The sequence below is a fragment of the Rhinolophus sinicus genome, linkage group LG15 (genome assembly GCF_036562045.2).
Source record: "Rhinolophus sinicus isolate RSC01 linkage group LG15, ASM3656204v1, whole genome shotgun sequence".
Lineage (NCBI taxonomy): Eukaryota > Metazoa > Chordata > Mammalia > Chiroptera > Rhinolophidae > Rhinolophus > Rhinolophus sinicus.
Window position 1 is genome coordinate 3,933,044 of NC_133764.1, and position 144,179 is coordinate 4,077,222.

Here is a 144,179-nt window from a genome sequence, read left to right on the forward strand (position 1 = left end):
ACTGGCTAAAAACTCCCTCACAGACAGTGCCATGTGAACTAGTGTATTGTGATGCAAGAGCCATGAACTGTTGGTGAAAAGTTCAGGTCGTCTAACTTTTTCACGCAGCCTTTTCAGCACTTTCAAATAGTAAAGTTGGTTAACAGTTTGTCCAGTTGGTACAAATTCATAATGAATAATCTCTCTGATATAAAAAAAGGTTAGCAACATTGTTGCAGTGAGTTCGGGAACTTAATTGTCAGACCTTGTATTTACAAATCATATATCTGATAAATAACTTTTATCCAAAATATAAGATCAAAGGACTCTTAAAACCCAGATAACAAAGCAATGTAATTTAAAAATAGGCAAAAATCTGACCGAACACTTTACCCAAAAGTTATACAAATGGCCAATAAGCATATGAAAAGATGCTCAACATCATTTTTCATTAGAGAAATACAAATGAAAACAACAATGAGATACTGTTACACATCTATTAAAATGGTTAAAATCCAAAAAACTGAGAATACTATTTCTGGTGTGATGTGGAGTAACAAGAAGTTATTATGTTTCCCCCACCCAAACGGGGGTAAAGAAATACAGAGCATTCTTCAACCATCTGGTTTTCGACAATGTGGTAATTTGAAATGGAAACCATTTGAGCAAATGGGTGTGTCCCAGGGGAGGAGAACTAAGACCGGAGCTTCAGTGGCTCCTGAGACAAGCATCTTCCTGCAGGGAGGGGACTTTGTGAGTCACAGAGTATATTGTTTATAGAGAAAAAGACCCATTGTCCTCTGATCTGGCCACAAACATTCCCTGGAGGAAGGGGTAGGTTTTGGACCTAGAATGAAAATGTTTTTCCTCCCTTTGTTCAGGGATCTAGGTCAGTAGTCCTTAGTTATTATTTAAAAAATAAGTAAATAAATAAGAGGAGCCAATTCCAAGACTGCTGGAGGAGTTACCCAAGGCAGTGTGGTAACTCACATTGTAATAGAAACTGTGGATCCATCCGGTTAGCATCCTGGGCTCTGAGTCTGGCTCCTGGGTTACTGTCCCAGCTGGTTCAGAACCCAGCATCTTTGGGCAAGATACTTAACCCCGATAAGCCTCAGTTTTCTCATCTACTAAATAAGAACAGTAATGGTGATGGGGAAACTGACTTTAAAATGGTTCCCTGCCACGTGGAACTGAGCTAAAATGGTGGCCCCAGCGGAGAGAGAAGTCCCCAGACTAAGCCCCAGCCAACTTCCGCATAACCCCCTCCAAGCCACACCTTGAGCCAATCACCAGATGACACCTACCCCTTCCCCAACTCAAGGAAGTTCCCAACCCATAAAAACCTGCTCAAAACCTTGCTAGGGGCTCAGTCTTTTGGGAAGGATCCCGCTGAGCCCATCGGCGTAATAAAGCTGACTCTCCTAACTCTCTGAGTGCCGCTTGGGTTCTTTCCGGTCTTGGATTCTGCAACAATAGCACCTCTCCCTTTGGATTGTTGTGAAGATTTGCCCATATGATACATGTAAAGCCTTCCCACAGGTATTGACATTAGTATTATGAACATGATATGCCTTTGAGTTCCATCAAACTTGACATGCAGAGATGTGTCAGCCAGCTCAGGGCTGTATGTTTTCTGGATTGCATTGAATTTTGTTTTTGTGCTGTCCATGCTAGCTCATGGTCCAGTTTTACCATCCTCTGCTTGAGCTGATGAAGGAAAGTTCTGGGGCTTTGGGCAGCTTCATCTTCTTGCAGAGGCCCCATTTCTCCTCTCTCCTTGGGAAAACCCTTCGTCCCTGTCTGGGTAGTGCCTGGCTGCGCTTCTCCAGGGCATCAGCCCTGGTTCTCTGTGTAGACTACACACAGGCACCTGTTCGGCCCAGAGGCCATTGAATCCCAAACTCTGCAGCCCAGAGGCCCATTTCTGTTTTCCTCATCTCTTAATAAGACTTCGTCTAACTTTGGGCTGCCTGGCACGTTTTTTGGGAGTTGCTGGGTTTTGGTAATTTTCACGTCACACATTGATCAGAAACAGTTCTTTCAGCAATTCATACATGCACACATTCACAGACCATGGGTAAGGTTTTTGGGCTTATTTTGGGGTGCTTACAATCATCTTTTGTCCCAACAGTGGCCTGTGCAACCCGCTTCTCCTCATTACTCTGCTCCACGGGAGTCATGCACCCAAAGTCAGTATGCTGAGTCTACCACACATGGAACCATCCCTACTCTGTCCTTTTTTTTTTTTCTATCACATGCTCATACTTGCTGAGTCCGAGTTGCCTTATTTGTAAATGTTGAGAACGAGGAGGGTGGAGGGGATGATTTTCCAAGATTCCTTTCAACTCTGAAGGTGTGTACCTCACTATTAAACCTGCGACGTCCCTCACCTTGGCCCTGTAATGTGTCTGCCCACCTGGCTGCTCCCCACCCATAAGCCTGTTTCCCCACATCCTACCCCACTGTCATTTGCCTGGTGTGAGCTGTTGCATGCCTGCTGCTCTCCGTGTGCTGCTGGTGACCACACCCTGGCTAGCCTAGGCTGACATAAGGTAATTTTATGAAGGTGAATAAGGCTCTGGAATGTGTGGTATCCCAGCAAATAGCTAGATTGGCAGTTTTGACTGGGGGCTGGGCAGCTGTCTGACTTCCAGAAAACTGGCAGTATCAAAGCAACAGTTGGCTTGGGGCCTCTGGGGTGAGCCAAACTTGGAACCCATCTCCTATCTTCAGGGCAAGAGATAACATTTGTTACATAGTTTTTTTTGGTGTTTTTTTGTTTTGTTACATAGTTTCAAAGATTTATTTCATTTGTTTTGAGTAGGTTATTTTTCCATTTTAGGCCTCACTCATAAAGATAACTAGAGTTTAATTTCTGTAATTACTTTGGGTTTTATTATACCATAGTTCTTAGAGTTCTTATGGAGGTTGATATGGAGTTTCAACAGAGCACAGATCAATGAATGTGTGAACTATGAGCCCCATAAAAATGTCATGCCCTTGGGTCTGGATTTCATTAAGAACAATTGGAGAGTGTGGTTAAATTCCTGAGCTCTCTATTTCCCAGGCAATAGGTTCCTGGGTGGTCCAGTTGCTAATTCTGGCCCTGCAAGCCTGGGTGGTTAGAGAGAAGAAGTGATCAAGGGTGTACCATGGTCACACCTCATTGGCAAACAGAAGGGAACGTGAGATCCACCCAGGCCTATACTTTCTATGCTTAGGGAGGAAGTGACCCCTAGTGCACTTCCTTAGTTGGAGGATGTCCATAGCTAAAGGTACAGTTGAAGATAATTCTGGCCTGTGTTCTCCACCCAGCAGAAGGAGTCTGTCAGGCACTGTGGTCAGTGCTGGGCAAGCTGGACCCTATTAGAGGTTGCAATCTCATCTTCTGAACAATGTGTATGTTCCCCATCTTTGTGAAGAGAAGGCATGTGCAACACCCTAGGGTGGCCCCTCCTTCCTGAGTAGACCAATTACTACCCCCCAAAGAGATGGGAGGCTATGGGAGAGGTGCGGGTGGTACAACCATCATCTCCTGAGACTAGCAGCAATGATCCTGTGAGTCTGTAACCTCTGTTCTCCTCTCCTTCAATTTGTTCTCTTGTTTTGCTAGCAATAATTAATGACCAGAACACTTCAAGAGGTGGTCATCTTATTTTAGGAGGGCTGGGAAGCAGTTAGTTGATGGCAACCCCAGGCCCAATAATCCACTGGGACCTCACCCCCCAGGGAAACCAGGAGAAAATTCTGGGCTGGTTTCTGGAAGAGTGATGAAACTTCCAGCTCTGTGGTTCTCAGCTTTTGTGACCTTTTTGTGATCTTACTAGAAAATTGCAAAGTGAATTTGGAGGACTGGCTTAGATGTAACGTCCAGATAACTCTATCCCCCACTATTATCACCATAGTTTCATGAAAGGTTAGACTTTTAATTCCAGAAGAGGGTGAAGGGCACAGTCTCAATAAAGTACAATCCCTTAAAATGATCAAATTCAGTTTATGATTAATTTATTATATTACTCTTATTTTTCTCAGTCAGATGGCCTGATTTTAATTTGTTTCTACAGGCTGATGGACAAGTGTTATTATGTGAATCACAGCTCTGCAACGCTCAATAGAGACACAAATGAAAAAAAATCTAATGAGATTTTTGAAGAGATGCACTGAAAGCTATTTGCTTAGGAGAAAAAGTTGGGGAGCTTCTTTAGCCAGAAACAACCAAATAGAGTCTTTGGGTTAAGAAAGCTTTTCTTCAATTCTTACAGATGTCTCAAGGTAATGGCCTTATACTCATAAACTAGAAGGGGATCTGTTGGCATTTATTGTCAATGTACCTCTTAGGGACTTTGTGGGATTATTTGTCACAAAGTCAACTGGATGACAAAGTAATAATTAGCTTCCTACATATCAATTATCTACCACACGGCTTAGTAGAATCTGAGTCCTCAAAATTCTTGGAAGAAAAACCCCCTCACTTCTGGAAAAGAAGACCAAACCACAACTTGACCTTAATATTCCTGGTGGCAAGTTTGATTCAGGAAAGATTACCTAGGTGAAATTACATTTATTTTGTGAAGAGAGAGACACTTCATTTTATACAAGGCTGAGTGTTTGGGGTTGGTTAGGATGAAATCAGTGGTGTCTGATTAATACCGTGGGTGAGCCTTACTCTGGCAGACCATCTCTTGGCCTGAGCTGACCTCAGTGCATTGTTGGCATAGAATAAGTCACTGCTATGGAGACCAAGCAGCAGACTGTAGAATGCCCATAGGACCTGATGGTCAGAGCTGAACTGAACAGAGTCAGGAATTGGAGGAAAATGGCAGCCAGACCTTCAGTGTCACTTCTTGCTGCTGGAGTTGTCAAGCAGGACTCCACCTAAGTGACTGTGGAAGGCAGATGGCTTCTATCAGAGCTCCAGCTCCTCATAGGAGCATGGAACAGGAAATCGCAATGTATTAGAAATTGTCAAACTTACAGGGCCTTATACAGACCAGAGGAGCCTCTAGGAGCAAGTGAACTGTATGAGTCATTCCTCATTCACTTAGCAAATCAGTAGCTCAAATGATGGATGCTAGATAAACAGTGGAAAATGGAATGACAAGGTGAGTGGTCAGTAGGGGTGGTCACTGGGGAGGGACATTGAAGCTGAGACCTGTAGATCTGAGTTGGACCAGCATGTTGGGACAGAATAAAAAAAATTTTTTTAAACATTTAAAAAAAAAAAATTTTATTGGGTAATATTGGGGGACAGTGTGTTTCTTCAGGGCCCATCAGCTCCAAGTTGTTGTCCTTTAATCCAGTCGTGGAGGGCGCAGCTCAGATCCAAGTCCAGTTGCAGTTTTCAATCTTTAGTTGCAGAGGGAGCAGCCCATCATCCCTTGTGGGAATTGGACCGGCAACCTTGTTGTTGAGAGTTCGCGCTCCACAAACTGAGCCATCCGGCTGCCCCGAAAAATTGTTTTAAAGATGGGAGATACTAGAGTATGTTTGCATGTTGATGGAAGCCATCTGGTGGAGAAGGACAGAGTAAATGCGCAAAAGCATCACTGAAGGAGCAGAGTCCCCAATAAAGTAATGGGGGGGGGGGAGGAGTCCAGCTCACATGAGGAGGGACTAGACTTTAATAGTTCTAGAGACATTGCTTTCATTGCAGCAGGAAGGAAAGAGGAGGATAGGCTACAGATGCTGGCACCTTTGTAGATCTGGTCATAGGAATATTAGGGAATTCCTAATTAGTGGCTTCTTTTTCACTATAAAGCATGAGTCAAGATCCTCTGCACAGAGGGGAGGCAGGAAGAAGTAAGAGGGTTGAGGAGGGAGGAGCACAGTCTTTGGGGAGGGAAGAGAGGAACACAGCAGGATGGTTGTGCAATGCCAGGGTCCCACTGGCAGGTAATGATCTTGAACTTATAGAGGCACTCCTCTGTGTGATTGGTGGTTTTGCTCCAATAACCCTTACTTTTAGGTGCAGGCTCAGGGAAGGTGGATAATTGGAGTTATTGAGGGTTCTGGGGTTGTCACGAGAAGTTGATAGAAGGCAAAGGACCTGAGGGCAGCTACAAGAGAATGATGTTTGTGGTAGACCCTGGAGTCTAAAAAAGCTAAGAAGAAAATGAAGACAGGAGGAGAAAGATAACAAAGAGGAAATGGTGGGGAGCAGTAGATGAGAGGCCCGAGGAAGCTGAGGCATTTTTTCCCTAGGGCTTTTAAGCCAGTGGGCTTAAATATAAAATTGAAAATAAGCCAGTGGGGTATAGTAAGAGAGTAGGACTATCATTTCCTGATTTGGGAGACAGATTTCTGGTGAATTCAAAATCCATGTGTGAGGAAGGAAATTCTGCTACATGGATGAAACTTGAGGATATAACTGAGTGAAATAAGCTACACAAAAAAGGACAAATGCTATATGATTCCACTCATGTGAGGTGCTTAGAATAGTCACATTCATAGAGACAGAAAGCAAAATGGTGGTCGCCAGGGGCTGGGGGGAGGGCATGGGGATTTAGTGTTTATTGGGGGCAGAATTTTAGTTTTGAAAGATGAAATTTCGATCTGGAGATGGATTGCGATGATAGTCGCACAACAGAGTGAATGCTACTGAACTGTACACTTAAACATGGGTAAGACGGTAAATTTTATATTGTGTATTTTACCACATTAAACAAAAAGAAAAAACCAAAAGTAACCAGGCATGACCCTAGGGAGGGTGGCTGAAGTAAAGAACCTCAGCTATGAAGTGGTGAAGGAAGAATTCAGAGGTGGAAATTGAGAATGAGGGCAGAGCTGGGGTGGAGAGGGAGGGAGGCTGCGATGCAGGAGCTTCAGTCTCCCATGAGTAAGGGGCATGACTGGGAGGCTGGTAGAAGACAGCTCAGAGGAGAGGAGGGGGTGGTATTGCTGGGTAGAATGAGCATCACTGAAGCTGGTCTGGCAGGATGGCTGGGAGGTGGCTGGCGGTCTGGATGTTGAGATGGAGTGTGAGGAGGACCCCCACCCCACCTTGGCTCTGAGATACATAACCAGTGAGAGAAGGAACAGTGCTAGTTGAGAGATAGTGGGAGAAATGGAGTCTTTGGGGAAAACCAAATTTCAGTTAAGGCAAGGAGACAAGAGGAACTGGCTAAGAGGAGACTGAAGATATTGGACGTCCTAGGGCACATTGGGAGGAAAGGAGTGGTGGTGGTCGTGGTTGTGGAGCACTTGTTTCAATAGGAATTTGAGTATAGGAAACACACAGGGCGTGAGCCCCAACCTCCTGGTGCTGAAGTGTGGAACAGAGGTTTGAGGCATGGTGAGATGCACTGCAGTTCCTGGAAGGAGGTCATATGAGCACGGTGCCCTTTCCCACTCAGCTCAGATATGAATTAGACATAGCACAGTTACCCAGAGCCAAACCAGGAATTTATTTACCAGCCCTGACTTAGACCAACCTGTTCATTTTATGGACAAAACTGAGGTTAAGAGAGGACAAATGATTTTCCCAGGCTAGCCTGGGATTGGAAATTCAGATTTCTTGTTTTCCACTCAGCTGTGGAATGTCAGCTGGCTCAAGGGCTTCAATGGGGCACTAGAGAAGGGCTGAGCATGCCCATGAGCTGCTCTCCAGGTGTGGCCGGGAAACAATTCACAAAAGGAGAGTGTGGGAAAGAGATGGGGAGGGAAAGAATGGGAGATGAGTGAGAAGCCACAAGGAAAGCCAGGCTAAATCCGTTCCCTCTAATTGGCACTTGAAGCTGTGGAACGGGTCAGGCAGACAACCGCCTTCCCCTCCTCCTCCCCAGAAAGATCAAAGTCTCTGTTCAGCTTCCAGCATCAGGTCATTCTGAAAGGAAAGCAACCCTGTCTTAATATTGGACAAAGTCCTAAGGCCTGTCTGGGCAACTGGCAGAAGCCAGTTCCTTTTCTTCCTGGTGGGAGACCTAAAAACCAAGAAATGAAATATGAAGAAATGTCTCTGGAGGGATCTTCAGCAGTGGAAGAGAGTAGTCAGGACAGGGATACTTAGGAAACTTGACATGCATTGCTGAAAAAGGCTGCTTTTAGGTAATCATGATATGCATATTCTGTGCATGATTGAAAAGAAAAAGATTTTTATAGTCTTCTCTGCCCCCAATTCTGAGCAGCCTCTGGATTTCTTGGATTTATGAAATATCCTAGTCACTGACAGGAAACATCCCTTGGTTTATCTGGATTAATCCAGAGCCTGCGGAACTTATTGCAGGGGTGGAGAGCAATGCGGAATGAAAAATTTTGATCCTAGGGGTGAGCTGGACCAGGGACCCCACCCCTATTCTCTCTCTATTCCATTTGTTTTCCAAATCCATATGAGTATATCTGAAGAAATCCTGGGGGAAAGCTGTAGAGTCTCTCTAGGATACAGAATTGGGGTCCATGGGTTCTTTGGTGCTCATATGGCAAATACTAAGTACACTGTGTATCCCTATCCAGTGGGGATGCCTATCTTCTAAGAGGCTAGATACTTCCTGTTTCATCCTTTGGCCATGTGTAATGGGCTGAATTGTGTCTTCCCTTCCACCCCAATCCATAAATTGAAGTCCTAATGCCTTAGTACCTCATAATTTGACTGTATTTGGAGACAGGGACTTTAAAGAAATCATTAAGGTAAAATGAGATCATTAGGGTGGGCCCTAATCCAATATGACTGATGGCCTTATAAGAATGGGTGAGTAGGACACAGGCGTATACAGATGGAAGACCATGTGAGGATATAGGGTGAAGATGGCCATCGAAAAGCCAAGCAGAAAGGCCTCAGGAGAAACCAACCATGCCAACACCTTGATCTTGGGACTTCTAGCTTTCAGAATTGTGAGAAAATAAATTCCTGTTGTTTAAACTGCGAAAAGTTGACATAAGTTGAAGTCATTTAAAAATAGAGCTAGGGCAGCCTTGCATGTGTCTTTCTCCTCCAACCTTTGGAATGTTTGAACTGGGAAAAATAATCTTTGGACTGGGCCAAACCAACACTGTATTTCAAACAATCGTTTGCAAGATAACAGGAAAGCAGGCATCCTAACTATTGGATTGAAAAATAAGGACTTTCTTTAGAATTAGCATCACCATATATAGCTAAAGAATAACTTAGCTTATTTGCACCTTCAGAAATTCCTTCCCTCTATTCATGTAAGTATTCCCCTTCCCTTTTCTCATAAAAACACCTTGACTTCACCCCCCAATCAAAAAGCTATTTGGGTTTGAAGGGGTTCAGAACGGGCCTCCCCAAGCTATGCCACTTTGGCATATGAGTTCTTTTGAGCTGAAAGCACTTAAGATCCTGCAGTCTCACAAGAAACTTTGATCTCCCTTAAACAATTTGAATTTGGGACCTTGCGTTATGACCAGAGAGAACTTTTCATGACCTATTTATAGGGCAGGGCAAACTACTAATTACTGAACATCTGTTCTTTTTATCCTACAATGACCTTTCTCCCTTCTGAAGCCCCAAGGTGCCTTACCTCATCCTTAGCTCAGAATACCATATATACCTCATTTTCCCTTTCGGTCCCCAAATCTCTCATGTATGTGGGGGCTCTGACTCTCCCATGTATGTGGGGTTCCCGTATTTGGTTATTTTCTCTTGTTAATCTGTTTCATGTCTATCTGATTATTAGACCAGTCAGAAGAACCTAGAAGGATAGAAGAAATTTTCTTCCTCCCTCCCCTCTGCCCCAGGTTTCTGCTTGAATCAGTGCTTCCTAATTAGCTATTCCTTTTTATCTCAAATAAATGCTTGTTGCCTTTTGATTTGGGCTTTTATTCTTAGGTTAACAAAACCAACCAGTCAGTGTATTTTGTTATGGCAGCCCAAGCAAACTCATATTCATGTCCAGGAGCACGTTATTAAGTGGGAAAAAGGGCTATTTCTTGGCATACACCCCTTTCTAGGAACCGCAGGGCAGGATGTGTAGCCTGGGAGGGCTGTTTGAATGGAGCTATATAAGGAAGGAGACAAGCTCTTCCCCCGACCCTGTTGATCCACACTGAATACCCGTCTGAAGTCTGTCTCCTGGAATATGCAAGACGGTGAAATAGAAAAGGTCAGATTCAGAAACACGTATCGTGTTTCTAGCTGCCTCCTGTCCAATTCTATGAGACATGTATCCAAGTCCTTACATTTTTGGATCCCTTTGAAAAATGAAAACAAAGAACTTAGCCTGTCAAACACTGTAAAACAACATAGGCTTTTTGGAACAAAGCTCAGGAATCTCTAGTCCTTTCCAAAGCAGCCCAGACACACGTGGTCTTCGGCTGAGCCAATGGGGGAGGAATGATTCACATAAGAACAGAAGTTTAGGGCGGACCCGAGGAAGGGCTCGAGTGTGTGTGGAGACATCCTGAGCAGCCAGCTGTCCTGAGCCTAAGTAATCTAGCTGTCGTGTCGTCACTGCAGCTGGTGGCTGTCCAATTCCTGAGCCAAGCAATGATTAACGGAGCTTCCTCTGGGAGGGCGGAAACAGTTAAAATCTTGCAGCTGCAATCATCTAGGCGTGGTTCTCTGGTCTGATTTGGGCTGCGCAGATCCTGGGCCAAGGAGCAGAGGAAGGACAGCTCAGGCGGCAGAGCCTTCCAAATGGCTGAGTTGGATCTGATGCCTTCAGGGCCACTGCCCGAGATCTCTGCTCACTCTCTGGCCACTCTCAGCGCAGACTCTGGCTCAGCCAGTCCGGCAGAAGAAGAGGACAAGGGCTCCCTGGGGAGCCCCCAGAGGGAGATCGAGGCACAGGGGGCGCCTGGTGGCGAGGGAGAGGAGGAGATCCTGTGTGACTTCTGCCTTGGGGCCAGCAGAGTGAGGGCAGTGAAGTCCTGCCTGACCTGCATGGTGAATTACTGTGAGGAGCACCTGCGGCCGCACCAGGAGAACAGCAAACTGCACAGTCACCAGCTGACCGAGCCGGTGAAGGACCGGGACCTGCGCACCTGCCCTGCCCACCACAGCCCGCTGGTCGCCTTCTGCCACCCCGACCGGCAGTGCATCTGCCAGCAGTGTGGCCAGGGTGAGCACAGGGGCCACAGCTCAGTCTCCCTAGATGCCGCCCGCAGGGACAAGGAGGCAAGTGCTGGGGTCCATCCGGCAGAGGGAGGTGGGAGACGGTGTGCCCAGGGAGAGGCCCGGCCACTGCCGGAGCTCCTAAAGGGGCTGACTTCACTGCTGCGGTCTGAGTTCACCTGAAAAGGACTTGACCCTTAGTACCTGGCTGTTCCTCCAGCATAAATATCTATTACACTTGGCTTTGGAAACTGAAGTCGGTCACCATGTCCCCATCGTGGTCCCATTAGCTCTCTGTTATCTCTGCCTGTGTCTGTCTCCTCGTGCTGGCTAGTTCCCTGCTATTTCTCCTGTAGCTGTGGTGATTGACATGTGTCTGAGTGTGGGGCGCAGAAACTGTGGGGCTTGGGGCAATGATGCTTCCCTCTGGCAGGATCTGTGTGGCAATTATTAACAACAAAGTGTAAACCTTGGCAGAAATTCAAGAGAAAAGAATCAAACCTTTCCCGTAATTTATTTTCTTCCTTCTACCCCAAACAAGAGACCAGTAGAAAGTGCCCCTCTGGAGGTACTCAGTGTGAAATCCAAGAGCTTGAAAAGCTCTAAGATAACAGAGAACTGGAAACTTACCTCCAGATACAATTTCAAGGATGGCTTAACTTAGGGAAAAAATAAAAGTTCCTCATCAGATAGAGGTATCAGGAGAGACTGAAAAACACCATGCTCATAGCTTGTAATTTTAGTCCCATCAGATAGGGACACTGTTTCTAGAACAACCAGCCCTAGAGCTGAGAGCCTAGAGAAGTTCTTGTGAATGGATTTAGCAACTTTATATGCTTTGTTTCTCATACTTTGACTTTCCATGAGCACCTTTTTTTTTGTCCTCACTGGGGTAGTGCAGTTGACTTTTGTCCCACATTCCTTATATTCACACTCCTGGCAGCTCCCTGTTTTGCACTGCACACAGCGGCAGGCCCACTCTTGGCTTAGTGGTCCTGCGCAGCGAAAGAAAGAGGTTTCTGGGAGGCGTAGTTTACTTGCCAGGGCCCCTTCTCTACGCCCTTTCTTAGACATAGATTTTAACCAGTTTTAACCAGTGTTAGTGGGAATTTTTCTGGAAAGCTGTGTATTCCAGAGGCCAATGAGTCATCGTTTCCACTTGCCAGTGTCAGGGAATGTCCCTCATTTCCCTACTTTCACAACTATGAAGAGGTTCTGTATTAACAGATAGATAGATCAAAGGAAAGATCTCTGTATAATTGAGGAAATTAGTCTTCATTGTGCATTGCTGTCCGTGGATTTCCTAATCCAGTCCTCAAATAACCCTATGAGGTGGTAAGCTTTTTATTTCCACCACATTTGACCAAACTCATGCAGACAACTAAGTCATGGAGTGAGGAATGGAAGCTTCTGGGAAGCCACCCCACTGGAGGAACAAAAGGGAAGGAACCCAAAATCACAATATTACAACCTTACTTTTTTTCCCACCCAAATCCTACCAAACATTTGGTAGAGATATTAAGACAAAGTGTACTGCTTTTCCCTTTGGGTATTAATAGCTGAATTTCATTATACTTAACTGGAAACGTGATGCATGTACATGTTGAAAACCAATCTCCACCAAAAATTGCAGTAGATTATACCAGGAAAAGGTCTCTCTCCCATTTTGGGTCCTCTATCTCTCTCCTCAGAGGCAAACACTACCATCCACACTTTTTTGTTGTGTTTCAGAAATGTTCTGTGCATAAACTGATGCATTACCGAGACTTAGGGTAATTGTAATTCTGAGCAAGAAGAGTTGTGTAGAGCATGTGCGGAACCCCAAATCCAGATGTGCTAGGAAAGAGCTGGTAAGGCAAAATAAGGACAACTGGGTAAGGGTTCCAGGGCAGTTTTTGGTGCTGGAAAGCAATCATGGTTGTAAGTACAATGTAACAGCCCCAGTCCCCAGATTTTTGGTGATGGCTCCAATTCACAACCTCTACTTTCTGGTCTGCCTAAGAGAGTTCTTGTCCTTTCCATCCTGTGTCCTTGTTTTCAGCTCTAAGAAAAAGTTTACTCTGTAAGTGGCAGCAACACCCTAGGTGGCACTGCCAAATCTTAGGAGCAAAAGATTTCTTGCATGGAGCCCAAGAGAGCAGCCCAAAAGACGCAGTAACCGCCACCAGGATTATTCTGAGTTTTATTAGATGTAACTAAGGCTCCCGAAGCCTCATACTCCCTTCAGCTGGCCCAAGTTTGCTGGCATAACTTGCTGAAGGTCACTTTGGATCCTGTTAAGGGCTAATTACTCAAGCAGGCATGTTGTGCATAGTAAACTGCAAATGGCAGGGTCAGCCATGAGGACACAAAGCAGCCGAGCTCCTGCATTGGGTCCGCAGAGCAACTTATTTCTTAGCTAACCAAGTGAGTCCTTTCGGAAGGACTCTAGCTACTCCAGGCGGCAAAAACTCTGGATTTTGGGAGTCCTGGGTGTTCTTTGATTATTTGTTCTATTCTGCCGGGCTCTTCCTAATGGGGACCCCAACTTTTCCCTTTGCTGTAGGCCAGCTTCCCCAGGCCCCTTTGCTTCTAAGAGCAGCTGGTCTTACCTCCTTTCACTTTCTGCGAATCTCAGGCTTGCTGATGTGGAAATGAAACTGTGTGCATGCATGTGCTGTAAAATGTGCACTCCTTTGACTGTTTTCCTCTTTGTTCTGGCCCACGAAATGCACATGGTTCTTTCTTGTTCTTCCTTAAGTTTATCAAACATTATGGAGTGTTTCCTATGGTCTAAGTGTGAGGCTACGCTATGCATCCTCAGCGAGTGTGGACTTTAATCAGGAAGCCAAAGCACATTCCATGGCTCGCTGTAGTGCCAAAGGGCTGGGGCAACACACTGCCACATGATCGAAGAGGGGAGTGGTCCAGGGGCGGGGGCAGGTGAGGTCAGGGCAGGGTTCTTGGCGGAGAGATGACTGAGCCGGGCTCCGTCTCAAATCTTAAAATCTGTTAGTGACAGAGCATTACATTCAACATCAGCATTGGTTCTAGAAAGTTCAAACCTGGATGCTGCCTCTCAGAAAGTCTCCATGTAGAGCAGGAGCCAAGTTTCTGAGGGACACAAGCATTTTGTGCATCTGGGTGCGGCGGGGAGTTAACCAGCATTATTTATAGCCCGTTTGCTGGTATCCAGAAGATGGATGATTCAAGGCCACTCAGGAAAGGAATTTCTTCTAGAAATTCTGAGGAATGTCTTGGACTCAGTATTATGTAAATTATTTTTTCTTAAACATTCTACCAGGTTGTATGTCTTCCAAGAGCCTAGAGAGAGTCTTACTTAACTGGACTGGCATGTAGTAGGTTCTGACCAATTGACGGAAGTATGAAGTCAGGGGCAAACCAAATGCCAATACTCCAGAAAGGCCAGCATCTCATGGTTGGAAATACAAAGGAACTATTGCCACCTGGAAGTTTCTTTTATCTTCTCACGCTCTCTGCTCCTCCTATCTGCATTCCTAACCCGATCCCTGGCCACCAAGCTCCACGTTGCCACCTTTGCTCTGTAGATAGAAGCAAGAACAATTCTGTAGACCTATTCTGTGGCCCTGCACCACAGGAGATACTAAATGATTTGACAAAGATCGTATAGCCAGCAATGGCAGGTCTTCAGACCCCAAATACGGTGTTTTTTGCACAAAATTTGCCATTACCTTGCTGAAGTTGTACCCTTCAACTAGGGCTGTGTACGCTCATTGGCACCACTGTCCTGCTTTGGTGCATGGCCCACCCTGGCCTGCGAGGTGTGTATGGCTGGCATCTTGGGAAAGCCTGAAACCAGAGTCTGAGGCACCCCATCATTTTCTAGGAACAGGAATAACTGGAGATACTGGTATCCCAAAGTGGCCCCACCTTTTTGTGGTGAACAGAAGAGACTTCCAGTTGGGTGACTCACTCAGCGAGGCCTCCATTAGGTACTTAGGAGTGCTTTGCTCTTTTTACAGCAATCTGCAGACAGTGGAGAGAAATCTCTCACTGGAGACTCGCTGAGGGCCTCCCTGTGGCTCTGGACATGCTGGGGTTGATGGCTGTACCACATTCTCATGTCCATGCATGTTGCCAGGGTGTTCTATTGTGTTGCCACCACCTTTAAACAAGCAGTTTATGTCCTCCCCTCCCCCAACAGGTCACTGTGTAAGTCTTTTCGACACATTAAGACTCCACGATTGTCCCCAAATGGGCCAGAACCCCTCCCCTCCCACTCCCTTTCCTCACTCCTGGGCATTGAGTCTCAGGTCTCAGGTCTCAGGAGTGGGAGGTCCCTGGGGTTCCCTCAGAGCCTGAGTAAATGTTACCTGCCTTCTGCAGAGTGTCCTTGTGAGGCGAGTCCCCTGCCTGCCAAGGCTTCCCTCACTGGGAGGCTGGGAATTCCCTCAGGCTTCAGCGGGAGAAGGGTGAGACACGTCATTTATACCCTCTGAGTTCTATTAGAGCATAATGACTCATGGCTTTGAATACAGACATAACCTATTAAAAGCAGTTAAAGCTTTTGTTTTGCCGTCTCCTGCCCTTGTGGAAGCAGGCAAGTTTTCAGACGCTTAGGTTTCATGCCTTGGCATACTTTTTGGCAGAAAGTGTTTAAGGAGTCCCAGGAGGTGACCGTGAAGCTGGGCAGTGGGTTCTCAGGCAGGCACTTGCCTCAGCTGGGAGAGTTCACTATGCCTGCCTGCTTCCAGAACTGAACAAGAGTGTGTGAAGGAAAGCAGGCATGGCAGCAATAAGAATAAGACTAATGGTGACGATGATGGCAGCGCTGACATCATTGGAGCCCTTACAATGCACCAGCTACTGTACAAAGTTCTTATTTACATATGCTATCTCGTTCACCCCTCGCAATAACCCTAAAAATTAAGCACTTTATTTACCCCATTTCACAGGTGAAGAAATGGAAGTCTGGAGATGTTAAATAGGTTTTTCCAAAGTCTCAGCTGCTAAGTAGAAAACTGGGATCCCCACTACCTGCTCCAAGCCCGTGTTCCTTGTTAGGTTATTCTGGGTCAGATGGCCTGGGCTCAACTCGATTGTTGAACTGTGTGAACTTGGACGGGTGGCTTGATTTTATTATCTTAAATGGAGATAATGATGTGTGTGTGCTCAGCATAATATGAGGTAATCCATATAAATGCTTGAAATGATGACCGGCACAATGTATGTGCTCCCTATATTTTAGCCAATTCATGCTGAGTTCAGCCCCAGAAGGTGCTGGCACACAGATGACCATCTGCGTCTCCATTTAGTGCACTCTAGGCCAGCTTCTGAGAGCAGCTTTCAAGGTCAAACTCTCCTTTCCATGGAAGAAGGTGGAGAGTGCTGTTGCTCTTGGGACCTTCTGTGAGCCCTGGGCTTAACGCTGTCTTTTCCTTTTCTTAGGCTGAGCTTCGGGCCACCCAGTTAGACTTGGAGCGGAAACTCAAGTTGAATGAGAGCGCCATCGCCAGGCTCCAAGCCAACCATAAATCGGTTTTGGTAAGGCTGGTTTGGGTCACCTGCCAGGCTTCAGCACACCTGGCTGCTGCTGTGGGCTCAGCCAGGCCCATCAGGATTGTAGGACACAGGGCAGCGGGCCCAGCCTCCACGTCCATAGGCTCCTTGGGGTTTCTCAGCAACTAAGAATTGTAGGTATAGATACAGCTGGCTACACCACTGGGTGGCCAAACCTTGCTGTTGGGATTTGCTAGAACATTAGTTTAAGGCTCAAGACTGACAAGTGAATTACTTTTTCATAATATAGAGTAGAAGCAGGACTAGTCCTGTAATAACAGCATCCTTATTTTTACATTTACATTTTTTTTGACCAAGAGAAGGGGTGTGGGGGAGTATAAGGGGGTGTTTAAATAGAGCTCTAGGTATTATGCATAATTTTGGCCTCTTCCATCATGGGAGGGTGTTCTGCATGTGAGTCTCGCTAGTCCTATGTCCTGGCAGCCAGAAAAGAGTTGAGAACTGCTGGATTAGTGGATGATACTTGTTAAGGCCAATGGTGTGCCAGGCTACTAAGTTTTAGTCTGTTGGGGTTCATGACCACTTTACAGATAAACTCTAAATAGACTCCAACAGTCCCGTAAATGCTTCTCATTAGTGGCAAGCCAATAACCACCACTCAGAAGAGAATGCCATAGACAGTGAGTGAGCAGCAGCATTTTGCATACCAAGAATGATTCTGTCCATCCGTCCGTCCATCCATCCATCCATATCTAATACATGTATCCATTTCAACTTAATTTCCTCAGTACATCGATGGGCATGTGTACCATCTTTAACCTCTTTAAACTATTATCTTCGGTACTTTGATATGTTTGTGGCTCCTCCTTCCATAGTCCTTATTTGTCATCATTTGAGCAGTAAGTTATGTCCTTCACATATTCCATTTACATGAAAGTAAGAAGCATTTGTCCATGGGCAGGTTTAGGAATGAGAGGCTGCATGTGACAGCAGAAGAGTCAATCTACTAGCATCATTTGAGGCTTGCTGTCTCCCGCATTCCTCAGAAGGGCCTCGGTGAAGGAGGGTGGATTTGGACCCTGAAGTATACTTTAGGCTCTTGGCTTTCAGCCCCATGGTATCATGCTTCTCTAAGGCACCTACATGTTGTCATTATAGGGAGTAAATGGATTCCACTCTTTTCCCATAACCAAACCAACATTGTCTTACAAACAACTGTTTGCAAAGCTAACAGGAAAGCAGACAATCTGACCACAAGACTGATGACAATGGACTCTTTCTGAAGATAGAATCAGCAACCAGCCATGTATAGCTAAAGAGTAACTCAGCTTGTTAGCACCAATAGAAATTTATTTCTTCTATTCATGTAATTATTCTCTTCCTTGTCTCATAAAAAACCTTTGCCCTCATCCTGTGATTGGGACACTATTTGGGTTTCTGCCTGAATCAGCTCTCCCCAAACTGCAATTCTTTTTGATTACCAATAAATGCTTGTTGCCTCTGAGAAAAGAGGGAAGATAGGGAATATATAAAATGGAGTCACTTTAACCAAGATGCTAAAATTATGAAGGCAGAAGCATGAGGAAAGACTCTACTCTTTTCTAACTAGCCCAGGAACTTAAAATTTTTGAACTTTCCAGCCCTGTGTCAATGCCTGGATATACATCTGGACAGACATCCGACCTCCAGATAACCCTCTGATGACCCCCTGAATGACTCACATATCCAAACTACCTGACATCCACCTGACACCCATTATCCTGACACACCCACCGGTGTGACCAGACCTCCTGGACCCATCTTCTAGACCACCATCATCCAGACAGCATCCTTGCCTGGTAGAGACACCATAAGCTTAGATGTGCTTTTGGCTCTCATGGCCTCAGTGGGCACTTTAACAAGACATAATGAAATGCTAAGGAAGTTAATTCATGCTACTGATTTGTACAAAGAAGCCAAATTATTCATTTACCACTATAAATATGGCTATCAAGTGCACTGAATACATGCACTGCCCTGGTAGGAAAACTAATCAGAACCTTGAATAGCAGCTTGACTGGCAGAGCTGGGAGAGGTCTCAGACATCACGTAATTCACTCTCTCATCCAATGGATGAGATTGTTAATGATGGGTAAATAAGTTCTCACAAGCTGGAGAGTAAATCTTTATTCTAGGAACCCAGAATTCCTACGAGAATAAAAGCTTCCTTTTACTATAGAATATTGCTCCCTAATTTACAGGTTTCTTAGGTTTACATTCCTGTGTGCTAAGCTTTAATAAGGTTGGATGCCTTGCTAACAGTGCCCTCCCCCGCCCCCGCCCCCGGCCAGGTGTCGGTGTCAGAGGTGAAGACGGTGGCTGAGGAGCAGTTTGGGGAACTCCTTGCTGCCATGAGGAAGGCCCAGGACGATGTGATGCGGTTCTTGGAGGAGAAGGAGCAAGCTGCTCTGAGCCAGGCCAATGGCATCAAGACCCACCTGGAGCACAGGAGTGCGGAGATGGAGAAGAGCAAGCAGGAGCTGGAGAGGATTGCTGCCATCAGCAACACTGTCCTGTTTCTGGAGGTACAGGTGGTCGGGGGCGGGGCAGCTGGGCCGTGGAGCTGGAGGCATCTACACAACTCAGCCTGGGAACTAACTGGCAGATGTGGCAGTGGAACTGCTCTTTGATACATAGGGGCACAGGGAGCTGTGGGGACAGAGAGAAGCAGGTCTTGATTCAGCAGAGTCCGGGAATACAGGAAGGGGAGGGAAGACTTCCCAGAGCGGGAGGCTGGAATCAGGTCATGGAAGATGAGTAATGCTCCCGGAGAGGGAACAGTATATGCGCAGGCAGAGAGGTCTGAGAAAACACAACTGATTTGGGGAACTAGGTGCTTTCATAAACGACGGATGATGAGGCTGGCAGGGCCAGGCAGACGTCTGGCTATGAGGGAAGTTTGTTCTTCATCAGGAAGTCACAGAAGCCATTGGGGGGCATCAGATGGGGGAGTGATGAGCTCAGATCAGTGTGCTTTAGAAACCTCTCACACAGTGATAAGGAGGCTTGCTTGTCAGGGTTGAGACTGGAGACCTGCTGCCTTTCGAAGAGGGCTAATGTGTGCTGGGGTGATTGAGAAAGGCCCAGCAGTGGAGACAAGACTTTGCATCACAATGTGCCATTATACACTAAGGCCCATATCAGAGCTAGGCCTGAGCACATGTGGTCTTGCAGGGAAGGAACACTGGGTTGGGCATAAATTCTGTCATCCTGGATCTGTCACCAAATAGTGTCGTTTTTAGCAAGTCACTTAACCTCTTTGGGTCTCAAGTTCCTCATTTATCAATCAGTTCAGAGTAAGTGATTGCAAGACTCCTTCAAATCTAATATTCCTAAATACTAGTAATTTTTCTCAGTTGCATTTTTGAAAAAATTCTCTTCCAGTTACAATATTGAATATTTATTTCCAAACATAAATATTCATTGTGGAAAACAATTGGAAAATACAGAAAAACATGAAGGAAAACAATCACCCTTTCTCCCATCACCCAAAGACAGCCATAGTTAACCTTGTAATGAGTGAGAGAAAGAAAAGTAGGCAAAAATACTGATAGAATGTCACTTTACCAGTTCCTTTGCTTTTCAATATCAAAACACAAAGAAAATGGGAATAAAAATTTGGCTTTCCAGGTCATAGTTTCCCCAAAGAGTATATAAATTTCTCTTTATTTTTGTTTTTCCTTTTATAACTTTAACATGAAAAGTGTAACATAAACAAAATACATTTTAGAATAAATTAACTTATTTATTTTGATTAAAAATAACTTCCTTTCCCCCAAATTGTTAGGCTGTTGAAATGACAACATGCATTGAATAACCTAGCCTTCCCCCACTGATTTAAAACACTATTTTTAGCATGGGTGGTACAAAATCTATATACAGTATTGAAATGTTTATCAACCTTTCTCTCTATCAACTGTCTGGTTTGTACTTTTCCTTCTTTTCCAACTGATCTATCAAACCCTTTTGGTACAATGGTGTTCATCACCAAGTTTTATGCTGTATCCATTCTGCTCGATGCTTCAACTGCATTTGAATTTTGATAATGTGTTATATCTGAAAGCAACCTTTCCTGATCACCACATTGTTTGGAACTGTAGCGGCTTAAGGTGATTATCTATGTGGAGACACTTTTCAAACTCTAAATCACAGCATAAGAATCAGAGAAAATCGTGTATTGGATTGAATTGACAAGGAAAAGGCAGCCAGCATTCCTGTCTGAGGACATGGTTGTGAATCTTCTGAGAGCTGCACCAGGTCCTCCATTCCCTATTGTGGCTTGTGTTTAAATGATTTTTTAAAAAGTCCTGAGGGTATGAGTGTAGCAGGAATGTTATCTCCATTTGGGCTGTTGGCATAAAATGTGTTTTTGTTCTTTGGTTTCCAGTTTGGGCTGTGTATTGGAGCTGCTCGTGCCATCTGGTCTCTTCCTTTTTAAAAGCCCACATTCTCAGTTTAAAAAATAAATGCTTTCTGTGTTGTTAGACCCTGGGCTGGACACATTACATACTTTCTTTGTGAAGTGCACATTACCATTGAACCATTTTATAGATGTAGAAAGTGATGAATGAGGCGAGCGCCCCAGTTTAAGAAATACAGAAACCAAGCCAATGTTTCCTTTCCTGTAGGAGTACTGCAAGTTTAAGGACATCGAGGACAGCTCCTTCCCTAGTATTTATATAGGACTTAAGGATAAGCTCTCGGGCATCCGCAAGGTCATCACGGACTCCACTGTGCACTTAATCCAGTTGCTACAGAACTACAAGGAAAAGATTCAGGAGTTCGCCAAGGAAGGTGAAAATTTTTCTGTGGGCTGTGGTATGTGTGTCTCTCATAGTGGTTGATGGGGAAGGTGAGAGAGAGAGAGAGAGAGAGAGAGAGAGAGAGAGAGAGAGAGACAGGGGAGGGAGGGCGAAATCAAGGGGAATGTCTCATTTTCAAAGCCATTCTTTGGCTAGACCATGTTACTAATGGACACTTATTTTGATTTCATTTGATAATTGAGACCCAGAGAAGGCTAGTTAGTCACATCATGCAATTGGCTGACATGTCTACGACCAGCTTCTTAGATTGCTAATATCTGTGCTTTTAAGTGAAATCCAAGTCAGTTTGAGATCATTTTCAGCCTATTTTGCTTCATCCACCAGAGAAAGTGTAGTCCATTGAGTGTGGTTCTCTGAGACATGACTAGGCTCCAGCCCCTTCTTCCCCCAGAAGCCCAAGGAAGAGTGGCTGGGAAGGCCTGCTTCTTAAATTCTCCTGACCACCTGGACAGGTGTGCATTCACAACTCTCTGATTTTCTAGAGGAGTATAACATCAGAACTCAAGTGTCTACCTCTGAGCGCAAGTATTGGACCTCAAAACCTGAGCCCAGCACCAGGCAGCAGTTCCTCCAATGTAAGTTGTAAACAGCTTTCCCTTCCTCACTATTGATGTGAGTATAATGCTTTGCTGAAGCAAGAATGCCGTCTCTCACATAGGTTTCAGGTTCTTGCAATCTCAGTTCAATCCTTAAATAATACATTTTTTTAAATTTAAATTTTTTTTAACTTTTCATTTTGAAACAATTTCAAACTTACAAAAACATTGCAAAGATAGGACAAAGAATTCCCACATGTCTTTCATCCCACTTCTCCAAACGTTAACGCTTTACATAACTACAGTACACTTATCAAAACCAGGAAATGAACATTGCTGCAATGTTATTAACTAATCTACAGAACTTATTCAAGTTTCACAAGTGTTCCAGCCAATGTCCTTTTTCTAGCTCAGAGTCTGATCCAGGATCGCAAATACTTTCATGCCTCCTTAGTCTCCCCCAATCTGGGTCCAGTCTCTTAGTCTTTCTTTGTCTTTTGTGACCTTGGCATGTTTGAAGATCCTGGCTAGTTGCCAAATGGCTCACTATTGTCTGGCTTGCCAGAATTGCATAACCCATTGTCCTGTCATATGTGGTATATACCATATGTGGTATTGACCTGGTCAATTAGCACTGTTAAAAACACTGCATTTCCAATCAATACTGCATTATGGTTAACAAGCTGGTGAGGTTTCATCTCCTAGTAGAGGAAGGACTGCATCTGTGTATTTAAGGCTCATTTTTATGACATTTGGCTAATTCATCTTTTTGGAACATGCCATTGAATCCTGCTTCTGCTTGTTTTCTGGGAGTGACCACTAGCTGACTAACTCCTGGACCTCCTTTTTCTCTGGTTATTATGTGTAGCATCAGGTTTGGATGCCAATCTCCTATTCCTGCCACAGCTGCTATTTTTCCCAGGACCTCTTGGTTTCCACACAATTTTCTTTACTCTTTCCTGCTTCCTGACAGAAGCACATCTGTATTTTACAGACAGATATAATTAATACAAGAAGCCAAACACCCTTCATTCTTCACATTAAAAATGACACATACCCTATTATAACCTATTTTCTTTTGCATTATGAATGTCTTTTTGTACACACGATATTAACCTTTTCTCTTTGAGTATTGTTATGAACATTTAACATTTTATAGACTCAGACTGTTTCACTTTTCCAAGTTCTGGAGCTCAAATTGCCAATGTGACCGGTTGGGGTTGCTTGTACACTGGCCGTTTTCATTAACATTCTACCCTTGACATTCTTAAATGTATCATTGCTTTCTAGCAGAATGTTCCTATTCTGGTTTTCTTGTCCCAAGACATAAAATCACCTACCCTCCTGGGAGTCTTAGAGGAATATTACTGTTCAAAATCTGGGTGCTAAGAATTGCAAAGGAGTTGGTGATGGGTAAAAGTGCTGCTGCAGATAATGTGGGGGCCACTTTTAGTAACAGCTGAAGACTATATACACCTTTGAGGTCCTTAGTTCACACTCATGTTTCCTTTTAACTTTTTGAACTGCTGTGTCCTTTTCTTCCAGGATGTGGTCTCATTGACTACTAAGAATTTCTCTTGCCAAAGGTGTATGGAAAGCTCTGGGTTAAACTAAGATAATTTTTTAAATTAATGGATTTTTAAATAGCCTTTAATATGCTAATTCATTTGCAAAGTGTATACTGAGCACCTTCTCTGGGCTAGAACCCCAGGATAGAGTCCCACATAAAATGTGGATCTTATAGAGAAGAAGGAGGGCAAGCATGAAACAAACACACAACTAGATTATTGTACATTTGATGAGTAGCATGAAGTATAAAAAGTCAGGGTGTTCTGAGAGTCAGTGCTGGGGAGGCAACAGATTCAGGTAGGGGTCAGAGAGAGCCTCTTTGAGGACGTGCTCTGTCAGCTGCAGCCTGAAAGGATCAGTAGGAATCACCCAGAGTTAGGTTGGAGCGGTGACCCCATTGTAGAGGGAATGGTCTGTGCTAAAGCCCTGAAGTGGGTTCAGTGTTAGGTGGAGCTGAGGTCAGGATGCTGAAGTATGCTGATCAAACCGGAGCGGGCAGGAGACAAGGCTGGAGACACAGGCAAGGGCCAGGCGTGCGGCACCATGCAGGCTGGGGCAAGGGGTCACTACTTTATCTTAAGAGCAAGGGGCACCATCAAAGGCTATAACCTGGGCAAGATTCACCTTAGCCTATACCCTGAAACCAGCACTGTGGCCCTGTCATGGGGAAGGTGTACGAAGCAGGGGAGGGCCACATGACCAGCAAGGAGTCTACTGCCCTACTTTGGGCGAGACTTGGTGGTGGCTTAGATGGGGGGTGATGCAGTGTGCTGGAGAGAAGTGGGTGGGAGCCATAGGGCTTCCTGCTGCCTGTGTGTGTGTGAGGAGGAGCAAGGTGGGGGTGAGGATGAGGGCAAAACAATGTTGAAAATAACTTTAGTGTGATTTGAGCAACTGGGTGTACTATTATTATCTGGGAGGAGCTATTATTTTCTGGGAGTGGGAAAAGAAGATGTGTGGGGCACTGTTTGAGAGTCCACCCGGCTAAATATTGCTCAAATATTAAAAAAAATAAAGAATGGATCAATTGTGGGTACGCGAGTGCCTATTCCCCCAAACCCTTGCCAACATTGGGTAGAATGGTGCTTGGCTTTCACTACATATTTGTGAATGAATGAATGAGCGAATCGATGGATTTTATTTCTTTTCTTTTTTATTTATTTATTTATTTTTTTATTGGGGAAGGGGTATAGGACTTTATTGGGGAACAGTGTGTACCTCCAGGCCTTTTTTCCAAGTCAAGTTGTTGTCCTTTCAATCTTAGTTGTGGAGGGCGCAGCTCAGCTCCAGGTCCAGTTGCCGTTGCTAGTTGCAGGGGACACAGCCCACCATCCCTTGCGGGAGTCGAACCGGCAACCTTGTGGCTGAGAGGATGCGCTCCAACCAACTGAGCCATCTGGGAGCTCAGCAGCAGCTCAGCTCAAGGTTCAATCTTAGTTGCAGGGGGTGCTGCCCACCATCCCTTGTGGCACTCGAGGAATCGAACTGGCAACCTTGTGGTTGAGAGCCCACTGGCCCATGTGGGAATCGAACCGGCAGCCTTCGGAGTTAGGAGCATGGAGCTCTAACCATCGGAGCCACCAGGCCGGCCCGGATTTTATTTCTTGATTCAGTCCCGCAAATAACATCTTAATTGCCAAGCAATTTGAGCTTCATCAAGAAAGGAAGTGGAGTGACTTGTTAAAAGGGGTCTGGGACCACTTACAACGTGTGTGGGGGTTTCCTACAATAACTCAGTTCTAACAATATCTACCTGTAGATAGCATCAGATCCCACAGGTTAAGGGCTCATTCCCACAAGACTTCTCTCATCCCACTTCAGATGGCAATGACAAGTAGCAGGACCCCAGGCTACCCACAACTTCTGTCCTACTTGGCTACCAATCAGAGGTTCCCACGACCCCCTCCTCAGGTTCAATAAATTTGCTAGAGCAGCTCACAGAACTGAGGGAAACATTTATGTTTGCCAGTTTGTTAATGGATATGATAAAGGATACAGATGAATAACAAGATAAAAAAGTACATAGGGCGAGGTCTCGGAGCACCCCAAGCATAGGAGCAGGGGTGCATCACCATCACCTCTTGGTGTCGATGTGTTCACCCACCTGAAAGCTCTTTGAACCCCCAACTAATGGGAGTTTTATGGAGTTTCCTTATGTAGGCACAATTAATTATTAACTGCATTTCCAGCCTCTCTCTCCTCTCTAGAGAACTGGGGGTGAAGCTGAAAATTCCAAGCTTCTAGTCATAGCTTGGTCTTCCTGGTGACCAGCCCTCATCCAGGAGCCATCCAGGAGCCCACCCAAGTTGCCGCATTAGAACAAAAGATGCTCTAGTCACCCAAGAAATTACAAGGGTTTCAGGAGCCCTGTGTCAGGAACTGGGATCAAAGACCAAATATCAGAATATGCTCCTAGTGTTCTTATCGCTTAGGAAATTACAAGGGTGTCAGGAGCTTTGTGTCAGGGATGGGGGGAGGGGCAGGGAGAGGGACCAAGCATGTATTCCTTATTATAAATCACAATATCGCATTGTGTTCTCTGTTTTCTGGTTTTCACCCACCTCTTTTGCAGGAGGAACAGCAGCCTGGGTAAACAGAGAACAGGGAGATGGGTATTTTCTCATACTTTGGAGGCTGGTCAGGTTTGAAGTGTTCTGTCTCAATTAGCTGTTGGTTTCTGACTTCCTCTCTCTGACTTCTGTATCTTTTCAGATGCTTGTGACATCACCTTTGACCCTGACACAGCACACAGGTATCTGCGGCTGCAGGAGGACAATCGCAAGGTCACCAACACTACGCCGTGGGAGCATCCCTACCCGGATCTCCCCAGCAGGTTCGTGCACTGGCGGCAGGTGCTGTCCCAACAGAGCCTGTATCTGCACAGATACTATTTCGAGGTAGAGCTGCTTGGGGCAGGCACCTACGTTGGCCTGACATACAAAGGCATCGACAGGAAAGGGGAGGAGCGCAATGGTTGCATTTCCGGAAACAACTTCTCCTGGAGCCTCCACTGGAACGGAAAGGAGTTCACTGCCTGGCACAGTGACACGGAGACCCCGCTCAAGGCCAACCCTTTCCGGAGGCTGGGGATCTACGTCAACTTCCCGGGGGGGATCCTCTCCTTCTATGGCGTGGAGCCTGACGCCATGACTCTGGTTCACAAGTTTGACTGCAAGTTTTCAGAGCCAGTGTACCCTGCCTTCTGGCTTTCCAAGAAGGAAAACAGCATCCGGATTGTGGATCTGGGCGAGGAACCTCAGAAACCAGCGGCGACTTCAGTGGAGACTGCTCCGTAGGCTCCAGGATCTATTTTCCAGACTTTTGTTAACCACAATGATTGGGCAGCAGCTTTCATTTTAAGGGTGACTTGGGAGCAGAAATCTCTGCCAGTGGTAACTGGCTCCAGAAATCATGTGAGCCTGTGGATGAGAATGGTCTCTGGCTTCTCCCTTTTGCTCCATTCTGTGCTGCTCTTTGTGTTTGCAGTCATGTTCAGGTGCCTAAGTCCCCGTCATTATCTTTGAATGATACTCTTCTGTCTGCTCAGGTGAACAGCACACTGTGCCCAGAATTGGTAACCAGCAATCTTCAGAGATCAAAAAGATCACAGAGTAATTTTAATAAATTGCTAACTTTATTGAACATTTCCTATGTCCCAGACACTGTTCTGAGTGCTTCCTGTGTATCAACTCACGTGACCCTCATACAGCCCATGGGTAGATGCTCATATCATCCCCAGTTTGCAGATGGGGAAACTGTGGTCCATGGGGTTAGTTAACTTACTCAAGGTCACTGTGGTCATACGGTGAGTGGGTGACAGAGCTGGGATTCAAACTGGGAGGGCTGACATTGAACTTTTAACATCTATACCATGCTGCCCTCCTCATTAGATCGTGGGTGTTGTGTATAAGGGCATAAACAACATGATGAATGGCACGCATGGAAACAGAGCATCTTAAACCTGCTTCTTAGAGTTTCGAAATCTCTTTGTACTTCCCACATCTGACGGGGCCATGCAGCTGTGCAGCAGCAGAAAACTCACCTGTTTTTTGGACATCCAGGGATATAAGAAATGTGTTAGTGGAGTCCAAGTCTTAGCCCCCATGACCTCTAGGAAGGGTCTCATTCCTATCTTCTGAAGTCACCTGATTTCTCTGATGTCTCATTCAAAGGACAGTTCTTCAGGTTGTTGAGGGTGGTTCTCACGCATATCCTCCCAGGAAGTTTTTCACACTGTATTTCCCACTTTTTTTGTTTTCACACTGTATTTGCCACTTTTCTTCATAATTTCCAGAACTTTCACCCTTGCCCCCCCATCATTTCATCTTCCTTTCAACAGATGCTCCGTAAGAATGTTCATCGAGCCTTTAGACAAACGACAAACTGTCTTTAAATGAGTTTCTGAGAACATGACCTGAAGTCCCTATCAGAAATATAACTTGTGGTTCTTTTTGTGTGACTTTTGTCAAGACAAATTTGTTTACACAGACCGATGCTCCCCCCAGAAAATAGATGGGTGAAAACCAGAAAACAGAGAACATAAATGTGATATTATGATTTATAATAAGAAATACATGCTTGGTCTCTGCCCCCCAGTTCCTGGCACAAAGCCCCTGAAACCCTTGTAATTTCCTAAATGATAAGAATAGTGGGAGCATCTTTTGTTCTAATATTTGTCTTGCCTTTGACCAGTCTGATGTTTCTGTCTCAAGAGTTTATTACTTCAGTGTCACTTGACTTGTTTCCAGAGACCCTGTCCTATTATTTGTATCTGGGGATATATACAGTGTAGGACTTGAATTTTTTATTGGAGTTTTAAAAATTTGAATTTTATTGAATTTTAAATTTGATCACATTATTGCTGCTTGCTGAAATGGTTTTTATTCGTGATTCTATTTCCAATATATTAGCTCTCCTTCCTAGCCTAGTGTCATGGACAGAATTGTTAACCTTTTCTTCTTAAGTCTTGATCTTGTTGATATATATTCTGTGTCCCTGAAAATAAGACTTAAGTCAGACAATCAGCTCTAATGTGTCTTTTGGGGCAAAAATTAATATAAGACCCGAGCTTAGTAAAATAAGACCAGGGCTTGTGTTAATTTTTGCTCCAAAAGATGCATTAGAGCTGATTGTCCAGCTATGTCTTATTTTTGGGGAAACACGGTATATATATATATATATATATATATATATATATATATATATATATATATATTAGGGTAGGGTCAAATACAAAATCTTATAGCACTTAGTCAATACGCTCTGGGTTTAGTTATTCAATAAGTTATGCATCGGTAAAACGGAACAATAATGGAGCCTACCTTTTTTGCCCCTTTATTCACTGGACCCACAGAAGGACTTTTTCAGTGACAGAGATCAAGATAAGCTATGTCTACATTTCCTTGCTGTTCTTGTCGAACAATGCTCTCAAAAGAGAAAATGAGATTAGCTTGGTCTGCTTTGTTTTTGTTGAGTCCCTGTGGGTTATTGGTGCTTGTCACTTTCTTTTCTAAATGCTCACAAACTATTTGATAAACCATTTTAGAGTTCTGCTGTAGGTTAACATCAGGTTAACTAGTCGGTTGTTTTCAGAATCTACCTTATTTTTCTTTTTAAAAATCAAAACAATTTTCTGCTTCCCATCTTCTACCATTCTCCCTAATTTCTCTAAGATTAATGCCTGGTTTTCAGTCACATTGGTAAATTGTGTCTGTGTCATGAGATGTATTTTGTTTAGGCCCGAATACTTGACTCGTATAAAAGGATCCCTTTGGGTACCTCCTTACTTGTTGTGAATTTTGTTTCCTTGTCAGTTCTTTTTGTCTGTTTTCAGTTTCAAGACCTTTCCTCTTGATATAAAAGATCAAAGCAAAATTGAGAATTAGGCAATTCTGTCATTGCCTCAACTGATAGGCATATCTTTTTTCTTGGTCTGAAAACTGAAAATTGCCTAAAAACAAGCAAAAGAATTTAAAAAAGAGAACAAAGGCCAATTTTATATTCTCTGCCATTTCCCCCAACCTGTTTGTGTGTCACTCTTCTGTATTTACCCACTTTTACTTCCTCTTCCATTGTGTAGACTCATTTTGGAAAAAAGAAAAAAAATCTAAACTCATTGAGAGTTCCTTTTGGTGCCAGATTATTTTGTTCCATTACCAGACCATTTGTGATTGTAGAGTCAGAATGCGATTTTAGCCACTACATAATTTATTCTTGTGTCAACTTTTTGAAATCCAAGGGCATGTGACATTCTCTTCTAGGAATCTTACTAATTCTGAATGAATTCCCACATTTCCCCAAGAATCACGATAAAATGAGGAAATATAAATATTGGCTCAGTCACAGAGCCCTTATCTCTTCACCTTGGTTCAGAATGTTTTTGGAATGACCGTCCTCAAATAAAATCGAACCAATGTATGCAGCGTTTATAACATGCAAGCCACTGTGCTAGTTGCTAAGACACAGTCATTTAGAAGACAATTAGCTGTGTATTTTGGTCACAAGAAGTTGATTAAAATCGAAGTGAAAAGTGTTCGTGTGTTAAGAACTAAGTAGGAATATACTATGTAAGACAATTACAGATGAGGTGGTATGTGAAACCAGGACTTTTTTATATTCTGGTGCAAGCTTCTAATTGAACGTTTTCTCAGCCATCTTCAGTGACTGAGTTCCATTTTGTGTCATTACTAACCTACTCCCTGATTGCTCCCCATTTCTATAACCAACTGCCCCCGTTCCAGGGCCACCACTCCAGCCTCATTAGCCTCAACAGAAGATGGAAGGAAAAGTAGTGTGTATATTTCCTGCTTCTGTTAGCTCCCTCCGATTTGGGCACTGACTCCTCTCCCTCCGCACCTGTTATGAGACATCATGGTGGGGGGCGGGGCACACGAGTTCTTGCAGGGAGGTTCACTGTACCCTGAGTATCTGATATCCACATGCAGGGCACATACTGTGGATGGCTCGGGTAGAGTGATTGGCTGTCCAGAATTTGCTGGAATATATTTAGTCTTGATTTCTATTTCTGGTTTGCTCTGTAGTCTTGTAGAGAAAATTCTACCACCTCTCTGAAGGAAGTAGGCCAGGTACTAGAAAGAAAGAGGCAGAACAGGTCATCTAACAAGGGCGCAGGGTTGGCATAGCAGTGATCAGTCATTTGAGGTTAAATTATTTCCTCCAAATTAATGATTTACATAGTGACCCTAAGGATTACCTGAAAAGAGAGGGTGTGTGTGTGTGTGTGTGTCTCATATACAAGTGAAAAAAAATTCTTAAAAAAGTCTACCAAGCTGCAATAGCAATTTGGTGTTTGCAGCCTTTTCAAATTATAATGTACTCTCCAGAAGTTTACAAAAAACTCTTATCATTCTTTCTTCCATTCCAGCCATGCCTCTCAGATCCTTCTTCTCTTCTTCGTGTTCTTCGTTTTTTGTTTCAGTCAGTTTAAAGCTTAATTTTGAAATTAAAGTTTATTTTCCCATAGGATGCTCCAGGTTTTATGCTGTGATATTAAGGTAGTGTGATTGGATTTGTGTGTCTGGTGGCTAGCCTCTGCCCTGCCACACTGGCCCTTACCACTGGAAGTGCTGGTAGGGCCCTGGGAAGCCTGGGTGGGCTGGCAGGTGTGGTCATGGGGTTGCCTTAGGTGTTCAGGGTGCAGAAGTCCACTCAGGTGGGATCCTGGTCAGTTTATCCAGCACTCTCTGGGGGAAGACCGGATGCCTGGTTCTGTGCAATGAGCTTATTTGTCCGCTTAGTTGGTTAAATCAATTTAGAGTGGAACAACAATCCGAAAAATATGGGGTCTGCTTGTTGGCAAATTTGCTTACTCTTGAATGACCAGTGTTTCCATCTGGTAATATTATTCATTTCATTGTTCTTATCTATCCTTCAATTTAGTGTCCCCTTTTCTTTTTGTCAAATAAATTCTGTGCTTACCTCCGTGGTTAATGGTTAATACTGGTCAGGGCCAGGATCCTACTCTGTATCCCAGTTGGATGGATGGGCACAAGGCTGCCAGGTAAACATTCTTCTTTTTCTTTTTTTCTCATTTTGTCTCCATCTTCTCCTTTTTTCTTCTTCTTCCTCCTCCTCCTCCTCCTCCTCCTCCTCCTCCTCCTCCTCCTCCTTCCCCTTCCCCTTCCCCTTCCCCCCTCCTCTTTCCTTTCTCATTTCTCCTGTTTATGCTGTACTTGACCTGCTCCTCAAACTGGCCACTGGAACTCTGGGGTTTCTTGGTCCCCATCTCAGGTAAGTGAACTTCCAGCTTCACTCCAGGCCGCCAAGTCCTATTTCCACTGGAATATATTATTTGTCGCTCTAGTTTCCATCATTTCAGCCTTCAACTTGGGCATTCCACCAGTGGTATTTAGATGTCTCAATCATTCTGGGTTTCAGTTTCCCCATCTATAAAATGGGGGCATTAGACTCCCCACATGTCTCAGAATCATTCAGCCCTAAAGCCTGGCTCTTTTCTTATTCACACAACATTGGTGGTCACATTTGTACCTTTAACCAGCACATCATGTTTTCATCATTGATAAACGTATAGTTAGAGCCCATATTAAGTGACTAAAGCTACTGTGACATAGTTTCTAAGGCCTATATAAAAAACAAACCAGACAAGTGTCACATAGAAGCCCTCACTATCTCTTGTAACTCTTTAAGCACAAATAAGAATGTATGATAGCATATTCAGCTGGTCAGACATAGCAGAGGTTCTGCGTTCTCTTTCCTTCTTCAAATCTAGCTCTGGCTACCAACTTCCTTTGCTGAAGTTTTGCTGAGGTCCTCAGGTATCCTCTAAAATGCTTAGATGTTTTTTTTCATTTTAAAGATTAATGAGAAGTAGAAAGAGCTTTAGAATTTGGAGTAGTACCATTTTTGGGTACCATTTCCCATTTTGTATCTCTTTAATCTTTGGATTGAAGATTCAAAGCCCTGTGAGATAAATAATATTTTCTCTATTCCGTGGAACAAAGGTGAAAAAGGTTGTGGCTATGAGAGGTTAAATAACTCAGTCAAGGACACTCAGTGATGATAAGTTTTGAAAGAATTAAGTATTGGGTTTATTTCTAAAATGAAGTCATGTTCACAGATTTTGAGGCACGAGCATGGCTTATATCAGTGGTTCTCAAAGTGTGGTTTCCTGAGCATCAGCAGCAGCAGCAGCACCAGACAACTTATTAGAAATGCAAATTATTGGGCTGATTCCAAAACTGATTCCAAAACTCCTGGGGTGGGGTCCAGCATCTGTTTTCACAAGGCCTCCCGGGATTCTGATGCACACTTAGGTTTGAGAACAACTGGTTTTACAACTATTCTCTTAACCCTGTTCTGCTCTTCCACTAGCAAGTGCTGCCAGTTTTAGTACAAGCAGGAAAATGTTTTTGGCTGCCCGTTTCCTTGGGGTTTCAGTTGTTTCAACGAGGGTGAGAACTTTCTGTCCTCTCTTGGTTCTCCCCTCTGGATAATAAAACATTTCTAGCCAATGCCCTCATTTCCCACCTGCTTTTTTTTAAAACCAAAGGGCAAATTGGCAATCTGGAAACTCACTGATTTTTCATGAACAAAGACTACTCATTTCACATGGTCCACAAATGTAATACCATATGATGGGAAGGTGATGGCTAAAACATGACAATATTCCCATGTTCCGTAATGCTAACAATACAGTAGTCTCCCTTTATCCACAGTTTTGCTTTCTGCAGTTTCAGTTACCTTCAGTCAACCATGGTCCAAAAATATGAAATGGAAAATTTCAGAAATAAACAATTCATGAGTTTTAAATCAGGCACCCAAGTAGCGTGATGAAATCTCATGCTGTCTTGCTTCTTCCCTACCGGGACATGAATTACCCTTGTTACCAACATCTCCACACTGTAAGTGTCACTTAGTAGCCATCTTGGTTATTAGAGAGCCATCTTGTTTATTGAGAAAGAGAGAGAGAGGCCACACTCACATAACTTATATTGTTATAATTGTTCTATTTTATTATTAGGTGTTGTTAATCTCTTACGGTGCCTAATTTACAAATTAAACTTTATTGCAGGTATGTATGTATAGGGAAAAACACAGTATTACAAGGTTTGGTGCTATCCATGGTTTCAGGCATCCGCTGGAGGTCTTGGAATGTATCTCCCATGGATAAGAGGGTGGGGACTACTTTACTTGTATAACTCTTCATACATTATAAAGCGCTTTTTCAAATACATCTGTGCATGTGACCCTGACACCTGCCTATGAGCTAGGTTGAATTGTGGTCTCCATTTTATGGAAGGAGAGCAGGCTGAAAGCAGAAAATGAATTACCCAAGGGTCTGTAGCTGCACTGTAGCACAACCTGGCTTTGTTCCACACCCTCCTACTCTGGACCCTGAGCCCTTTCCCAACTTCCTGCTGGCTGACCCAAGGCAGGTAGCTTTAGGTGGGAACCGGGAGAACCTCAGGAGCAGTGTCAGTCAGGCAGCAGAGCTAGGTAGGGGGAAGAAGCAGCTGTGCCTGCTGGGTTCTCTAAATCAAGTGAGAGGGCAGGAAAAGGAAGTGGAGATTGGGCGGTATGGGAAGAGGGTTTAGTCATAATCATGAAAAAGTGGAGTAATAGAGGGCAGAAAGGAAAGCTAGGGGGCTGGCCTTCAGGCTGCTGGTGGCCTGGATATTTGAGAAATTTCTAGATGTAATTCTCAGCCCCAAAGGCTTCCTTCGAGGAATGTATTCCTGTCCTGGGTCTTACTCTGAGGAGACGTATTTGCCTGCCTGCCTTTTTGGGTACCATCGGTGTTACTTCCCCACCACTGGCTTATTCCATTTGGTCATTTCATCCTGTCCTCCATCAAGGCCACTTTCTAAACTCAAACACCAGATCCCAAGTAGCTTCTGCTTTTCTACTTCCCTGCCTGATACTGTGTGTGTGTGTGTGTGTGTGTGTGTGTGTGTAGTGGCGGTGAGTAGAATGGAAAGGCAGCAGAAGTAACTGCCACGCTCACCTACTTTGATTAATGTAAGTAATGTATTGAAACAGTCACACTACAACACCCTTCAGGGTAGGGAGGATCCCGTACCATCTACAGATAAGGAAATGAGGGCTCGGAGAGCCTGGAGTAGCTTGTTCTATAGCACACCACTGGGAGGAAGCAGCGGTGGGATTCCACCTAGTCTCTCTGACTCCCAAGCTTGTGCCCATCTGCTGGGCCACAGTTGGCCCCTAAGCATGGAATAAAGGCTGACTTGGGTGGGTAAAACTGTTTCCTTGATGTATGTCAGCTTCACAGATTAAAATGCTAATTTATTTGGACCTTTAAACATTTTTAGTTTGTAGCACTTATGGGGGTAAAGTGTCCTCACCCTTACATACCCACACACTCTGCTTTGGGTCTCCTTCCTCTTGGCCACCCTCCTTTGTCTGGTATTTCTGATAGATGAGATGCTAATCTGCTCTTGCCTTTCAGATATCTCTTCGGATAGAAAAGGTTGAGTTGTTAGAACTGTTCTCCTCCCCAGCCTGATTCCTGTCCCCAACCTGACCCGTGTACAAGACTGCCATTACAAACCAACCCTGGCAGTGATTTCCAATACCTTTCTGTAGCAATGCCAGGTCTCCAGACGTGGGCACTGGAAAAGCTCATAGTATTGCAAATCTTCTGGTTTAATCTGGGGTAACAACAACAACAACAACAACAACAACAATAGCAGTAGCACCGATCTCACACATTTGGTCTAATCCCTGATGGTAGCTATAATTTTTATTACCTGCCTTCAACTCTGCCACTCTCATCAATAAGGTGGAGAAACTGAGGCTCGGAGAGGCCAGGTAGCTTACTCAGATGATATAGTTGCTAAGTACCAGAATCAGTGTTTAAACCTAGTCTTGTCTGAAGCACAATGGTCTCCGTGTGCTTTTGAAACTCTCTTTTCAAAAGCCCAACATTTTAAAAGGCTACAGTGATGAGCTGGGTGGCTACTGTTAGGCAGGGAGTCTGTTATAGTAATTTTTTCTGACTTAGCAGAGTATCTTTATTAGTTATTCAGAAAAATGTCAAACCTGTAAAAAGCTGAAAGGATAGAACAATGAGGTCATATACTCCTCACCCACATCCACCAATTATTAGCATTTTGTTACACGTACTCTTTCTCTCTCTGTGTGTATATACATACACACATGAACACACCAGTATATGTGTTTTGTGTGTGTGTGTGTTTATATGTTTTTAGTGGAACCTTTTGAGAATTATTTGCAGACACTCATCCTGGATATGTCAGCCTTTATAGTGATTTTCAAACTGTTCTGTAGACTCTAGGTTCCCTGGAGAAGCTGCTAATCTAAATGTTGTGGATTTTGAAGCTGATATAAGACAGTATTTGTCATCTTTAACTTCAGGTTGAAAGGTTTTGTCTTTATCAGAATAGCCCCATTGTTCTCAATAATTGCTTCGCTAGCAAGTGAACTTTTGAACTTAATGACATAAATTTGTACTAACATAATATCACTTTTTTTTATGTTACATATTAAGGTTTTACAGAAGATATACTTTACAAACAGGACTTCACTATTAAAAATGTTTGTAAAGTCCGGAGCCCTCGGTCTGTTTCTGGGTCCTAACTGACAGCAGAAGCTTTCTGTGGGGGAGCCCCTGGTGGCCACGTGACGCATAGGTTGGCTCTAATGGCCTAAATCATCACTCCTGAATGGATCATACGCCAGGGCTAACAGGCAAAAATCTCAGGAAGTAGGTAAGCCATTTTCATGTCACTTTTTAAAAAGACTACACACATACACACTGATTATTTTTTTACGTGCATCTCAATGTGTGGACATTGTAGTGGACATTGACTGTTTTGCTGCCCAGAGCAGTGATCTCAACGACAGTAGTCTCAATGTGATGACAATGGGACAACAGCATTTATTGAGGGCTAAACCCACACCAGACAGTCGTCTTAGTGTTTTGCATATAATAGCTCATTTAATCCTCACCAAGACTCTACTAAGTAGGAACTATTGTTGTCTCAATTTTACAGATGAGGAAACTGAAGCAGAGCGGATTAAGTAATCTACCTGTGTGCACAGAGCTACCGTAGTAAGCAGCTGGGCTGGGGTTCAAACCTAGGTGTCTGGCACAGACCCCACACTCTTCACTGCTAAGCTGTACTGGCTCCCAGATCCATGGGTGGGTGTGTGATTGAGGTTGAAAATCCCCAAATATATTTTTAAGCCCAGTGAAAATTTTCCCCCTCAGGAGTGCTTCCTTGGCATTCTGAAGCAGTTAAATAACTTATATTTGTATTAAACATTTTTGTTTTTACTTTGATGATGAGTTAAGAAAATGAAAGTAAACACATTCAGCATCATTGCATAACCACCTTATAACCAAACCAAACAGTTATAAACATGAGAAGTTATATCTAATTTTGTATTCATGAATATTTCAAAGTCATTAATAATAACAACACTTGAAGCTCAACACCAGGCTTTACAATACTTTTTTTCCTTTAGAAGTGGTCTATATATTACTCAAATTTATCTAATACTACTTTATTGTTCTAGAAATGAGATGACCAGCTCTTTCAGAATATACACCAACTGCCTCCACATAGGTAGTGCCAGGTTTAGGAGATTTACGGTAAAGCCATGTTTCCTAGGAGGTCAGTACAAAAAGCCAGACTTCTACCGGCAGTTTCTGGGAGAGATAAGGTTTCCATCCATCCCAGTGGTATCTTTTTTTTTTTTCTGGGAGATGTTTGTAATAGAAAAGGCTCAATTAGGATATTTATCAGCTTCTCCTGCTCTTCTGGTGTTTGGTGGAGTTGACCACGGGCAAGGATAAAATGAGCTGGTCGTCTCAGGATCATGGAAAACCTGGAATCAAGGCTGAAGAATGCCCCCTATTTTTGTTGTGAGAAGGGAAACAATTCTGTCTTTGTGTGCCAGAGGTGTGAAACATGTATCTTGGCTTGGAATATCTTTTCTACCAAAGAGTGGTTCCAAAGGATCAACGAGATATCGCAGAGGAGGTTTCTAGTTAGCATCCTAGAGCAGTTAGATAGCTTATACTTGTTACACTATTTTCAGAATATCCTTCAGACCACACAGGGGAAGGATTTCATCTATAAAAGGTGCCGGATCAACCTCAGCAAGGAGGAGAAAATTGTGAAGTCTTCCTTTAACCAGATGTTGGATAAAACAGTGGAACAGAAGATGAGGGAGATGTTGCACTGGTTTGGGAATAGCACCCACCGAACTAAGGTAAATTACACGCTCTTGCTGCTGCAGATGTGCAACCCCAACTTACTGCTCACTGCTGCCGATGTCATCAGAGCCCTGTTTCAGAGAGAGTGGAACAAAATTTCAGGTAAACAAGGCCACAGGTAGAGACCAGAGGGCCCCAAAGACCAGGAAGCTAGGCTTCCGGAGCCTGTAAAGGAACCAGAGCTGTGGAGAAGCTTAGGTAGATGGGGATTTTCCAGAAGGCAAGGTAGAGTTCTTTGTCCTGACACCTGATCCTGTTTACCGAAGGAGAAATTGCTGAAAGTGACTTCCCTGTAGCAAATTGTCAAATGACAAATGCAGAAGGGTGTACAGAACTTTGAACTGGCAGGCATTTAAAGTGGATTTTTGTTCACCTTTGGACTAGAAATGGCTGGTCTGTGTCTCTGTTACTTAAGGCTGATGTGGTTCCTGCATCAGTGGGCTAGGAATTGGACTGGGCTTGACAGGATGTAAGGTGGAAACTAGTGAATTGTTTTGTGCTTCACCTTGGAGTGCACAGAAACCAGAGCAACAGGTCAAAACTTAAGGCTTTTTTTTTTTTTTTTTTCTCATTCATTCTACCATATTTCTTGCTTGTGTATAAAATCCAGCGTTGAAGTGGAGTTTATCCAAAGCTGGAGATAAGACCAGTGTAGTTGTTCTCAAATTTTAGCTTGTATCAGAATTCCCAGTAGGGTTTACACACACACACACACACACACACACACACACACACACACACACAGATGGCTGGGCTCCCTCAGAGCTCCTGATTCAGCAGGTCTGACAAGTTGCATTTCTAACAAGTTCCCCTCATGCTGCTGGTCTGTGGACCTCACTTTGAGAGAGCCATTGATCTAGGGGGTTGATGAGAAGATCTTGGAAATGTTTGGCTAGCTCAATCAGGGAAGCAAAAACAAAACAAAACAAAACAAAACCAGGAATGAGGCAAGAGATAGAAGATTCCAGAGGGGTCTGGAAGTGGAAGGCCCAGCATGGGGAAGTACAGGTTTAGTTGGGGTGGAAGAAGGCTGAGAGGGAACGGTCAGATGGAGGAGTTTCAGAGTTTGAGCTCTTTAAGACTAGGAATTTCCAATGTTTGTGAAGACCTGATTGATAGTTATAGTTGTAGACTAATGGAATCCAAAAGAATTTTGAAGCTAGATGACATAGAGGGCAATTAGATTTTGACGTATGCCACTTGACTTCTTTGGTGTATCAGGGAAGTAAGAGTGATAATCTGGAATGAAGAGTAGTGAAAAAAATCCAGTCCAGCTCCTTATTTTATAGGTAAGGAAGCCAAAGTTCAGGGAATCTGAGTGACATGGCCTCTGTCACCCAGCAAGGGGGTTGAAAACTGAGAGCCCCTTCTGAGCATCACCCACTGTGTAATGCTACCCCCACCACAGGGGAGGGCAGACTACAGCAGGCCTGGCATGTACATGCACTATTCAGTGGTTCTTTCTCAAAGGCTTTCATCACTCTCTATAGGAATCAGCTACTTCTATTGGAGTCAAATCCAGTTACATGTTGTGCAACTTTCCCCTTTTTCAGGGGGGTTTTATCTCTTAAAAACTTAAATGTTCTATTTTGACTAAAGGGCTGTTATTCATATCATTGAAGAATTAAGCCAGAGCTTCAGAAAAGCAGTCCCTCTTCCAGCTCCTGCCCACAGCTCTCTCATGCTCTCTCCTGGTATACAGAACTCTGATCAATTTTGCATTGTAGGTGAGCTGGCAAAACCTAATAAGGGCCTTTCCGTGATTTTTGCATAGAAACTCAGCGGCCCCAAATAAAAACAGACATAACTGGCCTGTCTATTTTGTGTAGATTTACAAGAAGCAAGTAGAAACGAAACCATTTCTGTCCACACACCTGCTTAAAGAGCAACCTTATCCTGCTTGTTTGTTTATCAGGTCCCGACGAAGACTCCAATCAGGTGTTCTTCTTCCCTGAGAAAGACTACGACCCCCAATCTGAGACCTCACATCTCTCCTGGGCAGCCAGAACCAAAGTGACATCCTTCCCTTTGTCCAAAGATTCAGGAAAAGAAAGCTTGCTTGAAAATGTGGGGACAGCATCTAATACTGGTAAGTCAGGTCGTAATGAGGAGACCAATAGATACGAGATTGGGAGTGGAGTTGGAGGGGCAGAGAGGGCAATAGCATCTCAGGGATGACAAACTTGGGGAATTAACATTCATCCTTTACCTATGATTTGTTGGGCCCTCTGATATTTATTCCCTCATTTAATCCCACATCCGGGAAGGGGAGAAGCAAGGATTAAAATCAGTCAGGATGATTCTAAAGTCCGTGTTTTCACCCCTTCAGCGTGGTGCCCCTGAGAGAAATCTGCAAATAGAGATCAGAAGGAAACTCTCAGAGCTTCTTCGGAAGTCTCTCTCCGACAAAGGCCACAGCCCCTTGTTGAGCCCCTGACCTCGGGCATGGTGGGCACCTCTAGAATTCAACCCACTCTTTTTGAAAAATTCAGTGGCTATTTTTGCAACATGGGATTCAGTTTTGAGGAGGAAATAAAAGCAGTGGGGAATTTGGGCCCTGACCTCAAGGCCCGCCTAAGTTGTTTTTCAAAGTAGATACATGAAGCAATTATAGGACATACAACACATAGGTTTTAAAACCTTTTGTATGGAAAATTTCAAATTTTCAAAGTAGATAAAATAGTATAAAAACCACTCACATAACCATCACCCAGCTTCAATAATGATCAATACCTTACCAATCTTATTTCATCCATTGACTTTTTAAAAAAATAGTTTATAATGCTTTCTGGTGCGATTTAAAGAAAATTCCAGAAACCATGCCATTTCACCCAAGCAGGGCAAACTTTGAGACTATAGACAGCTCCTTGAGCTGGGAAGGCTGAAAAGGACTTGTATGTTTGATTGGGGGGAGAGGGAGGTTCTACTTTCAGTTTTGGAGAAGAAAAGACACAAACCCAGTAGCCTGTGGGCAGACCCTGGTGAGTTTTACTGGGCTGGGGTTGCCTGAGACAACCCAATCATGAATCTTTCTCTGGCTTCGTTCTAGAGGGACAATGGAAGCCTCCACGCCAGTGTGTTCCTGAGATGAATAGGCTGTTTTCTGGAAAAGCAGAGTGGCCCAAAGCCAGCAGCGCCCCCTCCGATCTGTTGGTTGACCTGGATACCTTCAGAGACCTGTCTTCTGGACTCAGCAAATACCGGGACTTCATCCGTCACTTGCCCATCCACCTCTCCAAGTATATTCTAAGTATGCTGTGTGTCTGGGGGGATTTTTCAAGAGACCACTCATTGCAAACCCATTTGAAGGTTCCCAGGTCTATCTTTTCTGTCTTCAGGTATGCTGGATAAAAACACCCTGAACAGATGTGTCTCTGTGAGCCAGCACTGGGCCACACTGGCACAGCAAGTCAAGACAGACCTGTCGATGCATACATTTATTCAGAGCCATGTTGCCTTATTGCAGGTACTTCCTGTCTGGGAGGGAATGATCTAGAGACTGGCCTCATTTCCCTGTGGAGGTTGGCTGACTGTGAGTCTTTCAGTCTACTTGGTAGACCCTTAGCTGGCCTCCTGCTCCACGGCTGCGGCTTCATAGGCTGCAGCAGTCACTTCCTTTTTGTGTGTGGACTTCCTGTTAATCACCATTTACTGTCCCATTGTCAGTGCATCTAGCAGGGGCAATATGTATAGAAACCTCTCAGGAAGAAAGAGGCAGAGCCTTTCTGAAACCTCACAAAGCAGGAAATTTTCCCCCCTGAAAGCTGTATTTTGGTTTATGCAGTGAGAAAGCCATGAGTATGTTTCTGGGTCAGCCTCAGAAGGTTCACGGATGTTTATAAGGCCACAAGTTTATTCTTAAGTTAGAAGGCAATTTCCCCCTATAGTAACCATCTCTGGCATTTTTACTTCTGTTTCTTGCCTGAAGCCTCACCCTAAATCATGGATTCTTGGTAGCTTGAGTTTTTCCCAGCAGAGATAGATGAGAGAACATGAGAAGCAGCAACATTGGGAGGCAGGCCATACTCTGGGGATTTGGGAACTGCTAACCATCTCTTGCTGGTCTCGCGACTGACCTTTGGTATTATTATCCTCCTTAAGCCTGTCGGCACACACTCGGGACTAACTGGCCAGGCCAGGCTTACCCATCTTTCAGATATTGCCAACACTCATTTTCCCCCTCCTCTTGGAGAGTAGGAACGAAGAGCAGCCCTTTTCTGTTTTTTTTTCCCCCAGGGGTCCTACACATGGGGAATAGATCCTAATTACGCCAGCAAGCTTTTTATTCCAGTTCCTAAAATGACAGATGATGGAAAGCGCATGCGTGTGAAAAATCAGAAATGGAAACTGAGAATGAAGGTGGGTTCTGATGGCACTGGGGGCCAGTAACAGCATGTTACGTTCTTATGGGCCATTACAGGCTGAAGTGCAGGCTCAGGCCTCACATAAGGATATAGGAACTGGGAGGATATAGGATATAGCATATGGATATATGATATGGGTGCCAACATTCCCTAAGGGAGACCAGAGTTCTGTGCTATGTGTCCTTAAGCGAGTCATTTCCTTTCTTCAAGCCTTAAATTCCTCATCTGTTAAATGAGTGGATTGATTTGCGTATCCTGTCAGGGTTCTTCCTTACTTCAAGTCTCATGATTGTGTTCTAGGTCCATGGCACCAAGTCATCTGGTGGAAAGCTCAGAACCAAGAGCAATGTCAGTGATAGCTGGGATTTTCCTCAATACCTATCAGTCCATTCACCTGGAAGTTGCAAGAGTTTGTGGCTCTGGAATGAGAAGGACGTGAAGGAGGGCCAGGGCCAGTCCAGAATGTCCAGGGTCCAGAATGAATTAAGCTTTCTCACCTTTCACTTCCAGATTCATTCTGATTCTAGGATGGAAGGAGAGAGTTACTTAACAATGGACCTCCTTACCGAATCTTGGGCAATAATGAAGAAGAGTAGATGGAAGATTCTGGGCTCTATGTTCTGCCTATCCAGGCATGGTTCATTCCTAAAACCATTAGATTCCTACTCTCTCCTCTGCTCAAGGGCCCTCTATTTTGAAACATATTCCATGGGCCCCAAAAGAATACTTAATGAGAGGTGGTCGGAATGTAGCTTTCCATAAGGAAACTGTGTAGTATAAATTATAATTTGAGAAATAGAAGCATCTGGAGAGACCATCCAGTTTATGTTTCTGTAGAGGCCAGACAAGTCCCACAAATGAGGGAGGTGGGTGGTGTGAACAGCAAAGGACGGCGGGACTGTGATGAACTAGGCGATGATGAACTTCCCATCTGAAGGGGCCAGTTGCTGTTCAGCTACAGCTAGTTGTTGCCATGGCAGACTGTGGACCTCAACTTCACAGACCATCTCTGCTCTCAAGAGAAGTTAGAAATCTGAATCATCATGTGACATCTCTTTGCTTTTCATAAATGCTGGCAGCCAATTAAAAGTATTAAAAAAATATATGGGCCTGGGAAAAGGCATTTATTTACCTCACTAGACCTGCAATTTTTAAAAAATCTTTGAGTTGGCCCATTCACTCATTTTATAGGTGAAGAAACTGAGGCACAGAGAGTTTCAGGTCTCTTAGCCAGCTGAGTGACAGAGATGCAAGTTAAATGCTGACCTGTTCTTTCCAAACCTGTTGCTCTGTTAAGTATGACAAAACTAACACCCTTCTTCTTTAGGAGATATGACTAGTAATTGCCTGACAAAAAAGGACTACCTAGACAGTGTTTAATATTTTAGAAAATGTATAATTTAAGAGAGAGAAACAGATAAAATAATATGGAGACCAGAAGAGAACACGTGAAGTAGCAAGACTAAGCAATTAAGGGGTCTGCTAGGAAAAGGTGGAGGTAACTTTTTCTGAGGGGTGCTGATTGCAATGGGTACTGAGCTCAGTGTTCCAGGTACAGTGCCAAGGGCTTTGTATACATCGTGTACTTGGTCTTCACCATAGGTCGGGTAGATAGTATTGCTCTCCACTTATGGATGTGGAAATGAAGGCCGTGATGCTAGAAAACTTGCCCAGGTTCTCAGAGCTGGTCAGTGGCAAAACTAGGATTTGAATCCAAGTCTTTTTCCTCCCAGACTCTACCATGTAGCTCCTCAGGCTCTCAAAACTTAAAAGATGAGCAAGAGCCAAGGAATTCCAGCCTGGGCTGAGAAACCATGAAAGCCTCCTTTAATCCAAGGCAGGATATTAGACCTGCTTGGACATTGGAGGGGAGGCAGTTTGACAGATTCTTCTGGGGAGAGACTTCAAGGTAGATGTCATTACGGGTTAGAGATTAAGAAGGAGAGTGAGCTGAGGAAAGTGGACACCCTGGAGAAGAGTCTACAGGCATGGAGAAGGCTAAGGTTTGGAAGGAGACTTTGGAAGTCCCCAGGAGGACTCCCAGATGCAAACATGATGGTGTGGTCTTCTTTGCTTTCATGATAAACTCACCCTGCTTTTTCATTTTCTGGTAGTGTGATTATTATTTGCTGCTGTTGGAGGGTGAAAAGTATGGGTGGGAAGAAGAGTGGAACTGGGAGTCCAGTTGAGTCATCTATGCCAGAATCTAGCATGCCTGGCCTGCCATAGCTGCTCAGAAAGTGTGTGATGAAGGGAGGGAGGGAGGGAGGGAGGGAGGGAGGGAGGAAGGTAGGAAGGAAGGAAGGAAGGAAGGAAGGAAGGAAGGAAGGAAAGATTGACAAGGGAAGGCAAGCACCACTGCTGAGCCTTGATAAAATTTATTTCTCTTGTCTGAGGCTCAGATACCCTGTCTGTAAAATGATGAGAATACTTTGTGGGGCAGCTTTAAGGAGAAATTAAGGTTGCAGGTGTATGACAACTTTGAAGCACAAATGCACAGAGTGTGTGGCAGTAATTTCATGTATGGCTTGAGTTCCCACGAGTACGCTTTGTAACTGTCAGGTATATACAATATAAATATGAAACCCCCACTTCCATGAAATGGTTGGTCAAAGGGCACCTGTGACTTTATTTGTGAGCATACCCTTTGTGAGCTCATTTATTATAAAAGTTGTGCTATCAGCAACATTGAAAGTTCATGGAATCAGAATACATAGAAAAAACAAAGAGGTGAAAGGATAATTAGGACCCTGGACTCAACATTTTCTAACTCACGGATTACTTTAATACCTGCTAATTGGCCCCACCCCATCACCACATGGCAGCAGCCACAGCCTGAAGAAGAATCCATGGGCCCTTGCGCCCTGGCCAGGGAGACTCTAGGGCTTGCATGGGTCAAGTTGTTGATGTACTTTGACTCCAGGTGTTCTCTTGTTAGAATGACTACAACCTGTGGACTGCATACTTGAACCAGGAAACCCAGCAGGTCCTGATGGAGGAGAGAAATGTCTTCTGTGGGTCTTACAACATCCGCATTCTCTCTGACACGTAGGTACTGGGGTCCAAGTCCAGGTCTTCGGGGACCCTTGAATTACCCACTCTGGCATCTTAGAATTCCTATGACCCTTGTTCACTTGGAAAGGCAATCTTTCCTCTCCTCAAACTCTAACTCCACACTAACATGAGATCCCATTTGGAGAATAGGTGCTTGATTTTTGCACCATTCTCAGCAGTGTGTGGAGGACACTTTCCCCTCATAAATTTTGGGTATAGAGACCAACAGCTTTTTGCACAATTTATATGCATGGAATCTTTCTTTTTTGAAATACCTTTATTGTTTTATTCTAATTTTAGAAGTAATATATGCTTAGTGGGAAAAAATGCACCAAATGCCAGAAAACGAACAGAGAAAAGCAAAGATCTCCTATAATCTTGTCACCTAGAGATAACCATCAGTAATGTTGATGTCTATCCTAGAATTTTTTTCTTTGCATGCATAAATAGGTATTTTAAATAGAAATAGTGTTATGGCATATGTATTTCTTTTTTTTTTTTTTGGCGTATGTATTTCTGTAACCCATTTCAGCAAGATACTGTGGATATCTTTCCATGTTAAATATAAAAATAGTATTTATGATAACTGCATAGTGTGATGACATCATTTGGATATACTATTAGAAGACCCTTTAATAATCAACTTTCTGCCATAGTTTAGGCCTAGGACTTCTGTGGGGACAGAGCCAGGAGTGTAGTTTCCAGGCTCTCGCCCTCACATGGAAAGGTACTCATTTGGGTAGTAAATGGCCATCAACTGTGATTGGATGGCCATCAGCAGTAACCAGTGAGCCATTGGCCACTAATATAATTGCCATGGCTATGCTAGCAGAAAATGGGGGCTAGCAAGAAGATGGTGGCTGACCTAGCAAGCAGCAGAGTGTGGATTGCGGATTGCAGAGAGGCAGATTGCAGTAAGCAAGTGAGGTTGGTTGGCAGAGAAGTGGACGGCACGTTGCGAACAGTGTGGCTCCTGCTTCCTGTGTCTCCAACCCAGCCGCCAGCGAGACTATAATGGTATGACTCCCCTATCTATGGCTCTGTGGGCATTCCTTTTTGGCCTCACCATTTCCTGTGTTCTTATGTGGGGAGCGGGACCAGAGACCCCGCATTGCACCCTGCATGACAACTTCACTCTTCATTTATAAGGTTTTGTGAAGGCCATTGCTATTTTATTTTTGGCTGTGAGTAGTACTGACAAATTTCATCTTGACCAATCAGTAAGGAGAAGAGAGAGCACATAGGGGAAAGGCAGAGTTGAGTTTTTTTTTTTTTTTTAAAGATTTGATTGGGGAAGGGGAACAGGACTTTATTGGGGAACAGTGTGTACTTCCAGGCTTTTTTTTCCAAGTCAAGTTGTTGTCCTTTCAATCTCAGTTGTGGAGGGTGCTGTTCACCTTCAAGTTGTTGTTCTTTCAGTCTTAGTTGTGGAGGGCACAGCTCAGCTCCAGGTCCAGGTGCCGTTGCTAGTTGCAGGGGGTACAGCCCACCATCCCTTGAGGGAGTTAAACCGACAACCTTGTGGTTGAGAGGACGCGCTCCAACAAACTGAGCCATCTGGGAGCTCAGTGGCAGCTCAGCTCAAGGTGCCATGTTGAATTTTAGTTGCAGGGGGCACTGCCCACCATCCCTTGTGGGAGTCGAGGAATTGAATTGGCAACCTTGTGGTTGAGAGTCCGCGCTCCAACCAACTGAGCCATCCGGGAGGCAGCTCAGCTCAAGGTGCCATGTTCAACCTTAGTTGCAGGGGGCGGAGCCCACCATCCCTTGCGGGACTCGAGGAGTTGAACTGGCAACCTTGTGGTTGAGAGCCCACTGGCCCATGTGGGAATCAAACCGGCAGCGTTTGGAGTTAGGAGCATGGAGCTCTAACCGCCTGAGCCACCGGGCCGGCCCCGAGTTGAGTTTTTTTTTAATTGCAAATAAATTTTTTTTTAATTAGTTTCAGGTGAGTAAAGTTGAGTTTTTATGAACAGTATGGTGATAAATGCTCTTGAGAAGAGATGATGACTGGTTGAACTCAACATATAACAAATAGAATGAGGATTAAATTGCTCCTTGTGTTTAGAGTGACTATACATCTCTGTTTACTGAAACAATCCCACTTCACTCTGTGGTCTTGGAGTAATCAATAATAGTGTCCTCTTTCACAATTAAAAACTGTTTAGACAATAAATAATTTGGCCATCCTGCTCATATTTTATCTATTTGCTAATAATTTTATGACTGGAAAATTAATTCAACTCACCCTGTTTTATTTGACTACAAGCTCATTGAGGGCAAGGTCCATATCTTACTTATCTTTGTAGTTCTTATGGTTCCTATTAGCACAAGACTTTGAATCTCTATATGCTCATTGGATATTGGTTAAGGAAAACAACAACAACAACAACAAAACGGTGGGATATGCAGTGGATATAGGGCTTCCTAACTGTGTTCCTCTGAGGTTTTCAATGAAAAAAAAAGTTTTCTGTGGTCAAATAATTTGGGAAGTGCTGCATACTCTGTTCTCTGTCTTGGGGATTTATCATACATTAGCATATATATATATATATATATATATTAGTTTTGACTTTTGTCTTTAGGTTTTAAATTTACCTGAAATGTATGAGGTAGGGAACCATCAGGGCCCTTTAATACTAGGCTTTACCTTCTGCTATTTCCCCTGTGGGAAGGCTCTGAATTTTCCATTATACCTGCAGGTGAAAGCCACCTTGCTAAGTGAGTTCCAGGCAAGACACTAACTCTTCTTTAATGGATCATCCTTTTCCCCTGCAACTCAGGCGGGACGTAAATAGAATCATACACTATTCTGGGGGAGATTTGGTAGCTGTGTCATCCAATCGGAAGATCCAGCTTCTGGACATCGTACAAGTACGTGAGGTGCCTATCAAGTTCCAAGGCCATGCTGGGAGTGTCCGTGCTCTTTTCCTGTGTGAGGATGAAAACTTTCTCCTGAGTGGGAGTTACGACCTGAGTATCAGGTGAGTGGTCCAAAGACGTTGTGGTCCACACTGCACTCAGGGCCTAAAGTCAGCTTGTGGAAGAAGTACACATGCTTTTTCCTTTTTGTATTTATTGAAAAGTTATCCTAAATGATACTGACTTCTAGAATAAGCTACAACATTTTTCTTTTTTGGCAAGGTAAAAACCAAGAATTTGTATGTTTAAACTTTGAATGAAAGAGATTTATAACAATTACTAGATCTATTTTCTAGTTGAAGACCGTGAATCAGAAAGTATCTTTTTTTAGCAATATTAGCTGAAGGCATAATTTATATTTCTTTTTATAGATTCCTTCAGGGGAAAATAGTTTTTGTGGCTATGACATACGTTATAGAAGCAAAATAGTGTTTAAAATGTATATGAACATATATTTTTGAACAATATAATAAAAACCCACGTACTCATTACTCAGGCCAAGAAATAGAACATCATTCTCTAAATCCCACCATGTTCCTTTCCCTTATTGCTTCTTTCTTCCTCCCAACCAGAGGTAACGTTATCCTAATTTTTATAGTAATTATTCCTTTGTATTTTTTTTATTCCTTTGTATTTTTAAATAGATTTCTTTATAGTTTTGCTACCTATTTATCTCCAAATATATTTATTACTTTCGTCCATTTTTGAACTTAACATAAATGGAATTGTGTTTTAAAAATTAATCTGTACCTGATTCTTGCATTGAAATATGATTTTGAGATTCATCCATATGATCTAGATAGCAGTAATGACTTTACTTTCACTGAGATATAGTATTTTATTGAACAATTATATCATAACTCATTTATTTATTCTTCTGTTAATGGATATAAAGATTGTTTCCAGTTGTTTTTATTGTTATTATTATTGTTTCAGTGAGTGCTCCTATAGATGCTCTTGAATTTGTCTCCTGATGCATATGTACATGAGATAAAAAAAGTTTTTTTTTATTTTTTATTGAGACACAATTGACATATAAGGTTTTAGTTTTACTACGTGTACAACATAATGATTTGATAGATGATTACCACAATAAGTTTAGTTATATCCATCATGACACCTAGTTACATTTTGTGTGTGTGTGATGAGAACTTTTAAGATCTACTTTCTTAGCAACTTTCAAATATGTGACACAGTATGTTAACTGTAGTGCATGAGCTTTTTTTTGTTTGTTTGTTTTTGTTTTAAGGTATATTCTCAGTAGTGGAATTTCTAGGCAGGAGTACTAAATTGTTTTCCAAAGTGGTTGTATTTACTTACACTCCCATTGGCAGGGTATGTGAAGATCCCTTTTCATGAATCCTCACCAACACTTAGTATTGCCAGTGTTAAACATTTTGCCAACCTGATGGGTATTAAATAAATCCTCATTGTAGTTTCAGTTTTAACATCCTTGATTACTAGTGAGATTAAGCATCTTTTCTTATGTGTAATGGGGTTCTTCAGAGAAATAGAACCGGTAGGATATATATTGGGGGTACCAAAAAAATGCAAACACATTTTAAGAGATGTTATCTATGTATTATTTTTCAAAGTTGAATTGAATTATGATGGCAATCTGTAGTATGACATTCGCTCAAAAGATGGCGTTAATCAAATGAATGCTAGCATCACCATGCAACAGGCAGGACAGTCAAAGAAAATGGCAGAAGCACAGTTGTCGTTTGAGGAGCACAAGACCATTTTGAAGTGGTATTTGAAATTCGAGAATGTGAAAGTACAACAATGGAGGCATGAGTATGCAACAGCATCTCCAACACGCCTAACAATGGCACGCATTCATGATAAGTTTGAGGTGCATGGAACTGTGTGTGATGCGCATAAGGGACGATCCAGGAGGCCCAGCACAGCAACGAGTCCTGCTTCTTCTGCTGTGGTGTTGGGACAGTTTACAGGCTCGCCACAGAAGTCTACCCAACAATGTTCGCTATAATCAGAAGTGTCTGGACGCTGATGGTAACCAGTCTGAGCACCTCTTGTAATTGCAGAAGTCAAACGTGACTTGTATTCATCTTTCATTACCAGTATATATTGAGTATAAGAATTTTAATACAGTTTTTTCCTTTCTTAAAATGTGCACACATTTTTTGGCACTCTCTGTATATATATAGTATTATATATAATATTATGTATATTGTATATATTATGTAATATTATATATGTGAGGTGTGATCACAAAATACAGTGAATGTTTAAATTAAAAAAATGTATTACAGTAAAAGACACATTGCCATTAATCCCTCTCAAAATACTCCCCCTCACTTTGAACACACTTAGTTCTTGTCACTTTCTGACAGTTCTGGAAGTCCTCTTTCATGAGTGTCTTTACTTCATCATCCAACATGACAATGCTCCATGTCACACATTGCTCTGATACAGCAATTTCTGTCAAGTCAAAACATTACAGTGTGTCCTCATCCACCTTATTCACTGGATCTGGCACCGTGTGACTGCAGGCTCTTCCTCAAAGTCAAAATGACAATGAAAGGAAAATGTTTTGAATCAATTCAGGACATCAAGGCAGCCATGACAGTGCAACTAAAGACACTAATGAAAGAGGACTTCCAGAGCTGCTTCAGAAAGTGGCAAGAATGATGGGTAAGTGTGTTTGAAGCGAGGGGTGTTGTCACACAGCAGTCTAGCCGACAGTCCCCCGTGTCTTTCCTTGAGGAAAGAAAAGTCTGTGAGACTGTGCCTTTTTGGGACTTTGCTTATCTCAATGTTTTACACCTTATGTCTCTCTGTCTGGTCCCCAAAAGATGGTTTGCAGCCAAAGACGGGTAAGCTAGCTCATGTGAGATACAACCTAAGCCAGGTGGAACCGAGTGGGGACCCCCAATGAGCTGCCTTAGAAAATCAAAGAAGGAGCCTTGCCTCCCCTTCTTCCCTGCCTGGGAAAAGCCATTGCTGACTCTGGCTTTCCTCTCTCACCTGATTGTGAGAGAACTCATGAGGGCAATAAAGATCAGCTCTCTCCACTTATCTCAAAGGAACTGTCAAAACATGAGAGACTTGCCCTCCAGGGAGGTGCATACCTCACCTAAGTCATCACAAGACTTTCTGCTCCGGCTGCTTGGGGACAAAGATAATTGGTTTGATTCAGTTTTGTGACATGATGTATGAGATTCACAGACAGTGGAAAAGATAATGCTACTTCCTTGTATGATTATCAATAAAAGCCACCATTTGGCCCGATTTGGGTCTCCAGTCTCTGGTAACTACGAGACCACTGGCCTTCTGAGATTTAACTGCATTAAGTCTCTGTTTCTTTCTTTCTTAAAACCTAACTCAACGCTGCCCCTTCTGGCACCCTCACTGCTCATGTTGCGCTGGATGTGACAGAGGGGGAGTATTTTGAGGGGGATGAATGGCAGTGTCTTTTACTGTAATAATATTTTTTATTTAATTAAACATTCACCATGTCTTTTGATCACACCTCATTAATAAATAAGGAAGTTAAAATTGAAACTACAACGAGGATTTATTTAATACCCAATAAACAGGCTCATGAAATTATGGAGCCTGGAAAGTACAAAAATATGCAGTGAGGGCTAGCAAGCTGGAGACCCAGGAAAGTTGAGGGTGCAGATGAAGTCTACAGGCCATCTGCTGGAGAATTCCCTCTTGCTAGGGGACGCCAGTCTTTTTGTTGTATTCGGGTCTTTAACTGATTAGATGAGACCATCCACATTGTGGAGCAAAATCTGCCTTACTCCCATTTCACCAATTTAAATGTTAATCTCATCCAAAAACACCCTCCAACTTGACACGTAAAATTAACCATCACAATACGTTTTTGAGCCATTTGTGCTTCCTCTTCTATGAAATTCCTGTTCAGTTGTTGTTGTTGTTGTTTGGCCCATTTTCCTGTTGATTCATTTATTCTTTAATTATTGATTTATAGAAGTTATTTGTATTTTCTGGATACCAATTCTTTGTTTATTTTTGTGTTATAAATTTGTTCTTCCAATTTAAGACTCATCTTTTCACTGTGGTGTCTTTTGATGAACAGAAACCCTTAACTTTAATGTAGTTGACTTTGTCAACTTGATATGTTTAAGAAATCATTCCCTACCTTAAAATTATCAGGGCATTCTCTGTAGTGTTATTTAAAAAGGTTTTTTGAAAATAATTTGCCTTTCCTCTTTAGGTCTTAAATCTACCTAAAACTAGTTTTGTTATATGAGGTAAGGGTCCAATTCCTTTATTTATTTATTTTTCCTTTCTTCATTTGGGTATCCAGTTACCTAAGTACCATTTATGGAAAAGACTGTCCTTTCCCCAGCTGGTCTGTGCTATTTGCTTTGTGATAAGATAAGTGTCCACATGTTTCAATTTCTGTGTTCTCTATTATATTTCATTTGTCTGTTTGACAGTTGTTGGTCAATACCATATTGTCTCAATTACTTTAGTTTTTAGAGTCTTTATATCTGGTAGGACAAATTTCCCCATCTCATTCTTCTTTTCAGATGTTTTGATTGTTCTTGGGCTATTGTACTTGCATTTAAATATTTTTTGTGTGGGGGGGGGAAGGGAGAGGTTTGTTTTCATTCTTTTTTGGACCTCAGGTACAGAAGACTGAGTAGCTTACACTTCTCTGTTCATGCCTTGTTATTATTATTATTATTGGTTTGTACAGGCTCCATTCCTGTTTTATTTATCTATTTATTAATTCTTTTTTATCTCTAGTCTTCACTCCTATTTACTTCCCCCATGGGTTACCATCTAATCTTTTTTTAATGTGCTTTTTATTTGTGTGTGTCCTTTTAAAATGTGTATTGATATATTTTGTACAATTATAAAAATTCTCATCCATGGTGTTATTTTAAACTTTTCTTGGTTTCTAACTTTTGTGCCTCATCTTATGTTTCAAAGATTATCCATGTTACCCTCTAGTCAGTTGATTTTAACTATTGTAGATCTGCACATATACATTTTATCTGCTGGCTTCCCCATGGATGAACACTAACTTGACTCCAAATAATGCTGCATTGAGTGGTATCGTTGTCCCTTCACGGACATTGTGAGATTTTTTAGGGATATGTACGAAGGAGTGGGCTTGCTGAGATATAAAGTGGGCAGTACCTAATTTGACTAAGTAGTACCTAATAAGTTTGCTTATTAACTTTTGGGGCTTCTTCTTTTTAAAATTGCCTGATTATGTCCTTTGCCCATTTTTCTATTAGAGCTACTCAGATTTTCTTAATAATTTGCAGTTCCATATTTTCTTCTCTGTGTTAGTCCCTTGTCAATTTTAAAATTACACATATCATTTCCTATTCTTTTATCAATTTATTAACTTTGTTCATAGTGTCCTTTGTTGAATAAAAATTCTTAATATTGATATAATAAAATTGATCACTTTATCAATATTTTTGGCTTTGTGTTTGTGATTCTTCCCAACTATAGGTCACAAAGATATTTTAAAATATTTTCTTCTATTAACTTCATAGCATTACCTTTGCATTAAGTTCTTTATTCTATTTGAAGTTCAACTTTGTATGTGATATTAGGTAGAATTTCCATTTAATTAATTTTGTTTTAAATAAAATGAGCAGTTTTTCCCACAGCAACCACTAAATAACCTGCCATTTCCCCCCATTGATTTATGGTGCCATCTTTATCATATGACAATTTCCCATATATACATGAGAATGTCTCTGTGAGCTCTCTATTCTAGACCATTGGTTTATTAATTTTTTTCCATCAAAACCACCTTTAAAAATTTTTAAAGACAATTTTTATAGAGACATTTTAGGTTCACAGCAAAATTGAGAGGACTGTACCCCTAGCCCCCGTGCATACATAGCTTCTTCCATTATCAACATCCCCCAGCAGAGTAGGACAATGTTACAATTGATGAACCTGCACTGACACATCATAATCACCCAAAGTTCATAGTTTATCTTAGGGTTCACTCTTGGTGTTGTATATTTTATGAATTTGGACAAATATATAATGACACGGATCCATCATTATAGTATCATACAGAGTATTTTAACTGCCCTAAAAATCCTCTGTGTTCTGCTTATTCATCCTTCCTTCTTATCCCAACACCTGGCAACCACTGATCTTTTTCGTCTCTATAGCTTTGCCTTTTCCAGAATGTCAAACAGTTGGAATCATAAAGTACGTAAACTTTTCAGATTGGCTTCTTTCACTTAGTAATATGCATTTAAATTTCCTCTATGTCTTTTCATAGCTTGATAGATTATTTCTCTTTCACACTGAATAATATTCCATTGTCTGGATGTACCACGTTTATTTATTCATTCACCTACGGGGGAACATCTTGGTTGCTTCTGAGTTGTGGCAATTATGAATATAGAACTGCTATAAACATCTGTGCGCAGGTGTTTGTGTGGACATGTTTTCACTGCCTTTGGGTAAATAACAAGGAGCATGACTGATGGATCATGTGGTAAAGGTGTGTTTAGTTTTATAAGAAACCACCACTTGTCTCCCAATGTGGCTGCACCATTCTGCATCCTCATCAACAATGAACGATAGTTCCTGAGGCTCCACATCCTCACCAGCATTTGGAATTGTTAGTGTTCTGGATTTTGGCCATTCTAATAGGTGTGTATCTCATTGTTTTAATTTGCATTTCTCTGATGACCCATGATGTGAAGCATCTTTTCATGTGCTTATTTGCCATCTGTATATCTTCTTTGGTGAGGTGTCTGTTAACATATTTTGCTCATTTTTTTAATTGAGTTGTTTGTTTTCTTATTTTTGAGTTTTAAGAGATTTTTGTATATTTTGGATAACAGTCCTTTATCAGATATGTCTTTTGCAAAATTTTGCTTCCAGTCTGTGTCTTGTCTTCTCATTTCCTTGACATTGTTTTTTGCAGAGCAGATAGTTTTAATTTTAATGCAGTCCAGGCTATCAAATATCTCTTTCACAGATCAGCCTTTGGTGGTGTAGCTAAAAAGTCATTGCCATACCCAAGGTCATCTAGTTTTCTCCTGTGCTATCTTTTAGGAATTTTAGTTTGGTTTTACATTTATGTTGATGATCCATTTTGAGTTAATTTTTGTGAAGCATGTAAGATTTGTGTCTAAATTAATTTTTTCGCATGTGGATGTCCAGTTGTTCCAACATCATTTGTCAAAAAGATTATCTTTGCTTCACTGTATTACCTTTGCAATCATTTGACTATATTTATGTGGGTCTATTCCTGGGCTCTTGATTTTGTTCTATTGATCTATTTGTTTATTCTTTCACCAAAACCACACTCTCAAATTACTGTAGCTTTATAATAAATCTGGAAGTCAGGTAGTATGAGTCCTCCGACTTTGTTCCTCTCCTTCGATATTGTGTTGGCAATTTTGGGTCTTATGTCTCTCTATACAAACTTTTGAATATGTCTGTCCATATCCACAAAATAACTCACTGGGATTTTGATTGGGACCACCCTGTTTTATACATTTTTATTTGTTTTGTTTTTAGTTATGTATTTGGAGACTGTTTTAATTAATATATGATTGAGGGGCAAGTTCTACTCTTCACTTTCCATTTTTATGTAACTTAGCTATAGTATACATTTTTTTTGAGTTTTTAGAGTAAGTTTATCGACTTAAAAAACCTAACTGGACTTGATTGGGGTTGCAGTGAATTTATAGACTAATTTGTGCAACATATTTATTTCTTTGTTTTTGCTTAGAGCTTTAAAATTTTCTACAAATCTTGTGTACTCTTATTTAATACCTATAGGATTTATAATTTTATTGCTGTCGTGAATGGTGTCTTATTTTTGCTTATATTCTCAAATTGGTTAATGCTGGTATGGAGAAATGATGTCGAGTTTTGTAGGTTGGTTTTGTATTCTGCAACTTACCTAACTTCTATTATTAATTCTAAAAGTATGTGTGTTGATTTGGTTTTTCTATGTAGGTGATCTTATCAACTGAAAACAATGACAATATACTATCTTTTTTTCTAATACTTATAGTATTTTTAAAATTTTCTTTCACTCTAACTTTGCCTAGGCCTTCTAGTTAAGCAACAGCAGTGAGAGCCACCATCTGTATCTTGTTCTCCCTTTTTGAAGGGAGTATATCTATAGTTTCTTCATTAAGCATAATGCTTGCTGTTATGACTTCAGTTTATAAGTTTACTAAGCCAAGGAATTTCCTTCTATTTCTATTTTTCTAAAAATATTTATCAAATACCTTTTCTGCATAAATTAAGAAAAACAACCTGGACATGTGATCGACCGTGTTGATAGAAACAGAAATTCAAAACATGCTTTTTTTTCAGACCATTGGGACATCGTTAAACACACAGTGGGTGCATGGTAGTCTCTAACAAACAGGTAAGGCCATAGGACATTTGGGAATAATTGAAGAAAAAGCTTAACAAATTGAAAGAAAAACATAAAAACACATTTATTAATCATTTATTATGTACCAAATCTAACAACTCTATGAAGTAAGTCCCATTATCACCCCCAGTTTGCAGATGAGGAAACTGAGGTACTGAGTGGTTCACATAGCTAATAAGTGATGGACCTGAGATTAGACCTTAGGCATCCTGGCTCCAGAGCCCACTATCTTAACATTATACTTTGCCCTTTCACAAAAGCAATCTGGCTGTAGTGGAAGTCTATATTAATGATAATTGAGAGATCTCAGGCAAGTTTGCTTATTAAAAAAACAGTGTGACTCATACATGTTTCCATATATCTCTTAGATATGCTTTAGAAATATACATAAAAATATTTTGGATTTACGTGGTTGTGGTAAATTGTTTTGTTGTTCTTGTTTAAAGATCACCTCTACCATTGAATCAGTGCCATGAATTCTCGGCCTGGTGGTCATTCCAGGGAGCTTTGCACCTGATATCAATGAATATTAATCAAGCATTTTCTATATGTTGGTCACGTTCTAACGTTACATTCATTAATGCAGGGTTTCTCAACATCGGCACTATTGATATTTGGGGCTGGAAAATTCATGGTGTGGGGGGCTGTACTTTGCACTGTAGGATGTTTAGCAGCGTCCTTGGATTCTGCACACTAGGTACTGTAGCACCTCTGTCCCTGCTTGTGACAACCAAAAATGTCTCCAGACATTGTCAAACGTCCTCTGGGGGTGGAAATCACCCTGGGTTCACTATCACTATAGTCGTGTATTTAATTCTTCACAAAAATCCTACGTTGTAACTATGATTATCATTTCCATTTTATCAATGAGAAAATGTAGCTTACACAGAAATTAATGAACTTTCCCAAAGTGACACCTAATACGTAGGTGCTGCAACTGGGATTCAAGCCCAGCTTCTGAGCTTAACTGTGAAACTTTGCCACCTTCTAACTACTTGTTGATCTAAAGGAACTCGAAACAGTATGATCCTTTGTGCCCTCAGAAAATCTCAAAAACAATGTTTTTGGCCTGATTTCTGCAGATACTGGGATCTGAAAAGCGGGGCGTGCATACGCATCTTCAATGGCCATCAGGGGACAATCACTTGCATGGATTTGTGTAAGAACAGGCTCGTGTCTGGAGCAAGAGATTGCCAGGTGAAAGGTGAGAAAGAAATGCCCTGGACTTTCTACGAGTTTCCCCAAATCGATCGGATGCCAAAATACACGTTTTTCTCATTTTTATACCATGTTTCCCCGAAAATAAGACCTACCCTGAAAATAAGCCCCAGTGAAGATCGTCAGCCAGATGGACGCATTTAGTACATTATGACGATGTTCCAGAAGAAGATGACATAAGTGTATTTGAATAAATGTAGATTATTGTACATGAAAAAATAAGACATCCCCTGAAAATATGCTCTAATGCATCTTTTGGAGCAAAAATTAACATGAGACCCGGTCTTATTTTCAGGGAAATACGGTAGGCAGTCATTTACTCTTTTATTCATCCATCCACTCATCCACATATCTATTGATCCATTCTTCGACAACTATTTGTTGAATACTTACACCATATAGACACTGTGCTAGGAGTTAAGGGAAAAAAATGAATATGATATGGTCCTTTTGATAAGGTTTTTTATTTTGTCAAGAGGCTCATAGTCTCCTAATGTAGATAAACATCTAAATACATAATGGGGGATATAATAAATATGTGAATAATAATAGCTGCCATTTATTGAGTACTAACTTTGTGACTGTGACAGGTGCTTTATGTATATTGTCTTATTTAACCCTCACAAGAACCCTGTGAAATGGATGTAGATGAGGAATCTGAAACTCAGAGAGAAAAACAACTTGCCTCCAAATCAAGCTGCTAAGTGGTAGAGTGGGGATTTGAACTCAGAGCTGTTTGACTCTAAATTGGGCTCCTAACCAACATGCAGAGTTGTAAGGGACCCCAGAAGTAAAAGGGAGAGCAACACCAATGGGGTGCTATTTGAGTGTGGTCTTGACGATGAGGAGCTCTACAGGTGGAGGGCGAGTGGAGGACATTCCAAGGAGAAGGAACGGCAGAGGTAAATTCACAGAAGCTTGAAGAAAATGGGGAATTCAGGGAATTGCCCCTTGCTTGGTATGACTGGACAGCAGCACGTGGTGTTGGAGATAAGGAAGTTTGTGGCCAGATTATCAAGGGCCTTCTGCACCATTGTGGGAAATTAACTTTATCCTGTAGGACGTGGGAAGCTATAAATGCATTGTAAGCTGAGTGTTGACATGATCATATGTGTTTGAGAAAGGTAACTCTAGGGATAGTGTAGAAGGATTTTGAGGGGGGTGACTAAGTGGAGACAGGGGACAAGTTAAGACACTACTCAGTCTAGAGAATTGTAGTGTTTTCATACTATCGGAGAACAGGCAGGTGTGAAAAAACTGAGATGGATGTGAGTTTACATCAGATGGCACAGACTCACAGAAGGGAGACTTCTAGAGGGAGAATTGACAGGACTTCACCACCAATTGGATATCAAAAGTGAGAAAGACAGAGGGCAAGTGATGAGGCCAGACTTTTAACCTCAGGCCACTCGGTATATGGATGTGCCACTAATGGAATATAGGAGCTACAGGGGAACAGCAGGGTAGAGGGAGGAATGGAAGAGGAGGTGTGGCTTCAATTTGGGACATGTTGAGTGTGGTAGGCAGAATAATGGCCAAAAAAAGATATTCACGTCTTGATCCCTAGAACCTGCGACTATACTACGTTGCATGGCAAAAGGGACTTTGCAGATGTGATTAAATTAAGGACCTTAAAATGGGGACATTATCCTGGGTTATCAATGTGAGCTCATGGGTAATCACATGGATTCCTAAAAACAGAAACTTTCTTGTCTGTGGTCAAAGGGAGACGTGATTGCGGAAGAATGGTCAGAGAGACGCAAAGTTGCTGGCTTGAAGATGGAGGAAGGGGGACATGAGCCAAGGAGTGTGGGTGATCCCTAGAAGGTGGAAAAGGCAAGGAAATGGACCCCCGCCCCCAGAGTATCCATAAAGGAACACAGTCTTGCTAACACCTTGATTTTAGCCTTGTGACGTTATGTTGGACTTCCATAAGATAATACATTTGTGTTGTTTCCAGCCACTAAGCTTGTGGAAATTTGTCACAGAAGTAATAGAAAGCTAATACATTGAAGTACGGGATTCTCAAAGATATCCAGGTGAGGATTGAAAGAGGAAGATACAGGCAGTGGCTATACCGGTCTGGAGCTCCAAGTATGTCGATTTGGTGGTTATCAATTATAATGAAAGGTGGAAGCCCCAGGTATGGATGAAATTTCCCTTGCAAATCTGGAGGAAAGAGTGAAAAGAGAAGAGAAGTAAGGGACCCAGGAAGCCAGAGCTTGTTAGGGGTAGGTGGAGGAAAAAGGTGTAGAAAATGGAGAAGAGAGTGGTGTTACATACGGAAACACTCAGACCTGCTTAAAATACTCCCTACCTCTTTACCCTCCTCAACCTGAACGAAAGTCTCGGTGCCATGATTGCTTTGAGGAGTAGAGCAGAAAGGATGAAAGGATGAGGGTCTGAAGATAGAAGAGCAGACAAGGCCTCCAACCTTGAGAGTCCTCTGGGGCCACAGGCAGGGCTGGAACTAGGGCAAGGGGAGTCAAAAGTGATGCATGAAATACATGATGAAAAATATATCAAAAGACCGCTCTTATCCTAATCCTGGCCCTGGCCACCAGCCTGCCTGCTTCCCCTGGGCTCTTCCCACCTACCTGGGTTACCAAAATAGAGGGAAAAAGAGACAATTGGAGACCTGAAAGGTAACTCCCCACTTTAAATTCTTTAAACCAGTGTAACTTGCCAATGAATCTTTTAATTCATCTTTCAATTTTCACATTGCTAATTTGATGAGAGGGCCAGTATATATGTACAGATGTGTGTGGGGGGGAGCATACTTAGATAGGGTTAATCTAGCGTGCATGGTTAACAGAATGGCCTCTGGATCCTGAGTCCCTGGGTTAAATTCCAACTGAATCTTTTTACCACCTGTGCAATCTTGAGCAGGTTACTGACCTTTCTATGCCTCAGTTTCCGCATCTGTATACTGTGGAATATTAATAGCACTTGTCTTGTGAAGATGAATTAATACATGTCAAGCACTTTGAATATTGCCTGGCTTATTGTTAGTGCGATATAAGTATGAGCTGCAGCTATTCTGTTTTAGGTTATATGTTCTGTTGCCTGGGAGGTAATTTGGGGGCTGAAGAAGCTGACTTTAATGTTCTCATCCTTGAATTTGTGGTGCCCATTTTCAGTTTTCGCCTTTGAGCTCCATTCTCCCAACTACCCATTTACTCTATCCACCCAACTTACAGTACACCAGGCAGTTGCTCTAGAACCATCTATGTAGAAGCAGCCCTAAACCTGCTCCCAGCTGTGATAAGCTCTCAATTGGTAAAAATCCAAGTCAGATTCAGAAATATTTAAAAGTGCATATGAAGATAGACAGTTTTCTTTTGGGGATAGAAGGTGTAAGTCAGGAGAATAGCATCTGGGAAGAACAACGCCGTGAAACATGCCGTGATTTTCCTGAAATCTACTCCATAGCAAACATGTTTCATGCTTGAAGAGGAGTGTTTTTGGAGATGAGCTGTGCAGCACTTGGACCCCCAGGCTAAGTTCTGGGGTCAGAGCCAAGGTCTAGGCATTGCTGACTCTCCCAAAGGCCATGGTCAGGGAGCTCTGTGCGGCAGGTACCTGGAGCTGTTGGTGAGCCTGCAGGGCTGCTGGGCCAGGCGAAGGCCTACTGGGGTCTGACATGATGAGCTCTGCTAGTTGTAGCTTCTGTGACAAGGTGTGGAACCCCACTGTAACCTGACTTCATCCCCCTCCTCCTCCTCATCCCAACCTCTCTCTCTACCTCTGCCTTCCAGCATGGGATGTAGAGACAGGGAAGTGCCTGAAGACCTTTAAACACAAAGACCCCATCTTGGCCACCAGGATCAATGACACCTACATTGTGAGCAGCTGTGAGCGAGGGATAGTCAAAGTGTGGCACATTGTCATGGCTCAGCTTGTAAAGGTAAGGGAGGTGGGCAGTGGAGGGAATGGGGCACTGGTGGTGATGGATTGGAGGAGACTGATGATTTCCCCCCATGTAGTCCCCCAGACCACCCCAGAGCAGAAGGGGAAGCCCCCCTGCTCCCCCATAAGGTGGTCATTCTGAGTTGGTGGAGGGTCAGGGCCCATGTGACTCATGTTGTCATGGAGGTGGTAGTGGAAGACTGTACTCTGATGCGGCATGATATATATGGGCTCAGGATGTTTCAACATTGTAGAGATAAAGCACCTTTTTCTTTTCTAGAATATTCTACTCCAATTCTGGCATGGGGTAAGGGGCTGAACAAAGTCACAATGGTTTTTCTCCTTACTCTCTGATGAGAACATGGACTGTCTTGAAAGTGATCAAATGTTCCCACACACAAAATGTTCTTGTTCGATTTGAAACCACTTGGCCCTAGTGGGTAATGGTGAGATAGCATTTATGCCAGGAGCACAAGATCATAGTGAGAAGCTGTTGGCCTTGCTGGTGGATTTTCTCCCTACCAATCCTGTCACTTAATCTAACCAATTTTGTAGGCACGGGGATGCCCCAGGTGCCCACTGGATCCTGGTAAGGAGCTGGGAACGGTACACTTGACCCTTTACTTTCTGGCAGCAGAGAATGCTGAATTCTGCCCCTCTCTGGTACTCCAGGAAGATGGGGCTTGCCTCAGCCACAGAACCACCGGGAGCAAGTCCTCTCCCTGATCGCATTCTTCCTTCATTGGGAAGAGAGCTCTGGAGAGACGGAGGCCTGGACTCCACAGGCCTTCTTAGTGCAGTCACCTTAGTTAAGTACCAAGTGAGTAGTAATCATGGATTGGTGGAGTGTGGCGCTGGAATTCATCTAAAGAAGCCTCCAGCTTTGGCCCTTGAAGGAGTCACAGTCTGAGATGAAGATGGGTTGAAATCAGAGGCATCTTTCCTTGCAGACTCTCAGTGGCCACGAGGGAGCTGTGAAGTGTCTGTGCTTTGACCGGTGGCATCTCCTCTCGGGAAGTACTGACGGCCTGGTCATGGCCTGGAGCATGGTGGGAAAGTATGAGCGATGCCTCATGGCCTTCAAGCATCCAAAGTACGTGGCAGGAAAGCCTTATCTGATGAATGGAGTGCTCTCTTCTTTATGCGTCCCAGCCTAGACTTCGATTTGGGGCAGATCATTTCCTTCTGCTGTCTACTGACCTTTTGTTCCCATTGCTCCTCACCCTTTTCTGTTTCCCTCCTCTACCTGTTACCCATTTCACCCCACCACCCTCTGTTTGGCTAGTCCCTCTCCCACCCTCACTTGTTTTTATTAAGAAATAACAATAATAGATGTGAATTTTGAGAAGTGTTTGAAATGTTATACTTATGATACATGTGATATATCTGTTACCTACCAAACCTATGAATGTTCGCGGAACTATCCCAACTAATGCCAAATCCACTAAAATTAAAATTCTTGGAATTGGTCTTTACCACAGGGAATCCTGTGTTCACAGAAGCTTAAAATGATCCAAGAGACAAAGGTTTAAAAATAACTAAGGGGTTAAAGAAGGTGCTTACTTAAAGCCTGTGGGCTAGATTCTATTCCAGGATAGCAAATGGATTTCATTTTACAATTCCAATCCCAATTTAGTGGTGGTGGCTGCTTGGAGCCATTTGAGAAGCAGTCTGAGGTCACCTCTGGGTTATTTGGAAAGGGTATTTTGGTCAGTTAATGGTTTTACTATGGCCACAGGTTTTACAGGCTGCTCTCTGCCACTCTGTACTACATGAATAATTCTTCTTACTCTGAGTGCAGTACAAACAGTTCCAGGGAGGGAAATTGATTAAAAGAGTTAATGGATCTTCCAGGGGATCTATCAGGGGATAGTTATTTAGTAAAATATGGCCCTAGATTTCCTTATACCCTCATAAGAACCTCTTGAACAGGCACACTGGCTTTGTGGGAGGTGAAAGGGGCACTCCCACAAAGCCAGTGTGCCTGTTCAAGAGGTTCTTATGAGGGTATAAGGAAATATATTATATATTTTATATATAATATATAATATGTAATATATATATAATAATTATAAAATACATATACATATATATAATCTCCAAATCGGGGTACCAAAAAATGTATACACATGACTTGTACTCATCTTTTGTTATTGGTATATATTGAGTATTACAATTTTAGTACAGTTTTTTTCCTTTCTTAGATGTGTATACACATTTTTGGCATCCTCTGTATATGGTCTGTCTGTGGCATATGACTGCATTATGGATGAGTGGGTGCTGGGTAGGGCCTGTGTTCAGTGATTTATCCAACCCTTAAGCGACTATCAGTAAGTCCCATCGCATGTCATATGTATTATCCAAACTTTTATTCAAATTTCCTTTCTGCCCTCTTTTCTCCTCTCATTCTTGGATTCCTATTATGCATATGTTGATGTTTGATGATGTCACACAGGTTTCTGAAGTTCTATCCATTTTTCTTTATTCTTTTTCCTTTCTGTTCTTTAGACTGGATAATCTCAATTGATCTCTCTTCAAGTACTTTGTTCATCTGCCTCCTTGAATTTGCTGTTAAGCCCCTCTGGTAAATTTTCATTGTTCAACTCCAGAATTTCAATTTGGATCCTTTTATAATTTCTAACTTTATTGATATTCTCTATTTGGTAATACTTTCCATTAGCGATTTGTACATATCAAAATAGATGATTTCAAGTCTTTATCTAGAAAGCTCAACCACTGGGCTTCCTTGGGGACAGTCTCTATTGATTACTTTTTCCCTGCATATGGGCCATACTCTCTAGTATCTTTTTATGCTTTATAATGTTTTGTTGAAAACTGGAATTTGAATATTTCATTTTTTATTATTAAATTTATTGGGGTAACGTTGGTTTAATAACATTATATAAAAATCATATACACAAATTTATAATACAACATATATTATGTGCTCACCACCCGAAGGTGATGGTCTCCTTCCATCACCTTGTATTTGATCCCCTTTACCCTCTTCATCCTCCCCCTCCCCCTTTCCCCTCTGGTAACCACCATTCTCTTGTCTGTATCTATGAGGTTTTTTTTTGTTTGGTTGTTTGTTTATTCACTTGTTGCTTTTTCTTTTTAAGATTTTTATTATTGAGGAAGGGGAACAGGACTTTATTGGCGAACAGTGTGTACTTCCAGGACTTTTTCCAAGTCAAGTTGTTGTCCTTTCAATCTTAGTTGTGAAGGGTGCAGTTCAGCTCCAGGTTTTTGTTATATATTCCCACATATGAGTGAAATTATGTGGTTCTTGTCCTTTTCTGCCTGACTTATTTCACTTAGCACAATACTCTTAAGATCCAATCATTTGTTGTTGCAAATCACAATATTTCATCGTTTTAATGGGTGAGTAGTATTTCATTTCATATATATACCACATCTTCTTTATGCAATCATCTGTTGAAGGACAACTGGGTTGTTTCCATGCCTTGGCTATTGTAAATAATGCTGCAGTGAACATATGGGTACATATATCTTTATGAAATAGTGTTTTCAGATTTTGGGGGTAGATACCCAGAAGAGGGATTACTGGGTCATATGGTAGCTCCATTTCTAAATTTTTGAGAAATCTTCATACTGTTTTCCATAGTGGCTGCACCAATTTACATTCCTCCCAGCAGTGCACAAGGGATCCCTTTGCTCCACATCCTCTCCAATACTTGTTATTTCTTGTCTTATTGATAGTAGCCATTCTAATGAGTGTGAGGTGATATCTCATTGTGATTTTGATATGCATTTCCCTTACACCTAGTGATGTTGAGCATTTTTTCATGTACCTTTTGGCCATCTATATGTCTTCTGTGGAAAAGTGTCCAGTCAGGTTCTCTGCCCATTTTAAAAATTGGATTGTTTATTTTTTCTCGTTGAGTTATATGAGTTCTTTATAAATTTTTGATATTAGCCCCTTATTGGAGGTATCATTTACAAATATCTTCTTCCATTTGGTTGGTTGTCTGTCTTGTTGATGGTTTCTTCAGCTGTGCAGAAGCTTTTATTTTTGCCCTGACTGCCCTTGCCTTTGGGGTCAAGTTTTCAAAGTCCCCTCTGAGACCAAGGTTCATAAGTTTAGTGCGTATGTTTTCTTCTATGATTCTTATTGTTTCAGGTCTTATATTTAAGTCTGTAATCAATTTTGAGTTAATTTTTGTGTATGGTGCCAGATAGCAGGCTAGTTTCATTCTTTTGCATGTGGTTTTCCCAACACCATTTATTGAAAAGGCTTCCCTTTCTTCATTGTATGTTTTGGCTTCTTTGTTGAAAATTAGTTGCTCATATATGTATAGGTTTATCTCTGGCCTCTCAGTTCTTTTCCAGTGGTCTATGTGTCTGTTTTTCTGACAATACCATACTGTTTTGATTATTATAGCTCTGTAGTATACTTTGAAGTCAGGGATTGTGATACTTCTGGCTTTGTTCCTTTTTCCCCCCTAAGGATTGCTTTCACTATTTGGGGGTCTTTTGTGGTTCCACACAAATTTGAGGATTTTTTTGTTCTATTTCTGTGAGAAATGCTGGGATTTTGATAGAGCTTGCATTAAGTCTATATACTGCTTTAAGTAATGTGATCATTTTAACAATGTTAATTCTTCTAATTTACAAACATGGACTATCTTTCCATTTCTTTATGTCTTCTTCAGTTCTTTCAACAATGTCTCATAGTTTTCAGCATACATGTCCTTCACTTCTTTTGTTAAGTTTATTTCCAGGTGTTTTATTCTTTTTGCTGGGATGTAAATGGGATTGTTTTCTTCATTTCTCTTTCTGATATTTCATTGTTATTATATAGGAATGCAACAGATTCTTGTATATTGATTTTGTATCCTGAAACTTTCCTATGTTTACTTATTGTTTCTAAGAGTTTTTTTTTGTGTGGAGTCTTTATGTTTTTCTATATATAGAACCATGTCATTTGCAAAGAGTGGTAGTTTTACTTTTTTATTTCCAATTTGAAAGCCTTTGATTTCTTTTGCGTGCCTGATTGCTCTGGCTAGAACTTCCCATACTGTGTTGAATAACAGTGGTGAGAGTGGGCATCTTTGTCTTGTTCCTGATATTAGAAGAAAAGGTTTCAGCTTTTTATCACTAAGCATGATACTAGGTGTGGGTTTGTTATACATAGCCTTCATTATGTTGAGATATGTTCCTTCTATACCTACTTTGTTGAGAGTTTTTATTATAAATGGGTGTTGCATCTTATCAAATGCTTTTTTCCCCTCTATTGATTTGATGATATGATTTTTATCTTTTATTTTGTTAATGTGGTGTATCACCTTGATTGCTTTACAGATATTAAACCATCCTTGCATTCCCACTTGATTATGATGTATTGTTCTTTTAATGTATTGTTGTATTCAATTTGCCAGTGTTTTGTTTAGGACTTTTGCATGTATGTTCATCAGAGATATTGTCCTGTAATTTCCTTTTTTGTGTGTTTTCCTTGCCTGGTTTTGGTATCGGGGTAATGTTGGCCTTGTAAAACAAGTTAGGAAGTATTCCCTCTTCTTCCAATTTGAATATTTTAATATGACCACTCTGGAAATCAAATCTCTCTCATCCCCAGAGTTTGTTTTTGTTGTTGCTTATTGTAGTTTTTAGTGTTTGTTTGTTTGGTGTGTCTGCATTCTTTGTGTTGTTTGGCTACTGAAGTCCCTGTTTTATTACCTTGGTGGTACACTAGTGACTGGAAAATGATTTACTTGAATACCTGGGAATATCTCCCATTCTTTGTCAAGGGATTATGTATGCCTATCGAGGGAAGCCTTCAACACTCAGCCAGGCAGGTTACAACTCTGCCTTAGCTATTACTTCCTGTTTGTGCAGAACATCAAGGTTAGCCAAGAGTGAGAGCTTAGGGGTATTTCAGTTTTTCCCAAGCAGATGCACAGCCATGTATGTGGCCATACAGAGTTCCAGGAATATGTATGAGCTTTTAAAAGTCCTGTGGACATTTTATTCCCCAGACTTTTCTTCAAAGATTTTTGGTTAGTGTATTGTTTGCTTCAACAGATATCTATTGCCTTAGGCAGCAGTGATGAAAATATTTGCCTATAAATGTTTTCAACAAATCCTACCTAGGTAACAGCTTTAGCTCTTGGTGAGTTTCTAGTAAGGTGAAATAAATACAAGTTTTTCTGAGTCACTCTCCCAGGAAACCACCAGACAGGTCAAATAATTCATTGTGAATGAGGTCTGTTCTGTTTTCTCCAGTACCAGGAATTCAGGCTGTTATTTTCACGGCCAGCACTGGGCTGGGAGTTAAGAAAGGGACTAGGCTTCTTGGTGAGACTAAGCCATTTTTCTTGTCTAAGTGCTTCCTGGGTTGCTGCAAGCCTTTGATTATTTTCCAGAGTTCCTAAAAAGTTGACAGTTTTTTTTGCCATTTTTTTCATTGCTTTTATGGAAGGGCAGAATTTTGGAGTTCCTGTTTCTACCATTTTCAATGGCATCACTCTCTGCAGTGTCTTTTAATAAAGAAGGAACAAAGAAGAAGACAAATGACATTTTTAGGGCAGAGATAAAACCTGAAAGGAAACTAGTCTCTGCTAGGATCATAATAACCACTACTAAGTCAGGTACTGGGCTGTTTTTGAAATATCTTCATTAATTTAATCAGGACAGCAATTCCCTGAGGCAGAAATCACTATCCCTTTTTCATAGAAAAGAAAACTGAAGACTGAGAGGTTAAGTTACTTTCTCAAGGTTACATAGCCAATAAGTGGTAGAATCAGGTTTTTATCCCAGGTTCTGATCTCACAGCCTATGCTTTTTGCCACTGGGCTATAATGATATAGGCTGAACTACAAGATGTCAGAGGAATGAACCTAAAAAAAGTGCAGACCCAGCTCAGCAAGATCAAAAGAGATAAAGATAGAGGCAAACCCTTTCATCACAAGGCATGTTTCCTAGTGTTGGATTCCCCTATAGATGGACTATGATGCACTTAGGATACCAAGAAAATTGTTGTATTTACATCTTAGAAAAGAACTAGAACTTCGTTGGACTTTCTTATACTTAATGTATACTGTATTATACAGATCTATCTATCTGTCTGTCTATCAATCATCTATCAATCAATCAATCAATCAATCAATCATCTATCTATCTATCATCTACCACATGAAGAGGGATTCGAGCCCCATTGGCCTCTTCGCTGTTCTTTGAATATGCTAAGTATGCTCCCGCCTTTCAAGGACTTTGTTATTTCTTTTTTGCTAGTGGTTGGATCCTTGAAAAATCTTAATCTGGCCCTTGGATCTGACCAAAGCTAAGGCCAAATGGTATGGGATGGGGATGGGTGTCATTCTTTTAACACACTGTAGCAGTGATCATACTTTGAAACACAAGCCAACACTCACTTTTCCAACAAATATTTATTGAGGGCCTGCTATGGGCTAGGCCCTGTGCTGGGCATGCACAGATGAATAAGACCTGGGTTGTGCCCAACAGACTGTCAGTATGCCTAAAATTTGTGTATGTGTGTGTGTATGGGTGGGTAGACCGAGACAAGAGATGGTTTTATGGAGAAAGTAGCACATGAGCTAGTCCATGGATGAAATTAGATGGGTAGAGATGGCAGGGATTGGTGGACTTGCTTTGCGTATAAGATCAAATGAATTGGTGAGATCAAATTCAACTTTTCAGTATCATTAACAGGAATGGGATAATTACACTTCTCAGAATTGAATACTCCACATACCTGGAGTCCCACTTGGACCCGGCTGTTGTAGGGAGGTTTTTGTTAAAGGCATCTGTCTATCTCCTGGGTCCTTTCTATTTTCTTGCTGGTCATCACAAAAGGGAAACAACACATCTTGTACCTGGGAACAATTTTGTCCTGAAAGAATGAAAGCCACCAATTTAAGACCCAGAAGAAACTGTTCAAATGCCAGGTTTTTGCTTCATATAAAGATAGTCATTTTCCCTTTTGTTATGTTTTTTTTTTCTTTAATAATACTATTTGAAAAGGAATCAAAACGTTAAATAATTCTCAGCATGACTTTTGTAGAAGTCAGTAGCTAGGAATCAAACTGTAACAGAAAAGCATGATTATTTGGTAGAACCCCCGCCCACCCAACCCCCCAACTGTGGCATAAGCCTTTGTATTTTGCCACCTTGTGGCACTGTGACCACATTGCAGGAAAAGTACCTGCAGAATGGGAAGAGTGCAGCCATGTCTTGAGGGTTAGTGGTTTACATCCAGAATTATAAAATGATGGCAAACATCATTTCAGGGACAGTTATGACCACTGCCTCCCAACAATGCACGAAATACCCGGAACTACAGAAAACCTAGGCAGTTTACCAGAGATGGTTACCACCTGTTCCCCTGTTCCCTTCCAGGGAGGTGCTGCACGTGGCTCTTCTCTTCCTCCGAGTCATCAGTGCCTGTGCTGATGGCAAGATCCGCATTTACAATTTCCTAAATGGCAACTGTCTGAAGGTGATGAAAATCAATGGCAGAGGTGATCCTGTGCTGTCCTTCTTTATTCAGGGCAACAGGTGGGTGGTAGGTGTGAAGGTGGGAGCTGTGAGCACTTCTGTTTGGATGACTTTTTTTCTCTGGCATACCAGCCCTGGATTTGCTGGCAGTAGGAGAGAGTGGGTAAAACTGGGCTCCCTTCCAGTTTTGGCTGGAGGAGAGTAATAGTCTTATGAGGGACTAATCGGACTTTGCACCCAACTTAGCAATCAGGGTTCACATTACTCTTCATTTGTTCTGAATGCCCGGGCAAATCATGCAGTGAGTGCACATAGCTTTGCTGCAGGGACCCCAGTTCAGCAAACCTGCAAACCTGGCCCTGCTTGCTTCCTGAGCATGCATTCTGCTGTCTAAGAGCTCCACCAGCTGTTTCTAATGCTTCACTTCTGAGGCAGAGACCTCCAGGAGGGTGGGAGATGGCAGTATCAGGGGGTCCGGTGTCCAGTGGGGGCCGTACTGAGCAGGTGAGTTTCTAGAAACCAGAACCATGATTAAGCTAATTGTGTATTTTACTACGTTTGTTATATGCTACGTTCAGGGTGATATTATGTGGAAATATCCAAATATCTTTTAAATTCTACCACAGGTTCACTTGAGGCACCAGTTAATCTCCTGAACCATATTGCCTTCCCTTTAATAAAACTTTGCTAATACTATTTCCCATCTTAAAGAGGTTGGGCTGGTAATAAGTCTCATTAAATAAACACTTTTCAGTTGCAAGGTAATAGTGTTGTTAAAAAAAGAATCACCTCTGACTTTTTCTCATTCATGATATCTGAAGGGAGAAAATTTCCTTTGGATTGAGTACAAATAAGTCTAATTGCAGTGATTCCCTAAATTTTAACCAAGACAAGTCACTCTTTTAGAGATTTGCACGAACAGTTAAGGTCTTAAAATTGTAGCCCTTTGGAGCAGAAATGAACCTCCACATAGTCTTTCTGTCTTTTGTTTATGGTTATAGGAGACCTAGGCAGAGCGGGGAAAGCAGCTTACTCTGTGAATACTGTGAACAACAGAAACCAATGGGTGTGTGGGGACAGTTCTCGGGGGGCCCATGTTTGAAACTCCTTTCCTACCAGGGCATAAAAGTGGAAATTAAGGAAGATGGAAATCATCCTGCTTTATAAAGTACAAATGTTCTGTCGAAATGTAGAGCACGCACAGAGACCTTGGAGTGATGGAGTGAAGGAGAGTGGACTGGAGGGTCAGTGAGGGAGGGAAGCCCTCCCCATCAAAGAGTTTTCCACATCCCTATCACAGCAATAGAAACATGACGTTTGGATGCTGTGCTTTAAAAAAGTGAATTTCAAGACCTCTGTGTGCCGAGTACCTAAGCCTTCTGCTTTGGGCATCCTTAGGTACTTGGCACTCACTCCAAGAACAGCAGTTCATTTAAAAATATTTCAACTCGAGAAACAATGTAATCAGAACATATGTGCCCTGTTCACATGTAGTTTTTAAGAAAAACAGCCACAGAGTTGATAAGCCCAGCTGCATGTCATGCTGTCGTCACTCTAGACCCTCCAAGAACCCACACCACACCTACAGGAATCTCCTGGGGAAATTCCCTTGACCTCAGGCTTGGACAGGACGGTAGTTGCAGTGCATGTTTGGAGGCTCAGCAGTGGCAGCCTCCGTGCTCCTTTACTGGGCAATCTTATCGTTTTGGTTCCAGGATGTTGATCAACACGGAGAGCAATATTCTCATGTTCCAGTTTGAGAATATAAACTGGCAGTACTCCCTGGAACGGCCCAAGCCAAAGAAGAATAAGGATAAAGAGGAGGACAGGGAAGAAAACAACCTCACAGAAGTCCTCTCCAAGTCTAGCACTCAGGTTTACAGCCTGGGGGACTCCATATCCAGTAAACAAATGGTGGCCCCAAAGTCCCTGTTAACTAAACTTCACAGGTCCCGTGTTCTCCTGAAGTCAGCCAGGTTACTGACAGGTAAGAGAGCTGACTTCTGTGTGGGATATTTTCGTCAATGGTTTCATGATGATATAAATCCCTACCTTTAAGGGAGGTATGAGCCATTCTCTTTGATTAGCCAATTTGTTAGACAGCTCAAGGGAACCTCCTGATTTTCAAGGCCTAAGTTTTCAGACTTATTAGAATCTTTGTATAGCAGCTAACATTATCCCTTAATAATTGTCACTAAAACAAAAAAGAAGTAACTAACACCCTCCGGCCATGCCCCTGAATCAAACATATAATACATAATTATTTTCTTAGGACAGAGAGGAGATATTATTATACTGCAGAAAAATGTTCTATGCAGGATGTATTATCTTTAGACCCCCAATTGATAACATGCATACCTGGAAAATATTAGTTATAAAGATACGTCTGTGTGTGTATGTGTGTATGTATGTATGTAGGTGTGTGGGGGAGTGGCATGGCTCATGCCATTTTTAAGGCATACAAAGAATAAATTATGTGGAGGCTAGCGTAGCCAGACTCCTCTCTTTTACCTGCCCTATGTTTGGCATGTGAAATTGGACCCACAGATCAATAGATCGCCTCCCAGCATATTACACTATGAATGGTCAGCTAAGAGGACCACGAGTTTTAGATAATGCTTAGAGCTTAACAATCAGTAGGAAAAGTGGGTAGGAGGAGAGTAAGGAGGGGATCTAATCTTCTAGGTGGCTACCTGGTTTCATACAGTAAACAATAAGGTGATGGTTTGGGTGAAAACCAGTCAAATGATCAGCAATGCCCTCATTATTCAGACCTAACTGAATTATATAATTACTATGGTTTCCTCCTCGATCTTAATTTAGCAGTGTCAACAGAGGCACCGCAAAGTGAAGGAAAGTCAAGACCACCCGGAAGAGATGGCAAGAAGAGAGCGAGTCCTGTTTCTAAAGAGGCAAATGGTATGGAAGATGGGCAGAAGAGTTTGGAGGCAAAATCCCTCGTAGGAGATAAGATGGTGATACTTTATTCTGAATCAGTCTCAAGATCCAACATGTGTCTCTTCTCCTCTCTCTCTCTCTCTCTCTCTCTCTCTCTCTCTTTGTTCAGTCTAGTTTTTCAGCAGGTCAATAACTTTATCTTTTGAGAATTCAGAAGGGATAAAATACCTGGCTTTTCCTAAGAGTGATTGGTTTTCCTTAATTGTCTCCTTACTTACTTGAGGCTACAGAATGAGAACCTTTGTAAGAACTAAGTTTCCAATTTGGGGCTCACAGCCTACCTCCCTTCCCTGCTATTTAGCCTCCTCACTTCTTGGACTGTTCTGTCATCAATTTGAGTAATGGACACAACAGAAGAGAGAAGAGGCAGTTATGATTGATTTCAGAGGGCATTTTAGGGGATTTCATGAGGGAGGAGATAGATTTGGGGGTGGGTGCTATGTATGTGAGATAAGGAGATAAGGGAGAACGATGGGGAAGAGGCTTTTAAGAAGAGTTACTGGACATCACAAATGGTATGTCCTTTGTTGTTTTTGAGAGACTTTGGTAAAGATTTAAAAGGTCTTTCAAATAGTTTTGGCTAATATAATAGTGTTTCTTTGAATCAAACTCCCTGCAGAGACTAGCCTCAAGGTGAGGGTAAATTTTTAGTGGGCATCCTTGTATGTACCTACCAGTATATCTGTGTACCTGTGTAGGTATACGTGTAGGGTAAAGTCCTATGGGTGGCGTTGTGGAGCCAAAGGATAACTGCATTTAAAAAATAGAAAGATATTGCCATGGTCGTCTTGTAAAAATTATGTATCAATTTATCATCCCACCAAGAATGCATGAGAGCTCCCACTGCACTCATGCCAACACTGGGTGTTATCCATCGTTTTTCACTTGCTTGTATGATACGTAGAAATGATATTTGCATTACTTTAAGGATGATAACTAACAAACTAAATGTCTATCAGTGGGCAGTGACTAAGTAGATAAGGAAAAATCCATACTATGCAATGTTATACAACAGCTAAAAGTTGTATTATGAGGATCGACATATATTGACTTGGAAAGAGGTCCAGAATATATTATGATACAAAAAAAAGACAAGTTAATGAACAATGAGCCATCACAATTCTTTTTTATAAAAGGAAAAACACTGTGTTTTGTCACACATGTACACACACACGTGGAGAATGGTTTATTCAGGGATTGAGAGTGGGGAAGATTTTGACATCTTCATTTCATTTAGTTTTATATGTTTTAATAAAATATTATTTAATTAACAAAGTAAAAGTTGGAGAGAAATTTGAAGTTTCATTCCAGCCTAGTATGTCCATACACAAACATCTTGGGATAAAACTATGTGGTCAGAGAAAATTGTATGCTTAACACATGGTTGCATTTTATAGACTGGTATAGTTTGGGGTACAGATGTTGACTTGCTAGGTCAGACTAGACAAATAATTTCTACTTTTCATGACTCAGTTATTCCTTTTGTAAAATGAGAATAATGCTTTCAGTGCATCTGTGAGGTATTGTAAAAACGGAAAGGCCCAAATGAAAGCGATGTTTACGTAACACATTTGCTCATCTATGAAGACATCCTTGTTAACTCGAGGTCTTAGGCACCTTGGAGGTCTTGACCATAATGTAATATGACAGAATGAATCTCCGGTGCTTGTCAGCAACTTTTGGACCCACTGCTGTTCAGAATATTTTGGGAACTTCTGTTCAGAACTACCTTTTGCTCATGCTACGATATTTTGCATTTCCCAGGGGTGACATATTTTCTTTTTGAAGAGAGTTTTGATTTTGGGAAATGTCCAAAGATCATCTCGAGTCAAATTTGATTAATAAGGTGGAGATCAAATTTTGAGATACAATTTTTGTTTAAAAATAGAGGTATGTTACTATAAATTTATAAGGCCTATTGTGTGTGAATCATAAATGAGGTATGTTTTCAAAAATGTGTGGAACACTGGGATTACATATGTTCCCTCCAACATATGCATATTTATAGGTTAATACACATTGCACACAAGTACTAGCATATTTGTTAAAAACTTGTGTTGAATATGTCATAATTTCTGGTATCACAGATGCTTTTTGCCCACATGATGGCATATCCATTGGGCAACAAAGACCTCAGTTTGCATAACAGATAGAGTGGATTTCATTTTCATGTGTAAGTACTTAATGTTTTTCATGCAACACTGATTTGTTGATTTCGTTCTTTCTTTTTTGAAAAACCAGATGATATGGCAAAAGTACAAAAACAAGGACAACTGGAAAATCTTGGAGACTTGACCAGTTACTACTCAAAGAAAAAGTCCTGGCAAATCCCTATGTCTCCAGACCGGTTTCTCCTTACCGTTAATGCTTTGCAGCAAGCCCATAATTCAGGGGAGTTTGCCTATCCCCATAGGCCCCAGACCCAAGTCACTGATGTCAGGGCACCTTCAATTTCACACCCAAGGAAGGTCCTGAGCTTCAGAGGAAAAGCAGCAGTCCAACGTGCAGTTGATCGGTTGAGAGTCAGCAACCCTCCCATAGATGTGAAAGAAATCAATATTCCCCTTGAAATCCAGAAACTGCAGCCTAACTTGAAGAACTCTTTGCAAAGTTCTCGGGTCCAGTCCACCATACCCCAGCCTATGATTATCCGCTCCAGGTTCTCTGGCAACTTCATGGGTAAAGACCCACCAACCAGTTCAATTGATGGGACAGTGCGTAACTTCAGCCCCTTAACCAGCATGCACGTCATTAAACCGAACCGCATGCTGGCTCCGCCAGTGAGCGTGACAACCCAGTCTGTCAAGAAAGAACAGCCTCGTTTCTTCAAAGCTCTCAATCCTTTTAGATTGAACACTGAGTTCATGTTGTTGACAGTGAAAGAGGAGAAAGAGTATGGCCAAGCCAAGATGAAAGAATATCAGTCCAGAATGTCCCTGGGAATGGTCAATCCAGAAAAAGCCCGCAAAGCTGCATGGATCAGGAAGATCAAAGGCCTATCTATAGATAATTTCATGAAACAAGGGAAAACAGCAGCCCCTGAACTTGGTCCAAACATATTTATCTGAACCAGCCTTGGGAAATTACAATGGCTTACAATAAACAGAAAACCAAGTGGATGTTGGTGTTTGGCCTTTTATTTTTATTTATTTATTTTTACTGTTCCCTGGCAATTAATGTAGGGATTCTTAATTATCTTCCTATAAGCCAAAGAACTGATATTATCAAAGTAAGAAAACAGAGGGAGGCTGGGAGAGATTGGCATTTGTATCTCCACTGAAAACCATTCAATGAGACTTATGGAAGCCCAACTTCATTGATGGGTGGTGGGAGATGGAGAAGTGATTATTGGAAATTAAATACCACTCATCACTACCAATTTAGTGATATTATTTTTACAGCAAATGAACTGATGGCTTTGTATCAGAATAATGCATTGGTATTTTTGCTTGGAAGCCTGATGAAGCTCAGTGAGTTCAGTTAAGAAACTAAAAGGAGAAGCCCTCAATGGGGTTGACCTATTGCATTTGAGAACACTATGAGTTCATTTCCTTATCAGGACTAATTCCTGTGGAAGAGAATTAAACATTTTTACCCTTTCTATGAAAGGGACCACTTATACTGAGTGTGGTGAGGTTTCTGCTTAAACCTTCTGTAGACGGTGTTAGGGTCCAGGCAGGTCATTTAGAAGAGTGCAGCTTACCATGAGGGATATGGCCCATTGGAGAGCTCAAGGCCTGTGCAAAGGGGAAAGTGGCTCAGCATGGCCTTGGCTGCTGTGAGAGAATAGGAAATATATATTGGCCTCTGCCCCTGGTTCCTGGCACAGAGCTCCTGAAACCCTTGTCAATTACTGAGTGATAACAGCACTAGGAGCATCCCTTGTTCTAATGAGGTGACTCTGGGTGGCTCCTGGGTGGGGGCTGGTCACTAGAAGGACCACCCCATGATTAGAAGCTTGGAATTTTCAGCTCAACTCCCCACTTCGTTAGAGAGGAAAGTGGCTGGAAATGGAGTTAATGATTGATCATGCCTATATGAGGAAGCTCCATAAAAATCCCCATAAAAGGGGGTTCCAAGAGCTTCCAGGTTGGTGAACACATCCACATACTGTGAGGGTGATACACCCCAACTCTGGGGACAGAAACTCCTGTGCTCAGGACCCTCCCAGTCCTTGCCCAATGTATCTCTTTATCTGCCTGTTTATTTGTATCCTTTATCATAGCCTTCAATAAACTGGTAAATGTGTTTCCCTCAGTTCTGTAAGCTGCTCTAGCAAATTAATTAAACCCGAGGAGGGGGTAGCTGGGATCTCCAATCTATAGCCAGTTGATCAAAAGCACAGGTGATAACCTGATCTTGTGACTCGCACCTGAGTGTGTGTGTGTGTGTGTGTGCGCGCGCGTGCGCGTGTGTCTTGTAGAACTGAGCCCTTAACCTGTGTGATCTGATGCTATCTCCAGGTGGACAGTGTCAGAATTAAATTGTAGGGCACTCAGCTGGTGTTGCTGTCGCAGAGAATTGCTTGGTATGGAGAAAAACCTCCACACATTTGGTGACCAGAAGTGAAGTGTTTTATGTGAGTAGTAAAGACACATAAGAAAGAAACACAGTAAGGAAAATCTGACTTTTTTTTCCTATGCAGGAAGTAAACTAAATTGAGAGTTTCCTATATAGATGGTAGTGAATTCAAATAGAATGCAAAACAAAACCAACAAAAACCAAACCCCACAACCCACACACTGGATGGGCTACCAAAACATGTAGTCTAGATGCAAAGGCCACCTCTTCACAGCCTCAGCTTTTCACTTCCAAGTGCAGGAATATAATTGTTTGCCAAGCTTTCTCTTCTTTGAGATTTAAAAAAAAAAAATTAGATTAGGTTAAAAGTAGCACTGGCAAATAGCATGTGAAAATAGTGATTTAAATAGAATCCCCTCAATTAAGGAAATGTGCCAATACACATTATTCTGTGAGCCTTCCATAGCAGTTTGACTAGGCCGTGCAGATAGGATGCTGTTATAACCAGTTTCTAAGATGACCCTGAATTTCAGGTCTTTCATATGGGCAAGATCACACCATTGGCGTAGTAATAATAAGTAATAAATAGTAATAAGAATACCATCTCCTATTTACGAGGTACTTACCATGTATGATACTATCATCCCCATTTTACAACTGAGGAAAGACTGACACAAAGGTTAGTTAGATGACAGGTGAGTGGAGGAGCCAGGGCTCAAACCCAGAAGCTCAAACTCCAGGGCCCATGTTCTTCTCACCTTCTCTGTTCCTTACTGTTTCGTGGTGTCTGTTTTCCTCCCATAATTAAACCCTCTTTTGTTTACTCAAGTGCTGCTGGTTTGCTCTTAAAAACTTTTTACCCCTTTGCAGGAGCACATTAATTTTTTTCAATTGCTTCTAAAATTTAAGGTACAAATATAACACTATACAGGAAAACATATTGTAAGACAAACAAAATGCACCATAGAATAATAAAACCCCGCCCCCAACCCCGCCTTCAGGACATGGATGCTGGTGAGAATGACACCTCTTTAGGTAGCAACAATATCTCCACGTGACAAAGCACAAAGCTCGCACCCTAAAGCCAACTGCAGAACTGGGCTCCTTTCCCAGCGGGTATTTTGCTCCTGCTTGGACCAGTCCCCGCCCCAGTCCTTGCATCCAGCTCCGCCCCCTGGCTGCCCCGCCCACTTTCTGGCTCCGCCCATCCGCCCTCCCGGGTACCTCAGACCACGCACTCGCCGGGCCCCCTGGCCGTCCCGCCCCGCCGTCGCCCCGCCCACTCTCTCGCTGTGTCCGGGATCTCGCCCCTCTGGCATACGCGTCGGCACTTGCTCCTCCCGCAAGGCGCCTGGAAGTGGAAGTGGGGACGAGCTGAGGCTCGTACTTTGGCTCTTTCTGGCTTTTGGTGACCAGGCCGCGTCATTTCCAGTCCCCGCCCGGCGGCTGCCGCGCTGACGTGGTTCCCGGAAGTGGGGCTGGCGCAGGGCCGCCATGTTGCAGCAGGTAAGGGGCTGTGGCGCGGGGTGAGGGTGGGGGTTCGGCTTGGAGGATGGGTGGGGAGAGAGTCGAGCGTCCCGGGGCTGTTGTGTATGCGCCCCGGCTCGCTCCCCGATTCCGAGAGGAGAAGGGAGAGGGAAGGGATAGGAGACGGACGGCCCTGGACCGTCGTCCGGGGGCGCCGCTGGGCTCTGAATCCTCGGGGGGCGGGTGACCCCGACTGCGTTGAGGGGGAACAGCTTCCGGGTGTGGAGAAGCGCGTTGTCGACAGACGCGGGAGGCTGCGTGGCGCCGGTGCCGGGCTGCAGAAACGCTCGTGTGAAGTTGCCGTGGTCTTTTAAACTATTCGCGGACAGGCGAGCGTGAGGGGGACAAGCCTGGCCCCTCGGGGTGCGCTGCGATCCTGTCGTAATAGGAGACACCACCCGGGCTTTGTGTTCAAGTTTCCGTCGCCAAACGAACAGTGAATTGGTGATGGTTAATGGTTGGTTTGTGTCGATGACCGCATCTGTGCCCATAGAGTTAATTACAGTCCAAAAATGTACAACTAGAGATTAGCAAGAATAATTTAATCTCTATTAAAACTGCTGTTTATAGTGCAGGTTTACTTAAATGATCATGGGTACTTTTTTCTTATTGAGGGGTTACTATGGCCCTGGGATAGGGCTGTGAACAGTACATATTTCTTGCCCTGAATTGCTGGTGACTTGGAGGATGCTGGGGGATGGGAGCTTGTCGAGGAGTTGAGGTGGTGAGACGTAATAAGTTACATAACAAGATTTTCAGATAATGATAACAAAGATAAGATGACGTAATAGTAAGTATCCGTTAATAGGACAACCTTAGGATTTATGGTCAGAAAAGACCACCCTGTGGAGGTGACTTGAGTGAACAAAGTCCAGTGATGGTTAAATTTCTGAACTTGCACCCAGCCTGAAGGAGGCTGGGAAAAAGCACACAACCCTACTGACTGTTCCCACTTTAAGTTGTGACCATGAACCTCAAGTAAGCCCTTCATACTGGCAGGCAGTCATCACTACGTTTCCACTGTTCTCTCATTGTCCCAGCCTCCTAGGCCGCTACTAAAATGTCTCTATCTTCAAACTGCCAACGTTTCTTCCTTACCTTCTGTCAGCTTGTTTCACTGAGAAAATGGAAGCCATCAGAAGAGAATTATCATACCCCTTGCCATCTGCATCTTTGCCCTAATTCCCACACAGCCTCCCTTTTATTATAATTGAACTGTCTGTGTTCCATTCTCAGGCTGTGCCCTCTTCTAGTGCACTGGTTTCCATCCCTTCTTGCCTGCTGGAAGGAATTATTGGTCCAGCAATTCTCCCTTCTCTCTTGGATCATTCCCTCCCCCCCCTTTTAAAAGCGTGGTTACCACAGCATACAAACATGCTTTACTTGCTCCTATCTTAAATAAAAACTCAACTCCATATGCCCTTTCAGCTATCACTCCATTCTTTGCTTCATAAGAGATTTATCTACACTTGAGTCTTAATTCTGCTATTCTCTCTTCTATCCATTCTAGTCAGGCTTTCTCCCTCCTTCCCCTGCCATACTGAAACTGCTCTTACTGAGATCACTGATGATGACCTGTTAAAAATACAGTGGTCACTTTTCGGTTTTCCTCTTACTTGTTAGCAGCATTTGACACAGTTAATTGGATCCTCCTCCTGGAAACACTTTCCTCACTTGGCTTCCAGGGTACCACCCTCTCCTGGGTCTGCTTGTACTCCTTAGCACCCCCCCATTGCTTATTCCTTCTCAACTTTCTGACCTGCAAATATTGGGGTGCCTAGCATCTGCCTTTGGCATCTTCATCCTTTTAGCTGCTAAGGGCAAGAACTTTGGAATCTTCTTTGACTCCTTTTCTCTTACCCCCACTTTTAATCTATCAGTAATTCTTGTCAGTTGTACCTTAAAATGTATTTGGAATCTGGGTACTTTTCACTCCCTCCACTGCATCCACCTTAGACCAAACCATTACTGCTTGGCTTCGTTACTGGATTAGTCTCCTGACCAGCTTTGTGCCTTTATCTTTCTCTCTTCCCCCCCTTACCTGTTCTTTACAAATTAATGCAGTAGTCAGAATTTTCCTTTTAACATGAGTCAGAATGTGTTAGTCCTATGCTCAGAACACTAATGGTTCCCCGTCTTACTCAAATTTTTTTTTTTAAGTTCTTAATACTAGCAGCTTGAACTTGGTGTCCAAAACCAAATTCCTGATTTCACCCTGAAATGTGTTTTGCCCACAGTCTTCCCCATCTCAGTAAATGCAACTCCAGAGTGCAAAGCTATTTGTCCTTTTTCCTGTTTCTGGCTGTACCACTAAAATAAGTGAGAAGAAGCCAGTTTTTCAAAGAGCAGGGCAAGAGAAAAGTGTTCTAGATAGAATGAACCACAAGTGGGCACAAATTTGGCATGTTTAAGGAACTGAAAAGGAGGCTAGTCTGGCAGGGGCTTAGTTACTGTATAGGTTTCCTATTGCTGCTGTAGCAAATTATCATAAACTTAGTTGCTTAATACAAATTTATTATCTGAAAGTTCTGGTGATCAGAAGTCCAAAATGAGTCTTCAGGGGCTAAAATCAAGGTGTTGGCTAGCCTATGTTTCTTCTGGAGGCTCAAGGGGAGAGCCGGTGTGCTTGCCATTTCCAGCTTCTAGCGGCTGTCTGCATTCCTTAGCTCATAGTTCCTAACTCCATCTTCAAAGGCAGCAGCATAATGTCTTCATATTTCTCTTTCTCTGATCTCTACTTCCATTGTCTCATCACCTTCTCTGACCTCCCATGTTCTTACAAGGACCATTGTGATTACATCATTGGGGCCACCTGGATAATCTAGGATAACTACCCCATCTCAAGATCCTTAATTTAATCACTTCTGCAAAATTCTTTTTGCCAAGTAAATTTACATATTCACAAGATTCAGGGATTAGAACCTGATCTTTGGTGGAGTGAGAGGAGCCATTATTGGGCCTAACAGTTAATGGAGGGGGATGGCCTGAGACAAGGTGGGCAGGGGCCAGATTGTGGTATGTCATGATAAGGAGTCTGTTTTTCAGTCAAAGTGCTGTGGGTTTTAAGTGGGGGAATGATATGATCTAATGTGAAAAGGTCACCTTGGCTGCTGGATGGAGATTGGAGTATTGGGATGAAGAGCGGAAGGCCTCAGCTTTTCATTCCATAGCATCATACAGTAGATCTCAGTTCTTCACTGCCATTATTGTCATCTAGAGAGCTTTAAAAAATCCAGATGCCCAGATCTCACCCCAGACCAATTACATCTGAACCTCAGGGTGGGACCCAGGTATCAGGTTTTTTTGTTTTGTTTTGTTTTGTTTTTTAAATAGCACCGTAGGTAATTTCAGCCTGCAGTCAAGGTTGAGAAGCACTGGTCTCGGATCTGAATCCATTTTACATTTTAGCTTTAGTTTCTACTCCACTTTTATGCTTCACTTACTCAGTGGGCTCCTTGGCTGTTATACATTGTGTGTTCTCACTTCTGTTCCTCTAGTTAACGCACTAGAGTGAGCAGGAGGTTTACTTGCTCTGTCAAGGCCCAGCTGATAAAATCTCCTTCAGGAAGCTTCTCCACAGCCTCTTCCTTACCTGTTTGCACTTACATTTTTCCTGGCACTGATCACAGTCTGACACGTATTACAGGTGACTGCCTCCTTTGTGTTCTCTCATGCCTTCAACAAATGCTTTATCTCCTGGCCTGGCACTCTGCTTGACACTAGGATTTATTACAGTGTAATGATGGACCTTGCCCTCCAGTAGCTCAGAGTCTGGATGGAGTAGGGTAGACTTGCAGTAAGAATATCCTGAGATAATTGTTCAAATGGAGATTTGTTCAAGTGCTGTGGGAACAGGAAATGGTATGCCTGGGGATTTCCAGGAAAGTTGCTCAGCTATGTCAGTATTTGAGCTGAAATTTGAAAGATGATTTGGTGTTTGCCTGATGGTGAACTATGTCGGGGACAGGGAAGGGAAGAACTTTTTGGTGAGAGACAACATGAAAGGCAGATGGAGGGGAGAGAGCAGTGTTTTCAGAACATGTAGTAACAGTATTGCTGTAATATTCAGTGGGAGGAAGTGTCAGAAGGTAAGTAGGGGGCGTCACATCATGAGCTCTCCCATGCTGTGTGTGACGGAGTTAGGTTTTATCCTGTGCATGTAGGGGCACCAAAGGAAGACGGGCAGGCGAGTGACATGGCAGGATATCCATGTTGGGAGGATTACTCAGTGGATACGAGAGGCTGGAGTAGAGTTGGGGTGAGACTAGAGATGAAAGCAGGGAGGCTGGTGAGTTGCTGGCACTAGTGAGGGTATAAAGAGCAGATTCACTGTGATTGAGCTGAAGGTGAATTGTAGTGAGTTGAGGTGTGAACCATTCTTAGAAGCCTAAAGTTATGGAAGGAAGAAACGCTCTGGGAAGAAAAGTAGAAGATAGAAGGGGAGATTCAAGATCAGGGTTTTTAAAAAATCTTTTCCGTGCTATAAAGGACACCTGAAGAAGTTTATATGCTGATTAGAAAGATCCAGTAGAAAGCTTTGAAGATACAAGAAAGTGTAAATAAAGGGAAAATTGACGGAAGAAGTCCCCAAAGAGGCAGGAAAAGAAGTGATTCTGAGCACAAATAATTGGCTTTGCTTTGGATAAAAAGAGAAAGAATTGTGAGAAGGGATCGGGGAAACAAGGATGCAGTCAGGTGATGCTGTGAAGGCGCCAGCAACATTTGGGTTTTCCCTGGTAGCCTCAGCGTTCTCTGACTTAACGTCATTTGCACACTGGTGCTTTTCTCCCACGGTGGTTTTTCTCAGCGGCTTGGGAAGGGATGGAGACAGCAGGGACTTGGATTACCATGTGGGGGTTTTGCCAGGTGATCGGGGGTGGGGTGACGGAACTGTGCATGCCCTTTTCATAGGTGATCAATTCCAGGTGGCTGTGACCATGTCTTAATCTTGTCTTCCATTTTGGTAGCGTGCTGCCTTGCACGTAGCAGGCATGCTCACTGAATGTCATTCTGCTTCATGGATATTTAATTTTCCTATTAGGACAGTAATGATGACACTGAAGATGTTGCCCTGTTTGATACAGAAGAGGAAACAGCTAATAGACCAAAAAAATCCAAAATCAGGTATGAGAATAAATTTTAACAGTTGTGTTAGTCCAGTTCTGTTCTGTCCATAGATTGGTGCCAGCTGATGGGATTCAAGGCAGAGTGGTCATGATGTACTTGTGAATATTGTGTATCACTAGTGTGACCTTTAGTCTGAGACAGGTGACATTTCATATTTTCTTTGGAAATAACTGGCATATGGAATTTTACTCGACACTTGACTTTTCAAATCTACAGATCCAATTATGTGAACACTGGTGTGTTAATTCTAGCTACTGTTTATAAGAATTTACCATTTCTTTGTAATAGTTTCTATAGATACATTATACTTTGATTTATTATGCAAATTTCAGAATTGCATCTTTTTGTATAAACTAACATGAAAATATCAAGCCAAACATATTTCTATTCCAAGTTTAGTTCTCTCTAAAGAAATTCATTTAATGAAATCAAATTCTACCTAAACCTTGAAAACATACTGAGAGACACCAGTCACAAAAGACCACGTACTGTACAATTTCATTTATGCGAAATGTTCAGAATAGGCAAATTTATAGAGACAAATAGTACATTAATGGTTGCCTAGGACTGGAGAGGGGTGGGGTTGGGGTAAATGCGGAGTGACTGTCAAAGGGTACAGGGTTTCCTTTGTGGGTAATGAAAAAGTTCTAAAATTGATTGTGGTGATGGTTGCACAATTCTGTGAATATACCCCAAACCATTGAATTATATGCTTTAAATAGGTGAATTGTGTGGTATATGGATCACATCTCAATAAAACTCTTAAATATCAACATTGATGAGTACTTTGTCATAATGCCTAAAGTGACTTCTGAGGGCCTAGAAATTGTTTTTTAATGATTTTTAGATGTATGAAAATAGGATTCAATCCTAAGACTGTGGTTTCCTTATTTCTCCAAGCTTGGTAAAGTTTCCTGTTATGTATGAGGTATGATAAAAAAATAAGGTGAATGTTTAAATAAAATGTATTATAGTAAAAGACACATTGACATTAATCCCTCTCAAAATACTTCCCCTAGCTTCTAACACACTTATCCCATCGTTTATTGCCACTTTCTGAAGCAGTTCTGGAAGTCCTCTTACGTGAGTGTCTTTAGTTGCGCTGTCGTTGCTGCCTCGATGTTCTGAATCGATTCAAAATGTTTTCCTTTGGGAAACATTGATCATTTTGACTTTGGGGAAGAGCCAGGAGTTGCATGGTGCCAGATCTAGTGAATAAGGTGGATGAGGACACACCGTAATGTTTTTATTTGACAGAAATTGCTGTACCAGAAGTGATGTGTGACATGGAGCCTTTTGTTGTGATCACAAAATACAGTGAATGCTGCTGCCGAGTGCCATCCAACGGAAAGGCAGGGATCTTCAATACAGGAAGTGGTGCATCCAACTTTAGTAAAGTGTGTGACAAGTTTCAACTTGTTGGGTGCAGTCAGTCAGGTGTGAGCTATGGTTGACAGAGATGTGTTTTAAAGTGTGCTGTAAATCATCCTCCATTATGACAATGCTCTGTGTCACACATCGCTCTGGTACGGCAACTTCTGTCAAATAAAAACGTTACAGTGTCCTCATCCACCTTAATCACTGGATCTGGCACCGTGCAACTTCTGGCTTTTCCTCAAAGTCAAAATGACTATGAAAGGTAACTGTTTTGAATCGATTCAAGACTTCAAGGCAGCCATGATGGCACAACTAAAGACACTCGTGAAAGAGAACTTCCAGATCTGCTTTAGAAAGTGGCAAGAATGATGGAATAAGTGTATGCAAAGCGATGGGTATTTTGAGGGGGATTGATGGCAAATGTGCCTTTTACTGTAATAATTTTTTTTAGTTAAACATTCATCATATTGTTTGATCACACCTTGTATTTTGTGAAAGTATATTCAATGAGGTGTTAAAATCATGTTTACATAGTGTATTTGCTGTGACAATAGGGCCCAGTCAAATAATGGCACTTACGAAAAAAGAGAGGTAGGTGGTTTGCTTCTTACTCAACTCATGTCTTTTGCTTTGACCAAACTGCATGATTACGCTATGGCTGAAGCATTTTTCATCTACATCCACAGTACCTGTGTAAAATATAATTGCATTTCTTGTTATGTTTTGGTTTTCAGACACCCAGTGGCATCATTTTTCCATTTATTCTTTCGAGTCAGTGCAATTATAGTCTACCTTCTCTGTGAATTTTTCAGCCGCAGCTTTATTGCCTGTATGGTGACAATTATCTTGTTGTTGTCATGTGACTTTTGGGCTGTCAAGGTAGGTTTGATTGTTTATATTTTGAAATCATATTTAATATGATGAGATTGAATGATGTATTAAACAATAAACAAAATGACACTTAGCATTTTGGATTGGTGCTAATACATCTTTTTGTTACCTTAGGCCTCATCTGGGTTAAAGTGCCAGGTGTATCAGATCACATATTGGTTATTATACTACTCACTTGTGTGTGCCTTATGTCAGCCTATCTCAGCTTTAAAATTAAACAAATAAAATGTGACTAGCAGCTACAGACCCTACATACTGCTTCTAATCCATACCACTGATTTTGCTTCAGCGTCACCTCCAGCTGTGTTTTGTGTTTCTAGATAAGACCCCAAGATAGTTTGTTCACAAATAGTTAAGGAGTACCCACCATTTGTGAAGGCTCCTATGTGAGTTCTAGGGCAGTATTTCTCAACCTGGGCCAGTTTTGCCCCCTAGGAAACGTTTGTCAATGTCTGAAGACATTTTTGGTTATCATAACTGGGGTGGGGAAAGTATGCTATTGGCATGTAGTGGCTAGAGGCCAAGGATGTTGCTAAAGATCTTAAGATACACAGATAAGACAGCCCCCACAACAAAGAATAATTAGCCCAAAATGTCAGTAGTGCTGAAGTTGAGAAACCCTTTTATAGGGGATCGAAAGGAGTGTAAGAAATGTTTTCAAACTCAAAGACAATGATGAGTAGAGGGATGAATAGATAGATAGATAGAGATAGAGATAGAGATAGATAGGTACATAGATAGGTGGACATGTGATGAAGTAACTGTCAGAATGTTAACTGTAGTCTCTAGGTGGTAGGTATATGGATGTTCACTCTAAAACTTGACTCTTCTGTTTTAAATTTTCATAGTATAATACAATGATGGGAAAAAGTCAAAGGCCCCTCCCCCCAAAAAAAAGCAAAAGCTAATTTTGGAATTTCAGAGACACATATATTAATTAAAAGAACAGTTAAGATGTTACAAGTCTGTTCACAGTCACCAACCCAGCCATTTTTAGACCTTTGATTCTTACAGATAACAGAAGTGATTGGCTTGGTGGTAGCCAGTTTCCATAGATCACAAAATGCTGAGAGTGAAGAATACAAAGGTCTCTTATCTTTAGGCTTTTATTTTGTAGTCTTTGGCTTGTTTTTCTTTGAATTTCTTCTGTTGCTTTATGCTCTAAAGTGTTTACCATATCCTGATCACAGTTTTGTTTTGAGGAATGTTTTCTTTTTGTTAATATAATTTCTGTTTAGCCAGATAGAACATGGCCTTCGGTCAGTTCTTCTTGGTAGTTTCCAAACTCTTATAATTAAATAATGAAATCCTTCTGGGTTTAGGGTTTTAAAAAATGTGGCCAAAAAATATATCTTCTGATAAACTGGTCTTTTTTTTTTTTTTTTTAAACAACAGCTTAAAAAATGTCACCCTTAAAGTCAAGATGGGGATATTATTAAATGAACTTGGGAAAGGGGGTAAGCAGTGATCCGAACCCAGTTAGAACAGAGATATGACATAATTATTATAGATCTCAATGCTGCTCTTCCATCAGTGTTTCCTTTCCAGGGCCTATTATTTTTACTTGAACAAACCAAAAATACATGAGTTGCTTTCTTCCTACCCCATATCCAGTTAATCACCAAGTCCCATAAATCCATAGATTTTACTTTTTTCCTTAGGATTTCCATGCTTACTTTTTTCTACCTGGAATGTTTTCATTTGCACATAACCTTAACACAGGGATTCCTTTTGGTGCCGTGGACTTCTTTCACAGTCTCATGAAGCTGAGTTATCAAGAGAAGAGATACAATTATTTAAAAAAGAGATAAATAAAAAGAGAAAATTATTTTTAAAAATTAAAAAATGGGGCTTTTGTTTTATCCTTACTCTGACAAATAGAGTAAAAAAAGGTTAAATAACAGTTTTAAAACTTTAATGGTAATTGTTAGTAAAATTTAAAATAAGTTGTGTGTGTTCCACCACATTGGAGAAGATAGGAGGAACTAAAACATAGTTCATACAGTCAGAGAAGGAAACAAAGCGCATGTCAAGGAAGCTTAAATATCACAAGGCATAGTACAAGGTGATAGAAGTAGTAGCAAATTGTTTATAGCAGTAAATGTAATTTGATTAAAGTCTCTTTAAAGATAAGAATTGTAAGATTGGGTCAAAAATCAAAAGTCCAGTCAAAAATTTCTAACTAAAATTATGACATTAAAAAAAGTACAAAAAGGCAAAGATAGCATCAGACCAATTCACACAAAAAGAAACTTGGCATTGTAATATCATTATTAGACAAAATAGAAATGAGAGTAACAGCACTCAGAAACAAAAAAGGTCATCTTATGAATCACACAGTAAGGCTCATTCACAGACTGACATTACATCAAATTATGTGTGGTGAAAAACTGTTAGACGCTAGGAGAAGATAGAGGGAACATTATTGTGATAGGAGTTCACGCGCCACTGTCTTTGACAGATCAAAGCAACAAAAAATAAGTTAAGGTCTAAAGGATCTGATTGGAATAACAGGGTCACTTTTAGTAGCTATATTTGGAACTTTGTTGTCTAGGGATAATTTAATACCTTCTTGTTACGTTCCTGTGCAACATTTAACAAAAATTGATTAAATATCACAACAAAGAAAGTTGAAATAAATTGCTCAAAGCAGCTACATTTTCTAGTCCAGTGCAACAAAATTAGAAATTAATATAAAATGGTTGTCAAAATTGGAGTTAAAAAGAAAAAGCCAACCTGCTAAATATCTTGGCTTAAAAAGAAAACAAAAACTGTAAATATGGGATTATTTATACCTAATGCCACTGATCATCTACACACAAACTTTTGGAAAGTGTCTAAAGCTGAATTCAGAGGACAAATAATAGACTAAAGGCTTTTATTATTAGAGGTCTGGAAGTTTCAAAAACAAACAGTAAGCTTGAGAGAAATTATGAAAACAAACTAATATTGATAAAAGCAGAAAGTAAAGAATTGGGAAATGGAGGCGTTTGAAATATTCTAAGAGCTGTTATTTAAAAATGCCAGTAAAATAGACCTCTGGCTCGTCTCGGTCTTTGCCAGCTCTTTTTTTTTTTTTTTACTTAGCCTTTAAAGTGTTAGCATTTCTACAAAATTAATTTTGGTCTTTAAAGTTCTTCCTTCTGTATTCCTTTTCTAAGCAGTGCGATCTGTGCTTCTGGTTTCAGTTGCTTATCTTTAAGCCAGGCTGATTTCCAGATCTTTATCTCCAGTCCAGGTTTGTCCTCACAGCTCCAGACCTATCCATCTGTCTTCTTGACATTTTCACTTGGCTGTCTTGAAGACTTCTCAAATCAACATGTGTAAAATATCCTTATCATCTTCCGGCCCCAGAATGCTGCTCTTCCATCAGTGTTTCCTTTCCAGGGCCTATTTTTTTACTTGAGCAAACCAAAAATACATGAGTTGCTTTCTTCTTACCCCATATCCAGTTAATCACCAAGTCCCATAAATCTATAGATTTCACTTTCTTCCTTAGGGCTTCCATGCCTGCTTTTCTACCTGGAATGTTTTCATTTGCACATAACCTTAACACGAGGATTCCTTTTTTTGCCACGGACTCCTTTCACAGTCTCATGAAGTTGAGAATAATGTTTTTAAATACATAAAAGAAAATATGTAAGATTACAAAGAAAGTCACTTATATTAAAATATGAAGACATGAAAAAGACAAATTTCTGATTTAGTGATATGTACTTTGTTAATGCATTAAATAGCAAGATCTAGCAGCAGGTCTCATTACTTTGAAAGCATTGATGAGTATAAACAATATTTTGTGATATCTGCAACAAGTATAGTTATGAAAAATAACTGGTTTTTATTGTATCACAGGTAACTGTTATTTAATAAACTGTTATTTAATAACAGTATCACAGGTACTGTTATTTCTACTGTGGTTGTCTACATTCATAATTTAAAGATATTTAGGCAGAAGTTAGTGAAAATATAGAAATGATTCTTCCTCCGCACCCAAGTTCACAGAACCACTGAATTTATTAGTGGACACCACTAATTAAAAATACCTGCATTATCAATTCCTACTTACCCTTTAAATTTCATTCCTTATGTTGATTCCTCAGAGAGACATTTTCTGATTCCTGACTAGATCATATTTCCATATTAGACTCTTAAGATGTCCCACACCCCCCCCTCAGTACTTATCACGGTTGGTAATGGTACCCATGCACATTGGTTGGCTGCCTCTCTTCCCCACAACACTTGAAGCTCCATGAGAACAGGGAATGTATATGCGATCACCATTTCATCACCAGCACATAGTAAGTGCTCAATAAATACTTGTTGAGTAAATAAACATTAGGAAAGCTATCAAAGTAATTTGTTACATTAATAAGAAAAAAGAGCTTGGTACATTTGAGGTACTAAGTCCAATACCTGTAACCATTGTCTTAGACATTTGGGCTACTATAACAATACCATAGGCTGGTGGCTTATAAACTATAGGAATTTATTTCCCAAGTTCTGGAGGCTGGAAATGTAAGATGAGGGTTCCATCATGGTTGGCTTCTGGTGAGGACCCTCTTCCAGGTTCCAGACTGCCGAACCCTCCTTGTATCCTCACGTGGTGGAAGCGGAGAGAGGTTGAAAGCTCTCTCTTGCTTCTTGTAAGGGCATTGATCCCATTTGTGAGTGCTTCAGTCTCATGACCTCGTCTAATCCTAATTACCTCCCAAAGGCCCCCTCTCCTAATAGCACGTGGTGGTGGGTAGAATTTCAACATATAAATTTTGGGGGAGATACAAACATTCAGTCCATAACAACCATTTAGAGATACACAGTTGTAAAATATATGTAGCTACAGTCAGGATATAGATAGGAAAAATAGGTCACAGTAGCTAAATAGCAAGGGGTTTAGGAACACATTAGGGAACTGGAGAAAGGACAAGAGTTCATGAGGGAAAAGAGAAGGGTAATGTTATGGATATGCTTACCCTGTCACCTCCACCTCTGCTGGTCCTGCCATTGCCATTTGGTTTGATCTTTTGTCCAAACCTAGTACGTAATAATAGGTCTTTAACTAGATATTATGGACATTAAGCTGATGCTGTTCTGTTTGTGAAATGTTACACTAAGATGTGACCTTATGGTAGATCTTTAAATAATGTTTTTAAAATTGTGTGTGTGTGTGTATTAATCTTTACCAGAATGTCACAGGTAGACTAATGGTTGGCCTACGTTGGTGGAATCATATTGATGAAGATGGAAACAGCCATTGGGTGTTTGAATCCAGGAAGGTAAACTGCCTCTAACCTCCGCCCCCCTTTTTTTTGAGTGTCTTCAATAAAATTATGTGTAGATTACATTTGACTATTTAAGGATGAAGTATTCAAGATTAAAAGTACTACCCCAAGTCACTGGGTGTGTCAACACTAAACCAGATGCCCTTCTAAAACTTACAACATTTTTCTGGCTACTTCAGACTAGAAACAGGTATGAACAGGAAAGAATCCTCAGAGAGTGGACTTTGGGTCAGACTTTATACAGTGTGCTAAATTGCCTCTGAGGGGCTGCCGATGAAGGATCTCTTTCTGATGACCTTCAGCCTTATGTTACCTGGCCTCATATGACAAGCTTCCAGCTTGTTCTGTCCTTCCTCCCATGGTCCTCTTCTATTCGGGGGCAGGAAAAAGAAAGAGAAGGATTGCAACTGGATAGAACATCTGAATTGATCAGAGCAGTCTATTTTTAAATTACGCCTTCAGGAGCCCTAGGGGGGCACTGGTCTAGGGTTAGCTGCTTATCTGTAGTGAACATTCAGTTTCCCTGTGGAAATCCATTTGGGAGGCAGAGCACAAAATTTTTGGAGCCATTAATGATGAAATTGCTTGTCTTCTTCTTGAAAGGGCCTTGACAGGTACTTCTTAGAAAGCAGCATTGTACTCAGTGAGCCCATATTCCTTTATTTTATAAAATCTACCTTGGAAACAGCTCATCACCCTTTTAAATTCCTGGGTTTTGCTAAGTCATTGTGTAGAATCCCTTAATTCCATTCCTTTCTCTGGTCCCTGACTTGACCTTGTAGGATGACTATAGCTTTGATTTCCTTGATCCTCACCTAGGAGGAATCATTCAGAGCTTCCTTATGAATAAGCAGTGTAAGTGCAAGAAGAATTGAATAGAAGCCTGTCAGAGATCACCCTTACACTGTCCACACTGCCCTGAAAATGCAAAATTCTTGATTTGAAACAAAGTATATTAAAACCAGTTCCTAAAATTATAATAGTGGTAGATCTACTAACTTTTTTAGGGAGGGGTGGGTTCTAACTTAGGACTTGGGTTGTCTGTATTAATTTATTTGAATTGAGGGTAAGTTGTTTTTCATTAAAAATGCTAAACTTTTTATTGATATTGGTTATTAAATTCATATTCTTTTGTAGGCGTCCTCTCAAGAGAATAATCCTATTTCAGAGGCCGAATCAAGAATCTTTTGGTTAGGACTTGTCACCTGTCCGGTGCTGTGGGTCATCTTTGCCTTCAGTGCGCTCTTCTCCTTCAGAGTGAAGTGGTTGGTGAGTATAAATGTGGAGCTACTGAGCAACCCATTAAGATGCCTAATGGGTGATCATAATAAGCAGCCATCAGTGTCAACGTTAGAGACTTATCTTGAATAGGCAGCTTCATTATGTATTTCCCAAGTTTGGTTTGGTTTCCCAACTCTACTTTTTAAGTACTGCAAGCAGAGTCCTGTTACAGACCCCGTTTCACCAGTTCCCCAAGCCCCTAGCAGAATTTTGACTTCGCCTACCTTGTATAGAGATTACCTTATTTATCACATTATTGTCTTGTTGGGTGGGGATGTTCAGTAAACTCCAAACAAGTTGAGCTTAGCTTGTAACTAACAGAGTGGTCCTTTTGAAAGTATTGGTTGGTAACCTGTTCTGTCTGTCCATTGCTTATGTAGTAAATCTTCCCAAAACTTAGTGGCCTAAAACATCTACAGACATTTTATGATCTCGCAGTTTCCCTGGTTCAGGAGCTTAGAAGGGGCTTGTGTGGAGGTTCTGGCTGGGATCTTACGCAGTTGCAGCTAGAGAACTGCCACTGGGGCTGGTGTGGCTTGCTGGGGGCTGGTAAGGCATCTCCTCTCTCTTTATGAGGTTCCATGGCCTCCCACGTGGTCTCAACACATGGCTAGTTTGGGCTTCATCCTAACTGATGGCTTCATGGCAGTTAGACTGCTTACTTGGAGGGTCATAGCTCCAGGTCACAATCTGAATTACCTTTTACAACTGTATTAGTTTCCTCGGGCTACCATAACAAAGTACCACAGACTGGATGGCAGAAACAACAAACATTTATTTTTTCATAGTTCTGGAGCCTGGAAGTTTCAGATCAAGGTGTTGGCAGAGTTGGTTTCTTCTGAGACTTCACTCCTTGGCTTGTGGGTGGTCATTTTCATCCTGTGTCTTCACGTGGTCTTCCCTCTGTACATGTGGGTGTCCTCATTTCCTTTCCTTATGAGACCATCAATCATATTGGATTAAGGCCCACCCTAGTAACCTCATTTTATTATAATTACCTCCTTAAAAACCCCATCTCTAAATGCAGTCACATTCTGGGATAGTGGGGTTAAGACTTCAACATACGAACTTTTGGGGGACACAGTTCAGCCCATAATAACAACCTAGCTTCAGAAGTCACTGTGTCCGCCTGTCCACCTTCAGGGGAATGGGAATTAGGCTCTACACCTTAATTGTGGGGGGAGGGTAAGAAAGTTCTAGAAGAGCATGTGGAACAGGATATACTGTTGCTACCATCTTTGAAAAATATAATCTGTTACTTGACCCAAACTGAGTCTTATTCTTTTAATTATTGAGTTTGTCTTACTTAACTGTTGATATCAGATATATTTTGGCCTTAATGCTTTTTATCCCTATTTTTAATACTTCCTTATCTCTGTTTTGCTATATAGGTTCTCTTTTTCTTTGTGCACACAAATAAATACTTTCCCTTTTGCAATTTGAAAGGTATATTTGTTTAGTTTTTCTAGTAATCTTTATTGCATGTTTGTATCATACCCTGTTTCATGAATCAGGAAATGTATTTAATAATATCTATTGATTTCCTGCTGTGAAAGATGGTCAAGTTAATACACATGCTTTCTCCCACCTTTCCTCCCTGCATTTTCGTTGGATTTTTGTTGGTTATACAGTTGACCTTTGACCATCATGGGGGTTAGGGGTACTGACCCTCCTGCAGTCCAAAATCTGTGTAGAACTTTCGACTCTCCAAAAACTTTACTACGTAATCTTATTTTAGTTATTTTAAGCAATGTACTTAAACCTGTTTATTGACTTCAGACTCTGCTTAGAAAGGAAATGAAATAAATACTCTTATACTCTCCTTTGTTTCTTCCCTGTTTTATCACCTGAGTTTTGTTTGTTCCAATATTATTTTTGTTGTCAAGGTTCATAACACCTTTTGAAATGCTATTTTTTACTGGTTGTTCAGTCTTTGATATACAGTATTTTAAAGTATATTGATTCAGTCTTTTTATTGAAGCTTTTTCTTTTATTTCCTGGTTGGCTGTATTTCATTGTTGGGTGATTTTTTAAAAAACCTTGTAGGTGTTATTTTCCTTTTGCTCTAAGAATATGAGCCTGTTGACTTTATTCTTGCGTGATGACTTGGCTAGGTTAATATTCTTGGGTCACAGCTTTCTCTCAGCATTTAGAAGACATTACTTCATCATTTTCTGTTTGGAATTCTGTAGAGAAATCTGATCCATGTAAGTGAGTGAATCATTTTTCTCCCTGGACAAATAATTTTATTATTCTTGAAGTTTTAAAATATAACCAGAATGTCTTTGTGTTTATCTTTTTCTATATTAATAATTTTTCTGGAAACTGTGTTCCCCTCTAATATGCAGGCACAGGTTTTGCTTTGGATCAGGAAAATTATCTTCTGTTAAGTCTTTAAATTTATTTATGTTCTATTTTTTTTTTTTTTGGCTTCTCTAATTCTGAGGTATCATTTATCTCTGTGTTGGGTCATTTTAATCCATTCTCATCTACCATCTTTAATTGCTTTGATCGCTCATCTTTTCCTTTCTATTTATTTATTCAGAAAATAATTTTAAGAGTCTGCCATATGCAAGAGCTGCTTGACGCACTGGGGATAATGTTAGGGGCTGATATAACTGCTCCGATAGAGCTTACATTCTAGTGGATCAGAGTGTAGACATTCAGTAAATAAGATGGCGGACGGGTGGGGCAGGGGCAGGCATTCAAATTCGAAAGGTAATGGTACAAGGTAAGTGGAGAGTGCCAAGGGGAAGAACAGCGAGTTACTTTAGATTGGGTGGTGAGCAAAGGCCTCTCTCTGTATTTTCTTAGCTCTGCCAGCTTCATTTTCATCTCCTGTTGTGTTATTTTACTTTCATTCTCTTTGAATTCTTATCTCTAGGTTCTTCCACAGGGTGAAGTATTCCCAGGAATGCTTTTATTTTGGTGGACTGTATTTCTTTCAGAATAGATTCTTCACCTATCTTTTGCATATTCTGTTCCTTTCTTATTTTCATTTTTTGCTATAGTTTTGCATAGATGCCTTTTTCCTTTTCCCCTCCGTTTTCCTCCTGCTTATGGTGGCAGCTCTGTCCATACCTCTTTACGCTGGTTTACTCTGGGTGAATTCCCCTTGACTGCCTTCCCTGTTACCTTGAGATAGTCTTTGGTGGCCTGAAGGCGCAGGTGTGGGGAGGAGAATGTAGCCAAGCCTCTGGCTGCCTTGGCTGGCTTGTTGGGGTTTTGCCTTTTATGTTGTGAAGTTCCTCTTTCCTGGTTGGGTGTGTACTTCTCTGGTTCTGCCCTCCTGCATTAGGTCATTCCTGAGGACCTGGAGTTAGCAGCCATCTGGCAGAGACAGTCCAGTCTTTCTTTAGCAGTGCTTCCTCTCCCCTAAAACAGCAGGGAAGGTTGTGTGAAAGGTGGTTTGGGCTCCTGTGTTAAGACCACAGGGTGGGAAGGTGACATCACCCAGGCTCTCCATGATTCTCTTTCCACCCTCTGTTCTCCCATAGTCATCAGCTTGATGACTGGGTGTGCTTGCTGTCCTCCTCCTACCCCATCAGGAAGGCATTGCCATCAAGCTGTTGGGATTTTCCTGCTTTTGTTGGGTCTTTATTGGTGGTGGTGGTGGGCGGGAGCTTCTGCTCTCCTGTCTGTTTCTGTATTTCTCCTTAGGGCTGTCTATATCCTCTGGCCTTCTCAGTTGGTAGGGGTGGTGATTATTAGTGAAATTTCTCTTAGAGCTTCTTTGTAGAGTTAGGAGCTGTGCAGTGACACCAGCTGGCTCCTTCTCTGATGACCTGACCTTTTTAAATATTGGTATCAGCTTATTTGCCTTTTTTTAAAAAATCTGTTTGCTATTTATATATTGGAAGGGGGGTCTTGATGCACAGCTTCACTACAGCGTTGTAAACCAGAAGGCTGCTTGTTTTAACTTATAGATAAATCCATTTTACAGTTTGTTGCCATTGAATAACATTGATGCTCAGTCTGCACTCAGCTCCTCCTGGCCTGTTTGGTGCGTGAATACCCAGGAGTGCATGGGAAGTTGAAGGAAATTTATTTACGTGAAGACATAGTTCTATGTTTATTTAGCTAACCAGCAATCTTATATAATTCTAATGTATTTATTTCTGTGAAACATACATTTAGAACAGAAAGTACAACTCTACTTCCTTTACTAGGGATTTGAACCTGTTCCTTAATTAAACATTTGAATTCTCTAACTTAGAATCAGCTGTATAGCGTGTTAAGGAGAGTCTATCTGGATTGGAAAAAGATAATTCTGCTTAGCTGTCTAGCTTTTTACAGGTGTAAATGTTTCTCAGGTAATTCTTTTAATGGTACATGAGCTAATGAGTTGTTTTTTAAAGAACTGGTTGGCAAACTATGGCCTGTAGGCCAGATCCAGCCCAACACCTGTTTTTATAAATTTTTATTGGAACACAGCCTTGCCTGTTTGTTTACATATTGTCTGTGTCTGCTTTTGGGTTTGAATGGCAGAGCTGAGTATTTGCAACAGAGACCACATGGCCCACAAAGCCTAAAATGTTTATTGTCTGACCCTTTACAGAAAAACTGCCAACCCCTGTTCTAGAATATTTAACCATGGGATCCCCTCATGTTGTCCTAATTAACTTTATTTCCGTAATATTTAAAGAGTAGGCTGGAGTTTCTTATTCTCAATCCTTAATGGTCTTAGTGGGGTCCCCTATAGGATCCCTGATATGACCACAAGGAACCTCTCTGCCGTGCATTTCCTCCTAATGCCCCATCCCCCACCAGTGCCCTGCCTGTCACAGAAGACAAACACCTGTTGATTGCTGCCTGGAGGCACTGGTTTGCTTTCTCAGAAACCTGTTGACACATTAGCATAGAGCAGAGATTCACCTCTGCATGCTCTCAGTTTATTGAACTTGATCTATTTCTTGACCATTCTTTTGTAATTCTTAAAGGAATAATTAACATTTGAGCCTCTTCTGAGTCTCTCTTTTTTTCTATCTTTACTCACCCATGGAAAATACTAGAATGATCCTCCCACTGAATCCCCAGGGGCTAGCATGGTGCCTGGCATATAGCATGTGTTTAGTAAGTATTTGTCAGGTGGCTGATGTACCTTGTGCAGAACATATGTTGCATAGGTCTATTCTGGCAAGTGAAGGAGTCTTATTGGCATAGCCTACTTTGCAGAGCGTCCTTTTCTCTTTCCCGTGGTAGTCTCCCTTGTCTCATTTATGGCATAGAGAAAGCTGAGTCGATTTTACCCCCGTGATCGCTGATGATTTTTCTCTTTCCCAGGCAGTGGTTACCATGGGTGTGGTTCTACAAGGTGCCAACCTATATGGCTACATCCGGTGCAAAGTGGGCAGCAGAAAGAATTTAACCAGCATGGCTACATCTTATCTTGGAAAGCAGTTTTTAAGACAGGTAAGTGTTTTCTGGATGTGAGAGTAATTTTGATGTGGTCAGCAACTAATGCAATGATTTCTAACTCTTGTAGAATTTCATTTTTATTAGATACTTAAAAAAAGTTTTTTAAGGCACTTGCTTAGTTATGAGATGATGGTGATAAAGTTATTTTAGTTAATCTTTGGAGGCTTTTAGGACATCCTAGAAATGTATTGTCAGTGTCCTGAAATTATTTTAAAACCAGACAGATAAACTACCATTGATAATTACTTATTTTTTAAAAATTACCTTAAGTTCAGTTGCTTTCCATTAATTCTGGGACTCTGTTTTGAAGAATGATAGTATATGGTTTTAGGGTGTATAGTAAGGACAAGTAGAAACAAAATAAGACTCTCTAATTAAAGATCATTTAAAAGTACTCAGATTTTTTTTTAAAGAACATACAGGTTTTACTACATTTCACCAATATGAAGATTTAAATTAGGGTTTTCAGTGGGATAAGTAATAGTCATAGGCAAATAGTTATTGGGAAAAATTGATTAGTCTTTGTTTCTGTGTAGTAGGTTGGGCAAGTTGTACTGGACAGTGAGTGGTTCTCGAGCTTGAACATGCATCAGAATCACCTTGAAGGCGAAAACAGATTGCTGGGTCCCACTCCCACAGTTCTTGTTCACTGGGTCTAGGGTGGGGGGGTCTCATGTCTCACAAGTTCCCAGGGGGTCCTGATGCTACTGGTCCTAGTATTGTGTTTAGATAACTAAAGCTCTGGGAGATTAAGTGACTACTCAAGGATATACAGCTAATAAATGGTACAAAACTACGGTTCAACCTAGCTCTCCTTTTGAATTCATTGTTCGTTCCATTCTACTGTACAGTTTTCCCTGTACAAAAGATAAAACATAGACAAAAGGAGTATTCTTGTGGGGACGTGATTCTGCTCCTGACTGAGGGTTTTTGCTGTGGTCCACCTTATGGTAGTTGTCACATGTGTACTTAATAGTTTTCTCCTTAGGATTCTCAGTGTTTCTCAAATGGGGATGGACACTGAATACAGGAGAAGTTGAATGTTGAGCCTGACAACATGGATGGGGTTAGTTAGGCTTATGTGGCCCCCAGTGAAGCTCTGCTAAAATGGGACTGGCTGGCTGGACATTTGGGTGGTTCCATTGATTTACTTCTCCAGCATGTTTGTAATTTTTAACATAATTGGGCAATTGAATGTAAGTTAGTGTAGTATAGAGCTGAATGTTTCCCTGATGCTTTGAAGTCTGCTACGTTAAGTAAAATAGCTTTTCATATTAAGGTGTTCTTACTCTTTTGCAGAACACGGGGGGTGATCAGACTTCCTGAAGAGAGTGAAAGCCTGTGTGTTCTGTTACATTGGGGAACAACTGAAGAGATTCTTGACTCTGAACCTTCTAGAACTCAGTACATGTTGCAGAGAGGAGTGTTGGGTTTGTTTTTCCATTTTAAAATTTACTTAAGGAATAAAAGGAAGATTTTTATTTCGTATTTTTTATTTTCTTTCTAGCATTTGGGGTTTGAAGGTATGACATTGCTAGAAACATTGTCAGAATTTGGTTCCTGGGTATATAATGTGTATGCACAGTCATGTAGTATCCATATAGCCCAAATTAATGAAAGTGTTTGTGTTCGTGTACACACGTAATGGAGACCTTTGCATTTTGATCCATAGAACATAGAAGGGTGTTCTTAAACTATCTCAAAACTATGTGTGTTTATATATTATTTCTGTAGATTATTTTCAGAAGAAGGTTTTTACTTCCCTGGTAACAGTGAGCACTTTGGCTTATGTGTAAGTTAGAAATAATTTTTTATTTTACAACTTAATATATACTTCATGATGAAACTTCTTATCCTAGGCATTCACAGGCAGGTGAAAACCAAATTTGGGTCAGTGGGTGAACTAGTTTCTAAAATTTTGTTCATCTTTGTTTGTAACAAGTCACGTATTTAAGGTTCAATTAATATAAATGGATTTTCATAGTTTATGTTTAAGGGATACCTAGAGATTGTTGCTGTTCTATTTATTTTTTTGGAAAAGGAAGCTGGGCTTGGCTTTGGAACTTCCTAGAAGAGCATTAATGGTCGTTGGCCTAATGAAATCTATCTTTTTTCCTGGAAAGACTAGTATTCTTATGTCTTAGTGAGAATAATCATTTAAGTACTTGGCATAATAAATATCTAAAAGACATTTTATTTTATGAATCTATTTTTTTTTCTTGCTTTAATGGGAGTATTGTAAATCATGCTTTTGTATTAATGGTATTTCCTAAAAAGCAATATATGTAATAATTACAAACTATTATAGACATCTGTAAATTCTGTTGTAGGTACACTGTAAACTTTATTGGAGTCTTAATCAACAGATTATTTTGTGAATGTATTTATACATTGTTAAAAATTTTTTAAAGATGTTTTGTTTAATTAAATAAGTGTCTTTTTGGAGTGATAGCTTTGAAGGTGCATAACTTTATATTTGTATAAAACTCTACTGTTTACAAAGCACTTTGACGTGTGTAATCTCATTTGATCCTCACGATAAATCTGTTTTGTGTGATGCCTGTTTACAGGTGGTGAAACGGAACTTCAGGCTATTGAGTAACTTGCCCAAGGAAACATATGTTACAGGAAGACCCATCAGGATAGTTTACTGTTTTTAGAGGAAATATTTGTCTTTAATGTCTTTTCCTTTCTTAAGAATTACTAATTTATTAAGTCATTAATAAGTGCTTGTTTGCCATTTTACTTATGCTTATCTGGTGAGGAAAGTTGATGCTGCAAAAAGACATGTTATTATTTTGAAAGCTCTAACCTGAATCTTTAGAGTTGAGAGTCTTAACAGGGTGTCCCTATACACATTGGTATAGGTTTTGATGTAACTATGTTATTTGAACCCACAATCCTAAAAATCAGATATTAATTGAATTTTAGAATATGCATGTGGCAGGATTTACCACTTACCTTCCAATATCCATTTTTTTCTTCTACATGTTTCCCACTTATTAGCTGGGACACAGCAACAAAAACAGCTTTTCCCAGATTTTCTTGCTGCATCTTGGTGTGGCCATGTGACTGAGTTCTGGTGAGTGGGTACACTTCTAGGAAGTATTCCTAAAAGGAGAGGCATACCCATCCCCTCCACTTTTTACCTTCCTGCTAGCTGAAATGTAGACACCATAGAGGAGCTTGAGCCAGCCATTTTGGAATGGGGCAGAAGCTTCATTTTGTGAATCTCAGAGAAGGAAGGTAGAGATTGCGTTCCTTCTCATGGGATAGCAGCCTTGAACTGCCTATCTAAATTTTTAAGTGAGAAACAAACTTCTTTCTTGGTTAAGTGTTATTGTTTCGGCTTTTCTGTTGCTATAGCCTAACTGAATTCTTATCAGTACAGTGTATTTTTAGCATCCCCTGTAATTCTTTCCATTATATAGTATTTTAAGATATATAATAAGTCGGTAAATACATATTCAGCTGTGCTAACTTTTGCCATAGTGCAGTGAAATTTCATACTAGTGGAACTTTCTTCTAAGTCTTGGGTCAACACTTAATATCTATAATAAATAAAGCAGAGGTGCTCTAGTGGAAACAGATTAGAGGGTCTGGAATCACCCTCTCAGCCCTATCGATCGATTTCCAAGGAGTCTCCTGAGCCACTGTTTGCAAACCACTGCTAGGAAAGGTGAAACCAAAGTCTATTCCTGGTTTTGAAGAACACAGTTTCAAATTGTATGTTAAATATACTTTTCAATTCAAAATAAAATCCAAAGAGTATCTCATTCTTGTAAGAAGCAGGAAACACTCCTTAAAACCTTTATATTGTTCTAAGGAAGAAAGGAAGAAGCGTATATCATTTCCTAAAGGAGTTTAATTTAGTGCCAAGAAAAATTATAATCTTATATACAGAGGGTACCATTAAAATGTAGACATTTTAAGAAAGGAAAACTATTAAAATTGTAATATTCAATATATACCGATCACAAAGATGAATACAAGTCACATTTGACTTTTGCAATTACAAGAGGTGCTCAAAGTGGTTACCATCAGTGTAATTTTAATAGTTTTTTTCTTTCTTAAAATATGTATACATTTTTTTTGGCATCCTCTGTATATAGTTTGAGCAGTTTTTTGTCCAGTTCGTTGTAATATTAAAGGCTTAACATAAACCTCCATTTTTTAGTTCATCAGTTATCTGTGTAACTGTTAATTTCCTCTATTAGTAATTTGTTCAAATGCAAGTAACAAAACCCTGTAAATAATAGTGGCTTAAACAGCAATAAAAAAAGGGTTTGTGTATTTTTCAACAAAGAGTCTGAAAGTAGGCAATTACTACTTTCAGTTACTAAACAATTCCTTAGAAAGCTGATTTTGGTCCCTATGGTCATTACCTCAGGGTTACAAGATGACTGTCCTAGCTGAAGATGACTCTTATTTTTTTTTTTAAATTTATTGGGGTAACATTGTTTAATAAAATTGCATAGGTTTCAAGTGTACAATTCTATACCTTGTTTCCCTGAAAATAAGACTTAGCCGGACATTCAGCTCTAATGCATCTTTTGGAGCGAAAATTAATATAAGACCACGTCTTATATAAGACCCGATCTTATATTATAGTAAAATAAGACCGGGTCTTATATTAATTTTTGCTCCAAAAGACGAGTTAGAGTTGATGGTCCTATTTTCGGGGAAACACGGTAATACATCTATATGTTGCATTGTGTGCTCACCACCCGAAATCAAATCTCTCACCATATGTCTGACCCCCTTTACCATTTTCTATCTCCCTCTTACCCCCTTTCCCTCTAGTAACCACTATACTGTTATGATTCATTTATTTTTAATGACGATAGAAGAATGGAGGCTCTGGTTGCATCTGTTTCCTTGTATCAAAAGCAAAAACTTTCTCATAAATCACAGGAGACTTTTGCTGTTTCTTGTATCTCACTAGCCAAATGGTGTCACCCAGGAAGAAGTCAGGGAAAGTAGGTTATTAAGGTAGGCACATTGCTGTATTGAATAAAAGGGATTTTGTTAGTAGGGAAAAAAGAGAAAGGGACGTTGGGTACACACCTAGTGCCTCCCACATGCTTCTCGTGGGGCTTTCCGTAGAGAACACCAGTGGCTGTGGTGGCTAACACTTTTGGCTTCATTTCTACAGTCAATAAATAGCCTTTGATCTAGATAGGTTTTTAACGCCAACTTTTGATGCAAAGCACAGCTTGGTAAGATAGTTCTGTGAGGGCATAGGCTGATGTACTCTTAAGTATGTATCCTTACTTTAATGTGATTGGAAGGTTGGATTTAGACTATTCAGAGTAGTGGTTCTCATGGGGATGGCGCCACCCCCAAGGAAGGGTGTTGTATAATTTGGAGAGGAGGGATTGGTTAACATAATGACTGATTATTTTAGTGGGTGGAGCCTAGGGATGCCAGGCACTTGCAGAGCATAGGATAGGATCAAAATTTGTCCTGCATTGTTAATAGCTTTCATATGTCCCATGAATAAATAGTTATGTACATGAAAATCCTGTTTATACTGAGAAAGGAAAAGCACCCCGTGACAGCTGTCAGCTGGAAGCAGGCCTGGCCCTAATAGCTAGGCTGTGTTGTTGTCCTGTCGGGCATAATTTGATATAACACCAACATCTGACAAGGCCACTGAGCTTGAGAAAGCAAGACACAAATAAGGATACTCTGTGGTCATGATGGTGCATAGAAACAAGACTGCGCAAACCACACAAAATGACCAAGCATCCCCCTCTCCTGGCCTACATGAGGGACTGCTGCTGCTTTACTAAAGACAGCTTTAGAGCCCTCTGTTCTCCCTGCCTGCTAGATTAAAATTATTAAGATACCACTCACAGACTTGCTTTACTTTCTGAAAGCACCCAATCCAGACTAAAACTGTGATTCATGGAACCCTTTTTGAAATCACCTAACAGGCCCAAATTCTATAATAAGCCTTCCTAGCACCCTTATACTGAGACACCCTATGGTGTGTGGTCTTCCTTGCGCCAAAAGCACTAACAGACTCAACTTCATTCAACCATAGGTCTGTTCCTCATGGTCTCTAGCTGGTGAGCATTGATAATTATCTGAGCTTAGATTTTTAGTCCCATTTTACATATAAAAACTCCATTTTACATTTTTTTTGTTGTCGCAGATTTGCAATACTTGACGTATCCAAAAATGTAACTATCACGTGAGGGGAGGCTGTACTCTTTGTTTAGCACTTTACCAAAAGTTTTTCACTATTTTGAAAACTGTTGCTAGTGGCAACATTACTCATGGCATTTGAGTTGCAAGTTAGAACTGCTGCAGCTGCATTAGCCACGTTCCCAGCAATTATATGTATGTGTGCAAGCATCTGACTAGTTTATTGTGTCTTCAGAGTTGTGGCCATTTATGTTGATATTAAATTATACATTTCCATAAGTTGCTTTATTTTATTTCTCCTTTATATTATAGGTAGACATACAGATTTTTAAAATGCTTGAGGTAAGTTACATTGTCCATCCATCTATAAGTTTTTTTTTTCTGTCTGACTTATTTTTTATTTGTATTTATTTTTTATTAGTTTCAGGTGTACAAAACAATGTAATAGACATTTATCATTTATACCCCTCACAAAGTGATAACCCGCCTCCCACAATCTACTACCCTCTGACATCGCATACAGCCGTTACATTTCCACTCTCTATTCCTAATGCTGTACTCCACTTCTTGTGACCATATATATATATATATATATATATATATATATATATATATATATATATATATATATATATATATATATATATATATATATATATATAAAATTATAGTTGACATTCATTATTATTCAGCTACAGTTTTCAGGTATACAGTGCTGTGATCAGGCATCTACGCCATCCCTGAAGTGGTCTCCCTAATAAGACAAGTGTCCATCGGATACCCTACAAAATCTTTACAACAGTATTGATTATATTCCCCAAACTCACTTTCATATCCCTGTGGCATTCTTGTGGTTACCGATTGTGCTTTCTAATTCCCTCACTTTCTCCCTCATCCCCACCATTTCTCCCATCTAGCAACTCTCAGTTTTTCCTCTATTTCTCTCAGACTTTCTGATTAGTTTGTTCGTTTATTCTTTTCTTTAGATTCCACGTATAAGTGAGATCATAAGATATTTGTCTTTCTCTGTCAAGTCAGACAAAGACTTCACTTAGCATAATGTTCTCTAGGTCTATCCATATTGTTGCAAATGGTAAAATTTCATTCTTCTTTATGGCTGAGTAATACTCCATTGTATAAATGTACCACAGTTTCTTAATCCAGTCATCTACCGATGGGCATTTCGGTTGTTTCCATGTCTTGACTATTGTGTATAGTGCTGCAATAAACATAGGAGTGCATAAATTTTTTCGAATTCGAGTTTTGGATTTCTCTGGATAGATATCTAGGAGTGGAATTGCTAGGTCATAAGGTAATTCCAGTTTCAGTTTTTTGAGATACCTCCATGCTGATTTCCATAGTGGCTGCACCAATCTGCAATCCCACCAGCAGTGTGCAAGCCTTCCCTTTTCTCCACATCTGCGCCAGCACTTGTTGTATGTTGATTTATTGATGATAACCATTTTGATTGGGGTGAAGTGGTATTTCATTGTGGTTTTTATTTGCATTTCTCTAATGATTAGTGAGGTTGAGCATTTTTTCATATGTATGTTTGCCATCTGTATGTCCTCTTTAGAAAAATGTCTTTTCATGTCCTCTGCCCATTTTTTAATTGGGTTGTTTGTTTTTTTGGAGTTGAGTGAGTTTTTTAATAAATATTGGATATTAACCCCTCATCGGATATATATTGACAAATATCTTCTCCCATTCAGTAGGATCCCTTTTTGTTTTATTGATGGTTTCCTTTCTGTGAAAAAACTTTTTAGTTTGATGTAATCCTATATGTTTATTTTTTCTCTTACTTCCTTTGCTCGAGGGGTTATATTAGTAAAAATATTACTCTGGGTAATGTCTGTAAACTTTCTTTCTATAGTTTCTTCTAGGAGTTTTATGGTTTCAGATCTTACATTTAAGTCTTTAAGCCATTTTGAATTTATTCTTGTATATGGTGTAAGGAGGTGGCCCAGCTTCATTTTTTTTTCATGTGTCCAGGTTTCCAAGCACCATTAATTGAGTAGACTGTCTTTACCCTTTTTCTTGTTTCTTTAGGTAGGCCCACAATGCTATGAATTTCCCTCTTAGGACTGTTTTTGCTGCATCCCATAGATTTTGTGTCATTGTGTTTTCATTTTCATTTGTCTCAAGATATCTTTTGATTTCTTCCTTGATCTCATTGTTGACCCATTTATTATTTAGTAACATGTTATTCAGCCTCCATGTATTTGCGTGTCTTCCAGTTTTTTTCCTGTAGTTGATTTCTAATTTCATAGCACCGTGATCAGAGAAGGCAATTACTATGATTTTCAGTTTTCTTAAATTTATCGAGACTTCTTTTGTGGCCTAACATGTGGTTTGTCTTGGAAAATGTTCCATATGCACTTGAGAAGAACGTGTATTCTGCAGCTTTGGGGTGAAATGCTCTGAAAATATCCATTAAATCCAACAGGTCCAATTGTGTCAGTTAAGGCTGCTGTATCCCTATTTATTTTCCGTTGGAAGAACTGTCCCATGTTGTCAGAGGTGTGTTGAAGTCCCCTACTATGATAGTGTTACTGTTGATCTGTCTTTATGTCAGTCAGTATCTGTTTTATTATTTAGGTGCTCCTATGTTGGGTGCATTGATAGATGTTTAGTAGGGTTACGTCCTCTTGTTGGATGGATCCCTTTATTATTATGCAGTGCCCATCTTTGTCTTTTAATATATTTTTCATTTTAAAGTCTGTTTTGTCAGAGAGTATTGTTACTCCAGCTTTTTTCTCATTGCCATTCGCATGAAATATCGTACTCCAACCCTTCACTTTCAGCCTGTGTGTGTCTTTCGATCTGAGTTGAGTCTCTTGTATACAGCATATGCAAGGGTCTTGCTTTCTTATCCACTCAGCCACGCTATGCCTTTTGACTGGAGCATTTAATCCATTTCCATTTAAAGTGATTATTTATAGGTATATAGTTATTGCCATTTTGTTACTTGTTGTTAGATTGTTTTCATCTTTCTTCTGTTTACAGAAACTGTTTTAATATTTCCTGCAGTGCTGGCTTGGTGGTAATGAATTCCTTTAGCTTATTTTCTGGGGAGCTCTTTATCTCTCCTTCAATTTTAAATGATAACCTTGCTGGATAAAGCAGTCTAGGTTTTAGGCCTTTGTTTTTCATCACTTTGAATACCTCCTGCCACTCCCTTCTGGCCTGCAAAGTTTCTGTAGAAAAGTCATTTGATAGTCTTATAGGAGTTCCCTTGTATGTAACCTGCTGTCTTTCTCTTGCTGCTTTCAGGATTCTCTCTTTGTCTTTAATCTTTGTCGTTTAACTATAATTTGTCTTGATGTGGAACCGTTTGGGTTCATCCTGGTTGGAACTCTCTGCATTTCCTGGGCTTGTATGTCGGTTTCCTTTACCAGGTTAGGGAAGTTTTCGGTTATTATTACTTCAAATATGTTCTTGATCCCTTGCTCCCTCTCTTCACCTCCTGGTATTCCTATGATGTGCATATTGTTGTGCTTGATGTTATCCCAGAGGTCTCGTAAACCATTTTCATTGCTTTTTATCCTTTTTTTTTCTTTTTGTTGTTCCGCTTGGGTGATCTCTGCTAACTTGTCTTCTAAGTCGCTGATTCGATCCTCTGCTTCATCTAACCTGCTGGTAATTCCTTCAAGTGTGTTCTTTATTTCAGTTATTGTATTCTTTAGTTCTAACTGGTTGTTCTTTATGATTTCTACATCCTTTATGTTGTCACTAAGCTCCGTCAACAATCTTATTATCAGTGTTCTGAACTCTGTCTCTGATAGGTTGGTTACCTCTATTTCATTTGGTTCCAATTCTGGAGGTTTTTTCCATTATTTGGGACATGTTTCTTTGTTTCCCCATTCTGGCTGACTCTCTGTGTTTTTGCTTCGATGTATTAGGTAGATCCCCTAGGGTTCTTGGTCTTTGCTGGGTTATCTTATGTAGTGTGTGTCCTTTATGTTTGTCCTGCACCACTTCCCTATTCTGTGCGTGTGCTCCAAAGGTGACCCTTGTGTTGTGTATATTGTCCTGTTAAAGTTGATCTTTAATTGCTTTTGGCTTGTGAGTAGGTGGGATTGACTCCTAGGCTGACTAGTTGTGAGACTTGGCTCTGCCCACAGTGGATGATCTGCTGCGTGAGGGTTGACCGCTCAAATGAGGCTTGGCCCCTATGGGCTCTTGTGCTTGTAGAGAATTCCCACTGGGTGTGTCACTTGTAGGTTAAACCCAGTAATACTCTGGTTTGGTCTGGAGTTGGCCTCTGGGTGTGTTGAATTTTGTGCCTCTTGGTCTGGGCCCTGGTGGGGCAATTTCAGAACAAAGCAAATCACCAAGCACAACAACAACAACAACAAAGAAAACAAATACACTCGTGTAAAAATAACCAATAACCCACACTCAACACAGGCAAAAATATCAAAAATACAAAAATAAATAAATGAAGCAGTCTTGGCTCAAGCCCACCAAGCAATCTCCAGGTTGTCCTCTGCTGTACAAAGGGTCCTCTGCATCTTGTGGAGGCAGAGCCGGCCACCTGGGGCCCAGAGTGACCCTGCACTGCAGTTCTAGATGAGTGGGTCTATGGGGTGTGGATGGTAGTTTTTACAAAGTCAGTGCAGTTTCTGCTCTTACCTGCACAGATGTGTGCTGAGAGTACCACAGCCAGCCCTGTGCCCAAGTCTTCTGAGTCTTAGGGCACTTCTTCCATTGAGGGTGTGGAGGGCACAAGATTTCTGAATAGCTGAAAGCCCAGAGCTGCCTCTGCCACCTGCTGGTGGCCCCTGGGTGTGTCTCTGCAGTTGTAATTGTCCTGCCCTAGGCAGGCCAGAAAAGGTGGGTGCTAGGGATAGAGGAGTCTTCTGTCCCCAGCCCAGCAGTGTCACACACTTCCTACTGTCTTCCTAGGTCACAGCTACAAACTGGGTCTTCCCAGATACTGAGCGCTACAGCTCCTCTGTAAACTGACAGTACTCCTCAGGGGGCCAGCTTGAGTCTCTGGAATGGTGGGGGGTATGATTGCTGTGGAGAGTGGGGGGAGGGGCCCAGGTATGGCGTTCACTTCTTTGTCTTACCTAGGGCCCATCTGGAGGTCTCAGCTGAGGTTACTGCCAGAAATGCTGGATACACTGCTCTCTGGGCAGGAGAGATCAGCTGTGGGATGCAGGGAAAGAGCCCACCTCCTGGTTCTTGTGATCTCTGTTCTGTCCTGGGGCCCCCTGTGTCTCTGCAGCCGCGGATGTGGGCCTCATCTCCACACCGCTCCCTTCCCTCCTCCCTTGCTCGCCCGGTTTGCCCACCTTCAAGTAATCCTCGTATGAGTCTGTTAGCTGTTCTGTGTGATGAGCAGAGAGTCCTTTGATGGGTTATAGATGTTCAATTTGTGGTAAGTTCTGGAGGAGAACTCAAGAAGACCACCTCGCTGCCGCCATTCCTATGATGTCGATCTGTAAGTTTTCAGAATAATAAAAGGTATTTAAAAACATTTTGTAATAAAAAGTGGCTGTGGTCTGAAGATATGAGAAATACCGGTTTGCAGTTATTGGTGGACAGTATGTTCCTTAGACTCTCTTCACTCAGGTGGAGCTGGAAAGCAGGTATATTTGAGCTTGTACTCTGGTGTTCTGACATTCTGTGTTTTTCCTGAAAGTGGATGCCATAGACTGGAAACTAGTGCTGACATTCTGCTATGAAATTTGAGAAGCCAGGCAATTTTCTCATTTGGATGCTATATCATAGGTGGAATGTCTGATGTTCTAAGTGAATTCACTATTACTGCTTGGATTAATTTAAGAGAAATCCTTGTATCTCACTTTCTACTAAAAGACATCCTAGAGAAACATTTTGAGAATGGTGGAATAAGGATCTCCAATGATCTGATCCTCCATAAAAGCAATGAGAACACTGGAAGAAATTGTCAAAATCAACTTTTTAATACTCCAGAAGTTAACCAAAGAATTGCAACAATCTGAGGAATACATATTCAAGAAAAATGATTCAATCTAAGAACAATAAACTTTGTGGTGTTTTAACTTGTCCTGATCAATCTAAAAACAATAAACTATGTGGTGTTTTAACTTGTCCTGATCCCACCCTTTTCTCCTCAGCTCTGATAGCCTTGAAAACCAGCAAAATTGGACCACAGTAGCTTGAAAACCAGCAGCCTAGCAGCCACTGAAATAGTTTAGAATTCCCCCAAATAGGTTTGAAGTTATGCAAGAAGCCCATCCTCAGATAAGTATCACTATTTGATTTAGTGATAAAAGCAGCTACATGAGAGTAGCAGCTAAAGTAGCAGCTCCCTAGAAAAGTCCCAGTCATAATGCTTATCTTTATTTAACCTGACTCAGTGAGAAAAGTCCTATTCCCAGGTTATTTGTTGGAAACAATCAGTGGCAATTGTTTAAATAGTACAGCTGCCCAATATGGTGATACCAGTTGAGGTAAATGAGATTGGTAAAAAAAAAAAAATAAATAAAAATTGGGAAGTGAGATGTCTATAGGAGGCTTTAGAAAGCCCCCAACATATTCTGGGGGATGTAGAAAGCCTCATGCATGTGCAGGGTTTGCTTGCCCTGGAAAACACCTGAAGACCCTGATCTCAATTCTGGGTGGCCTTGAGGCTCTGCATAAACAGGAAATAAAGGGTCAGGCAGAGTTAGAAACTGTTGGAGTCATGAGCCCTTCAGCAAAGGGTGGGAGACTTATTGTTTCAGCCACTTAAGCAAATTCCCATCTAATTAATTGAATTTTAAGTTGAAGACTAAGCTGAGTAGAGATTTTAGTGGTTACACATGACAAAGAATAGCCTTTACAGAATTAGTCAAGGAGTCATTTAAAAAAACAACACAGAAACACCTGCAAAACACCAACCTTAAAGGGAGGGGCAACAAATCTGATTGCCAGGGTTGCCATCTTATGTTTTTAAATTGTCTAGTTCTCAACAAAAAGTTGTGAGATGTGCAAAGAAACAAGTATGGCTCATATAGAGGGGGGAGAAAACAGAAACCACCCCTGATGAAGCCCAGACACTTAAAGCCCAGAGTTTAAATCAACTGTCTTAAATATGTTCTAAGAGCTAAAGTAAACCATGAACAAAAAAACTAAAAGAAATTAGGAAAATGATTTATGAGCAAAATGAGAATATCATAAAAATGATAAAAAGGAGCCAAATAGAAATTTTGGAACTGAAAAGTACATAACTGGCATGAAAAAATTACTAGAGGAGTTCAACAGATTTGAGTCAAATGAGAAAATCAGAAAACTAGAAAATAGGACAGTTGTAATTATCCAGTTTGGGGAGCAGAAAGAGAAAAGAATGAAGAAGAGTGAACACAGCCTAAGGGACCTGTGGGACATCATCAAACATACCAACATACATGTTGTGGGAGTCCCAGAAGGAGAAGGGAGAAAGGATCAGAAAGACTATTTGAAGAATTAACGTCTGGAAACTTTCCAAATTTAGTAAAAGACTTGGAAAAAAGATAACATTAATTTACACATCCAAGAAACTCAACACATTCTAAGTAGGACAAACTCAAAGGGATCCACATCTAAACACATCAAAGTAAAAATGTCAAAAGCCATTGACAGAGAATATTGAAAGCGGCAAGAGAAAACAACCCATCACATATAAAGGATGCTCAATAAGATTAAAAGTTTGCTTCTCATCAGAAACCATGAGGTCAGGAAGCTGTAAGATGACACATTCGATATAGACTCAAAGGCAAAATGTTAAAAGAGTTAAAGAAGGATATTGATAAAAGTGTTAATCCCTCAGTAAGACATAACAATTATAAACATGTGTACTAGACAACAGAGCCCCAAAATGCATGAAGCAAAATTGAGAATTGAAGGGAGAAATAAGTCAATTATTACTGATGATTCACTATTACGTTTTAGTGATTAAGTGAGGTAATATATGTAAAATATTCAGCATAGTCCTTGACACATGATAATTTGAAAGAAAAACTTATTTAGAAAGAACTTAATTGCTTTGCTAGTGAAAGGTGGTGTGGTCAGGAAATCTAACAATAGTAGTTGGAGACTTCAGTATCTCACTTTTAATAATGAATAGCTGAACTAGGCAGAATAAGGAAATAGAGGATTCAACAGCACTATAAACCAACAGATCTAACACATCTATGAAGAACTCCACCCAATAATAGCAGAATATTATTTTACTCAAGTTCATATGGAACATATTTGAGGGTAGACTATATGTTAGGCCATAAAACAGTCTTCAGTAAGTCCACAAAGCTTAAAACTGTACAAAGTATGTTTTCTGACCACAATGGAATGAAGTTAGAAATCAACAACAGGAGGAAATTTGGGGAAGTAACAAATATGTGGAAATAACACACTGTGAAATAACCAAGGCTCAAAGAAGAAATCACAAGGAAAATTAGAAAACACTTTTGAGATTCATGAACATGAAAACAGAGCATACCAAAACTTCTGGGATGCAGCCATAACAGTGGTTAGAGGGAAATTTATAACTATAAATCCCTATTAAAAAACAAAACCCTCATTTATTGTGCATGGGAATGCAAAATGGTACAGCCATGTTGGAAGACAGTTTGGTGGGTTCTTACATAATTAAACATACTCTTAACCATACTCGTATAATCTAGCAATTACACCCCTTCATATTTATTCCAATAAAATGAAAATGTCCACACAAAAACCTTCACACAAATGTTTACAGCAGCCTTATTCATAATTGTCCCAAACTGGAAGCAACCAAGATGTCCTCCAATAGGTGAATGAATAAATTGTGGTACCTCCAGACAATGCAATATTTATTCAGCACTGAAAAGAAATAAGCTATTAAGCCATGAAAAGACATGGAGGAAACTTAAATGCATATTACTAAGTGAAAGAAGCTAATCTGAAAAAGCTACATATTGTATAATTTCAACTATATGCCATTCTGGAAAAGGCAAAACTATGGAGACAGTAACATTTACCAGTGGTTGGTAAGAATTGGGGTTGGGGGAAGGATGAACAGGCAGAGTACAGCGGATTTTTAGGTCAGTGAAAATATTCTGTATGATACTATAATGATGGATACATGTCATTATATATTTGTCCAAACTCAATAAAATACACAACACCAAGAGCAAACTCTAAGGTAAACTGTGGACTTAGTGTGATTATGATGTGTCAATGGAGGGTCACTGGTTGTAACACACGTGGGGAATGATGATAAAGGGGGCGATGATGCATGTGTAGGGAGTGTATCTTTGTATCTTCATCTCAATTTTTCCGTAAATCTAAAACTTCTCTGAAAAGTAGTCTTAAAATAATCACCAAAAGAGATCTCCAGTCAGTAGTCTAATCTTCCACCTTAGGAAACTAGAAAAACAAGAGCAAAGTCAACCCCAAGTAAACAGAAGGAAAAGGCTGACTAGGACAATAAGACTAAAATTACTAAAATCAGGAATGAAAGGGGGCATCACTACTGAGAAAAAGCACTCCTTACTGAATACATCTATAAAGTGAACTGTCCCAGTAGAATATAAACCATTTTATACCTATGTGTAGTGTTAATATTCTGTAATACAATCATTCAAAGACTGTGCTTTCTCCAAAAAGTGCTTTACATGACTTACTTCATCCTCACAACATTCTTAGAATCCAGGAGGTGTTACGTGTAGGAAAATGTAATCATGAAAAACTGTTTCGGTCAGGCTGGATCATGGATCCATTTCTACATCTTGGTTTTGACATTGAACAAGCCACTTACCCCGTTTTTAAAGATGAGTTAGTAAGCTGAGAGTCATAAATAAGATTACCTACCCCCCTTTTTGGGGGATTCATAAGGATTAAATGAGATAGATAATTCATGTAAAATAACCAGCATAGTCCCAAGCACATGGTAAGCACTCGATAATGGTAACTTATTCAGAAAAGGAGACAGAGTTGCTTAGCTAGTTAAAGGTAGAGCCATCAGGAAATCTAACCCTAGTTGAGTGGCTTCTCTTTTAATTTAGATTCACAGCCAATATAGGGCACAGAGAATTCAAATGGAGCAAAGCAGTCGCAGGAAAGAATGCTGATTCGTTTTTATTTTTTATTTTGCTTACAACAAGTTAAAGATCATTAGATTATAGGTCGGTAACTTGCTATAGTGTTTATTTATATTTAAAACATCCTATTATGTTTTTCAGAGAGCTGTTGAAATCCAACAATAGTATGGGTCAGCCTTCATACTTGTAAACATTTCTTGTAGGATGTTGCCTTTCCTTGCGTGCCCTTTTCCTCTTTGCTTGTAACTTGCATATCGTCCACAAGATGGCAATACACTAACATAAAATATTAGTGAAACATCCATACAGCAACACCTAGTAATTACTTGGTCTAATGGGAAATGATGGTTTTCCTGGAAAATTAGCCTCCAAGTAATGAGTTAGGGCTAAATCCATGTTTCCTGTTGTGCAATTAATTAAAATCAGTGCTGATGAATGAGCAGATGCTGAATGAATAAGTAGAATAATGTATAGTACCTATAATGTATCAGACACTGAGATAAGTACTACAGAGGAGAGGTGTAGGAACTATGATATGTGCCTGCCTTCCTCATATGGTCAAACACCCCCACCCCCACTGACCAAATGAGAACTCTGAGGATTAGAGGGTCAGTAGCTTTCCAGGGTCATATAACTAGAGAGAGGTGAAGCCAGGACTTGCAATGGTGGGGGAAGAAGACGACTTTGAATTTAAGATATGTTGGATTTGAAGCCAAGGTTTACATCCAAGTACCAGAATGTGACGGAAACCTGGGCCGAAGGTATAAATTTGAGAGGCATCTCTGCAGAACAGTTGAAGCTGTAACATTGTATGGGGTTGTCTATGCAAAATGTCTGTTAAAGAACCACAGTGGAAGTGTAATCCCCAAGGAGCAAGGTGACAGGGCAGGGGGTTAAGGGTACACGCGCTAGAGGCGGACAGACCTGAGTGTAAATCCTGCCTTCATATTTCCTGGCTGTGTGTTCTTGGGTGAGATACTGAACCTCTTTGACCTTTGCAATGACCCTATGAAGGAGATACTATCTCAATTTACAGATGGGGAAACTGAGGCTTCGAGAATGTAGGAATTGACCCAATTCCTAGATGTATCACGGTGCATCTACTACATGATGGATCCAAGATTCAAATTTGGAGAGTCCCACTTAGGCTTACACTGCTAAGTACCCCATACAATGCTTCCCCAGTCGTAGTACTTAGGACACTGCCTAGTGATTCCTTGTGAGTGTGTGAGTCTCCTTTGAGCAGTCAGGGTTCTCCAGAGAAACAGAACCAGTAGAAGAGAGAAATTTCTCTCTCTCTCTCTCTCTCTCTCTCTCTCTCTCTCTCTCTCTCTCAGCCAGTAGGATATATTTCTTGAAGTAAATCTCTTTATATATGTATTTATATACCTAGTATGCATACACACACATACACAGATTTATTTCAAGGAGTTGGCTTATGCGACTGTGGGAGGTGGCCAGTCCTGTTCAGTAGGGTGGGACCGCAGGCTGGGACTCCGGCAGGAGCTCATGTTGCCGTCTCTAGGCTGACTTTCTTTTTCCCCAGGGAACTCTCAGTTTTGATCTTAAGGCCTTTTAGCTAATTGGCTTAGACCCACCTGCATTATCTAGGGTAATCATTTTTACTTAAAGTCAACAGCTGTAGATGTTAACCACATCCACAAAATACCTGCCCAACAACACTGAGATTACTGTTTGGTTAAATAACGGGATAGTATAGTCTAGCCAAGTTGACACATAAAACTAACCGTCACATTCCTCCACGTGTCTGTGACCGTGGGCAGCCTAGCTTTCTTGTTTGCCTTTATATTCCCAGGGCATGGCCCAATGCCAGACACTGAGTGGCACTCAGACATTTATTGTACCCACCCTCTGTCAGTCCAGAGAACATGAACACATGCATCTTGTTTTCAACTGCAGACCTGGGCTAGGCTGCAGACTTTCAGTGTTCTTGAATCACATTACTTTCCTTGGGGCCCCCGGATGGAGTAGCAGGCGATGAAGGAGCAACGAGCAGTCATTGCCAGCTGGGGCCATGGGCAGGGCTGCCACCCAACAGCTGAGTAGGGGCCCTTGTAGGACATGGTGCAGATGCTGCCTTTGTTTTTAGGTTTCTTCTGGCCCCTGTTTCTAGCTCTGGATGCTATTTGCAACTGTGCCTCTTGGGATGTAGTCACAAAGGTTTTCAAGAAGCAAAACATGCTAAGGTTAGGAAAGAGTGAATAACTGTGGATCTGTGAGTGCCTGCGGTCACTGAAAGACCAGCCCTAAAAAGACAGAGACGGGAGAATGGATGCCACCCTCCAGTGAAAGCATCTACCAGTAATTAGACTCAAAATGGACTCCCTTGGAGCCTTATTGAGCACCTGATTCTACACCTCTTTCCACTTCAAAGAAAATGGTGTCACTTGCTAAGTGATGAGAATTGGAAAACATCTTGGAACACTCACCTATCTTTCTTCCCCCTCTCCTCTCTCTAGCTGCCTCCTAGAATTCTGCCTTTCACCCCTTTGTTAGATTTATCTACATAAATACCGTGTTTCCCCCAAAATAAGACCTAACCAGAAAATAAGCCCTGGCATGATTTTTCAGGATGACATCCCCTGAACATAAGCCCTAATATGTTTCTTGGAGCAAAAATTAATATAAGACCCAGTCTTATTTTGGGGGAAACACGGTAGCCTGGCAACAACCAAACACTCTTCTTGATACCCAGGACAGAGGTAGACTTATGGCAGATGTTCAAAGACTTGTTTAATAACACAGGAGTGGGACAGGTAGAATACTTGCTAGGACTGAATTGTGTCCTCACAACCTTCTCGCCTCCATTCATAAGTCGAGGCCCTAACCACCAATGTGACTGTTTGGAGATAAGGCTTTCAGGAGGTAATTAAGGTTAAAGGAAGTCATAAGGATGGGGTCCTAATCTGAAAGGATTGGTGGCATTATAAAAACAGGAAGAGAGAGATCTCGCTCTCCACGTGCACACACAGAGAGAGGACATGTGAGGACCCAGAGAGAAGGTGGGCTGTCTGTAAGCCAACAAGAGAGATTTCATTAGGAACTGAATTGACTAGTACTTTGATCTGGGACTTCCAGGCTCCAGAATTGTGAGAAAGAAATGTCTGTTGTTTAAGCCCTCCGTGGTATTTTGTAATGGCCCAAGCTGACTAATACAATACTAATCATAGTGAATTGTATTATTTTAAAGCTTGTGTAATAGAGGATGTAAAATGAGCCAGAGAAGTGTAAAGGAAGGAAAAACTATTTTTCATGAAGTCTTTTTCAATTCCAGGAAGAAACTAGGGAAAGGGCATTCTAAATCAAAGCAATCCTGGTGCACATGTGTGGAGAGTAGCAAGCAGGTATGTATACACACACGCACACACACGTACACCAGTCTGTGCTACAACCATGGAGGCATCTGGTTCTTCTCTAAATGTGCCAGGCTTCCTTCAGTAGTATTTTGTAATGTGTATAAGATATTTTTTAAATATTCTGGCTATTTATCCTTTGTCTGTAACATGTATTGAAAAATATCTTTTTCCAGTTTATAACTTCACTTTTAACTTTGGGAGTTTTTCTATCACAAGTTTTTTTTTTCCTTTTTCTTTTTTAATGTAGTCCAATTTACCCACTTTACCCACCTTTCCTTTTATGACTTGAGTTTTAAGTATTCATTTAAAACACTCTCAAGCAGTGCATAATGATGCTCTCTATTTTCTTATAAAATGGTAAAATGTTACTTTTCATATTTAGCTTTTTAAAGAATCCAGAATTTATTTTGGTGTACAATGTGAGGTGGGGATCTCACTTCATATTTCCCCATATAGACAGCCAGTTGTCTCAGCACCTTTTACTGAATAGTTCAGATTTTTCTCACTGATTTTTTTTTTTTTTTTAAGGAGGGCGCAGCTCACAGTGGCCCATGCGGGGACTGAACGGGCAACCTTGGTGTTATTAGCACCACGCTCTAACCAACTGAGCTAGCCGGCCACCCCCTCTCACTGATTTGTAATGCCACTCTGTCAGATACCAAGTTTGCCTTGTGCAAAGGTCTATTTTTCTTATTTATTTGGAAGGGTGCTTTGTATATTCTGGATACTAATCCTTTGCCATTGATATACGTTGCAAATGTTTTGTTTTATTTTGAAATTCTGATGAAGTTTTTAAATTTTAGTGTTGAAATTATCAAATTTTTATAGTTTCTTTCGTTTTCTTTTTTAATACTTTTTATTTTATTAGTTTCAGTTGTAATATAGTTTCTTTCTTATTTTCATATTTTGGAATCCCTTTCTTTCCCTAAGGATATAAAGATATTCTCCTAAAAGTTTCATAACTTTGTCTTTTACATTTATGTCATTAAGCCCATAAAATTAGCTTTTTGTATGGTGTGAGGCAGAGATCAGAAGTAAATTGTATTATTTGCTTACAATTTTTCCTTTCCTCCCGGCGCTTGCCATGGTTTATTGTAGGCAGAATATACTCTACTTTCCCACTATCTTTGAACATAACCATGTGACTTGCTTTGGTGAATGGAAGGTGCACAGATATAATGTGCTGTGTTGGTTAGCTTACCCTCTTTTTTTGTTTTTTAAACTTTTATTTATTTAAGTGTTTTCCCAGGACCCATCAGCTCCAGGTCAAGTGGTTGTTTCCATCTAGTTGTGGAGGGCGAAGCTCACAGTGGCCCATGTGGGGACTGAACCGGCCACCTTGTTGGTTTTACTGCGCTCTAACCAACCAAGCTAACCAGTTGCCCCTACCTTACCCTCTTGAATTCCTTACCTGCAACATAGAAGTGCATGTCCCAGGTAGCCACTGCTTATTCAGCCTGGTTCAGAGAATGAGACGTGTAGAGCAGACCTGAATCTGAACCACAGCTGACTACAGACGTGTGCGAGAAATAAATGTTGTGTGTTTAAATGTTTGTTGTAAGCCACTGAGATATTGGGGGATGTTTTTATATAGCATCATTTTAGCAACATGGCTGACTAACACAAGATTTAATTTCTTTTTATTTTCAATATGGATAACCAATTATTGAAATGTTCATCCTTTCCACATTGATCTCCAGTACAAACTCTGTCATTCAGTAAGTTTCTGTATGTATGTGGGTCTGTTTCTGAGTTCTCTTTTTAGTTCCATTTCTCTGTTTGAATATCCCTGTACCAATACCACACTAACTTAATTAATACAGATTTATATATAATAATTACTAATCTTATAAGGAACATTCCCCCAAACTGGTTCTTATTCTTTAGGCGTATTATGGGGATTTTTTTTGTCCTTTTCCAATATAAATTTTAGGGTCAACTTGTTAAGTACAAAGAACCCTATTGAGATTTTCATGAGAACTTTACTGAGACTACATATCCATTGAGAGAATTCCCATCTTTGCAATATTGAGTTTTTGACCCATGAACATTGGGTTTCCCTTTATTCTTTCATTTCTTTCAATAAAGTTTTTATAATTTTCTCCATAAAGAACATTTATATGCTTGTTAGCTTTACTGTTAGTGTACTTTTAATTTTTTGTTGCTATCATAAATGTTATCTTTTACAATCACATTTTTTTAAATGTTTGTTTTAAGTTTACATACTGTAGGATTTTTGTGTAGATACTTTGGGATTTTTATGTGGACAATCATACAAACTGCAAATAAAGACAAATTTGTTTATTTCCAATATTTATTTATTTATTTATGCCTTAATACACTGGCTGGGAACTACAATATAATGTTGCAAAGATGAGGTGATTGCAAGCACCCCTGCTTATTCCCAGTATTAAAGGAAATGCTTTCAACCTTTAAATATATTTGTTGTATGATTTTTGTAAATGCCATTTATCAAGATAAGAAAGTTTCTGTCTCTAGATTTTGTCATGAATGTAATTGTAAGTGATAAATGTTATCAAATATGTTTTTCTGCCTTCACACGAAGGTCATTTTGTTTTTTTCTTTTAGTGATGAGTTATAGTAAATCATTCTCCAGTGTCAAACTAACCTTACATTTGTGGGATAAATCCAGTGTGTTTGTGATGCCTTACCATTTTTATGTGTAGCTGAATTGAGTTTGCTTCTATATTTTAAAATATTTTTCATCTATGTTTATGAGTGAGATTGGTCTGAAATTGTTCTTTTTCAAACTGTCCTGTGAGTTTTGATATGAAGGGTGTGGTTGCCTTGTAAAGTGAGTTGGCAGACAGTCCCTCTTACCCTAATATCACAGACTCCTTTGTGTAACATTGGAAATATTGTTTATTTAAAGATTGGTACTGGAGCAACTGCTTGAGCCTGGTGTTTATTTTTTAGGAAGGTATCAAGGGTATATTAGCCTCATAAAATCAACTTGGGAGGATTTCTTCTTTTTCTTTCCTCTGGAACAAGTTGTGCAAACTGTGGATCATGTGTTCCTTGAATGTTTGCTAGAACCTGCTTGTCAAACTGTAGGCATGGTGATTGTGTGTGTGGGTGTGTGTGTGTTAAATTCCTGATTTAATTAGTTTTATTGTTATTGTATGTTCAGGCTTTCTATTTTTCTAAGTCTTCTTGGTTTTTTATATACTTTTGCCCAGTTTTAAAGCATGGGGGTGCAACATGATTAGGCTAGAGTTTTAGAAAGATCTTTTGGTCAGGTAAAGTCACAGTCACTAGACAGCACACATTTTCCCATGTAAACTTTGCTATTACATGTATGTTTAGGAGGTTGGGACTTAGAGGCATGAGCTCTGCATCTTATTTGGTCCCGCCCTCTAAGTACTTAGGCCTACCTTGTTGGATGTGTGCTTGATCACCTTTCGCCTTGCTAATCTCTTTGAGCCTGGTTTCCTCATCTGAAAAATGAGGATAATAATACCTACCTGGTAGACTTGTGAGGATTGAATGACAATATAAGTGCAAGTGCCTGGTGGTACATAGATATGGATTCAGACATAAAAGAATCTTTGGAGAACTTCTGGACCAGGCATTCTTACATATTGCTGGTGGGACTCTAAATTGGACAGGTCTCTAAAAAGGCTCAGAAATAACTTTCAAAATCACAAATGCATAGAAAAAAAATATACGTTGTGGGGACTTCCACTTCTAACCCTGCAGTGGTAGCAAGTACTAGACATCACCAAGTATAGTAAACAATTAGAAAACTGGACAAGATACATAAAATAATTTTTTTTCAGGCATTGCACAACAGGTGGTGCATGATGGTGATGCCTGAGGAAGGAAATAAATGAAATGAGCCCAATAATCACTCTGGCTTTCTGCCTGCAGGCAATTGGATTGAGAAGGAGGAACTCAAAGAGAGCCTGGCAGCCTCTCTGAAGTGAGGAGATCAAAGGTGATCCAAAGAAGCCAGTGCAGGATAAGTTAGGTGATCCAGAACCTGGCCACCTGGAAAACAAGTCCTAGGGCTGTTTTATTGGGAGGAAGAAAGACTCAAGGGGGGGCCTGCAAAGTGTCCTCAGAGGTTAGAAAGACCATCACATTGAACAGTTATTCATGTTCTGTGTGACCCTGGAAGACAGAATTAGGACAGTGGGATGACAATTAGAGGTAGAGGCTTTTGGCTCAGCCCGAGGAAACACTTTCTAGCAGTCATGGTTAATCAGGGTGGGGTGGCTGCCAAGCCTGGCTGGGCTGACAAAGGGACTGAACAAGCATTCTGGGCTATTGCCGAAGGTGTTCCTGCAGCGGGCCAGGGACTGAACCCAATGCCATCCAGGGCCCATTGTCAACATTTTTTATAGTTTGGATTTTATTGCTTGGCTTTTGTAAGAGGCAAGTGACACCAACTGGCTATATTTTTAAAGCATGTTGAGAAAACGAAAAGTCCCTGGAAACCCCCACCACATAAAAAAAAATTAGAGTATATAAGGTTTTAAAACAGCAATTTTCCCGACACATCATTTGTGTGTATATTTTTATTTGATTTCTCATCTCTGTGTGCCTTTTCTTGAAGGCAAGACCATGTCTTATCTGCATTTTCATGTCCCCCTGTAGTAAATCAATTGGATACCAGGTGCTTCCTCAGTACCTGACTGAATAGGTAACAGTTTGGCTTGAAGAAAATTGGCAAATATGCATCGCATCGCGTGTGCTGCTCTTCCTGCTGTACCTTGGCAGACATCACTAGTCGACCACAGAGCACTTTTACATTGAGCTCAGTCTTAGCCATGGTTCTACACAATCACTTCTAATTAATTACAATTAATACTGACAGTGTTTAACTATTTGCCATCCTGGGCCTGGAGGAATGCTTAGGATTCTCTAAGGTACAGTAACAAGCTGTCCAGGTCCTGGTCTGTGTTTTTGACCAGCAGCTGGGGAACCCAGCTGTCACCTGCTTTCTAGATGTAGGGGTTATGTGGTCACAACCTGCATGCTGATGGTTTGGCTGAGCACCAAGGGGGACATTTTTGGGACACTGAATGCTAGGCATACCTTCTGGATCATGTAAATGAAAAGCTTTTGAGCTTAGATGTGATGTTGACGTAGTGTACAGGGTTGCAACCATATAGGGTAGGAGTTGAGACTTGATCACATCTCTGAACCCCTTAGTTTTGGGTAGAGCCTGATGCTATGCTGGTTCCACCTTCTGACTCTTAGTGCCTGCAGGGTCCTCTGGGAGTGACTGGGGATACTCTTCCTGACTGAGGGTTATCTTCAGCCTAACTCGTGGTGTGGTGGCAAGAGAAAGGGTGTGAGGCTCAGCTCTGAGCTTACATTCTGTCTCTGCCCCTTACCAGTTGAGGGGCACGTTGCTTACCTCCACTGAACCTGGCTTCCTTCTCTTCAAGGAGGGGATGGCAATATCCCCCTCAAACAATTGTTTAGATATTCAATGAGACAACCTAGGTAATGGGTCAGGTATTAAAAACTACTAGCACTTACATGTTTTCTGTGTGCCATGCACTGCTCTAAGCCCTTTGTATTAATTCATTTAATGTTCATAACAACTCTATGAAGTAGGTGCTGTAAGTGTCACCTTAATTTGATAAGATGAGGAAACTGAGACACAGAGCAGTTGATTCTACCCAGAGTCACACAGCGAGTACTGAGTAGAGTCAGGATTCAGATCCAGGAAGTCTGACCCCAGCTTGTACTCTTTTCTTTCTTTTTTTTTTTTTAAATTTATTGGGGTGACAATTGTTAGTAAAATTACATAGATTTCAGGTGTACAATTCTGTATTACATCATCTATAAATCCCATTGTGTGTTCACCACCCAGAGTCAGTTCTCCTTCCATCACCATATATTTGATTCCCCTTACCCTCATCTCCCATCCCCCACACCCCTTTACCCGCTGGTAACCACTAAACTATTGTCTGTGTCTATGAGTTTCTGTTTCTCATTTGTTTGTCTTGTTCTTTTGTTGTTTTTGGTTTATATACCACATATCAGTGAAATCACATAGTTCTCTGCTTTTTCTGTCTGACTTATTTCGCTCAGCATTATACTCTCAAGATCCATCCATGTTGTCACAAATGTTCCTATATCATCTTTTCTTACGGCCGAATAGTATTCCTTTGTGTATATATACCACTACTTCTTTATCCATTCATCTATCGAAGGACATTTTGGTTGTTTCCATGTCTTGGCCACCGTAAACAAAGCTGCAATGAACATTGGAGCACACGTGTCTTTATGTATAAATGTTTTCAGATTTTTTTGGTGGATACCCAGGAGAGGGATTGCTGGGTCATATGGTAATACTATTCATAATTTTTTGAGGAACCTCCACACTGCCTTCCATAGCGGCTGCACCAGTCTGCATTCCCACCAACAGTATATGAGGGTTCCTTTTTCTCCACAGCCTCTCCAACACTTGTTACTATTTGTCTTGTTGATGATACAGCTTGTACTCTTAACTACTCTGCTGTGCATGTTGTAGAGGCCAGTCCCTGTTTCATCTGCATAACCATGGACACATATTTATCGGCTTCCTGCTCCATGCAAGAAACTATATAGATGCCGGGGAGGATACAAATGTTAATAAGATACATTTAGGAATGAAAGATACATTTAGGAATAGATGTGAAATCAAGTAGGATATAGAAAACTTATAATTGGTGTGGCAAGCTGTGACAGGGGACAAAAATCTAAATAGTCAGCAGGCAATGAATGTCCCATGGAAGTGACTGGCACTCATTATCCTGGAAATCTCTGTGGGTAAATTATTAAATAGGCACTAATTTACACAGTGGCCTCTTTCGAGTTTGCTGGGCAGGAACTGACTCCCTGGGGCTTGGTGAGCACCGGGTGGACAGATACCATCACGTTTCTGAACTTGCTTACCTGGGGTGAGATGCTGTGCCTGGGCACTTCCCCAGGCAGCATGGAACATGCTGCCTGAGTGAGGCGGGCAAGCCGGCTCTTCTTTCAGTGGTATGCAGCCATGGCCTCTTGCCTGAATTTCATGTCTAGATCTGCAATATGGCCTGTTGGATATTTATGCCGACTAGAGAGGTCTGCATCACCGCAAACGCAGCTTTTCTGGCATCAATCTCATTGTTCTGTTGCTCACTGTTATGGACAACATTATGTCCCCCTCAAACTTCATGTGTTGGAGTCCTAACCCCAGCGCCTCAGAATGTGACTGCATTTGAAGATAGAGTCTTTAAAGAGTTAATTAATTTAAAATGAGGTCATTAGGATGGCCCTAACCCAATATGACCTTCTAAGGAGACAGACACAAACAGAGAGAAGACCATGTGAGGACATAGGGAGAAGCTGGCCATCTACAAGCCAAGTAGAGAGGCCTCAGGAGAAACCAACCCTACCGACACCTTGACCTCAGACTTCTCCAGAAGTGTGAGAAAATAAATTTTTGTTATATGAGCCACCCAGTTTCTGGTACTTTGTTATAACAGCCTGAGCAGAGTTGTACACTAACCATCTCCAGCTCACCTCTCACACCAGTTACCAAAACCCTTAGATTTCCTTCACAATGATCACGGGCACCTTTTCTCTGTTCTTGCTGTTGCTTCTGGGCTGGTACTCTGCTGTGGGTGGCCCGGACCTCACTGTGACTGTAATTTGTCTTGCTCATGTCCACCGTCCCCCTGGGAGACAATGAGAGACCCCAGAGCAAGGGAGACACATGATGAAAGCTGGATTTTAGGATAATTACAGTCTCAATTCCTTGGTGTGGTGTTCAGAGACTTGACTTCTGTTACCTGGTCTTGCTAGATACTGGTTTTTCATAAATAAAAACAATTTAAAAAGACTCCATTTTCACTCTCCTCTGAATCCAAATGACTTTGGTGACTTTCAGCATAAAATTTACACCTAACGTAGCTCATATCTCATTGCTCATGTCTAAGCCTTCTGCAGAGGCACACAGCCCTCCTGAATGGAGAGATGATACTCTCTGGGCAGCAAGTCCTCCACGGTGCCTGGCATGCTGCCTCCTTCACCTGGGAGCTTGTCCTGGGCCCGGTTTCCCCGGAGCTGACACTGAGATAAAGATTCTCATACAAGGGGTGTACTCCTGGTTCCAGGGGAGACACCTACAGGAGTGGGGGAAGCAGGGTAGGACGGTGTGATTTTAGGCCAAGTCCCATGGAGGTAACGTCAGCCAGATTCTGCAAGGGGAACTCTGGAACGTAACTTAGGCCTTTGTAAGTTATGAGTTTGTCTGTGGGAGCGAAGGACAAGGGAACTGGGCTTTCCTCCGTCCTGTCCATTAACCATTGGCTAAGGGCCACACTCCACCATTTCTGGCTTATTCTGGCAGAGTGGCTTCAGCAGCCCAAGGGCAGCCCTCCAGAAAAGAGCTGCAGCCATGAGCTGTTGGAAGGAAAAAGCCCACTGAAGCCGAGAAAAGGATGCAACTACATAGAAAGAGTTCCGAGGGGATCTGGGTGAGGCACAAACAGTGTCCCCTGCAGCTGCGTGGACATATCTGCCCTTTGATCCATCTGAGAGCAGGGCTCACTACTGGAACCCCATTCCTCAGCCCTGCTTTTGTATATGTCCTGCAGCTTTTTGTTGCATGTGTATTTCTGGAAGCAGCCGTTGTGCAACACAGTAGAGACCGCACATGTGGAATAAGGTGAACCGTTTCAAAATGACAGGATTTTGGGTGTTATTTGATGGGTTTCGCCTTTGACCATAATAGTTTACACTGAGAAACTCTCAGTTTCACCATAAATTGCCTGCATGGCTCTCTCCCATGTTGATGTCAGCTCATCTATTTTCCAGTCAGTTGGAATTTTGTGCTATTTCCAATTTTTTCCTTTCCTTCATGTTCTCTGTCTGTATTACACATAGTTTAGCTTTTTCATATCATTCTTAAAAGTAATAAATGTTAGAGAGCGCATAAAGTTCTTTGAGCAAGTAAGAAAATTGTTAGACATGTATACAGATTTTACAAACATTTGAATGTCTGGGACTAAGTTGAGAAGAGGTGATATACGAGGTCTGACAATTAAGTTCGCGAACTTGTTGCAACACCATTGCTAACATTTTTTTATATATATATATCAGAGGGATTATTCATTATGAATTTGTACCAACTGGACAAACAGTTAACCAAGTTTACTATTTGGAAGTGCTGAAAACGCTGAGTGAAAAAGTTAGATGACCTGAACTTTTCACCAACAATTCATGGCTCTTGCATCACGACAATGCACCAGCTCACACGGCACTGTCTGTGAGGGAGTTTTTAGCCAGTAAACAAATAATTGTATTGGAACACCTCCCACCCGCTCACCTGATCTGGCCCTCAATGACTTCTTTCTTTACTTGAATATAAAGGAAATATTGAAAGGAAAACATTTTGATGACATTCAGAACATCAAGAGTAATACGACGACAGCTCTGATGGCCATTCCAGAAAAAGAGTTCCAAAATTGCTTTGAAGGGTGGACTAGGTTCTGGTGTTGGTGCATAGCTTCCCAAGGGGAGTACTTCGAAGGTGACTGTGGTGATACTCAGCAATGAGTTATGCAGCAGTTTTTCTAGGATGAGTTCACGAACTTAATTGTCAGATCTCTTATTTAGTTATATGTTCCAGAAATTTTAAGACTTGTTTTTCAAGATTAAGTAAATCAATGCTTAGAAACATTGCAATACTTTGAAAGTGTCCCTCCTTACTCGTCACTTGCCTTGTCAATACTTATGTTACACAGTTTTCTTATGAACACATAATTTCTGTCTGTTGTGAAAACCACAGCCAGCTGAAATGTGGTGAAGAACACCTCTGCCCTTCTGATAGATAGAGTGATGGTTGAAGGCACAGGTTTTGGAGTCAGACCACTGGGGGCTGAGTCTTGTCTCCAGGTTTACTGGCTCTGTCCATCATCTTGGACAAGTCACTTGATGGCTCTAAGCCTCAATTTTATGATTATAAAAAATGGGCAACAATAGGGTCAATAGTCAGGGTGTCCTAAAAGCCCCCATCAACCTGCATAGACTCCTCCGGACTCTCATGCCCTCAGAGCCATCCATGCCTGTGACTGAGAGCGTCCTGGCCTCCATGGCCGCCGCCAACACCCCAACAGTCATCCTGGCACAGTGAAGATTGGTATCAGGTCATTTAGTTAGCTGGCCAAGAACAGGAAGCCTGGGTTCAAGTTCACCACTTCCTGGTTGTGTGAACTCGTGTCAGGCTAGAGGAACACGGCTGGGGAGATGGGAGACCAAGTGCCAGCAATGGCTAGAGGAGGCCAGCAGCCCCACCCCAGCCAAAGCAAAAGATTTCATCCAGGTCTATAATGACCTCCAGGAGAATACAGTGTCAAGTCTACCCTCAACTGGCTTGGACAGACTGATCACTCTGGACAGAGCACTGTGGACAGTGGCAGCTTCAGCACTGGCCTGTCACATGCATTTCTCTGGGCCAAGCTTGCATCCTGACTGCCCCACACCTCTCACTCCAGACAGGTTAGCCATACCTGACACATAGTGTCTCAGACACATAGTTCCTCGGACACACCTGGACACCCGGCACCCTGCCTGCTCTGTCCTGCCCTGCTCTGGGCCATCTGCATGAAGAAAGGACTGGGTGAGATGGCTTGCAGGCTCTGGTGGGCAATCTACCATCTTCTACCATCGGACCAAATGCTTAGGTACGTTTCCTCTGGTTTCAGCTGGGGTGTGAAGACCACCTTGTTATTGTAGAGAGTTGACAATGGAAGGTGGGAATTAAGAATTATGTGCACTTCTGAGTCTTTCATGCAACTAGACTTTGGACAGTCTGCTTTATATCTCCTAAAATCTATTTAGTCATAGACAACTATTGCCACTCTGTCAAGATTCTGATCACCATGCTCATTTGAGAAGAGTGAGATTGCTAACTGAAACAAAATTGAATGGAATAAATGAGTAAATAAAGAAAATGTATCAATGCTTTAATAGTAATTATGAAGCTCTGCTAGAGAGGCACATAGCTTCTCCAAGTACAGCTAGTTAAAGAGAATGAATTGGTCCTAGGTGTTTCATTATGGAAGGATGGCTATGATACAGAGTTAATTGAAAAAGCCAGGCACAGAGTCATGTGCATAGAATAACTTCATTTTTATTACAAAATTTAAAAATAGAAACACTCTTCCATGTATGTGCCCATCTATTTGTAAGAGCACAGAAAAAGATGAGCAAAGACCCATACCAAATTGTTAACCTTAATTAGTTTAGAAATGTGGGACTATAGGTAGAGTAGGAAAAGATTAATACTTTTTTTTTTTACCAGTAAGATCTTCAAATTTTTAAAAAAAAATTTATTGGGGTGACAATTGTTAGTAAAATTACATAGTTTTCAGGTGTACAATTCTGTATTACATCATCTATAAATCCCATTGTGTGTTCACCACCCAGAGTCAGTTTTCCTTCCATCACCATATATTTGATCCCCCTTACCCTCATCTCCCATCCCCCACCCCCTTACCCTCTAGTAACCACTAAACTATTGTCTGTGTCTATGAGTTTTTGTTTCACACTTGTTTGTCTTGTTCTTTTGCTGTTTTTGGTTTATATACCACGTATCAGTGAAATCATATGGTTCTCTGCTTTTTCTGTCTGACTTATTTCGCTTAGCATTATACTCTCAAGATCCATCCATGTTGTCACAAATGTTCCTATATCATCTTTTCTTACTGCCGAATAGTATTCCATTGTGTATATATACCACAACTTCTTTATCCATTCATCTATCGAAGGACGTTTTGGTTGTTTCCATGTCTTGGCCACCATAAACAAAGCTGCAGTGAACATTGGAGCACACTTGTCTTTATGTATAGATGTTCTCAGATGTTTTGGGTAGATACCCAGGAGAGGGATTGCTGGGTCATACGGTAATTCTATTCATAATTTTTTGAGGAACCTCCACACTGCCTTCCATAACGGCTGCACCAGTCTGCATTCCCACCAAGAGTGTATGAGGGTTCCTTTTTCTCCACAGCCTCTCCAACACTTGTTACTATTTGTCTTGTTGATGATAGCCATTCTGACTGGGGTGAGGTGATATCTCATTGTGTTTTTTATTTGTATTTCTCTGATGATTAATGATGTTGAGCATTTTTTCATATGTCTATTTGCCATTTGTATGTCCTCTTTGGAGAAATGTCTCTTCAGGTCCTCTGCCCATTTTTCAATTGGGTTGTTTGTTTTCTTGTTGTTGAGTTTCATGAGTTCCTGGTATATTTTGGATATTAGCCCCTTATTGGAGGCACTGTTTGCAAAAATCTTCTCCCATTCAGTTGGTTGCCTCTTTATTTTGTCTATGGTTTCTTTTGCTGTGCAGAAGCTTTTAAGTTTCATATAGTCCTATTCATTTATTTTAGCTTTACTTCCATTTCCTTTGGAGTCAAATTCATAAAATGTTCTTGGAACCCAAGGTCCATAAGTTTAGTACCTATGTTTTCTTCCATGCAGTTTATTGTGTCAGGTCTTATGCTTAAGTCTTTGATCCATTTTGAATTAATTTTGGTACATGGTGACAGATAGCAGTCCAGTTTCATTATTTTGCACGTGGCTATCCAATTCTCCCAGCACCATTTATTGAAGAGGCTGTTTTTCCTCCATTGTATGTTTTTAGCTTCTTTGTCAAAAATTATCTGTCCATATTTATGTGGTTTTATTTCTGGGTTCTCAATTCTATTCCATTGGTCTATGTGTCTGTTTTTCTGCCAATACCATGCTATTTTGATTATTGTAGCCCTGTAGTGCAAGCTAAAGTCAGGAAGTGTGATACCTCCAGTATTGTTCTTTTTTCCTAGGATTGCTTTGGTTATTAGGGGTCTTTTGTGGTTCCAAACAAATCTGATGATTTTTTGTTCTATTTCTTTAAAAAATGCCATTGGGATTTTGATGGGGATTGCATTAAATCTGTATATTGCTTTGGGTAGTATGGCCATTTTAACTATGTTGATTCTTCCAATCCATGAGCATGGAATGTCTTTCCATCTCTTTGTGTCTTCTTCAATTTCTTTCAAAAATGTCTTATAGTTTTCAGCATATAGGTCCTTCCCATCCTTGGTTAAGTTTATTCCTAGGTATTTTATTCTTTTTGCTGCAATTGCAAAAGGAATTCTTTTTTGTATTTCTTTTTCTGAGATTTCATTGTTAGTATATAGGAATTCAATGGACTTTTGTACATTGATTTTGTAGCCAGCAACTTTACTGTATTCGTTGATTGTTTCTAACCGCTTTTTGGTGGAGTCTTTAGGGTTTTCTCTATATAGCATCATGTGATCTGCAAAGAGTGATAATTTAACTTCTTCATTCCCAATTTGGATGCCTTTTATTTCTTTCTCTTGCCTGATTGCTCTGGCAAGGACTTTCAATACTATGTTGAAAAGCAGAGGTAATGGGGGTGAGCCCTGTCGTGTTCCTGAACATAGAGCAAAGGGCTTCAGTTTTTCACCATTAATTATGAGATTAGCTGAGGGCTTGTCATAGATGGCCTTTATTATGTTAAGGTATTTTCCTTCTATACCTATTTTATTAAATGTTTTAATCATAAATGGATGTTGTATCTTGTCAAATGCTTTTTCTGCATCAATTGATATAATCATATGATTTTTGTCCTTTATTTTGTTTATGTGATGTATCACATTGATGGATTTGCGGTTGTTGGACCATCCTTGTGCCCCGGGAGGAGAGCCAAGGAGAGTAGAGGAGCAGAGTCGAGGAGAGTGGAGGAGAGTCATCGGTCGGTTGGCAGAAAAATGGACAGTAGGTCGCACGTCCGGTGAGCCCAGCCTCCAGTGAGACCACAGTGGTATGATTCCCCTACCTATGGCTCCGTGGGTGTTCCTTTTTGGCCTCACCATATCCTGCGTTCTTATGTGGGGAGCGGGACCAGAGAACCCGCAGGCTGCCCCACACGACAAATGGCGCAGTGAGCAGGGTATGGTGTCGGCTGAAACTCTCCGGAATGTACTGGAGCAGTTTACACGTATAAAAGCTCAGCTTCGTAAGCAGAGTACGGTGCCGGCCAACACCTACCGAAGCATGGTGGAGCGGTTTGTGCGTGTGAGAGCCCAGCTTTGCAATGCCCATGAGGAGCGACACCGGGAACGGGAGGCGCGGTCAGCCTGGGAGACTCAAGCCTCCAGCTGGCACATCACCCTCTTGGCCATGGACGGCATTGCCTTCATTTTGGTGATCTGCTGCGGCCTTAAGCTCCGAGAGTTGTGGACATCTTACAAGGAGGCCTCCACCCACTCAGACACCTGGCGTGGCGAGCAAGATTCTGACCAGGTAGGAATGGCGTCTGACTCTGGGCAGGAGGATGTATGGCCCCCACACAGTGTATGGTGTCCAATGGCCACTGTTCTCAGGAGTTGGACCCCCAAGGAGGGGTGGGAGGACATGGACACATGGCTCTCCGGCCAGTGTGGAGAGGGCCCTGCAGGCTCTGGCTGAGCGGTTGCCGGAGGAGGAGAAGGCTACAGCCAGCCGCTTGGGCTGGATGTTCCTCACGGCCTTGAGTCTCAACACGGAAAATGCGCTTAATGAAATGGCCCAGGTGCTGGACCAGGTGTCCCGGTTGGAAGCGCTGGAAGCCCGGGTCCGCCTGTTAGAACAGGGGCCCCAAGGTGGAGACTCTGAGGCAGAGGCGGAGGAAGCAAGTGGAGACAATGTAGCTCCCAACCCCCAAGCCCGGCCAATCTTGAAGCAAAGGGTAAAATGTGAACAACCTTTGGGCCCCGGGGGCGTTGCTGCCGGCAACCCAGCTGTGACTGAGTTCACGACCTACACCCCTTACACTCTCACTGAGTTGCAGGAGCTGGGGAGGCAGTACAGACAGCGCCCTGGAGAGCCAGTCTCGGCTTGGCTATTACGTTTATGGGATGAGGGAGCAGACAGCATTCTCTGCTCCCCAGGCGAGATGGAAAAGCTAGCCTTCGTGACAGTGCATCCATCCTTGCGACAAAGGTTACAGAACTGCCATAGGTTGGCCCACGACCAGGGCAACCATTCTCTAATGGCGTGGCTCACTGCTGCGGTACGCACAGTATGGGGACAGGCTGGCGAGCTGCCAGACACTGTGAGTCAATGGCAGTCATATACAGAACTTACGCAAATAATCCGGGAAATGGGTATGAGACATGCTATTTTTAACCTCAACATGCAGGGCCCAGATGACGAACTTTTTACTGCCAGCATGAGAGATCTGGTTTTGGATACTGCACCTGTGAGTGCTTTTGGATCCTTGGTTGCTATTCTTACACCGTATGTAGGGCGATGATTCATGATGATCCATGAAGTTACAACTGCCATGGCCACCCTAGGGGATATTGAAAGCCGGAGGCGAAGGAAGTTAAGACAGGAGGTCTGCACAGTTAAGACCTGGAAACCCAAACCAAAGGTAAAGGGGCGAGGTCACAGGCCTCAGAGAGTAACTAACACGCGCATAGATGTGGTGTGATCTCGTGGCAGCAGGGGTCGATAGGAAGAAAATAGACCGACAACCCAATGCACTCCTGTTGGAACTTTGGAAACAGTTGTGTCCGGAACAGCAATTCTGGAGAAGCATAAAGGAGGAGTCTGGGAAAGCGCGACCCGTGTCCCTCTAGGACTTCATGCAGCCGCTTGAGGCCGACTCCTTTCAGCTTGATTAGGGGTGGTGCCAAGGTACCCGGTCAGAGGGGACGAGCAGGGACCAGAGGCCCCATGTGGAACTGTCCATACATTGGTCCCCTTCTAATGTGCAGAGGGTTTTGGCTCTAGTTGACACTGGCGCAGACTGCAGTCTCGTTTATGGGAACCCAGAACTGTTCCCTGAACCAGCAATCTGCATTGATGGCTACGGGGGAAAAACTGTGACTGTGAAAGCCGTTTCCTTACCACTGGGTATAGGAAGGCTTCCCCCTCGTGCCTACAAGGTTTCTGTCTCCCCCGTTCCAGAGTATATTCTGGGGGTGGACGTGCTACATGGCCTCAGCTTACAGACGTCGGTAGGAGAGTTCCGTCTCCGGATCCGGGTGGTGAAAGCGGTGACACGCGGGCATGCTCACCACCCTCCTCAAGTGTTGCCACAGCCCTGGCACGTGGTTACAGTGTGACAGTACCGCCTGCCAGGAGGACAGGAGGAGATTGGTCGTACAACATTGGAATTGGAGAAGGCACATATTGTGAGGCCAACGCACAGTCCCTTTAACTCCCCAGTATGGCCTGTCAAGAAGCCAGATGGGACCTGGCGAATGACCGTGGACTATAGGGAGTTAAATAAGGTGACGCCACCTTTGCACACTGCAGTGCCTTCAATTCACGATTTGATGGATCGTCTGACTGTCCGCCTGGGAACATATCACTATGTAGTGGACTTGGCCAATGCTTTTTTTCTCCATTGACATTGCACCCGAGTGTCAAGAGCAGTTTGCTTTTACTTGGGATGGGCGGCACTGGACTTTTCAAGTCCTTCCGCAAGGATACTTGCACAGCCCCACTATTTGCCATGGGCTCGTAGCCCAGGATTTGGCACAGTGGGACCACCCGTCCTCTGTGGCCTTGTTTCATTATGTTGATGACATTCTGTTAACCTCAGATTCTCTTTCTGATTTAGAGCAAGCAGCTCCCTCTCTTCTCCGCCACCTGAAGTCACGCGGCTGAGCGGTGAATGAGGATAAGGTCCAAGGCCCTGGCATATCCGTCAAGTTTTTGAGTGTTGTGTGGTCGGGTAAGACAAAGGTTATACCTGAGGCAATCATTGATAAGATACAAGCCTTTCCCCGGCCGACCAACGTCTCCCAACTGCAGACATATTTGGGTCTGCTAGGATATTGGCGGGTGTTTGTACCCCATTTAGCACAAATGGCAAGGCCCTTGTACAATATGATAAAAAAGGGGGCCTCATGGGATTGGACAGAGGCTATAGAGCAAGCCTTCGTTGCCATGAAACGGGCAGTGCAGCAGGCACAGGCTCTGCAAGTAGTGGACTCCGGCTGCCCATTTGAACTTGATGTTCACGTAACCCAAGAGGGGTACGGATGGGGCCTCTGGCAACGGCAGGAGCGTCTCCAGTTGCCAGTGGGATTTTGGTCCCAATTATGAAAAGGAGCGGAGGTCCGCTACTCTCTAATAGAGAAACAGCTGGCTGCGGTGTATGCAGCCCTAGTGGCCACAGAAGCCATCACAGGAACGGCACGGGTGTTGGTTCGAACAACTTATCCCGTCCAGGGGTGGGTCCGTACGTGGACCCAGGGACCCAAAACGGGGCTGGCACAGACCGCCACCCTCGCCAAGTGGGGTGCCTACTTGGAGCAATGTAGCACCCTTAGTTCAAGCCCTTTGAGCACAGAGCTACAACAGGTCCTGGGGCCTGTGGAGCTTGTAGCTCAGGCTGAGCCAAGCGCTCTGCGTAGAGGGGAGGACTTGGAGCCCTTGCCCTACAAAGAAGGACAGTCCCCAATACCTGAGGATGCCTGGTTTACCAAAGGTTCTAGCCGAGGGGCTGCAGCTGTTTGTACAGCTATTGGTGCGCAGCCCAAAACAGACACCATTTGGTTTGATACTGGGATGGGCCAGAGTAGCCAGTGGGCTGAATTATGGGCTGTGTGGATGGTAATCAGCCACGTGCCTGGGCCCCTAGTTATTTGCACTGACAGCTGGGCGGTGTTCCGGGGCCTAACCTTGTGGCTCCCTACGTGGAAACACCAAAACTGGTTGGTGGGACACTGTCCACTGTGGGGTCAGGCCATGTGGCAGGACCTCTGGGACCTAGGGCAGAGAAAGGAGGTGACCCTAATGCATGTCACAGGTCACTCCCCCTTAGTGTCCCCAGGTAATGATGAAGCAGATGCCCTAGCATGGGTCTGATGGTTAGAAAGGGCTCCTGCCACTGATGTGGCCCATTGGCTGCATAGGAAATTGCAGCACGCTGGAAGCCGAACCATGTGGCAGGTGAGCAGACGCTGGGGTCTGCCTTTGAAATGGCAGGAGATAGCAGATGCCTGCTATGCCTGTGCCGTCTGTGCCCAGGACAGCCCCCAACGATGGAAGCTCTCCTGGGAGACACAGCAGAATGCGCAATGATATAAAGTAGTGATCTACATTTTAACATGCAACAGAAAGTGAATTAAAAATCATAAACATGTCATAATGCAGTGGATTAAAAGAAATTCTCAGCAGAGAATTTTCTGGAAACAAAAAGCTGTAATTCAAATTAATGACAACTGTTTATCAAGAAAAAAAAGAACGTTTATATTGTTTTACTTGCTATACTGAGTGCAATGATATTTTTAATAATTAAAAAAACCCAGTAAAATGAAGAGAAAAAACTTAGGTTAGATGCCACCTCTTCCAGGAAGCCTCTCTGATGCTCCTCAGGCTTTCTCTTTGCTCTCATAGCACAACTTTTGTGCCTCTATTATTATAACTCCTGCACTGAGTTGCAGTAATCTGTTGATTCTTATGCTCCTTTAGGCCAGGATGTATGTCTTATTAATATCCACATCCCTGGCATCCAGCACATGTCTGGCACATAATAGGTGCTCAGTGAATGGATGCTGAATGGACGTGCTACAGAATGAATTATGTCTCCCCCCGAAATTCATATGTTCAATCCCCAACTACCAGTGTGAAAGTTTGGAGATGGGGCTTTTGGGAGATGATGAGGTTTATATGGAGTTATGAGGGTAGGGCCCTCAGGATGGGATTAGTGCCCTGATAAACAAGAGTCTCTCTCTCTCTCTCTCTCTGTCTTTCCCCGCCGCTCCCCCGTGTGTGTGCGTGCGCGCGTCTCTTTTCTCTCTCTCTCTGTCATATGAGGACACAGCAAGTAGGTGACCATCCACAAGCCAGGAAGAGAGCCCTCACCAGAAATGGACCATACTGTCACCATGATCTTGGACTTCAGTCTCCAGAACTGTGAGAACATGGATGTCTATTGTTTGAGCCACTCAGTCTCTGGTATTCTGTTATGGCAGCCTAGATGACTAACATAGGATGGATACAAAGCCTGCTCCAACCTAAAGAGAGAAGACTCTTTAGCTTTAAACAGTATATTTGCTGCCAGATTGACGGTCCATATTCAACTTTAGAGTCCAACCTCTGCTCCTAAGCCATAAGCCCAAGGCAAGAGGCTGCACCCCATGGATGGCGAAAGGAAAGTTCTCTTGGCACTGTGCAAGGCTGCTTCTCAATGCTGCAGTTTTCTGGTTAGTGACAGACTCTGGGTTTCTGGGCCTCCCTCATGCTCTGCCCCTGGATTCAGAGCCCATGAGAAATCACAGAGGGCACTCTCTCCTTCTGGCTCTTTCTGTTTTATGATGAGATCCAGGCAATGATTTAACTGTTTCAGTTTTCAGTGCCATAAACTTTTGCCTTTCCTATGTCCCCAAATGTAGTTCAGTGTGAGTTAGGGAAAGGTCGCATGACGGTGGTGGTGATACACATTTAACCTGTTTCAGACTGCTATAAATCTCTTGCTCACGCCTCACTGGGATAAGGCAGGTCATACCCAGAACTAGCATTTGGCAGATTCTAGCTCCTGGTTGAAAAGCACCCTTTGTCCTGCTGGTTGATGAAGAAAGAAAATCCTCAACTATTAGTCAGAAGGAAAAGAGAAAGCATTTTACCTTGTTGCTTTGAAAATGTAAGTTGAGACATTTAAAGTTATAAATCTTGGACCTCTGGACAGAATCATAGGGCCGGAAGGCCCCTTAGTCCATGGTGTTCACTGAGGTTTGAAGCCCCTCTCTATTTCTCATTATTTCCAGTAGTGAAAATCCAAATAAAGAAAATGCATAACTATTTTTAAGATGAAATGCCCAATTGTTTTCACATAGAAAGGTTTTTAAAGCATAGTTTAAAACTCAGTCCACTCTTGGAGTATTTTTAGTCTCTTGAGAATGTTCCAGATCGCTGACTCAGTAAGCCCAGGCTCTTAAAAATGCGTGTTTTTAAACTCTACAATGTAACATTGTCTAAGCTCCCTGCCATTTGAGTCTGAGTGTTCAGTCTGAAGTCTGCCTTGGTTTCCTAGGGGCTATTCTCAGCCTTTCTGAGCATCCAACACCCCCTAACTCAAATCTGATGATAGGGCAAGTTCTTAGCATAGCACAGGGAAAAGGGGACCAGTGGTGGCATGTGAAAGAACAGAGAGTTACTGTGTTCGTGGCAGTCAGAGCCAAAAGGGCTCTTGAGCTCCTGAAAATTAGTATCTTCACTTTGCAGATGAATAAATGAAATTCCAGGGAGGGGAGGGCATTTGCCTGAGGTCTCACACAGCCCTTTGCTTTCCCCTCCTTCAGCCACCCCCATGCAGGGGCGTAGATGGTTTGCTTCACTCTTGTTTAGCTGTAGCTCCTAATCCAGGCACCTTCCTTTGATCTGTTTAGGTTTGGTCATGGTAGTAGAATTGGTTTGCTAACATGCAATGAATATTTTAGGAGTTGGTAGGCAGGGAGTGTCACCAGTATTTCCAAATATGAACTATATTGCATTAATAAAACTATCTCAATGATCTTTTATGGGCTATTTAAAAATGTATATATATATATATATATATATATATATCTATATATATATATATCTATATATATATATATCTATATATACATATATATACACATATATGTATATATATGTGTGTGTGTGTGCGTATATATATATATATATATATATATATATATATCCACACAAAAGGTTACAAAAAATGTATACACGTTTTAAGAAAGGAAAAACCTGTATTAAAATTACACTGATGGGAACCACGTTGAGCACCCCTTGTAATTGCAGTAGTTAAGTGTGACTTGTATTCATCTTTTGTTATCGGTATACATTGAGTTTACAACTTTTATACAGTTTTTTCTTTTCTTAAAATGTGTATAGGGCCAGCCCGGTGGCTCAGGTGGTTGGAGCTCCGTGCTCCTAACTCCGAAGGCTGCTGGTTCGATTCCCACATGGGCCAGTGGGCTCTCAACCACAAGGTTGCCGGTTCAACTCCTCGAGTCCCGCAAGGGATGGTGGGCTCCGCCCCCTGCAACTAGCAACGGCAACTGTACCTGGAGCTGAGCTGCACCCTCCACAACTAAGATTGAAAGGACAACTACTTGACTTGGAAAAAAGTCCTGGAAGTACACACTGTTCCCCAATAAAGTCCTGTTCCCCTTCCCTGTAAAATCTCAAAAAAAACACACACCAAAAAACCACCACAAAACGTGTATACATTTTTGGGGTGGGCGGGTGGCTCGGTTGGAGTGTGATCTCTGAACAACAGGGTTGGCTGTTCGATTCCCACGTGGGCCAGTGAGCTGCACCCTCCACGGCTGGATTGAGGACAACGAGCTGCTGCTGAGTTTCTGGAGGGGTGGCTGGATGGCTCAGTTGATTGGAGCGTGGGCTCTCAACAACAGGGTTGCTGGTTTGGTGGGCTGCGCCCTCTGCAAATAAAGATTGAGAACAGTGACTGGACTTGGAGCTGAGCTGCGCCCTCCACAACTGGATTAAAGGACATGACTTGGAGCTGATGGGCCCTGGAGAAACACACTGTTCCCCAATTTAAAAAAAATTTGTTTTAAAAAGAAAAAATTAAAATTTCTTAAAAAAAATTTGTGTATACATTTTTTTGGCACCCTCTGTATATAATGTTTATCCAATAATCAATATGCACAGCAGAGGGAACACTCCCAATAGTTTCAGATTGTAGCAACACAAATTACTTCCCACCTAGGGGTTGGGTACCACCAGATAGGACCACATAATCTCCTTTTTATGAACCCCTAAGCATTGCAAGGGTTGTGTGGGTGCTGTCATAGTAACTAGTCCCAGCAAATTCCCCCTGGAGCCCCTGGAGTCTCCTTTGAGCCCTGTCAGGGAGATTCCCTTTGGTATCCCAGGAAGACAGACAAAGCCTGGTTTTAAAAGAAGGACCTCAGATCTCATGATTTCTAGCCCACTGAGGGAGAATGCCAGGACAAGTATGTAGCCTGATTTCAAGAAACTTTGGCAAAGATTTTACAAATGAGATCCATCACCCTGCCCAATATGCCTCCCCCAGTGTCTTCCTAACTCTAGCCCCTTCACCACCCTAACAACCCAAAACCCAAGAAAAGCAGAAGAGAAGGCTTGGGTGGTTTGTCTTTCCTGGCTCTTCTAATAATCATTGTTTAAGTCAGTGGCTCTCAAAGTGGGATTCCGAGACCAGCAGCAGCTGCAGCACCTGGGAAGTCATCAGAAATGCAGATTCTGGTAGCCCACCCTGTGCTAGGGAATCAACAACTCTGAGGATGAGGACCAGCGGTCTGTGTTTTAACAAGTGGTCAGTGATGCTCATACTATAGTTTGAGAACCACTGCTCTAAATAACCACCAGTGAACCCATGGTTTCCAGCTCCTTGAGTCTTCTTTGCACTTCTATAATTTAAATCTGATATTAAGCTTTAAAGATATCAGACTGCCCAACTTTTACATATTTGATCTTGTAAGTAAATTATTTTTCCAGAGTCACATAATACCGTTGAAGGGGAAATGAAGAGTATGACAGTGGTGTTCTCGAGCTCAAGTGGAGACCAGGGAAGCCCCTTTTCTACACTCAGGGCTGCTCTGATTTGGAAGACTTTTCTGATTAGAACAAAGAGAAATGGGAAAATGGGACCAATTAAAAAACCCTCTATCATCCAGTTTAGTAACTGTGCAGGAATCTAAAATTGTTGGACTAACAGAAACTTTGTTGGTACTTTATATTTTCTGGTGATTCCAATTTTTCAAGACCTCAAACCAGTTCCTTTGGACTCCTAGAAACTGTGGAAACTTGTAGGATGATTTTCTAACTGGAAGTTACGATGTGGCATTCTCTGAAGGCTTCCTGTCGGTGAGGCACATTTATGCCTTGAGAGCAGGACTCTGTGTGTGTTATGGTGATACACTGGAGTGAAATAGCATGTTGTTTTGGTTGCAGCGAGCACTTTCAAATCTGTAATGTCATTGTCTGCCCATAACAACCTCTCACATTTGTCTGGCTCTGCAGTTTTCAAAGCTCTTTGACATTCGGTCTTGTATTTTATTCTAGAAAACACTTCAAATGTAGACTGGGTACCTGTGATTAAACTTTGTGATCCTGTTTCCTTAGTTATAAAATGCAGGAAGTGGCTTGTCTCAGGTCATGTGACCCGTGGGTGGCTGCCTCTCTCATTATCCTTAAAATAAAAAGGGCTGGTGGCACTGGCTTTTCATTTTTTAAGGAAATATGAAAAGAGCTGGCATGTAGTTAGCACTTGGTAAATTCCAGTTGTTACAAACTTCTTGTTATCATTCAGTACAGGGAATCTCAGAGGGAGTAACATCCGGGCCATCACACAGCCGGAACTCTGGCTGACATGACTGGGCCCTTCGCCCCAAACTTTTCCCCTGAACCACAGGGAGCAGACACATGCTGATGCTTGAGGAGGGCTTCAAAAATTTCAGTTCGAATCTTCGCTCCCTCCATTCTCATCTTTGTCAGCCTTCAGCCCTTGCTCTCTTCCACTTTCTCCTCCCCTGGAAATTCTAAGCTAGAACCTCCAACAAAGCACACAAAAATATTTACTGAACACGGACTGCATTCAAAACATGTCCGAGGCACAGGGTGATACAGATACAAATTGGGCATGACATTTCATTAGTTCTAAGTAGCACTTAAAAAACTCAGCATCTCTGAAATCAGGGTACGTCTTACAATCTCTAGTCTAGCGACAGGTTCTTTTCTTTGTTAGAGATGCATAATATCATGGATTTTTCTTTTTTTAAATCCATGGCATTGGTTTACAACTTAACTTAGGTTTATGGAAATACAGTTGTTTCTCCTCTCAAGGAGTTTAAAATGTTTCTTCAGGATAAAAGTTGCAGGGGGAGGGGAGAGAGAGAGAGAGAGAGAGAGAGAGAGAGAGAGAGAGAGAGAGCGCACTAACCACATACCAGCTTGAACACACTTAAGTGCTAACTAACAGAGTGCAGTGTGAGCAAAGGAAGGAGCACTTAGTTCTAACTGGGAGCGCCAGAGGTTTTCTCTGAGGAGAGGGAATCTGAACTAGGTCCTGAAGGACGAGTGGAATTTTAATAGACAGAGAAAAGGTGGAAGGGCACTTCACCCTCCAAGAACAGTATAAGCAAAGGCCAAGAGACTTGCAAAAGTGCAGCTGATGTGAGCCACCTATTGGAAGGAAGTGTGTGGCAGCGGTGGGAGTTGATGTTGTTGTGGCCGACAGTTAACGTTAGGAAATAGTTCCCAGCTAGTTGTACCCAGCAGCTGCCCCACGTCACCCAAGTGCATCCCTGGTGTTGGGCTGCCCACCCCCACCCCCACCTTCCACCAGGAACCAGATGACCACCCCAATCCAGCAACTAAAGGGTTAATGCCAGCTCAGCCATGAGCCTTCAGGTCCCTTCGGATGATGGGTGGGTGCCAGGCCCTCCGTGCAGTCAGAGGTTGTGAAGAACACTCTGGCTGGAAAGAGAGCTGCGCTGGGGGCTGACGAAGCAGGAAAAACCACCTGGAGCCAGATCAGAGGATGATGGACAGGAGCTCTGGGCAGGGCTGTGGTCACCAAACCTTTAACATGACGCACCTCCGTGTTTGAGCATGCACCCCAAAGCTGTGCACTTATTTCTAAATGTTTACAGTTACTACTGCACTCCTGTGTAAGATCTAAAACATACACAAAAATAGAAGTTAAAAAGTGAGATAAAAACAAATAGAGGGGCTGGCCTGGTGGCTCAGGCAGTTGGAGCTCCTAACTCTGAAGGTTGATGCTAACTCCGAAGGCTGCCGGTTCGATTCCCACATGGGCCAGTGGGCTCTTAACTACAAGGTTGCCAGTTCAATTCCTCGAGTCCCGCAAGGGATGGTGGGCAGCACCCCCTGCAACTAAGATAGAACACGGCACCTTGAGCTGAGCTGCCATTGAGCTACTGGATTGCTCAGTTGTTTGGAGCGTGTCCTCTCAACCACAAGGTTGCCGGTTCGACTCCCGCAAGGGATGGTGGGCTGCGCCCCCTGCAACTAGCAATGGCAACTGGACCTAGAGCTGAGCTGTGCCCTCCACAACTAAGATTGAAAGGACAGCAACTTGACTTGGAAAAAAGGCCTGGAAGTACACACTGTTCCCCAATAAAGTCCTATTCCCCTTCCCCAATAAAATCTTTAAAAAAACAAAAACAAAAACAAACAAACAAACAAACAAAAATAGAAATTGAAGTTAGAGCATCTTCTGACCAGACACTTGTCTCAGCGTCCACCTGGGTGAGTGCACCGCACTTGCCAGGGTGCAGTCTAGACAACAGAGAAGCTGGGGCTGGGCAGTGCATTTACTCTTCACATTAGAAAGAGGCAGGAGGAACTCAGAGGAGAAAATGGCTGTAAAACACATGACGAAGAAGTAGGTCCAGAAATACCAAAAATATTTTTAAAGATTATGATGATACCTTGCCCTGTACCCATTTTTAAGCTATTATTGGGTCATTTTCCCGGTCCCAAAGCAACACGGTACAATGTAGGTGCATGTGTTACTAAGGTGATGGAGCTCTGCATGTGGCGAGAAGCAACAGGGAGGCCACAGGCAGGGGAACGAGGCCTGTGAGCCCCCTGGAAAGAGCAGCTGTAAGCTGGGAGCCCAATCTCCTGAGGAACGGAGGGGAGCTCCTGGCCAGGTCCGAGCAGGGCATATAGGCAACTACAGAGCCTGACCCGTTGTGGCTGGGGCACTTACATGGGGTCCGAGTGGACATCAGTGGCCTGTGATGTCTGTCCATTCTTTCCAGAGGCTTTGGGAAGGGGACAAAGACCACAGCTGCGCAGAGCTCTCTGCCAACATCCTCTCTTCCCACCTCCAAATGAGGGGCAAGTGGAGGGCTGCTACAGGAGGTGGAAAAGATCAAAGTGCATCAGGGTCAGGGTGAGGACATGGAGCCAGGCCCCGCATAACCCCTTAACTCAGAGACACCTAGGACCCAACAGAGGCGATCCCTAAGGGAGAGATGCAGTCAGCCTGAGAGACAAGTGCTAGTGGCCTCTGGGTGGATCCAACTGGTCAGACATAGATATTTACTAAGGCCCTGAACCTGTCGATTTCTGAAAATAGTTCTCCTCTCTGCTGGTAACCAACACTTAACGAGCATTTACAATATGATGGTCACTGTGCTAACATCTTCATGTATTCATTCATTTAGTCCTTATACCAACATTAG

General features: G+C 41.8%; 3 protein-coding genes across 6 annotated transcripts; all 3 read left to right on the forward strand.

Moving 5' to 3' along the window:
• Positions 1–10,306: 10,306 nt before the first annotated feature.
• TRIM16 (tripartite motif containing 16) lies at positions 10,307–27,077 on the forward strand. Of its 2 annotated transcripts, none has more exons than XM_019757428.2 (6): positions 10,307–11,050; positions 16,397–16,492; positions 18,799–19,032; positions 21,136–21,301; positions 21,813–21,905; positions 26,148–27,077. In XM_019757428.2, exons 1-6 carry the CDS (start codon positions 10,571–10,573, stop codon positions 26,729–26,731), a joined length of 1,653 nt encoding a protein of 550 aa, XP_019612987.2. In that variant the 5' UTR covers positions 10,307–10,570; the 3' UTR covers positions 26,732–27,077. The 2 variants fall into 2 exon arrangements, with proteins under 2 accessions (XP_019612987.2, XP_074175755.1); XM_074319654.1 differs by having other exon boundaries at positions 10,316–10,994.
• Positions 27,078–37,092: 10,015 nt separating this feature from the next.
• On the forward strand, positions 37,093–77,005 carry FBXW10B (F-box and WD repeat domain containing 10B). The gene is made up of 14 exons (XM_074320006.1): positions 37,093–37,779; positions 39,593–39,766; positions 40,727–40,927; positions 41,016–41,143; positions 41,914–42,036; positions 44,980–45,089; positions 47,879–48,079; positions 57,489–57,610; positions 61,383–61,531; positions 62,484–62,626; positions 69,913–70,071; positions 71,727–71,998; positions 72,835–72,930; positions 75,211–77,005. The coding sequence occupies exons 1-14, from the start codon at positions 37,278–37,280 to the stop codon at positions 76,035–76,037; spliced, it is 3,207 nt and encodes a 1,068-aa protein (XP_074176107.1). The 5' UTR covers positions 37,093–37,277; the 3' UTR covers positions 76,038–77,005.
• A 1,777-nt stretch (positions 77,006–78,782) lies between these two features.
• Positions 78,783–100,895, forward strand: TVP23C (trans-golgi network vesicle protein 23 homolog C). 3 transcript variants are annotated; one of them, XM_019712525.2, is made up of 7 exons: positions 78,783–78,996; positions 84,059–84,141; positions 86,256–86,400; positions 91,596–91,685; positions 92,829–92,960; positions 98,256–98,384; positions 99,690–100,895. In XM_019712525.2, the coding sequence occupies exons 1-7, from the start codon at positions 78,985–78,987 to the stop codon at positions 99,714–99,716; spliced, it is 618 nt and encodes a 205-aa protein (XP_019568084.1). In that variant the 5' UTR covers positions 78,783–78,984; the 3' UTR covers positions 99,717–100,895. The 3 variants fall into 3 exon arrangements, with proteins under 3 accessions (XP_019568084.1, XP_019568085.1, XP_074175607.1); XM_019712526.2 differs by having other exon boundaries at positions 78,812–78,996; positions 98,260–98,384; positions 99,690–99,871; XM_074319506.1 differs by having other exon boundaries at positions 78,992–79,346.
• The last annotated feature ends 43,284 nt before the right edge of the window (positions 100,896–144,179 follow it).

Bases quoted from the DNA above. Each gene is read 5' to 3' on its own strand.
- TRIM16 (XM_019757428.2), top strand. From the start codon at position 10,571: ATGGCTGAGTTGGATCTGATGCCTTCAGGGCCACTGCCCGAGATCTCT. The intron at 21,302-21,812 runs GTGAAAATTTTT...CTGATTTTCTAG, and splicing joins TCAGGAGTTCGCCAAGGAAG to AGGAGTATAACATCAGAACT. The intron at 21,906-26,147 runs GTAAGTTGTAAA...GTATCTTTTCAG, and splicing joins CAGGCAGCAGTTCCTCCAAT to ATGCTTGTGACATCACCTTT.
- TVP23C (XM_019712525.2), top strand. The intron at 84,142-86,255 runs GTATGAGAATAA...TTTGGTTTTCAG, and splicing joins CCAAAAAAATCCAAAATCAG to ACACCCAGTGGCATCATTTT. The intron at 91,686-92,828 runs GTAAACTGCCTC...ATTCTTTTGTAG, and splicing joins GGGTGTTTGAATCCAGGAAG to GCGTCCTCTCAAGAGAATAA.
- FBXW10B (XM_074320006.1), top strand. From the start codon at position 37,278: ATGGAAAACCTGGAATCAAGGCTGAAGAATGCCCCCTATTTTTGTTGT. The intron at 57,611-61,382 runs GTGAGAAAGAAA...TCTGCCTTCCAG, and splicing joins AAGAGATTGCCAGGTGAAAG to CATGGGATGTAGAGACAGGG. The intron at 71,999-72,834 runs GTAAGAGAGCTG...ATCTTAATTTAG, and splicing joins GTCAGCCAGGTTACTGACAG to CAGTGTCAACAGAGGCACCG.